Consider the following 141,556-nt stretch of genomic DNA (forward strand, 5'->3'; position numbering starts at 1 on the left):
TTCCACATTTCTGTCCAATTGGTTTCTCGCCATACCTTGAGTCAAACAATATGGTAGAATATTTTCAGATATATTTCATTCTCCGAAAGGAGGTATTTATAATACAAGATTACAAACCCTAGTAGGGTTTAATTAGGAAATAAGTGGAATCCTAATTACATAATATCTATACAAAAGGAAAAATAAATAAAACCCAAATAGAATAGGATATACTCGCCAACACTCCCCCTCAAGTTGGAGCAAAGACGTCACGCATGTCCAATTTGTCAAGCGAGTTGCGAAAGATACTTGTAGAAACAGCTTTCGTAAGAACATCGGCTAACTGATACTCTGAGCGGATGAACGGAAATGAAACAATCTCCGCATCCAACTTTTCTTTAATGAAAATTCGATCAACCTCCACATGCTTTGTACGATCATGTTGTACCGGGTTATGAGCAATTGCAATCGCAGCCGTATTGTTACAATATAAATCCATGGGTTTCTTAGGCCTAAAACCAAGGTCTCTCAATAATCTCCTCAACCATAGTAACTCAGATACACCATGAGCCATTCCCCGATACTCGGCCTCAGCACTAGATCGAGACACCACCTTTTGTTTCTTGCTCCTCCACGTAACAAGATTGCCACCAACAAACATAAAATACCCAGATGTTGAGCGCCTATCTGTAGCTGAACCTGCCCAATCAGCATATGTGTACCCTTCCACATCTGTATGACCGTACTTGGAAAACATTAACCCCTTGCCAGGAGCCCCTTTGAGGTATCTCAAAATACGTGTCACGGCACCCATATGATCTTCACTAGGTGAGTGCATAAACTGACTCATTACACTTACTGCATACGCAATATCAGGACGTGTATGAGCCAAATAAATTAATTTTCCCACAAGCCTTTGATAGCGCTTCTTATTAGTAGGAGCTTGATCAGGATACAACCCCAACTTGTGATTCTGTTCACTTGGAGTATCAATGGGTTTACAATCCAACATTCCAGTTTCTGCAAGCAAGTCCAAAACATACTTTCTTTGGGACAAAAAAATACCATGCTTAGATCTGGCAACTTCAATCCCAAGAAAGTATTTCAAGTCACCTAATGATTTCATCTCAAATTCAGACGCAAGATATTTCTGAAGACTCTGTATTTCTACCTGATCATCTCCAGTTACAATCATATCATCAACATAAATTATTAAAGCTGTCAATTTACCTCTGCGACGTTTCAAAAACAAAGTATGATCCGAGTTACTTTATACATACCCAGATTTCCTCATAGCTGCAGCAAACCTCCCGAACCAAGCTCTTTGAGACTGCTTTAATCCATACAATGATTTCCGTAGCTTGCACACCATACCCTCCTTAGAGGTCACAAGGATACCTGGCGAAGGATCCATGTATATTTCTTCTTTGAGGTCACCATGGAGAAATGCATTCTTGACATCAAATTGTAACATCGGCCAATCATGATTAGCAGCTAAGGACAAGAGTATGCGTACAGTGTTGAGCTTGGCTACTGGAGCGAAAGTCTCCGTGTAATCCACTCCATAGGTCTGAGTATACCATTTTGCTACCAATCTTGCCTTGTAACGGTCAATAGAATCATCAACCTTATGCTTCAAAGTAAACACCCATCTGCACCCAACTGCCTTTTTTCCTTTTGGTAAAGGAATTAACTCCCAAGTAGCATTCTTGTTCAAGGCTTCCATCTCAATATGCATTGCATCTACCCAGTTTTGATCAGATAGAGCATCTTGCAACTTAGTTGGCACACATACACTAGATAATTGACACAAATATGATGCATATGACTTAGATAAACGATGAGTTGACATATAATGGTTAATGGGATATTTGGACTTGGCATGTATATCAGGAGAATATTGTACTTTAGGTTCCCCATGGGTAGTGCGTGGGGGTAATGAATAAGTAGGCACATCACTAGAAAGTACCTCATTATCATGAGTTGATTGGGGCAGTGGCAGGGCAGAGGGGGGTCCTATATCAATTTCATCTGTACGAGAGTCGCTAGTATCACTGTTATGTCCTTCTGAGAGAGGCTCAAAAAATTTCAAAATATCACCGGGCGACCGGTCGTGACATTCCTGGCGACCGGTCGCGTCACTCGTATCGTCATTGTCGTCGCTCATCGAGGTAGGCGACCGGTCGTTTCCTATGTGCGACCGGTCGCTTTCAGGCAGATTCGTTAGCGACCGGTCGCTCACTTCTATGCTACCGGTCGTATCTAGGCAGATTCGTTCGCGACCGGTCGTTTCCTCCATGCGACCGGTCGCTTCCTGTTCGCCAGAAATTCCTTCTTCAGGTCCAATATCTTCCCCATTTTCTACTCCGAAACTCTTCAATTCACTCCGCCTCTCCCCCTGAATTGAAGAGGATGGGGAAACATAATAGGGTACTTCTTCATGAAAGGTGACATCCAAAGTAACATGTACCTTCTGAGTAGGCGGGTGATAACACTTATAACCCTTATCAGTAGTAGAATAGCCAATGAAGACGCAACGGAGAGCACAATGATCAAATTTACTCCGTTGATGGGAGTAGACATGAACATAAGCAACACACCCAAACACCTTCGGAGGTAACTTAGAGACCGAAATCGGAGGAGTATGGGCACACAACACATCAAGCGGAGTCTTGAAATCAAGAACCCGACTAGGAGTACGGTTAATCAAGTAGGCCGCGGCCAAGACACCATGTCCCCAAAGATGATGGGGAACAGACATATCCAACATAAGAGAGCGGGCAACTTCAAGTAACTGACGATTCTTCCTTTCAGACACGCCATTTTGTTGAGGAGTGAATGGAGTGGTAGTTTGGTGAATGATACCGTGATCACGAAAGAACTGGTTCAAGGTATGATTCACATATTCACCACCATTATCGGTCCGAAATACTTTAACATGAGCATGAAACTGAGTAGACACCATGGCACAAAAATCAGGGAGAATAGAGGCAACATCATGTTTATTCTTCATCAAATACACCCATGTTAAGCGAGTGCAGTCATCAATAAACGTAACAAACCAACGGAAACCATGAGAAGTCACACGAGCAGGACCCCATACATCAGAATGGACTAACTCAAAAGGCAAAGCAGCTTTATTATTACTTAAGGGAAAAATAGTGCGGTGACTCTTGGCCATTACACAAGTCTCACATTTGAAGCTAGACTCATCACAGGAGCGGAATAAAGATGGAAACAGACGCTTAAGGTAGCCAAATGACGGGTGTCCCAAGCGACGATGCCATAACCAAATTTGCTGTTTGTCTTTGACACTGCAACGTTGAACATTATTAACGACACGATCACGAACTGGTGCAGAAGGTAATGTGAAATAATACAACCCCCCCTATCCGTTTACCATGCCCAATCACCTCGTGAGTCTTGAGATCCTGAAAAGAGTAATGGGTAGGATAGAAAGTAGCAGAAGCATTAAGTGTATCAAGTAAGCGACCAACAGATAACAAGTTACAATGGATATTGGGAACTAATAACGCACGAGACAAGGACAGAGTTGGGGTGAGAGAAATGGTGCCCTCGCCAGTAATTGGAGAGGGTAAACCATTAGCACTAGTTATGTATGGGTCACGGGTGTTACTAGACAACTCATCAAAAAATTTAGCATCATAAATCATATGATCAGAAGCACCAGTGTCAATTATCCAAGTATTGGAGCCAGTACCTGGAATAGAGTCAGAAACACGCAAATTTGCAGAAGCAGCAGCAGCACCAACAATGGAATTATCACCCATGATTGTAGCAGAAACTCAACAAATCACACAGAGTATACAACAGAACACAGCACAGACACAAATATGGCAGATGCACGAAGACAACAGAGGCACAAACACAGTAGAAAGCAGATGCACGAACACAGTAGAGGCACACAGTAAAGGCACGAACACGACAGAGCACACAACGGAACACGGCAAAGGCACAGACACAAGAACCCTAAAAGAATTAGGGCACACAGTAGAACACGGGTGGGCACAACACACACAGGTCACCAGAAAGTCGGCTCTGATACCAAGTCAAACAATGTGGTAGAATATTTTCAGATATATTTCATTCTCCGAAATGAGGTATTTATAATATAAGGTTATAAACCCTAGTAGGGTTTAATTAGGAAATAAGTGGAATCCTAATTACATAATATCTATATAAAAGGAAAAATAAATAAAATCCAAATAGAATAGGATATACTCGCCAACACCTTGATCCAACTATATCCAGTATTTTTTGGCACCCCTCCTTCTATCATTTCCCTCCTTATCTTTGTAGCATCTTTCCAACTACCTCCTTCAGAGTAAACCATTGACAATAGTACATAAGGTACATCATTTTCTGGAACTAACTTCTTTAAAGTCCATTCTCCGAACTCTATGTTCCCACGTATCCGACAACCACTAAGCAAGGACCTTAGTATAGCAGGCCAAGGAGTATAAGGCATTCCTTCAAGGCTTCAAGGCCTCAAGGCTCCAAGGCCATAGCCGCGTCTCTGCCATGTGAATCATAATTTGACACATATGCAAAAATAATTAATCAAAAACACAAAAAGAAAAACCTATGCACACATGTCACGCGGCTATTGGCATGAATGTAAGAGCTCCTACTTACCTAGTAAGAAGCAGAAGTATTTTTCATGTCAAATTGTTTCTTGAAGTTTTAATGTTTAAGTCTTTACTTCTCCACTAATTTTTCCTAGAGGAAAACACTTTGGCTGGGCGAGTCCCTTTTGCTAATGTGGACAGAACCAAGGTAGTAGCGGGACCGGTTGTGTAAACTGTGCAACAATTTGGTGTCTTGAGCATCCACAATGGGCTCCCTAAACCGCCTCCTTAGACAAAGTTTAGGGAGGAATTGGAAAAATGCAACTCCAATCATGCTCCCTATCCACCTCCTAAAATAGGTAGACTTCTAGGAACTCCTAAATCTGAGGAGAGAAAAAGGACTCCTAGTGGCTACCTATAATTTAAGGGTCATACTAGGGAGACCAACTTGGGATACCAACTTGTGTACCAACTCTCTAATAGAGGTGGAGCCCACCAATACAATGGGTCCCACGCTCTATTAGAGAGTTGGTACACAAGTTGGTATCCCAAGTTGGTCTCCCTAGCATTTTCCATAATTTAATGATGCTATTTTATGAGTATCTTAAACCTTTAATTAATGCTAATTATTTTTTTTTATATTTTTTTTTATAGAGATGGACTAATTAAAAAAAAAGTTATAACATTTATGACTCCCTAAACTAGAGAGTATGATTGGAGTTAAGATTTTATAGAGAGCTCTTTAAAAAAAAAATTATATGTTTTTAGCTAAATTTTAACTAAAAAATAGAGATCATGATTGTAGATGCTCTATTTGGACAAAGAGTCTTGGGTGAGGCAATTGAACCACGTCACCCATCTCACTCAAGACTTTCCGCTAGACTTCACTATTTAGCTAGAAGAAAAGAGTAGAAGCTAGTGTAGTAGTAATTGTGTCATATAGAATAGGGTTATTCGCAGCAATGGTCCCTCAACTATACCCCAAGTTACACTTTGGCCACTCAACTCAAATATTAGTTGCAGAGGTCACTCAATTAGGTGTTTTGTTGCACCGTTAGTCCTACCGTCAAGTCTGTTACTTTTTCTGTTTAAAATGATGACGTGGCAAGCATCTCTTAGATTATTGATGGGCAAATATGACTTTTCAGTTAAGATTATTTGTAGCAATGATCCCTCAACTATACTCAGAGTTACATTTTGGTCACTCAATTAGGTGTTGTATTGCACCATTAGTCCCTACCGTTAGAGAGACTTGACGGTAGGACTAACGGTGCAACAAAACACCTAATTGAGTGACCTTTGCAACTAATATTTGAGTTGAGTGACCAAAGTATAACTTGGGGTATAGTTGAGGGACCATTGCTGCGAATAATCCTATAGAATAATACATGAGATGAAAGGGTTGTTTACAAAGAACCCTAATTGCAAGCTACAAAATACAAGATAAGTCTAGCACATGAGAGACTGATCAACATGATCAGCTTACACATACAAGATAAACCAAGAGTAGGTAGAGGAACTATCGTTTATAATTTTCAATGGAAAGTTTGAATCTCACCAATGTCAAATAATTGTTTGACCCAAAAAAAAAAAAACAAAAAAGGAAAAGGAGAAACGAAAAGGACTAAAGTAGCTTCAACCTTTGTGACTCTGCATGTACTATGTTCCTTCCTTAATAGCAAAGAACTCTTCAGTCGTTGGTTCGTCAACAACACTCACTCATAGAGGCAGTGACTCTGGTGAGTGCTTTGTTTTTATTCTTTTTCTTTTTGTGTGTTTCCTTTTTCATGTTGGCTTTTCATTTCTTCAGCTTCTGCTTCCTCCTTTCAATTCATTTGTATGTAACATTGTAACTCAGATGATCTTTGTCTTTGGTATCTCAACTGGTTGCTTGACTTGTGTGTTTTGATCACAGAAAGAGGGACACCATGTCAATTTTTCTTGAAGTTTTGAAACGCCTGTTTGGAATTGAAGATGAGCATGAGAATCAAATTCCCAGACAAACTTATGATTATAAAATTTCCAATAGAAAGTGCTCGCCACCCTTGACTTCTACAAATCAATCTCCAGCCTGCTATAACTATAAACCCCCATCACCTCCATCTCAACCAGTCAAATCTCCCTTTAGTTCATCTTCATCAGCCCCTAAGCCTCGGACATCATCATCGAAACCGCTGCAATCTTCTTATATCAGTACATCTTCTCCATCTCCTAAATTCCCAACATCTTCTTCTTTTGATCCATTTTCAACATTCTCTAAGCCCCCAACATCTTCATCTAAGCTGCCTCAATCAAATTTTGTTAATCCATCTTCTTCCAATGCATCTCCATTTATTCTTGAATTCCCAACATCTGTATCTAAATTACAACAGTCTGCTTCTGTTGATCAGCGTTCAGCATTGCCTAAACCCCCAACATCTTCATCAAAGCTGTCCCAATCCACTCTTGTTAGTCCATCTTCACCATCCCTTCGACTCCAAACACCTTCATCTAGACCATCTCCTCCTAAACTCTCTACATCCTCCTCTAAACCACCTCAGGCTTCATCAAAATCACATTCATCATCACCAAATCCTCCAACATCTTCAAAACCATCTCCATCCTCGGGACCGCCTGTGTCTTCCACTACGCTCCCTCCAATCTTTAAGCAAGTTCTATCCCCAGCCTCCTCAGATGTAATAAATGAAAAGGGGAAGAAAAGTTATGTATCGGTTGAAAAGGGTTCATTACCTATATTCGCGATTCCTGAGGATTTCAAAGATTTGATCAAGAATGAGATTGTGCCTAAAGTTCTTAAACAGCCTCTGTCTCCCACGACATATAAGGAATACTTTGCTGCTCTGTTATACTCTGAAGAGTTCTACCATGAGGTATGCAAGAATCTTGCCCATTTGTAATGCCCTTTCTTCTTAACAAGATAGTGAAGAAAATTATGACAGATATCATACCATTTATATAAATATGTGCGTAAAGCACTTCTCTAAGTTTCAATTTTCAGAAGATTTGACGATATTATGTGATTTCAATGTTGATTATATAGCACAGTTTTGAATGACTAGAAAAACATAGCTTATTTCATATTAGTAATCATTTTTCTCTGTACAAAGATTTGAATGGTTAATTATACTTGATGCTTCTTTGTTTGCATTGGTGACTGGCTATTGTTTTTAAATTATTTGAGTTTCATGTACATGCCTCTGCAACTAAATATTGATGCCAAAAGACAAATCTAAATACTGATCCAAAAAGACAAAAAGAATATCTTAAGAGCTGTGGTATGAATGATGGAATGTAGAATGCTGTGGTACAACATTCTTCTTTTCTAAATTTTGTATGATTTTTCATGCTTACTTTGAAAGAAATAAAAAAACCTTTGCTGTTATTTGAAACAGAAATGGGCTCATTTCAATATGAAGAATGTGACACTGAAGTTGCAAAAAGCAGCAGTTTACAAAAATCTAGACAAGGAAGAGAAAACCTTCGTAGAATTTGAGATTGATTCTGTTCCTGAAAATCGGCCATTCCTTTTGTCGAGGGACTTAGTCTATGTACGGCCATCAGGTACAAATGCTGAGCAGTTTCAGGTAAACTCTGAACATTCATTAACATTTGCTGAGCAATTTCTTAAAACTATCCGCATTATAATTATCTTATTACATGTTATGCAGGGCATTATACATCGCATTATTAGGAGCAATCTTGTATTAGTGGAATTTGAAGATGAATTTTATGATTATCATTATTCGACCCAAAAATATGATGTCAGCTTCTCATTCAATAGAGTATGTTTGAAAAGAGCTCACCAAGCAGTTCAAACAGCATCGGATACTTTGTTTAAAAACTTCCTCTTTCCCGATTGTGTTTCCCGTACGAGCATTCCCACTGCACCAGCGCTGCCGTCTGGCAGTCACAAACTTGACCCCAAACAATTATCTGCTGTTTGTCATATTTTAAGCATTCAGGGCTCACCACCTTACTTGGTGACTGGCCAGCTTTGTTTTGAAAGGAACGTTTTTAGGCCGTCGAGAACTGGAGCGGTTGTTTGTGCAGCAGTGCACCAGTTATGTCAAACCTCACTCAAAAATAGGATTCTGATATGTGCTCCTAGTAACCGCTGTTGTGATGGGATTATGAGAAGCTTGTTGAAAGTGATTCCAGAGTCAGATATGTTTCGAGCCAACGCTGCATTCCGTGAGAAAGATGAGGTGCCTGATGACATCCTCCAATCATGCCTTTACGAAGACCCTTATTTCTCTTGTCCTCCAACTGAGAAGCTTAAAAAATTCAGGGTGATTTTCTCGACTCTCATGAGTAGCTTTCGGCTACATGATAAAGGCCTAACTTCTGGACATTTTAGTCATATTTTTCTGGTGGATGCGTCCTCTGCCATTGAGCCGGAAACAGCAGTGGCCTTAACTAATTTTGCAGAAAAAAGTACTACTGTTATAGTCACTGGTCAACCAGGAGATCGTTCTCGTTGGGTTCGTGCAGACATGGCAAGGGAAAAGGGACTGAAGATTTCGTACTTTGAGAGACTCTTTAAGTCAAGGCCATATAGAAGCCTCAATGCAATGCTTATCACACAATTGGACGAGTAGCAAGAGCCACACTCAGCAACACCTACAGGCTTTTGCATTAAGCTTATAACGCTTTGCATAATTGCACGAAACATTTGACTGTTTGCTGTTTAAATTTCCTGGTTCTTGAGCCAAACCTAAAGATATTAGGGTGACTGTTTTGTTGTAAGTAGCCTTCTGCAATGTGTGGTGATTGTTTTTATTTGTGACTGTTTTCTTGTCAAATAATTATTAATCACCCTCCTAGGCTACTTTACCTCATCCTCCTGCATGTTCAGATCCTCTTCTATCTGAATCAATTTTGTTTCTTAACACATTAGAACCATGACCAGATTGATTGCATCAGTAACATTTGGCTGATAGCAGAGGAGCATAAAGATTTTCAGGTGCAAACTTTGCGTTGTTGGTTCCTCCTGTTAACTTAGTTCGACCAGTCCCCGACTCCTTTCAGGTGCAAACTTTGCGTTGTTGGTTGGTCGTTTGCTTTTGCTACTGCTCTTTTAGTGCTCACACCTGAAGTGGGATGAGGACCATCAAGTTCTGCTTCATCACTCGTTGCCAAGAACTGCAATATTAAGGACAAAAAGAGGTTGCAAAACAACTAATGATGTATATCCTTACTCCTTCCTACAGACCATGCTAATTGTTCTGTGCCATTTACATTTTGCTACATTAGTCGACTAAAATCTTCAAAATGTGAACAAACTTACCATTTTTCATGGCCCGGTTCCACATTTCTGTCCAATTGGTTTCTGGCTATACCTCGATCCAACTATATCCAGTATTTTTTGGCAGACCTCTTTCCATCATTTCCCTCCTTATCTTTGTAGCATCTTCCCAACTACCTCCTTCAGAGTAAACCTTTGACAATAGTACAAAAGGTACATCATTTTCTGGAACTAACTTCTTTGCAGTCCATTCTCCGAACTCTATGTTCCCATGTATCCGACAACCACTAAGCAAGGACCTCAATATAGCGGGCCAAGGAGTATAAGGCATTCCTTCAAGGCTTCAAGGCTTCAAGGCCATAGCCGCTTGAGCATACCCTCCAATCATAGTATTCCAACCAGCAGTATCAAGATTGGTCATAGATTCAAACACCCCTTTAGCCGATTCAATATCATCCAGTTACATGTTCAAAATAGAACCACCCACATAGCAATTATGTTCAATCCCAACTTTCAAAGCAAAACAATGAACACTCATGCCAAATTCATATGCTTTGGTATGGTACTAGCACACTCTGCATACCCCTTGAGAACACTGACAATAGTGAATTCATTCGGCCTCAACCCACTTCTTATTAATCCCAAATAAATTTCCAATCCCCATTCAAATTGACCATCTTGGACAGCAGCCGAGATCATCAAAGTCCAAGTGACGAGGTTTCTGTCAGGCATTTCATCAAACACTCTAAACCCATCACCCACAAGCCCACATTTTGAGAACATGCTGATCAAATTATTCAATAAAAAAAATGTAATAAAATCCGTCATAAAATGTAAAACCCACTACCAGGGTGATGATTTTGGCGTGTCATCCACAAAGTCAAAGAGAAAGTGTCATTATCTCTCTGGGACTCTTTTTATTTTGCTGTATTGTTTCTTCAATATTTAACTACTTGGTTTAAGTCCTTACTTGCTCCACTGATGGGGTAAAACACTTTAGCTGATGTGGTGAGACCTGAGGTAGGGGTGGGACTGGTGGTGTACTCTGTGCCGCTATATGGTGTTTGATTTCGAGAAGATCTTATAACTGAGTAGATGTAGAATCGGATGCGACCATAATGTAGGAGATCTCGCTTACTTGTAAGAGGTGTTAGACGGGTGATTACCGTATCATCCAAGACTTTCTCGTTTTAACTTCAGGGAGAAAATTAATAAGGGCTCTAATAATATTGTATACAGTTCGTTAAAACGACACGAATTCGCACAAAAAATTCAATGTTCGGGTCTGAGTTATCGTGTCGTGTTGATATCGTGTTGACCCATTAGCTATAGTGTCGTGTCGTGTCTTGTCGTGTCAATTCGCGAATACTTATTAGCTATCGTGTTGTGTCGTGTCAACCCGTTAAGTTCAAGGTCATTTGTGTAAATTTATCTCTTTCTTTTTTTTTATTCTCTTTCTTCTCTTTCTTCTCTTTATTCTCTTTCGTCTTTTCCTCCTCCATTCCCCTGATTTTTTAGCTTCTCTCTTTCTGCTTCACTTTCTTCTTCTCTCTCGTCTTTTCCTCCACCATAATTATGAAGCAGCAAATCGTTATCAATCAAGAGCATCAATTTATGAGGAATAAGAGGAACATACTCGGGAGGTTTCAAACCCAAGCTCCCAAAGAAAGGTTCAAACTTATTAATAGGGTGGTAGTGCAGATATCCCTTTTCCATCTCTCTCTAGCTCACTCTCATCCTCTTACAGATCCAAACACTATGATTGTTTGAATTTTTTTTTTTTTTTAACTGGTTGATTTTTTAATTGTTTAAAATTTCTGTTTTTATTTTTTTATTTTTTTTATTTTTTTTTAATTGTTATAACAAGTCGTGGTTTGACATTTCCAACCTATTTTCTTATAGTGTCGTATTAACCCTTTAAGAAAAGCGAGTTGACATGAACACGACACGAACACTGCAAACACGACACTAATGACACGTCTAGTAGTAATGGTTGGGCTTGATATATTGGGATGGGAAGTTCAAATCTCACCAACATCCCACAATTCTTTTTTGAAAAAACAAATACCAAAAGTAAAAACGAGAAGGAGTATAAAGCGGCTTCAACCTTTGTGACTTTGTGTGACTGTGCATGTACTATGTTGGCAATATGATAATCTTGCTGTTGACTTACTTCCTTAGTAGCTAAGCGCTCTTCAGTCGTTGGCTCGTTAAAACTCAACAAGGCAGGTGATTCTGGTGAGTGCTTTTTTCTTCTTTTTTTGCTTTTTCTGTGTTTCTTTTTCCTTGTTGGTTTCTCAGTTCTTCAGTTCTTCTGTTCTTGGATGGATCATATCCATCTTTGTATGTAACATTTTGGTAAACTTCCTCTCTTCGATTCATTTGCTTGTAACATTGCAACTCAACTGTATATTTTGCATCTTCGAATTATTATTTGTTTATGTCTAAATTAAAATCATCTGCTTCAATCTGCATATTTTTCACCATAAATCTTAACTAAGCTTACGTTTTTGGTAGATTTGAATGATATTTTAGACCTTAGAATAGGTCTAATAACTCTCAAATGGTTGTATTGACTTGTGTGTTTTGATCACAGACTGGAGGGCCAGCATGTCAATTTTTCTTGAAGTCTTGAAATGCCTTCTTTGTTGTGAAGATGAGCATGAGAATTATCATGGTTCTTACAATCAAATTCCCAGACAAACCAGTTTCCATAATAATGATTATGAATATCAAACTCCCCATAGAAATTACTCGCCACCCCCGACTTCTACTAATCAATCTCCAGCCTTCTATAACTATAAACCCCCATCACCTCCATCTCAAGCACCTAAATCTCCTTTTAGTTCTTCTTCATCATCCCCTAAGCCTCCAACATCGTCATCAAAACCGCGGCAATCATCTTCTCCATCTCCTAATTTCCCAACATCTTTATCTAAAACACAACCATCTTCTTCTTTCAATACATATTCAACATTCCCTGAGCCCCCATCATCTTCATCTAAGCTGCCTCAATCAACTTTTGTTAATGCATCTTCATCTAAACCACTACAATCCTCTGTCAATGCATCTTCATTTACTCTTGAATTCCTAGCATTTGCATCTAAATTACAAGTATCTTCTTCTGTTGATCAGCCTTCAGCATTACTTAAACCCCCAACATCTTCATCTAAGCTGCCCCAATCCACTCTTATTAGTCCATCTTCACCATCCCTTCAACTCCAAATACCTTCATCTAGATCATCTCCTCCTAAACTCTCTACATCCTCCTCTAAACCACCTCAGGCTTCATCAAAATCACATTCCTCATCACCAAAACCTCCAACATCTTCAAAACCATCTCCATCCTCAGGACCGCCCGTGTCTTCCTCTAAGCTCCCTCCAATCTTCAAGCAAGTTCTATCCCCCGCCTGCCCGAGTGTAATAAATCAAAAGGTGAAGACAAATTATGTGTGGGTCGAAAAGGATCCATTACCTATATTTGCGATTCCAGAGGAGATAAAAGATTTGATCAAGAATGACATTGTGCCTAATGTTCTAAACCAGCCCCTGTCTCCCACAACATATAAGGATTACTTTGCCGCTCTGTTATATGCTGAAGAGTTCTATCATGAGGTATGCAAGAATCTTGCCCATTTGTAATGCATTTTCTTCAGTAGTTAGTTAAGAAAATTATGACAGATATCAAACCATTTATATAAATATGTTTGTAAAGCACTTCTCCAAGTTTCAGTTTTTGGAAGATATGACGATAATATCTGAATTTGATTGGTTTAAACATTGATTATACAGCACAGTTTTGAATGGTTAGCCAAACATAGCTTATTTCATATTAGTAATCACTTTTCTTTACACAAAGATTCTGTTAATTATACTTGATACTTCTTTGTATGCATTGAAACCAATGCACACTAAAACTGGCTATTGTTTTGAAATCATGGAGTTTCATGTACATGCCTTTGCAACTAAATATTGTGGTATGAATGATGGAATGTAGAATGTTGTGGTAGAACATTCTTCTTTTCTCAATTTTGTATGATTTTTCTTGCTGACTTTGAAAGAAATATAATTAAAATAAACTGTGGTTGTTATTTGAAACCAGAAATGGGCAGATTTCAATATGAAGAATGTGACACTGAAGTTGCATGAAGCAGCAGTTTATAAAAATCTGGAGAAGGAAGAGAAAACCTTCATAGAATTTGAGATTGATTCTGTTCCTGAAAATAGGCCATTCCTTTTGTCAAGGGACTTAGTCTATGTACGACCATTGGGTACGAATGTTGACCAGTTTCAGGTAAACTCTGAACATCCATTGACATATGCTGAGCAATTTCTTAAAACTATCTGCATTATAATTATCTTATTGCATGTTATGCAGGGCATTATATACCGCATTATTAGGAGCCATCTTGTATTAGTGGAATTTGAAGATGAATTTTATGCTCATCATGATTCAGCCCAAAAATATGATGTGAGCTTCTCATTCAATAGAGTCTGTTTGAAAAGAGCTCACCAAGCAGTTCAAACTGCATCAGATGCTTTATTTAAGAACTTCCTCTTTCCCGATTGTGTTTCTCGTAGGAGCATCCCCACTGCACCAGCGCTGCTTTCTACCCATCCGGATAAGTTATCTGCAGTTCATCGTATTTTAAGCATTCGGGGCTCACCACCTTACCTAGTAGCTGGTTCGACAACTCGAGAGGTTGTTAGTGAAGCAGTACGCCAGTTATGTCAAACATCACCAGAAAATAAGGTTCTTATATGTGCTCCTAGTAACCGCTGTTGTGATGGGATTATGAGAAGCTTGTTGAAAGTGATTCCAGAGTCAGATATGTTTCGAGCCAATGCTGCATTTCGCGAGAAAGATGAGGTGCCTGATGACATCCTCCCATCATGCCTTTACAAAGAGACTTATTTCTCTTGTCCTCCAACAGAGGAACTCCAAGAATTCAGGGTGATTTTCTCGACTTACATGAGTAGCTTTCGGCTGCATGATAAAGGCCTAACTGCTGGACATTTTAGTCATATTTTTCTGGTGGATGCTTCATCTGCCATTGAGCCGGAAACAGCAGTGGCCTTAACTAATTTTGCAGAAAAAAGTACTACTGTTATAGTCACTGGTCAACCAGGAGATCGTTCACGTTGGGTTCGCGCAGACATGGCAAGGGAAAGGGGGCTGAAGATTTCATACTTCGAGAGACTTTTCAAGTCAAGGCCATATAGAAGCCTCAATCCAATGCTTATCACACATTTGGACCAGTAGCACGAGCCAGAATCAGCAACACCTACAGGCTTTTGCATTAAGCTTAAAACCCTTTGCATAATTGCACGAAACATTTGACTGTTTGCTGTTTAAATTTCTTGGTTCATAAGCCACAACCTAAGATATTAGGGTGACTGTTTTGTTGTAAGTAGCATTCTGCAGAGTGTGGTGATTGCTTTTAATTGTGACTGTTTTCTTGTCAAATTATTAATCACCCTCCTCGGTTCCCTTACCTCATCATCCTGCATTTTCAGATCCTCTATCTATCTCAATCAATTTTGTTTCTTAACTTGCTGATGGAAAAATCACTGTAAGTGAATTATAAGCCAAAGTTTTTTCTCAAACCAAAAACAAAAAACAAATCCTTCAGCGTGATATTTTTCCATGCCATCCACAGTTTTTTCTGAAGTCTTCTTCCTGTTAAACTTCGCTAAACAAAAAGGACTAAAGAAGATTCAACCTTTGTGACTCTGTGACTCTGTCTGACTGTGCATGTACTATGTTGGTAGACAACCCATCACCTGTTCACGCTTGAAAACCAGTACTTCAAAAAAAAACCATCTACTCCCATGGTGTAGGAGACAACTGCCTCGACGTTGCTGGCAAGATTCTCCCAGCTTCATCTGATATGCTTTTCTTTCCACAGGCAACCTGCATGCATGTTAAATTCACAATTTCCTTATTCAAACACTTAACTAACTGAAGAATCACAAAAGTGATAATAATCCCAAAGATTGAATCCGTGTAGCCCATCCATCAGCTAAGCCGTTTGGCCTTAGAAGTAGGTGGTTACCTAAGTCCCCGTTTGATAACCATTTCAATTTTAGTTTTTAGTTTTCATGTTTTGTGCTAGAGTATAGAGGGAAAAGAGGGAGAACGGAAGTGAGAATGAAAGTGAAGAAGGGATTGAGAGGAAATATGAGGGGGAGAGTTGTTACCACACATATGGGAGAATATAAACTAGAGGCATGTCATCAATTGAGGTCAATTTATTGCTGAGTAGATGTAGAATCGGATGAGACCAAAATGTAGGAGATCTCGCTTACTTCAGGGAGAAACTTAATAAGGGCTTATAATGCGACTCCTCTCATTGTCAATTAGTTTTTGAGTGAAACCTCAACTTTATTCATAGTAGAAATGGTTGGGCTTGCTAATTGAGATGGGAAGTTCAAATCTCACCAACATCCCACAATTCTTTTTTGAAAAAACAAATACCAAAAGGAAAAACGAGAAGGAGTATAAAGCAGCTTCAACCTTTGTGACTTTGTGTGACTGTGCATGTACTATGTTGGCAATATAGTAATCTTGCTGTTGACTTACTTCCTTAGTAGCTAAGCGCTCTTCAGTCGTTGGCTCGTTAAAACTCAACAAGGCAGGTGATTCTGGTGAGTGCTTTTTTCTTCTTTTTTTGCTTTTTCTGTGTTTCTTTTTCCTTGTTGGTTTCAATTTTAGTTTTTAGTTTTCATGTTTTGTGCTAGAGTATAGAGGGAAAAGAGGGAGAACGGAAGTGAGAATGAAAGTGAAGATGGGATTGAGAGGAAATATGAGAGGGGAGAGTTGTTACCACACATATGGGAGAATATAAACTAGAGGCATGTCATCAATTGAGGTCAATTTATTGCAAGGCTTTAGAAAACATTCTTATTTGATTATGATAAGAATTCCTCTTTGGGTTAAATTATGATAAATAAAAAATCAAAAATAGTTTGCAATCCTCATAATTTGTTAAACATGTTATTAACAGGTAATTTGTTTAATAATATGTTTCACACGACCTGGAACCGGCACGTTACATTTATTAAATGGGTTAGGTTTGGATTGAGCATCTTTGACACGTTTATTATTCCGATATAATACGAACCCAACATAACACGACCCATTGCCAAAGTGAAAACAAAAACTTAAAAACAGCGGGGTTTTCAATTGTAAACAACAAAGTCTGAGAATGTGGCTAATATGTCTGTCCTTGACTTGTTTTAAAATGTTAAATAGTTTGTTTAATTTTTAATTACTTAGTTTAACGCCCTTCTTTATCGGTTGATCCTTATCTAGGTGGGCCCTTTTTGCTGATTTGGCAAGGCCTGGTTTGTGGTGGGACCGGATGAATGGAATGACTTCAACTGGAGAGCCGCGTTCTGATTACGGTAGAATCTTCAAATTTGGAGTCTTTTTAACAAGCTCAGGTCCAAAACCAACAAGACACTCTTTCTCAGGTGCTGAGTGCGGTGCATTCGGTAAACTTGCTCTTTCTCAATCCATTTTGCATATGACATTATCCCATTACATCACAACTATTTATTTTCAATCTTTGAATTCATATTTTCATTTATGTCTAATTATTCCTCTGCTCGGTTTGAACTTGTTGCTCTGCATGTTTGGTAGATTTGAATGAGTCTCATACTTCAGACCCTGCAATGGGAGTAGTCATAGTTCTCAATGGTCGTTTGGTTTCTTTGTTTTGTTCACAGAAAGAGGAAAATCATGTCATTTTTTCACGAACTCTTGAAATGGCTTCCCTTCCAACCCGAATTACAAGATCGTGATACTTGCCACAGAAACAGCTTGCCACATTCATCTGAACCCCCATCAACTCCATCTAAACCAGTCCTGTCTCCCTCTAATCCACCTTCATCTTCCCCTACACCTCCTACATTGGGTAGACAACCGCAATCTTCTTCACTCCATACATCTTCGTCATCTCCTAAATTCGCAACATCTTCATCTAAGCTAACCCCATCACTTTTGTTAGTCCATCTTCATCAACCCTTCAACCCCCATCACCTTCATCGACATCATCTCCGTTTTTCCCTCAACTATCTACTTGCTCGTCTAAGCCACTTCAGGCCTCATTGTCTCCGGCTTCATCTAAGCCACATTCATTATCCACAAACCCCCCAACATTTTCTTCAAAACCATCTCCATCTTCTTCAAATCAGCAATCTTCTTCTATCAATACATCTTCTCCATCTCCTAAATTCCCAACATCTTTATCTAAAACTCAACCATCTTCTTCATCTAAGCTGCCTCAATCAACATTCCCTGAGCCCCCATCATCTTCATCTAAGCTGCCTCAATCAACTTTTGTTAATCCATCTTCATCTAAACTGTCTACATCCTCCTCTAAACCACCTCAGGCTTCATCAAAATCACATTCATCATCACCAAATCCTCCACTATCTCCAAAACCATCTCCATCCTCGGGACTGCCTGCGACTTCCACTGAGTTCCCTCCAATCTTTAAGCAAGTTCTATCCCCAGCCTCCTCAAATGTAATAAATGAAAAGGGGGAGAAAAATTATGTATGTGTTGATATTGTGCCTATATTCACGATTCCTGACGATATCAAAGATTTGATCAAGAATGAGATTGTGCCTAAAGTTCTTAAACAGCCTCTGTCTCCCACGACATATAAGGATTACTTTGCTGCTCTGTTATATGCTGAAGAGTTCTACCATGAGGTATGCAAGAATCTTGCCCATTTGTAATGCCTTTTCTTCTTAAGTAGTTAAGAAAATATGACATAGATCAAACCAGTTATATGAATATGTGTGTAAAACATAGCTGATTTCAATATTGATTATATAGCACAGTTTTTAATGGTTTGCAAAACATAGCTTATTTCGTATTAGTAATCACTTTTCTATACACAAAGATTCTGTTTATATATTTGATACTTCTTTGTTTGCATCAGTGACTGGCTATTGTTTTGAAATGATTGAGTTTCATGTACATGCCTTTGCATTGTGCATTGTGCATTTCAGTATCTTAAGAGCTGTCGTATGATGAATGATGGAATGTTGAATGCTGTGGTACAACAACATTCTTTTCTAAATTTTGTATGATTTTTCATGCCGACTTTGGAAGAAATTAAAAAAAAACCTTTGCTGTTATTTATATAAGAGCTTATTGACTGCGAAGGAGATGTCAGGGCGTGTAAGGCTTAGGTATTGAAGACCACCAACAAGACGACGGTAGGGAGTTGCATCCGTTGGGGGGGAGCCATCATGGAGCATAAGTGAGTCAGTTGTGGAGAGGGGCGTACTGACAGCCTTTGCACCATCCATCTTGGCATTGACAAGAAGATCATGAATGTACTTTTGCTGAGAGAGGAATAAACCAGTGGCTGTGGGAAGAACCTCAACACCAAGAAAGTAATGTAATGAGCCCAAGTCCTTGACAGAGAACCGAGTGGCTAAGAGTTGAATGAACTTCGCCACAAGTGAGGAATTATTACCTGTAATAAGAAGATCATCAACATAAACCAAAAAATAAATTACAGTAGTCCCATTTTTGAAGAGAAAGAGCGAGGCATCAGAGATGGCATTGACAAAGCCATGGGAGAGCAAAAATGAGTGTAATTCCTTGTACCACGCCCGTGGAGCCTGTTTGAGGCCATAGAGGGCTTTCCTCAATTTACACACATGAGATGGATTATTAGCGTCAACAAAACCAGGCGGTTGGACCATATAGACATTTTCAAGGATTGTGCCATGAAGAAAAGCATTGTTAACGTCCAACTGACGTATTGGCCAACCATGAGTCACGGCAAGATGCAAAACAATTCGTATGGTAGTAGGTTTGACCACCGGACTGAAAGTGTCTGAAAAATCAACACCAGGACGTTGGTGAAAACCCTTGGCAACTAAGCGTGCCTTGTACCTGTCAATAGTGCCATCAGGATGCCGTTTGATACGAAACACCCACTTACAACCAATAAGATTTTGAGAGGGGAGTGAAGGAATGAGCTCCCATGTACCATTGCGAATTAACGCATTAAACTCATTGGACATTGCTTGTCGCCAAAGGGGATCCTTAACGGCCTGGGAAACACATGTCGGTTCAATGGAGGAGAGAATGGGGTGTTTAGTAGCAGTCATAGCATATCGGGGATTAGGTTTGTGGATACCTGCTTTGGCACGGGTGACCATGGAATGATCGGGGAGCACAGGGGGTACGGGGGGGTTGGAAGGGTGCGGGTCAGAGGATGGAAAGGTGACAACAGTCCTATGAGGGTTTCTAGTGTATGTACGAATTGGGCTGAGGTGGGGAGGTGGCTGGGCTGGGTCAATTTGGGCTGGAGAATGTGAGGTAGGGGCTGAGGCTTGGGGGTTGGGGGATGGTAAGAGAGGAGCAGCAGCAGCAGCAATGGGGGCCAGGGATACTGATGGTGACGGCTCCGAGACGGGGGCAGATGCTGATGATGAGGCTGATGTGACATGTGGTGGCATCGAAGAAGAAACAACCGGTGCAACAGGCATGGTGGGTGAGTGTATAGGAACATAAGTAACTGGAGGAAGAGAGGAGACCCAAGTGTGAGAGTTATCAACAGTGACATGGGGAATGGAGGAAGGGAGGTTGGCAAGAGGAAAAGTGGACTCATCAAATTGAACATGCCGAGAGATAAAAATTTTGTTGGAGGAAAGATCAAGACACTGAAAGGCACTTTGATTAGGTGAGTAACCAAGGAAGAGACATGGGCGGGAACGAGGAAGTAATTTATTTGAATTGTAAGGACGTAACCAAGGAAAACACAAGCACCCAAAGGTACGAAGACGGGAGTAATTGGGCTGTTCATCAAATAGTTGAGTGAATGGGGAGAGATTGTGGAGAAGCGGAGTGGGCATGCGGTTGATAAGATAGGCAGCTGTTTTAAAGGCATAAGACCAATAGGTGAGAGGTAAAGAAGCTTGATGAAGAAGGGTGAGACCGGTTTCAACAATATGACGGTGTCGCCGTTCGGCGACCCCATTGTGTTGCGGAGTGTGAGGTGGTGTAAGAAGATGGGTGATGCCATTGGATGAGAGAAAATGTTGGAGTTTGATGAATTCTCCCCCACCATCAGTGTATAATCTAGTGATTTTTCTTTTGAAGTAATTTTCGACAAGTGCTTTGAAGGTGACAAAAGTGGAAAACACATCAGATTTCTTTTTGAGAGGGTAGAGCCATATGTATTTTGTGAAATGGTCAACAAATATAACATAGTAGGAAAAACCATCAATAGAAGAGTATGGAGCAGGGCCCCAAACATCACTGTAAAGGAGGTCTAATGGACCATGACTAGTGAGAGACGAAGTACCAAACGGGAGCCGATGGCTTTTATTACATAGACACGAATGACAAACAGACTCGGACAATTTGGAAGACACATTAATGGAAGATAAACGAAGGACTTGTTGGAGAGTTTTGTGACTGGGGTGACCAAGACGACGATGCCAGAGGTTGGGAGAGACCACCACACCCACTAGAGCTTGCGGTTGACAAAAGGATTTGGGAGACCACTCGTACACATCACCCTTATTCGGGCCTCGAAGAAGAACCGCCCCCGTGCTCAGATCCTTGACATGAAAGAAATCAGGAAAAAGTTCAATAGATGTATTATTTTGTTTATTAAATTTAGAAATAGAAATAATGTCTTTTTGCATAGAAGGAACACAGAGAACATTGGATAAGGTGAAAGATTGAGAGGATGAGGAGGGTAAAGTGGTTGAACCGACATGAGTGATACCCAAACCTGAACCATTACCAATAATTATTTCATCAGGACCATCATATGTAGAGGCACCAGAGAGAGTGTTGACGTTGGAGGTAACATGGTGAGAGGCACCAGAATCAAGCAACCATGTTGGAGAAGAGGTGGGCCTACCATGGGTGGTAGGATTGGCCACTGGCTGACTGTGAGGGCCAGATTGGAGTTGGGGGCAGCGTTTGGCACTATGACCTTGAGTGCCACACCATTGACAGAAACCACGATAACCTGTGCTGTTCATGTGGGTAGGGCGACGACTATTGTCAGTGAAAGCTGGTTGGGTGGGCCCATAGGAACCACGAGAAGGATTGCGAGAGGCAAAGGACCCACGGTTGGAGTTGGAGTTGTTAGAGCGATAGCCACGGTTTGAGGTGTGGGAGCGAGATGTCTGAGTGACATTGGCAGTGATCACTGGGGCAGCAACAGCGGTATCATCACGCTTGAGAGCGGCTTCATGTTCAACCAGCTTGTCATGGAGGTTTTCAAAAGAAATTGAGGTGTCGCGGGAACGAACCACCGCAGCAATTTCCTTGAAGTCAGATCCAACACCATTAAGAATGTAGAGGAGGAGATCGTCATCGGAGAGGGGAACATCAATGATGGCGAGCTCATCTGCAATAACACGGACTTCTTGCAGATACTCAGAGACAGGCTTGTTCTCACGGCGCAGGAGAGTGAGGCGTTCTTTGAGACCAAGAACGCGGGCACGAGCTTTGCTAGCAAAGAGATGGAGAAGCTTGTCCCAAGCCTCCTTGGATGTCTTGGCAGAGGCGATAAGGGAGATGACCTGTGGTGAGACGGAAGCAAGAATCGCATGGAGGAGGAGTTGATCTTGCCGAATCCAAAAGGTGCGAAGCACGGTTTGAGTGGTTGATGGGCAGAGACTAGAACCGTCCACATAACCCATGAGGTCGTAGCCGTAAAGGAGGGCGTTGAATTGAGCACGCCATGATGGATAATTGGTGGGTGTGAGTTTTACGGGTAGTTGGGCTGTAGCGTTGATTGTGATCAAGGTGGGAGTGGAGGAGTTGATCTCTGGTACAGGGATGGTTGCAGAGGCGTCAGTGGCCATGGATGAAGACAGAGAAGAGAGGAATCAGGAAAAAAAAAAAAATTTGCTCGTTGGAGTTTTTGGGCTGTGATACCATATAAGAGCTGAGATCAATTGGTATATTTCAATAATAATGTTTACAGGTACAGGTCTATGATTATATACAGTTTGAATACAATCCTAATAAGGTAAATACAATCAGACTTGAGTGACTGAATCAATCCTAATCAAATAGAATAGGAAAGACAGCTTAGCATATATATCACATTTGACTTTCATACGGAGGAGCCGATTGTGTTGTTGATGGAGCAGATTGAGTTGTTGATGAACTGATCTCCTTTGATATAGGAGATTCCCTAATAATTTTGAAGAAGAATGGAGATGAAAACTTTAATGATGTTGTATTCACAATAACCAATATTTATACAAAAGTGTTGTGCACATAAGTCAAGTCAAGCACGTGAGTGATGGCTCACATATTCCTAACATATCCCCTAAATCTATGCATTAAAATATGGGATGTCCCACAATATGGAATGTTCCCCAATATGGGATGTTCCCCCTGGAATAAAGGGATGTGTATTGCTTTGTCTCTAATATGCCCCCTCAAGCTGATGGGGATGAAGTCCACATGAGCTTGGTCCGAAAGGATGAGAAAAGAGGAGTGGAGAGCCCTTTGGTAAAGATATCTGCAAGCTGATTGGAGGAACGGACAAAACGGATTGTCAAGAAACCTTTGAAAACTAAATCGCGAATGAAGTGATAAGAGACCTCAATATGTTTTGTTCTTGCATGAAAAACAGGATTGGCAGCAAGTTGAGTGGCACCCATATTATCTGAATATAACTGAATGAAAGACAAGGGCAATCCAATGTTGCGGAATAAATAAGAAAGCCAAACCAGTTCTGAGGTAGCTGTAGATAAAGCCTTATATTCGGCCTCAGTACTTGACTGTGAGACACTAGCTTGCTTCTTAGCAGACCAAGAAATGAGATTGTTGCCTAAAAATACACAATAACCCATAGTGGAGCGTCGTGTATCAGGACAACCAGCCCAATCAGCATCAACAAATCCAGTGAGAGATAAAGAAGGTGTAACAGAAAATTGTAAACCAAACCCGAGAGTGCCTTTCAAGTAACGAAGTATGCGTTTAGCTGCCTGTAGATGAAGATCGCGAGGACAATGCATAAACTGGCATACTTGTTGGACAGCATATGTAATATCGGGACGAGTGAAAGTGAGATATTGTAATGCTCCAACAAGTTGACGATATTGAGCAGGATCCTCCAAAAGAGTACCATCATGAATGGACAACTTTCGACCACTGGGGACAGGAGTGGAACATGGTTTACAATCAAGCATCTTCATTTTTGATAGGAGAGAGAGAGCGTATTTGGTTTGAGTAAGCTGAAGCGAAGAGAAAGTTCTTTTTGCTTCTATGCCAAGAAAATAATGTAAGGGCCCCAAATCCTTCATAGCAAAGCGAGAGGACAAATAGCGAATCACAGATCTCAACAAAGAATCGGATGAGCCAGTGAGAATAATATCATCAACATAGACGAGAAGAAGCACGGTGCCATGGGAGCATTTAAGGACAAACATAGAAGGATCTGCTTTGCTACAAATGAAACCAGCGTCCATAATTGTAGAGCTAAAGCGATGAAACCATGCTCTTGGAGCTTGTCGAAGCCCATAAATGGCCTTGTGTAATTTACACACATGATGCGGATAAGTAGGATGAACAAATCCAGGAGGCTGTGCCATATAGACTTCCTTAGAAAGAACACCATGAAGGAAAGCATTTTTAACATCAAGTTGGCGAATACTCCATTTCATAGAAACCGCAATAGAGATAATAGTGCGAAACGTAGTAGCTTTAACGACGGGGCTAAATGTTTCATCAAAATCAATACCTTCTTGTTGAGTATACCCCTGAGCGACAAGGCGAGCTTTAAAACGCTCAACAGAACCATCTGATTTTTCCTTGATTTTGTAAACCCATCGACTGCCAACAATATTCATTGAAGGATGTTGAGGAACTAAAGTCCAAGTATTATTTTGACGGAGGGCATCATATTCTTCCTGCATTGCATGAACCCATTTGGAATCCGAGGATGCTTGTCGATAGGTTGTGGGCTCACGTAAGGAGGATTGGAGGTGAGCTGTAAGTGCATAGTCAAGAGAATATTTACTAGAAGGGCGTCGTGTACCAACCTGTGAACGAGTGACCATAGAATGATGAGGTACTGGTGGTGGAGGAGGATGAGAGACAGTAGTATTAGAAGAAGGGGGAGCAGACGGAACAATTGGAGAATTTGGAGCAACAAACTCTTGCCCTATAAGGGTAGTCGAGGCGGAGACATCTTGGGTATCAGTACCATCAAGACTAGAAGTGGCTGAAACTGGATCAGTTCCTGAGGTAATGTGAGGCAACTCTGAATTAGAAGATGAATGAAGGATTGGTTGTAATAAAGGAAATGTCAGAACCGAAGAAGGCTCCTTAAGAGTTGTTGAGCTGCTGTCATTGGCAATTTTTTTGAAAAGGAAAAGTAGTCTCATCAAATACAACATGGCGGGAGACAAACATACGATTTGTATGAGGATCAAGGCACTTATAGCCTTTATGAACGCTGCTGTAACCAAGAAAAACACATTTCCTGGACTTAGGATCAAGTTTGTCCTTTCGATATGGTCCAAGAAATGGATAACAGCTGCAACCAAGAGTCTTGAGATGTGAATAATCAGGAGCATGACCAAATAAAATCTCATAAGGAGAACAATGGTTAAGCACTGGAGTAGATAAACGGTTGATAAGGTAGACAGCCGTGGAAAATGCCTCCAACCAGAAACGACGAGGTAAATGAGCCTGATACATTAAAGTGAGTCCCATTTCTTGAATGTGCCTGTGTTTCCGTTCAGCCACTCCATTTTGTTGAGGTGTATGAGGACATGAAATTCGTTGAGAAATTCCACAATCATCCAAATAATTCTTAAAAACCCCTTGAACAAGTTCCTTAGCCCCATCACATTGGAAAAAGCGAATTTTAGCGTTGAACAAATTCTGACTCATTAACTTAAAATGTTGGAAGCAACTGAAACTGTCTGACTTAGCTTTCATAGGATATAACCATGTGTAACGACTGAAATCATCAATAAAAATTATATAATAACGAAAGCCGGAAACACTAGATTGGGGTGAAGGTCCCCAAATGTCACAGTGAATGAGATCAAAAATAACAGAGCTTGTTCTAGTAGATAAAGCAAATGGTAATCGTCGGCTTTTGCCAATCTGACAGGCTTCACAAACTGAGGGCCAAGCAGACTTTGAAAAATCCTTATCTATTGGAAGTTTAGACATGACAGGAGATGAAGGATGCCCCAAGCGTCTGTGCCACAGAGTTCTGGAATCTGTATTAGAGCAAACCGCAGCTACCTCTTTATTTCTGGAAACTTGATTGGGAAAACCAGATTGCTCACCATGACCTATAGGAATGGGATACAGATTTCCTTTAACTGGACCTTCCATGAGTGTCTTCCGAGTACGCAGGTCCTTGATCACATAACCCCATGGGAATAACAAGAAAACACAATTATTATCACGAGTAAATTTTGCAACAGACAATAGATTCTCTTTGATGCCAGGAACATGCAAAATATTTTTCAATAATAATGAATGAGATGGAGTTGGAAGAATACCATCACCCGTATGTTTAATAGGAAGAGAATTTCCGTTACCCACATAAACTTGATTGTTGCCTGCATGAGCCATTGGGTTTTGAATCACCCCTGGAATATGTGTCATATGACTAGTTGCTCCTGAATCTGCCAGCCAATGAGGAGATACATTCTCAGTGAATGAGTCATTAGAGGTGTATGGACCTAAGTGCATACCAGCAAAGTTTGAAGAAAGAGATGCTTGGTGGCCATAATTATTTTGATTTTCACGGCGAGAATAAGAACTGCAAGTATCAGCAGCATGTCCCTCATTGTGACAAAGTTGACAAATCAGGCGACGATTGCGAAAACCACGATCAAATGCTCGATCAAAGCCACGACTATAATTACGTCCATTGCCACGACCAGTGCTATATCCGCCATTATGATTGCCACGTCCACCGCGATAACCATTTCCACGATTTCCAAAACCACCACGACGGTATTGACTACCGCTGCCGTTGTCAAACCTCTGTGCAGAGTTGTTGTTAGAGTTGTTGTTGCGAGTAGAAAGAGCAACTTCATTTGTTTGAGAACCAGCAGAAGCAATTGTAGAGGATTGATGTGAAAGTAGTGCATTAACTCTCTGCTCGTGCACAAGCAGGCGTGCCCGCAAATCATCAAAAGATGGTGGTTTCTCCCGGTTTTCAATTGCATAAACAAACGGTAAATAATTTGGTTCATGTTGCAGCCCATTAAGAGTGCGGGTTACAAGCTCAGAATCAGAGACAGAATGATTAATAGCAGCAAGTTTATCAGCAATCCCCTTAATTTCAGCAATGTATTCTTCTGCAGAATATGTACCTTTCTTAATACTTTGAAGACGGTCACGAAGATAATCAATACGGGCTTGAGATTGTTGTTGGAAAAGAGTTTGAAGAGAATCCCAGACTAGCTTCGAAGTGTGTAAACCAAGAACATGAGCACTAGTTCCAGGGGAAAGAGTTGCCTTTATACAACTTAAGAGAAACTGATCGGTTTTCATCCAAATCTTGTAGTCCGGATTGATTTCTTCCTTTTGTGTAGTTTTGTCTGTCACTGATTGTGGTGGTGCAAGTGTGGAGCCATCTACATAGCCAAGTAGATCATTGCAAAGGAGCAGAGGCATAAACTGGTCACGCCACAGGAGATAATTCTCTGAATCTAGTTTTACAGAAATATGATTTGATATGTTTGTGATGGGAAAAGAAAGAGTAGAAGAAGTGGACGCCATATGAAAAGAGGATTAATAGATTGAATATTGGAGAAGAAGAAGAGGAAGGTATTGGAAGATGAAGAAAAGAAATATTATTGCTCCAGGTGAAGCTCTGATACCATGAAGAAGAATGGAGATGAAAACTTTAATGATGTTGTATTCACAATAACCAATATTTATACAAAAGTGTTGTGCACATAAGTCAAGTCAAGCACGTGAGTGATGGCTCACATATTCCTAACATATCCCCTAAATCTATGCATTAAAATATGGGATGTCCCACAATATGGAATGTTCCCCAATATGGGATGTTCCCCCTGGAATAAAGGGATGTGTATTGCTTTGTCTCTAATAAATTTAAACCAGAAATGGGCTTGTTTCAATACGAAGAATGTGACACTGAAGTTGCATGAAGCAGCAGTTCATAAACATAAAGACAAGGAAGAGAAAACCTTCGTAGAATTTGAGATTGATTCTGTTCCTGAAAATCGGCCATTCCTTTTGTCGAGGGACTTAGTCTATGTACGGCCATCAGGTACAAATGCTGAGCAGTTTCAGGTAAACTCTGAACATTCATTAACATTTGCTGAGCAATTTGTTAAAACTATCTGCATTATAATTATCTTATTGCATGTTATGCAGGGCATTATAAATCGCATTATTAGGAGCAATCTTGTATTAGTGGAATTTGAAGATGAATTTTATGATTATCATTATTCGACCCAAAAATATGATGTCAGCTTCTCATTCAATAGAGTACGTTTGAAAAGAGCTCACCAAGCAGTTCAAACAGCATCGGATACTTTGTTTAAGAACTTCCTCTTTCCCGATTGTGTTTCCCGTACGAGCATTCCCACTGCACCAGCACCGCTGTCTGGCAGTCACAAACTTGACGCCAAACAATTATCTGCTGTTCGTCATATTTTAAGCATTCAGGGCTCACCACCTTACTTGGTGGCTGGCCAGCTTTGTGTTGAAAGGAACGTTTTTAGGCCGTCGAGAACTGGAGCGGTTGTTTGTGAAGCAGTGCACCAGTTATGTCAAACCTCACTCAAAAATAGGATTCTGATATGTGCTCCTAGTAACTGCTGTTGTGATGGGATTATGGGAAGCTTGTTGAAAGTGATTCCAGAGTCCGATATGTTTCGAGCCAACGCTGCATTCCGTGGGAAAAATGAGGTGCCTGATGACATCCTCCCATCATGCCTTTACGAAGACCCTTATTTCTCTTGTCCTCCAACTGAGAAGCTCAAAAAATTCAGGGTGATTTTCTCGACTCTCGTGAGTAGCTTTCGGCTACATGATAAAGGCCTAACTTCTGGACATTTTAGTCATATTTTTCTGGTGGATGCTTCATCTGCCATTGAGCCAGAAACAGCAGTGGCCTTAACTAATTTTGCAGAAAAAAGTACTACTGTTATAGTCACTGGTCAACCAGGAGATAATTCACGTTGGGTTCGTGTTGAAATTGGCTCAAATTTGGCATGTGGGTCAATATTGGTTTACCATTGGAGTTGCCCATGTGAGTAAATGTTGGCTTGCTATGAGGTCAAAATGTGTGGCTAGTTTGGTAGCCATCCATTGTTGAGTTTGGTAGCCAACATATGAATAGTTGAAGCTTGCATTCACACTCTTGCATCTTTGGCTATAAATTGGAAGCAAATGTTTTCATTTGTAGCAATCACAACCAAGTGTGAGAAGAAGAGAAAAATTGTTCTTTCTTTTCAATTGTTGTGAGAGTGTGACTTGGGTGTATTTGGGATTTGGGTTGTGAGAGTTAAACTCTATAATTCCTAGGATAGGTGAGAGTGTTTAATCTCATTTGTTTGTAATCTCTTTTGGGATACTAGTGGAAGTTCTTGCCATCTTCGAACTGGACGTAGGCTACACACGGGCCGAACCAGTATAAATCCTTGTGTCTCTTGGATTTTGCTATTTTCATATTTGTCTTGTTTGTTTCAACGGTTCCGTATTGTCCACCCAGTGCAATCCGCTTCCGCTGCGCACAACAAGTGGTATCAGAGCTCCAAGTTTCGACTTGGGAGTTTTGTGTTCGTGATGATGAAACCTGGAAACATATCGACAAAGTATGAGATAGCTGTGTTCGATGGGAGGAACGACTTCAGTATTTGGCGCGTGAAGATGAGAGCCTTGTTAGTGCAACAGGGGCTGTTCAAAGCGCTAAAGGGTAAGGAAGTCTTGCCAAAAACATGGTCTGACGAGGAGAAGGATGATGCCTTGGATCGGGCACTCTCTGCAATTCAGTTGCAGCTAGCGGATGTTGTTCTCCGTGAGGTGGCTGATGAGACTACTCCTGCGAAGTTATGGCTGAAATTGGAGACTTTGTACATGACCAAATCGCTTGCAAATCGGTTGTATACGAAACAACGATTGTATACCCTTCGTATGGCAGAAGGTACACTTATTCAAAACCATCTTGATGAGCTTAACAAGATTATCATGGATTTGAAGGCCATGGATGTGAAAATTGATGATGAGGATCAAGCCTTGATTTTGTTGTGTTCTTTACCTAATTCTTATGGCAATTTTGTGGAGACCATGTTGTATGGTAGAGATACTGTGACTATGGAGGATGTTAAGGCATCGCTTAATTCTCGCGAGTTGAAGAACAAGATGTCGGAGAACTCGACTGAGAGTCGAACAGAGGCTTTGATGGTTCAAGGCAAGGGTAAAGAAACAGAATCAAGCAGTGGTGGAGGGAATTCGCGTTCCAGAGGGAAGGCTCGGAAGGGCAAATGCAACTATTGTCACAAAGAAGGGCATTGGAAAGTCGATTGCCCATTAAACAAAGAAAATGAGGGATCTAATAATGCAGGTGCTTCCGCGAATATCGCCGGGGAGGACGAATTTGAGTTCGCCCTATGATTGATGTTTTCAGTGTGCCATTGTTTGGGGTGTGATCTTTTATTTGTCTTTGGTTGTTTTTTTTTGGAAATTTCCCCTCACGGTGGAGTTCCAAGAATTCGTGTTTTTTTTGTGAGTTTTGGGTTGTTTGCTATTTTTCCTCTGTGTAACATTGTTGGTTACTTTTTGGGTTGTTTTTTCCTTTCTTCACCATATTTTCAATTGGGTTTTTTTTAAGGGGTTATCTTTGGGAGGGTAATTCCCTCTTTTGGGCAGCTGAAATTGTTCGTTCCTGCTACTTGGTTGTCTAGACTTTGCGTGTACTGTAGCGGAAGAAGCTTGAGGTTCAAGCGTTTAAGGTTTTGTGCGGTTTATGCACGTACATTCAGCTGGTGTGGCTTGGTTATGTGGGTGACATTGAAGAGGTTCTTCTGTTGGGGTCATCTGGTTCGATCGAAGCACACATTTTTGGGTTACAAGTTCAAGGAATGTTGAGCTTGATTTGGTAAGAGGAAGATGGGCGACAGAAAGTTCTACTGTGGCTTGGTAAATTTGTGCCAAGGTGGAGATTGTTGAAATTGGCTCAAATTTGGCATGTGGGTCAATATTGGTTTACCATTGGAGTTGCCCATGTGAGTAAATGTTGGCTTGCTATGAGGTCAAAATGTGTGGCTAGTTTGGTAGCCATCCATTGTTGAGTTTGGTAGCCAACATATGAATAGTTGAAGCTTGCATTCACACTCTTGCATCTTTGGCTATAAATTGGAAGCAAATGTTTTCATTTGTAGCAATCACAACCAAGTGTGAGAAGAAGAGAAAAATTGTTCTTTCTTTTCAATTGTTGTGAGAGTGTGACTTGGGTGTATTTGGGATTTGGGTTGTGAGAGTTAAACTCTATAATTCCTAGGATAGGTGAGAGTGTTTAATCTCATTTGTTTGTAATCTCTTTTGGGATACTAGTGGAAGTTCTTGCCATCTTCGAACTGGACGTAGGCTACACACGGGCCGAACCAGTATAAATCCTTGTGTCTCTTGGATTTTGCTATTTTCATATTTGTCTTGTTTGTTTCAACGGTTCCGTATTGTCCACCCAGTGCAATCCGCTTCCGCTGCGCACAACAGTTCGCGCAGACATGGCAAGGCAAAAGGGACTGAAGATTTCATACTTCGAGAGACTTTTCAAGTCAAGGCCATATAGAAGCCTCAATCCAGTGCTTATCACACAATTGGACCAGTAGCAAGAGGAGCCACACTCAGCAACACCTACAGGTGCTTTGGAATGTATACATTATGTCATACTTGTGTGCGTCTTGATGTTCTGCAGATGATTTCCCATGCATTAACCTTACAACCATATATATTCTAAGATGTCATGGTTTTTTATTGCAAAAACACTGTAAATAATGCAAAGCAATTCTCAGTAACCGGATTGTTACCCAAAGTTCCTTCTTTCTCTTTTCTTAAAGTCAATATCTGGATTGACAGCAATTCTCCAGCCTCAGTTATTTTGGGGAAGAAAGTTTTCAAGCTGAAGGGCCATAAATAAACATTTCTGCAGATCAAGATTATGTTTCAAATATATATACAGAAAACATAAAAACAATTCACATAAATAAACATTTCTGCAAATTAAGGTCATTTTCCACTTAGCTGGACCAGTTGACAACTAGGTCCATATAGAAGCCTGAATCCAATGCTTATCACACAATTGGACTTGTAGCAAGAGCCACACTCAGCAACACCTACAGGGTTTCGGATTAAGTTTAAAACTCTTTGCATAATTGCATGAACCATTTGACTGTTTGCTTTTTAAATTTCTAAAAGTCACTATCTGGGTTGATATCTTTAGCAGCAACTCTCCAGCCTCCAGTTTGATCTTTCCAAAGTGCAGAATTTTATGCTAGGGATCCATTTGGAACTTTTTCTTATAAGTAGCCTCTGAAGGAAGTGATGTGTTGGCCCTTTAAGAACTCTCAAAAGTTTGCTTCTTCCCTTTTGTGGCCAGCACTATGAACTATGCTTGAACCATATATAATATATTTAAATAGTATAGCCGAACGGCTATACTACGGTATTTCTTTTTTTACACGTGGGTGCCTTTTTACTAAATAGTCTAGCCGCGCGGCTATACACGGGTTTTTTTTTTTTAAAAAAAAATTGTATAGCCGCGCGGCTTTACTACCGTAATTGTTTTTTTAATGTAGTATAGTCGAGCGGCTATACTTGTTTTGACACGTGGGCACCTAAGCGCTAGGCAAGTCTTTTTTTAGACTATACATAGTATAGCCGAGCGGCTATACTCTCGCTCCCGTCCGGCTAGGCTGATTATTTTTTAAAAACCGTATAGCCGCACGGCTATACCTGTTTTCACACGTGCCAACCTAATCGCTAGGCGGGTTTTTTTTATTATTTATAAATAGTATGGCCGCGTGGCTATACGCGAGTATTTGTTTTTTTCAAAACAGTATAGCCGATCGGCTTTACCCGGGTTTTTTTAATTATAATTTTTTAAATAAATGGTGTATATATATGGGGATCCTCTTTAAAAATGGTATAGCCGCGCGGCCATACACGGGTATTTTTTAGTTTAAACATAGTAAAGCCACGCGGCTGTACCCGTTTTGACACGTGGTTACCTGAGCGCTAGGGGGGCCCTATTTTAACCGAATAGTATAGCCGAGCGGCCATACTGGAGTATTTTTTTAAAAACTTATAGCCGCGCGGCTATACGTGTTACACACGGGATCAAATTTTATCCTCGAGAGAACAGAGTACTCATGACTCATTCTTCCATTTCTTCTGACCAACTTATTATCGTCCCCTCTAAATAGAACAGAGTACACATGGGATCAAATTTGCATGAGAGAAATGAAATGGCCTGCAATCAAGAAACAAAACCGGAGTTCTTGGAACACCGTGTGAAGTTAGTCAAATAAGTTAGACTTGGAAGATTTCACAAGTACGAGTGCTTGGAGTGCAGTTGAAGAACTAAACACATCCTTGTAGTTGCTTCATCTCAGACTTTCAGACAAGCTCATTATAATTTCATCTCAGTTTGCAGGTTGAATCCAACTAAAAGTTAGCTGAAGAATGATGACTGCAGCTACCCAGAATAAAAACCCATAAGGGCAATCATGTAAATCAACTAAAGGGAAAGTCAAAACCCACTAATTAATTCTGAGTTTGACTACGGATGAAACTAAACAAGTACCTCATCGAAGATACCATATCATGGGCATGGACATTTAGTGGCAGCTCATGTTTTTCGTAGTGGTGGTAGGCTTAGCTGCGATATTGTTTGTCCTGAATGGCTATTTAATTGCCTAGCCCAAGATGTAAACTGTTCTATTCGTATTTAATCTATCTTCCTATTTTCGGTATTTTTAAAAAAAAAAATACCATTTCATGGGTATGGACATGAATAAGGTTCTATTTTTTAGAGTAGACGCGATTGGGGGAGGAGGGCGGGGTGTACACACAAACATTCCTAGATGTCTAGGGTTTTTGAACATCTGCCCACAAGATTTGAGGTCAAATAGCTCAATCAACTGAGCTATACTCTACTAGCATGAATAAGGTTCTTTTAGGAATGCTAGAGAGATCACATTATTGTACAACACTATATACCTTTTTTTTTAAAATACAAGCGATCGCCTAAACTACAAGGGGGAGGGGGGTTTCTCACATACATACAATATCAATGTGTCATAAGGGTTCGAACCTGAGACTCTTTTTCACTGGGCTATATCTCATTGGATGTACCATCTTTTTAATAGAGACAAGATCCGCGAATACAACTAGCTCCCATCTTATGACAACAACAACAAATTAAGTCTCATTGCAGGTGTTTTTTCATATTTTTTCTATCTAAAATAACAACGTATCTTTTTTAATACAAGCGATAATCTAAATTATAAATAAAGGAGATTTCTCACACACACAATACCAAGATATCATGAAAATTCGAACATGAGACCATTAGACTAGACCCATTGAGTCAGGTTAAGTACTTGTAAACAAAAAAGTCGGTGCATGTGCTATTTCTGTCTCTCTGGCACTACTTTTAAAATGTCAAATTGTTTGTTTAAATTTTTTTAATTGCTTGGTTTAATACCCTCCTTGATCCTTATCTAGGTGGGTCCCTTTTGCTGATTTGGCAAGACCCGGGTAGGGGTGGGACTGGTGAGCGTGTACATTATTATGGAAGAATCTTCAGTCTTCGGACTTCTTAACTTTCCAAAACGAAAAGGAAAGCGACGTTCAGTCGTCGGCTGGTCAACACTCAGCAACAAGCTCAGCTGCTGCTGCGTTGCATTCGGTAAACTTTCTTCCTCTTCTCGATTCATTTGCATGTAACATTGCAACTCATAGAACAGATGATCTTTGTCTCCGGTCCCAACTTTTTATTTTGCATTTTTGAATTAATATTTTTATTTATGTCTAATTAATCCTCTGCCTCGGTTTGCTCATTTCAAATATTAATCTCTGTTATAGAAATTGTTGAATGAGTCTCATACTTTAGACCCTGCAATGGGGTCTTCTCGTTCTCAAATGGTCGTTGGGTTTCTGTGTTTTGTTCACAGAAAGAAGAAAAGCATGTCGTTTTTTCGTAAACTCTTGAAATGGCTTCTTGGTGGTGAAGATGAGCATGAATGTTATTATGGTGAATATGTGCCTGAATTTTGTTATGATTGTTACAATCAGCTTCCCGAATTACACGATCGTGATTATCGTTACGATACTTCCCACAGATACCTCTTGCCACCCCCTAAACCCCCATCAATTCCATCTAAACCAGTCCTGTCTCCCTTTAATCCACCATCATCTTCCCCTAAACCTCCTACATTGTGTAGAAAACCGCAATCTTCTTCACTCAGATACATCTTCGTTGTCTCCTAAATTCGTAAAAGTACAACAATGGTCATGTGGTTATGCATTTTCAACATTCCTTAAGCCTCCAACATCTTCATCTAAGCTGCCCCCATCGCCTTTTGTTACTCCATCTTCATCATCCCTTCAACCCCCAACACCTTCATCCACATCATCTCCGTTTTCTCCTCAACTATCTACTCACTCCTCTAAACCACTTCAGGCTTCATTATTTAGGCCACGTCCTTCTTTATCTAAGCCACATCCATTATCCCCAAAACCTCCAACATCTTCTTCAAGACCATCTCCATCTTCCCCTAATAGAACTCCATTTTCCTCTGGACCACCCTTATCTTCAGCGAAGCTCCCTCCAGTCTTTAAGACATTTCTATCCCCCGCCTCCTCAAATGAAATAAATGAAAAGGGGAAGAAAAATTATGTATGGGTTGAAAAGGGTTCATTACCTATATTCACGATTCCTGGCGATATCAAAGATTTGATCAAGAATGACTTTGTGCCTAAAGTTCTTAACCAGCCTGTGTCTCCCACGACATATAAGGATTACTTTGCTGTTCTGTTATATGCTGAAGAGTTCTACTTTGAGGTATGCAAGAATATTTCTCTTTTGTAATGCCTTCTTGATGCAAGACGCGTAGGACCTAAATTTATTAGTTTCCTAATGTATTTGTTAATTTCCTAGATACTATAGTTTTCCAAATTCTAGTAGGATTTCTACTTTTCCAGATTTCCAGATTTCTAGTTTTAAGTTTCCTATTTTATTTGGGTCATGATTTCTGTTTAAGCAAGGGATTTTTATCCTATTATGTCTAGGTTTTAGTTTGCTATAAATACCCCCACGCAGTTCTTTAAAATGCAGATTTGGATATTGAGTAAACCTTCTCTTAAAACTATGTAATTTCTGTCCCTTCGATCTATATTTTCGTCTCCTCAACCTCCGATATTCTTCTTGTTCTACTGTTCTGCCATTTCTTTCGTCTTTTCGATTTATATTTTCGTCTCCTCAATCTCTTATATTCTTCAATGTTCTATTGTTTGAGTGCTTAATCTAATACCTACAGGCTGTTCTACATCAATTGGTAATCAGAGCCTGCCCTCACTTTTGCTTGCGTCTGCTCTCTGCCATGGCATCTCAAACCGTGGCCAGCCTTGCGGAACAATGTCATGCGTTCCAAGACAAAGTTTCTGCCGATATCGCCGGCATTGAAACTCAACTCTCCAAGCTCAGCGCTGAACACAAAGAAGAGTTGGTACAGGCTCACAAACATCGTGTGCCGACGGACCTTGCCATCAACAAACTCCAAGACTCCGTTCAGATGCTTATCAATCACCTCCGACTTGGAATGACTAAGCCTTTTTCTACCTCAGCAGTGCTCTTGAGTTCGTCTACGCCGCCGCCAAAAGGTGGCCTTCTTCCCAATCCACCGATGTATCAAAAACTCACGCCTTGCCACAATGTATTCCGAATCAGTCAACGGGACTATCGATTGGCATCCCCAAGGCTCAACTGGAGCCCATCTTTTCTTTTGGTTCTATGATGCAGCCCAACCATACCCAACATACGATGGGATCTGCTCTGGTTGACGACAACATTCCTGTCCCTACCCCGCCACCCCGACCACACGACAATAACTTCATGCACCTACACTTGGATTTTGAGATAGCTCTACATGCCAAGCCAGGTGTTTTCAAGGCACTCTGGCAATGACTTACGAACACAAAGAATTGAGGGTCTATCACACCCACGCACGCGCTTGCATTCGTTGGCTCATCATGTACATCATGGGTCTAGGCCGAGCTCTCTATTTGCCATTCTTACAAGGACTAATGTTCCGTGCTTGTGAAACAGCTGGTTTCAAGGTGGTAAATATGATACTGGTCTTGAAGAACTACAAAACGCCACATGCCTCTACACACTTCCTTGTGATTTTGATTTTGTTGTTGTTTACTCGTCATAGTCGAGTTCTTTTCGACAGAGGAGAATGATGCAGGACGCGAAGGACCTAAATTTATTAGTTTCCTAATGTATTTGTTAGTTTCCTACTAGAATTTAGAAAACTAGAGTATCTAGGAAACTAATAAATTTAGGTCCTACACATCCTGCATCATTCTCCTCCGCCGAAAAGAACTCAACTCCGACGAGTAAACAGCGACAAAATCAAAATCCCAAGGAAGTGTGAAGAGCCATGTGGCGATTTGTAACTCTTCAAGATCAGCATCATATTTGCCACCTCGAAACCAGCCGTTCCGCAAGCACGGAACATTAGTCCTTATAAGAATGGCAAATAGAGAGCTCTACCTAGACCCATGATCGGCCAACAAATGCAAGCACGTGTGTGGGTGTGATAGACCCTCAATCCTTTGTGTTCGTAAGTCGTCGCCAGAGTGCCTTGGTTCAGGAAAAACACCTGGCTTGGCATGTCGGGCTATCTCAAAATCCAAGTGTCGGTGCATGAAGTTCTTGTCGTGTGGTGGGGTAGTGACGGGAATGTTGTCGTCAACCAAAGGAGAACCCATCGTATGTTGGGTATGGTTGGGCTGCGGCATAGAACCAAAAGAAAAGATGGGCTCCAGTTGAGCCTTGGGCATGCCAATTGATAGTCCTGTTGACTGATTCGGAATACCTTGTGGCATGGCCTTGAGTTTTTGATCCATCGGTGGATTGGGAAGAAGGCCACCTTTTGGCGGCGGCATAGACGAACTCGAGAGCACCACTGAGGTAGAAGAAGGATCAGTCGTTCCAAGCCGAAAGTGATTGATAAGCATCTGAACAGAGCCTTGGAGTTTGTTGATGGCAAGGTCTGTCCTCGCACGATGTTTGTGAGCCTGTACCAACTCTTCTTTGTGTTCCGGCTTGGAGAGTTGGGTTTCAATGCCGGCAATATCAGCAGAAACTATCTTGGAACGCATGACATTGTTCCGCGAGGCTGGCCACGGTTTGGGATGCCATGCCAGAGAGCAGACGCAAGCAAAAGTAAGGGCAGGCTCTGACTACCAATTGATGTAGAACAGCCCGTACGTATTAGATTAAGCACTTGAAGAATATAAGAGATCGAGGAGATGAAAATTTAGATCGAAAAGAAAGGGTAGAACAAGAAGAATATCGGAGGTCGAGGAGACGAAGGACAAAAGAAAGGGTAGAATATCGAAGGTCGAGGAGATGAAAATATAGAACGAAGGGACGAAAGAAAGGATCGAAATCAGAGAACCGAGGAAGGAAGGACAGAAATCACATAGTTTTAAGAGAAGGTTTACTCAATATCCAAATCTGCATTTTAAAGAACTACATGGGGGTATTTATAATAGGATAAAATCCCTTGCTTAAATAGAAATCATAACCCAAGTAAAATAGGAAACTTAAAACTAGAAATCTGGAGAAGTAGAAATCCTACTAGAATTTGGAAAACTACTAAATTACGCGTCCTGCATCACTTCTCCTGTTAAGTAGTTAGTTGACCGATATCGAACTATTTACATAAATAAGTTTGTAACGCACTTCTCTAAGTTTCAATTTTTGAAAGATACGAGGATATTATCTGCTAATGAAATCTTGCTTGTATGGTCTGTACTCTGGATTAGCTTAGCTCTGATGGTTCATCAACATTTAAACTACGTATCTCCAACCTTTACGCAAATTTACTGGAAGAAAAAGTGAAAAAGCAAAGTGATAACTATTAGCTTGAGATACACTGCTGCCCCTTTCTTAACAGCTTAAACTTTTAAGGTCTCGTGGTTGTCTAACATGGTATCCGAGCTCTGATTGCAGGTGGTCGTGAATCCGAAACACTCCATTCCCCCTCATTTCTACTTCTTTAATAGTTTGCAGGGTGGGGCAGCACTTTTTTGTTTTTCTCTGGCTGCACGAGAGGGAGGAGGGTGTTAGCTCGATATGCATTGTTAGCTAATTTCCTAATAGCTTTAGCTTTATATTCTGTTTAATCAGAATAGAAGTAGAGGTGTCCGAAAGATTCTTGCAAACGTCTCTTTTCCACATGGAGACAAGGACCCAAGCAACTTGGAAACTATTGCAACTGAATATTGATGACACAATATCAAAACAATTATCCAAAAAGACAAAATATTATTTGGAAATTTTGCACATATTAAATGTGGTAGATTTGGAGTTTAGATAACTTGCACCTGTTGGATATCCAATTGTTGCAAATCAAAATTGAAGACAGAATATTTTAGAATCTGTTTAAACAAAATACAGGCATAGTTTTAGTTGCAATCAGCTTTGTGCTTAAGAGCTTTTTCCCCTATGAGGGGTGGTCTGAATGATGGATTATAGAATGTTGTGATAGATGGAACAATTTTATCTCCTCAATCCTGCATGCTGGCTTTGAAGAAAAACTCATGTTGTTATTTTGAATCAGAAATGGCCTCATTTCGATTTGGAGACTGTGACATTGGCGTTGCATGAAGCAGCAATTCACAAAAACCCAGATAAGGAAGAGAAAACCTTTGTAGCTTTTGAGATGGATTCTTTTCCTGAGAATCGCCCATTCCTTTATCGAGGGACTTAGTCTATGGATGACCATCGGGTAAAAATGTTGTGCAGTTTCAGGTAAACTCTCAACATCCATCAACATATGCTTACATGTTAAAAGTATCAACATTATTATAATGATCTTACATGTTGTACAGTGCTTTATATATTGCGTTGTCAGGAGCAGTCTTGTACTAGTTGAATTTGAAGATGAATTTTATGTTCATCATGATTCGACTCGAAAATACGATGTCAGCTTCTCGTTCAATAGAGTCTGTTTGAAACGAGCTCACCAAGCGGTTCAATATGCATCAGATGCTTTGTTTCAGAACTTCCTCTTTCCCGATTGTGTTTCCCATACAAGCATTCCAACTGCACATGCACTGCTCTCTGCCTGTCATAAACTTGGTGCTGATCAATTATCTGCAGTTTGCCATATTTTTAAGCATTCAGGGCTCTCCACCTTACTTGGTGGCTGGCCAGCTATGTGTTGAAATAAACGCTTTTAGGCCATCCAAAACTGGAGTGGTTGTTTGTGAAGCAGTGCACCAGTTATGTCAAATGTCAACAGAAAATAGGATTCTTCTATTTGCTCATAATAATCACTGTTGTGATGTGCTCATGAGGAGCTTGTTGAAAGTGATTCCAGAGTCAGGTATGTTTCGAGCCAATGCTGCATTCCGTGAGATAGATGAGGTACCTGACGACATCCTCCCATAATGCCTTTACAAAGAGCCTTATTTCTCGTCCTCCAACTGAGGAGCTTAAAAAATTCAGGGTGATTTTCTCGACTTTCATGAGTAGCTTTTGGCTACATGACACAGGCCTAAATGCAGGACATTCCAGTCATATTTTTCTGGTGGATGCTTCGTCTGCTATCAAGCCAGAAACAGTGGTGGCCCTGACTAATTTTTCCGACAAGAATACTACTGTTATAATTACCGGTGAACAAGGAAACCATTCACATTGGGTTCGAGCTGACATTGCAAGGGAAAAGGGGCTGAAGATTTCATACTTTGAAAGACTTTTCAAGTCAATGCCATATAGAAGTCTCAGTCCAATGTTCATCACACAATTGGATCTGCATAGCAAGAGTCAGACAACTCCTAAAGGCTAAGTTAGTTTGCCATTTGCCATCAAATGTATAAATTTACATACTCTTGATGTTCTGCAGATGATTTCTCGTTTGGTAAAGCGTAAAACCATTTTATTAAATGCCATGGTTTTTGAACTATGCCATTGCTGTGGCTTCGTCCTTTTCAATACTATAATTGCAAGACCCATTAGACTGTTTGCTTTTAAAATTTCTTGGTTCTCTACAGATTGTTGTTACTTCCGACTGTTCTTCAACTTGGATAAATTTTGATTCCAGAGAATTCTTTCCAGAATATGGGGAGTGCAGTTGAAGAACCTGTTGCAACTTAGCAGACCCAACTTTAAGGAAAATCCTTGTCTCAACTAAACGTTTCTCTGCAGATCGAAGTTATGTTTCGATTCGAAACCACAAGCCTTGCTCCCCCAGCAAAGATAAGTAATAGTATTTTCTATTATTCAGTTAAACTCAAAAGCTGAAATCTGGTGAAATTTGAAACAAGCAAATTGCAAGTATCAAGCACTTCTGCCTTGCTACATCACACAGCATTAGGGTTTCAATATGATGGATCACTTTGATTTTATTGTCAGATGGAAGCATCGGTTCCGAAAATCTAATTGAACAGCACACCATGAAAACCAGTACTTCAACATGAACTTTGACTTCAATATATATTAACAAACATTAACAAAAACCATCTAACCCCATGTTGTAGGAGATAACTGCTTCAATTTTGCTAGCATAATTGCCCCGGCTTCATCCAACATGCTTTTTTCTTTTTACAGGCAACAAACCTGCATGTTAAAATCAAGAATTTTGTTATCAGAAGAGTATAGCAAAACAATAAAAAGAACAATCTTAAGTGTCACGAAAATTATTCAGCTCCGACGCTGAATGAACTACAGTTGCCACACACACCAAGCATCAGAAAACTGATTCAGTTTCCAGTTTAGTGTAGTGTGTGCTGCTCCCCAGATGGGAGTGGTATTGGTCATCCAACAGTTGGAAAGTGCAGCAAAAATGGAAAGTTGCTGCGAAGGGGGAGAAGTCGAACCCCTGTTCAAGTCCAGGAGAATACCATAGCCAAGAAAAATGTTATGCATAAGTCGAGAGAATTTGTAAAATGACCCATCACCAACCCCAGCAGGAATAGAATGCAAACTCAGCTCAACCCAATTCTAAGCCTTAAAATGTCATAATGGGATATGAAACGCAAATTAAGATCAATTGGGATTATTGACAAATAGAACGAGAATTGGAATAAATATTTTCTTAGAATTAAACTTCTGGGAAAGCCATTCCAATTACAACAGCAAAACCTCCAACTAAAACCCTAATTCTTCTTCTTCTTCTTCTTCTTCTTCTTCTTCATTCTCTCTCCTCCTCCTCCAACAAAACCCCCCAAATCCTAAAACAATTTGAACCCTAAAAAACCCTAATTTGAATACATTGCTTCAAATTCACAAATTTGCACAAACTCCTTATTCTGCTTCTTCCAGCCAGCCAAAGCTAGTTAAATTCTAACCTTAAAAATCAACTACAAGAAATTTAATCAAAATCAAAAGAACTTCAACTCCCTCACCTCTCCCCTAAAACACACAACAAAAAAAGCAAAACAGAGACATACACATATTTATATATACCAACAAAGCACACCACCACCAGCACGACCCAACCACCAGAAACCGACGGTCTATAATCCGAGTCTTCAACGCGGGTCGTCTTCTCTCCGACCCGAATTTCCGTGCCCGCCCGACAAAGAAGCCAACAAATTGAGATGTCCTGGAAGGTAATTTCCCACTCTGGCCGCTGAGGCCTCGCCCATCGGCTGTTGCTGTAAGAACAACGAATGCTGCTGCTGCTGATGCTGCTGGTGTTGCTGGTGGGAAACCGCCGACTGGGCCATCATCTCCGGCGGAGGTGTGGCGGCGAAGCTCCAAACCTGCCCGAAGTGCGGGGCCCAGAAGCCGCCAGGACCCCCCGCGGTGGGGCCAAGCATGGAGGCCATGGAGTGGCCGACGACGGAGACGGCTCCGTCGTTGGCGTGGTCGGAGGGGTCCTTGGCGTCGTGGCTGTGGTTGTGGTTGCCGTTGTCGTCGTCGTGGGCCCCGCGGACGCGCTTGCCGAGTATGAAGGGGGTGGGGCCGCCGAGGAGGTGAGGCTTGTGGTCGGATGAGGTGGTGGAAGAGGGGGCGGAGGAGGAGGGGGCACCGCCGCGGAGGGAGACGGAGACGGTGGAAAAGGAGGCGGGGGTGGTGCCGGTTCCGGTGGCGGCGATGATGGAGGGCTCGGCCTGGCGGAGGAGCCACTCGATGGTCTGGCCGTCTGACTTGTGGCCGAGCTCACGTGTGAGCTGGAACACACGTGCGGCACATATGATGGGCATGCGGATGCGGCGGCCTCGACCGTCGACCTTGCTGTGGCGGTCCTTCGAAGGCGGCTTCTTCACGGCCAAGACGCCGTTACTAGACGGCCTCTGCGACGCCTGCTGCTCCACCATCCCTCCTCCTCCGCCGCCGTTAGTGAGCTCGTTATTGGGCGCTTCGGAATTAGACATGGAAGAAATTGACGGTGTTTAGCTGGGTTTAGGGTACACACAGAGTGTGTACGTTTTGTTTGCCTTGGTGTGGAAATTGTAGAGAGAGAGAAGGAGAGAGAAGGGGCCTGTTTGGGTTATGGAGGTTTTTGGGGGGAGAGAGAGAGAGAGGGAGAGAGGTGAGGGGGCTGGGCTGAGGGAAACAGAGCTCTCTCTAATGATTGAGCTTCCAGACAGGAGCTGGTGGAGACAGAGGAGGGCACATGGGGTGGTGGCCCCCACTCCATACAAGCATTCTTCACCTTCACACTTCTTCCTCACTGTGTGAAACACGCGCAACCCCAAAACAAAACAAAACAATTTAAATATTGTTATTTAAACATATAATTTTGCCTTGTCAGTCAACAATTAGTCAAAATTGGATTTTTCAGCTGGTTAGTAAAATCATGAACCTTAAGCCTTGATATTCAAGCGAGGGTGTTGAACGGCGTCGTGTCTTGGTGGCGGGGGTTTATGAAACGGCGACGTGGAGGTTCTTCTCCTCGGCTTGGCTTGAGGACGGTGGGTGACTGGCTGTGGGGATGATGTTGTTTTTGTGTTCAAAGTCTCTGCTGCTGCTCTGATTTGCTGAGTACTTGCTACTTTAATTTTCCTGAGTTCATTTCAAATTTGCAAGTAATAAGGAAGACCATAGTATTAGTAGTAACAGTCATAAATCCCCTACAGCTAGCTCCATTTAATACTACCATATCCATATATTACTCATACTTACAACGTGGGCCCATAAAAATGAATGCACACAGAATTAATGCAAGAGGATTGTTTCCATCAAAATCTTTGTTCATTCCGTAAACGTGAGTTAGGCTAATTACTCAAAGGTAATGCATTCACTCTATTGTACTAAAGTTCGGACTCATCGTTGTCAAAAAATAAAATTAAAAAATAAAATTTTGAGAAGGAGAATTCATTCATAAAACCACGAATGTACAGAGAGTACCATGGTATAGTGGCTTCGTTAAAACCTTCATAGGACAAACTTCATAGGAGAAAAGAGTACCACACATGTCATGGACTAACAAAAGAGTCCAATTCAGGTCATTATGGATCATTACAATAAAAGAACAAGTCAAAAACGAAAACTAACACAAAGACCTCCGACGAGAACCGCAACTAGAGACCAACACAGTGGACCCACATGAGAGGACCGCAGAAACCCCAAATAGTAAACCCACATGAGAGGACTGCAGAACATCCCAACTGTCAAAAGAAGCCTTTTATGAGCAAAATCATAGTCCTTTGACACTCACCTAAACTGTAAGGCATACCATAGCAGAAACCAGGAGATAACACAGAGGAGGAATATAGAAACAACAGTAAAAAGACTTCTGAGAAGCACTCCACTTCAACTCAGAACTTGACAAAGAAAACCTCATATGACCAAGCATAGTTCTTCGGTCGGTGCAGAGTAGAGAAGAGCACCACATCCCAACAAATACCACCAGTGTCGCTGCTACCGCCGTCGTTTAAACAGAGACAAAACGTCAACTACTAGGTATCACAACTCTCCCAAGGACAAACACAATCTAGCGTCACTACTGTTGCCGCCACCAAGACAAAGACAACACCAATCACCTAGAACACTGCAAAAACAACCAAACAAAACAAAAAGAGAAACACACCTAGATCTAAATAGATCTAAACTATCTGGGGATGGGAATGAGAGGAGAAGAGGGGATAAGAGGAAGGGAAAAAATGGGAGAAAAAGAAGGGGAGATGAGGAAAGGAAGGGGAAGATGAGCGGAGGGGCGGAGGGGCAATGGCCACCTCCCCTCCTTAGCTTCCTTGCGGTTGGTTGTCAACAAGAAGAAAGGGCTCATAAAATAATAATTTATTTATTGATTCCATCAATTCTCATACGACCAAATACGTTACAAGTAAAAATACAACCAAACAAAAGTGTTATTGCAAAAACAAAAACAAAAAAACAAAAAAAAAAACCAATGAAATTGTCAGATTACATATGGTATGCTTGAAAAACTTTGAGTATATTTCTTTGAAAAATAAAAATAAATAAAATATATTGTGGATGCTATGGAAACTCAAGTCACAAATCGTCCTACATGTAGCTTAATATCACTTTAGGGAGAATGTGACATATATGCTGGCTGATGAGATACAAGCATACCATAGCCTTGCAATAAATCAAAGGAAAATGAGCCCCACCGCACATACTTTCTACTTCCTATTTCTAGTCCATTTTCTAACTAACCCCACCTACAAATCAATATATAATCAACCCTCCTCTTTTTCTTTTTCTTTTTTTCTTTAAAAAAAAAAAAAATTCTATTGAGAAGTGCGATAACATATTAAACTGACACACATTATACGAATGCAAGGACTCAAACTCAAGACCTTTCAATTTCTTCTTTTTTTCTTTTCCCCTTGACCTTTGAATTTTGTAGGAAAACTCTACGCCTTCTTTAAAAATGGCCCACCTTCTACACAATAGCAAATGCTTAATTAGTGCTCACCCTATTTTATTATATTCAAACTCTAAGAAATTCCAAGAATTTGGTTCCTAGATAGATTGACCAGTTTCCTTGATGAAAAGCCTGAATTTCATGGCATACTCTTTATTTTTATTTTTTTAAAATAAATTTAGAAGTAGGGATACATTGCATTGTGGAGGGGGCACTTTTCCTGGGATTCGAACGATTAACCAGGGAAAAGGGGGAGGGACCTCACCACTAAGATAAACCCCTCGATCATGGCACACTCACTTAGTTCCATTAGTCAGCCGACATTTTTAATGATTGGTTCAAATCTAAAAGCCTCAGGTGGATTTAGCTTGTAAACAATCATTAATCAAGCTTCCTACCCTACTAACCCACATATATCAATAACAACCAACAAGTATATATGCTCTAAGCCAGTAACCCATCTATTATTAGACCATAAGTTGCCAAGGCCAACGCCTTTGAGGATGCTCCTATCTGTCTAATCATTCTCAAGCCTAATGTCTCCTTCAAGAGGCAAACTTCCTTCAAGGGCACACTTTAAAATTTTTCATAATGCGAATTAATTGAAACACGTTTGGAGCTGTTATATCGACGAATTCACGTCACTCTAATATGGGGTACAGATTAATTTATAATTTTATTGGATTCCAAAAATGTATACACTTCACTTGAAGTCATCAAAACTTCTTCAAATGTTGGCAATTTCCTTGTCATTTAAGCTGTCGTCATTGAAAATAATAAAAATTAAAAAAAACATTTTTGTTTTCTCTTTGCCTTAAATTTTTTTTAAAAAATATAATCAGCGTGGAAAACGTGTTACGCGGGAAGACGTGATGTGCACTGTCTGAACAGGGGCGCGTGGAGGAGAGAGCTGTCGTGGCTTTAATGAGGTCAGGAGAGAGAGAGAGTGAGTAAGTCGAGTGGTACAAAATTGACACATAGACTGACATAAGGCAGTGTTTTTATTTACGTAATTTGCCACTTTTGTAATTCTGAAATTCAACTTCAAATTTTATAAAATTTTATAAAATTTAAACCCCTTCTCTTCTATTCTATTGCGACAATGATGAGGCAGACGAATGTTTGGGAATATGATATACACAATAATTCACGCCCTTGGTCCTTGGATTCTAAACCCTAGGGATCCAACGGTGGAAAGTTGTTGTACCTTTTGAATTCTTGTACACCATCACTTAAGCTCATATACTCCGGATTCAAACCCTTACCCTTGTGTGAAGAAAGTCAAGGTCATACATTATGAATTAGAAAAATGTTTCATGTTTGCATTATGGAGATTAATTAAGAGGATAATGTCGTTTGCTGCTGATTGTGTTTGCCTTAATTATTTGGAGAACTGGGTTTGGGTTGGATGTCTCTTCTTCTTACTTTAGAACATGCTCTTTCATGGGACATGCTGTGATCATTTTCAATTTGAACAAGAGGTATGTACATAAACCAATTAAACAGTCCAAATTTAATTGGTTTAGATCTCGAGCTAAGAGTAGATTAGCCGAAACCAAATCGATTCATTTAGCAATTCACTCCATAACTGATTGAGTGAATATTGTATGTACTGTAAATTGAAACACACTTGTCATGGGAATTGATCACCCGCGCGCGATTAACTCTAGCATAACTCAACTAGATTGGTATGTAATATATGATATGAAATCAAAGAGAAAGTTCGGTAACCAACTAACTATTGATCAAGTGGTATTTCTCCCTTTGTTAAAAGAGGTCTCATTACATTTACACAAGCTAGAAAACATTACAGAACCCAAATCTACAAATTGAAGTAAGCCCTTTATGGATGGACCAGAAGAAAAGAAGTAAACCATAGGCTATATGATTTCACCAAAGAAAGAAAAAACAAAGTAACCCTATATGAGGACAAAAATGATGACTAGTTACTGCCTCTGCTGCCACTGCAGAGACTGGAGTACGTGCAGCCCAAATCAACAAAAACCCTAGTAAAGGTGAAAACCCTAAACCCTAAAAACACTCACACTCACAGATTTCTTAAACCCTAGATCTAATCTCAAATCGCAAGAAAAAGTAAAAAGCTCCAAAGTCCAAAATCTGCAGCAAACCAAAATGATCAGGAGTCTCTTTGATGAAACATTAAAAAGGAAAATAAAATAAATGAGCAATTTTAAGAAAACCTCCCAGAATTCTGTGGTGTTATGATTCTGCCAGATTTCAACACCCCTAAAGAAAACCAACTCAGTTGTACGTTGTATGGCAGCTGGCTTGGCAGCAGAACCCCAGTTGGCACTATCTACCCAGATTTAATATTTACATGGGCCCATGTGGGCCTCAAACTTAAATAATTTAAAATTTATGACTTTTTTTTTTTAGTACAAACCATAGAACAAAAAAACTTACTTATTAACAGGAATAGCATTGTTTTGTTATCCCCGATTAATAACACAATAACACGTGAAAAAGTTATCCTATGTGTCATTGCGTTATTGGTCAAATATAACAAAAAGTGATATACCTATTGTACGAGAGTTTCTCTCCTAAACTACAAGAGAGGATTTCTAACACACACACACAACTATGATGTTGTGAGGATTGAAACTTGAGACCTTCGGTCCGTAAGTCAATACCTTTTTCAACTGGGCTAGCCTTTGTTTGCAAAATTGTGACTAATTTATTAATTAACTCTATATATGTAAATGTAGATAAGATCAATTGACCAAAACTATCTGCTCATTTTTTTCACTCGAGTTCGATCTCCTTCCCTGCAAATTAATTAACTAATCCAAATTATGCTTACATCCTCACTCACATAGCCGCACTTAGCTGTGTAAATGATTTGGATTTTCATAGATTAATAGCACTAGTACTATTTTCTTCCTCGTAAGTGGTAGTATATTTTTTTATTAATATTTTTTGACTAATCCGAAGGTCTTGGATTATTTTGCCCCACACAAAGAGGACCATGACACGGTTTCTAACTTTCTACAACGTAAAAGTACAGAGCAAAAGATTTTTTTTTTTTTTTTAAATTTATAAAAGAAAACCACTACTTCACACACGGGGGCATATATTCCGTATCCTAATAACGCGTTCATGTGCTGCTTTTGATTAATTAATCCTCAATTATTATGATTAATTATGCCCTAATTATATCTTTTTTGTCTAACCACTACATTATAATATTATTATATTGGTCATTATTATATAATCCCCAATTGGGGTTTTGGTAATTTTAATCAAATCGAATTTTGACGTATGAATGATGGAACATTCCTCTGTAAGCCCATGATAGTAGTAGTTGTGGTTGATCAGATCATGATCTTATTAGTTTATTATTTATGCAAGAATTAATGATTATAAAAATAAAATAAAAAATTAAAGATTTCAAAAACACATGTTGCTGGAATTTGGGGTTTTGTGTTTGTTTATATTTGGTATGGGTGGCCCTCCCCAATGGGCAATAACCTAATTTCAACGATATCTTTCTTGCACTTGCTTTAGTTGAATTTTATTTACTTTTTCTTTGCTGGTTGGCTGTTGCCCAAGAGTACAAATGAAAATGTAAACAAAACAACATAAAATAAATAAATAAAAAAAACATAAAAACAAAGGCGGACTTTGAGCAACCGACTAGCATTTGATTTAGTGATATTTGTTTCCAGTTGGTTGAAGGAAGTCTCATATTCGACTCATTAATTGTGAATTTTATTCCGGTACAACAAAGAAAACGAAAGTCAACAGATAGTTACATATCAACAAGAACTTGTTTTAATTGTAGATCATATTCGAACGAATGGTTCAAATACAATACACCTTAGCATAAGTGTACGATACACCTTAGCATAAAGTCATAGCTACATATATACTAAGCCAGACAATAGAAAAGGCAAGCCTCCCAAAATAGAACTTTGAGAGAAGTAAATTCACTTGTGCACCTGCACACGTGAGTGTGTTTAGTTTTCATAATTAAGTAACTAATCAAGTGCATAAATGTAGTTAATTTGATTGACGATGGAAGATGATGAACCATTAATTATATGGGCCCAAACCAAATGATCCAAGCACAACAAACTCATAATGCATGTGAAATTCCCTGATGGGTCTGCATCTACTGATCAGAATTTTGTATCTTATTTTGTGGAGAAATTTCAAAATAACCCCCAACCAAACTATTGCATAGATGTACACGGATAGGGAACATCCAAATAGGATATTTTGGGTTATATATGGACCATATGGTTTGACTCTTAAGTTAATTTTGGGTCCTCTATTTGACTCATCTCCCTTGGGGCAAAATTTGTTAGATTATGCCATTCATGCACTCTAGAGTCAAAATCCAAATTAAGTTTATGTTTGACTCTTTTCCGTCGGTTATACACTCTTATTCAGAGTAGTTATTTCTACAACCGAAGTCAATTATTTAGGAAAATTATGGACAATCGGCCAAGAAAATATTTCTAACATATAAAATAAAATACGTATCTTTACCCCTTTTCTGATTTGATTTGATGATTAATCTGGTTGACTCTTAAGTTAATTTTGGGTCCTCTATTTGACTCATCTCCCTTGGGGTAAATTTTTTTAGACTATGCCATTCGTGCACTCTAGAGTCAAAATCCAAATTAAGTTCATGTTTGACTCTTTTTCGTCGGTTATACACTCTTATTCGGAGTAGTTATTTCTACAACTGAGGTCAATTGTTTAGAAAAATTATGGACAATCGGCCAAGAAAATATTTCTAACATATAAAATAAAATGCGTATCTTTACCCCTTTTCTGATTTGATTTGATGATTAATCTGGTTGACTCTTAAGTTAATTTTGGGTCCTCTATTTGACTCATCTCCCTTGGGGTAAATTTTTTTAGACTATGTCATTCATGCACTCTAAAGTCAAAATTCAAATTAAGTTCATGTTTGACTCTTTTTCGTCGGTTATACACTCTTATTCGAAGTAGTTATTTCTGCAACCGAGGTCAATTGTTTAGAAAAATTATGGACAATAGGCCAAGAAAATATTTCTAACATATAAAATAAAATGCGTATCTTTACCCTTTTTCTGATTTGATTTGATGATTAATCTGGTTTCGTAACATTGAAGTGAAGTTATTCATTTGAAAAAGGAATAAAACGAGTTTTTATCCCCACAAAAGTGGAAGCAAAAGCAGTAAAAGGCATCTCAAAATAGGTCATGCATATGAGCAGACTCTAGTTGACCTTATCTGGATTCACCAGTCAGGAGACTGATGACAGGACCTGAAAAAACAAAAATTATAATAATAAATTTAAATATATTTTTAGCTGTTTTAAAAAGAAACGAGGGGCCACAAATGACATGAGGCTCCAAATTGTCCAACAAATCAAACAGCTGGAGCCCATCTCAACCATTTTTGGAATTATTTATTTCATGGAAAACGACTTCTGAAAGAGCTTAAACAAATTTTTATTTTATTTATTTTATTTTATTATTATGCAGTCTTTAATTTCGAACAGGAAGATTCAAAAGGTCGCCGGCACGAAGAAAATTTTCTAGAGAGGAGCCAACCATAATGTGCCACATTTCTAGACTCTTCGTTAAATTATTGGTTCAACTTTTTTCTTTTTCAGAAAATAAAAAAAACTTTTCAAAAGCATGATGGTTGTGAATTCAATCATGCCAATTGCGGAAAGGTTTATGCACTAATCAACGCCTCTCCATGTCAAGTTACAATCTATTAGCTTTGATGAAACTTGTCTTGGATTCTTTCTAGTTGCACAAAATATGTAAAGATTTCGTAAGTGTTGCCGTATTAATTTGTTCGGTCAATTGAGTAGATTATTGTTAAAACGTGATTTATAATTGACGGTCAGATAACATAGCATGTCGCATGTCTGATGAGATGAGAGCACATTGCCCAATTTTCCTACATTTTATTTCGTTTCATGATTCTCATTTCTTATTTTGTTGAAAGAATAATGCTTACGGGCCCATTTGCACTGTACTTGGGCCCAAAATATTATACGCAAAAATAATTTCGAAACAAGAGATTTGATTGTCGGAACGGGCAAAATAGAAAGTGGAACACATCAACAGTACCACCCCTTGCAAATAAGCAGAAGCACAATTCGTTTAATTAAAACCTACACTGCATAAGCTTTCGCGGTTAGCTCAAGTGGCGAGGGAGGGTAGAGAGATGTTAAAACTAGGATTGGTTAAGTGTTCGATCCATTCTAATGTAACGAGAAGAGAAAACATACAATGCATTGATTAAGGAAACTTAGCAGGTCAAGACTCGCTGGGAAGAACATTGAAGAAATGATAGACTTCTTCTTCATCAATTACACCTACCTCTGTTGAGCAAAGTAAGCAGCAGACTTGCTTGAAGGTTTGGTTACCTGCAGGAACTGCTTCAGTCTCAGAAGATTCTCTCCCACTTTTGCCCTTTCTAGGTCTTCCTTCTTTTTGATGGAACACTTGATCACTTCCAGTCGTGCAGTTAACAACAAACACTGCTCTGTACTGGGCTACATACTTTTCATGCCTGCAAGAAATCAAGCTCAGATGTAACCCAAAAATAAAAAATCAAGCTCAGATGCCATTTAAATATATAAATGAGTACATCTCACCAATAACAAAAAATTTTACTCACCATTGAAAACAAAACATTCTGCAGCTACTAGAGATATAAGGTTAGTATGACCTTTGCGGGAATCGGGTCGATGATTTCACACGCCCCTCTGCTAGTTGTACAAATACTTAATTTTTACTTTTTGTACACATAAAAATGCTTGTATGTATACATATATTTACTTTTTCATCCCTAATTTTACTATAACTACATGCTAACTTTATCAATACCACACCATAATTGCAACTTTTGGTAGCATAATTAACTATCACCTCATAGTACTTCAAAACCACTCAACTAATCTGATTGTTGCCTGCCTTCATCAGCTTTACATAGCCACCTCAATACGTATAGGGTAATTAATAACAGCCTAGATACTATATTCTACTACAACTAGAAACTTGATAACACCAGATATGTTAACCGTTCTTGAAAAAAGGCTAGTTAAGTCTAGTTTGCAGAAACAAGTCAATGGGACACTATATTTAATCAAAATATCAATCTTCTCTATAGAAACGATACCACAAACTCCATTAATCCATAACATGTTAGTCTATACACATCATCACTACGGCATAACAGTTGGAACTTTCCTCATCCCTTGACAGGCAGGAAACTAATTATAATGCAATCAATGTCAGTCTATAGTTCACAATGTAAAAGGCACCAAGATCAGTTTATGGTTCACAATGTAAGAGGCACCAAATGTTCTAAAGGAGATTAGAGGAACTTAGCTTCTGTAGAAACTTCATTTTTAAAATGTAAGACTACAACAGTTTATCTAAACTTTCATAAGTAGTTCAGAGCAGACTAACAAAACCATAACGAGACAGGAGAGATTACAAAACCTTGACTAGACTGGATAGAATGCTGCCAATTAAACTGTGGCATCTATCCAAAAGCTCATTTGCTGATCTGGCTTTCATTCTAAGTGTCTTTTTTTTTTTTAATAAAGAAAGAAAACACAAATCACCAAAAGAAAGTTTAATTATGTAGGGGAATTTTCAGCAATATAACAGTTATAAAAAGGATTAAGTAGTCATTCACATGTTTCCCCTCCAAATTGTTAAACTTGTTTTCTTAGCTATTCCCCCGTGTTTGGTTTGCTTTCAACTAGAGAGAATAAAGAAAAGGAGAAACGGTTGAAATATTTTCTTCTGAATAATGCAAAAGGAGAACAAAGAGAAGAAATGTGTTTTGGTAACAAATACCTATGAGCCCACTTTCCCTTCAAATCTTACCTATCTTGCAGAGAAAGTTTGAGAGGAAAACCTAGCATATTTTCTGCACTTAAGAAAAATAAAATTCATTCTCATTGATAGCCAGCCAACGGTAAGTCAGATAAATTAATTTAATTTAATTTTTCCTGATACCTAATACCTTTTCTACTCTTATTGCCCACTTTGTTAATTATCGAACTAAATAATAACTTACCTACGATCCTACAAACACAAATGACAAGTGCTTTTTAAAGCCTAAAATCCAGTACTAGATTGAGAAACATTATTATCCCAGCAAGGACCCATTCCAACCAATGCTAAATTCAGGAATCAGACCTATGCAAAGAGATATGAAAAATAAAATGGGATAGAGCATTCGAGTCTTCCTAACTACAGCAGCAAGAAAGGAATAGGCATGCCATAAAGATGCTTTCAGGATGGGAAAGGATGCTACCACTAACCACGCTGACATTCTTATTATAAAAAAAGTACTGACATTCATATCCAATGCATATACGGTATACCTTTGACACTCCAGGCATAGTGTGGTGAAACAAGATGGACAACTAAGCACAGCATCAGAAGTACGACCTTTCCTTTTCTTTTGAACCCACAACTCATCTTTGTCATCAATATCTGAATCATAGAACTCGGGTTTGACGGAGTAGTCTATTTCATCGTCATCAGAAACTGAAATACACAACATATCAACATGGGTTACATTCAAAACTTCAAAGAATTACTCCAGTCCATTGCTATATAACAGTACTTGGCTGGAGCTTCAAATATCTAAAAGCAATGCCAGACAAAAGATATGATTTTCAATTGCAACTTATCACAAGACATCCTTTCTCATTTGATCGTACAATATACCAAGTAAAATGGATACCATTCATTGCCAATATGAAATTCATTCCAATAAATTGAATACAAGGAGAATACAACCTATTAAACAGTCCCAAGACTCTGATAATTATGACGTTTAGAAAAATACTTTACTTTTGCTCTGAGTACAATTAATATAAGGGTTTTAATACAATAATATACCTTCGCATTCAAAAAGCTTACAAAATTTGAACAACAAACAATCACACTGACAGTATTCTAAGTTATTTAATCGAATTTAGAAATCACAACATATTAGCCCCAAACAAAATAATATGAAAACAAAGAAATCAAGAAATCCCTGTCTGGGTTCTGTTTGGTTGGTGAGAAAACATGGATAGGGAAAGGAAAGCGCGATTAGAATGGAGGGAAAATAAGACGAGAAGAAAGGAGGTGAAGAGAATTACCAGTTTTCTGAGAATTGGTTGGAGAGCCCACGGGGGGTTCTCTCTTGTCATCTCCATCTACTTCCATCTTCGTCTCTGCTCTGTTCTCACTTTCTTTCTTTGTATCTGCTGGGTTTAAGTCGGACTTCATTCGTATGGGCGTCTTCTCAAGTCTGTTCGGTGCTTCTTTATTTATTTATTTATATTTAATTGATGACGGTTTGGGTTGCGTCGTGAATAAAGGTGTCACGGTCTGAATTTAAAAAAAAAGGGTTAATGGCCTAAATGGTCCTCAAACTATTGCCCCATTATCATTTTGGTCCACCAACTAAAATTTTCAATTCAAATGTCCTTAAACTTTTTATTTTGTACTAAGATGGTCCATCCGTTACAGATTCTGTTACTTCTGATCACGCGATGGCTACGTAACTGAGTTTTGAAGGGTATATGCGACTTTTTGAGAAGCTCTATCGTTCAAAACCAAAATACCTCCACTTTGCTATGTGTTTCTCTCATTGCCCGTGATTACCATCGACTGAAGGGGATTCTAATGCGAGTTCCAAAATTGGTGGATGCTGTAGTAGTGTGCGAGTCGTTGAATTGGTGAAGTTAGTGTGCAATTTCAGTGTTAGTTTTGGAGTTCGAATTTGGGAGTTTGGGTTAGGGTTTGATTTTGGGGATTTTGGAGATTTTGGGAAATTCACTAGTTGCTGATAATGGAGTTCGATTTCCGTTCGGGTGGAAAGACTCCTAAATACGGTAAGGGCTTCTATAATGCATTTTATGTTGTTTTTGTTTGGAAATGGATGAAATGGATGAGTTGTCCTTGTCTGGAACTATGGTTTCTTTATGCGTAAAAGATTCCTTTTTCTGTGTTTGTGTTCGGCTTTTTGGTTGTTTTATGTTTAAAGTAAGGGTAACGGAATCGTTTTCTTGTATGTGGATTTGGCTTTTGCTACATTGACTGCAAAGTGTAAGCTTTATGTATGTGGTTCCTTGGTTGTGGTTGCTGTATGTTGAATATGAGGTTTTTTTAAACGTCTGTGGTCCCTTGGTTGTCTGCTTCACACTCAACTCAGTAATTGTTGTCGTTAGCATTAACAACAAAACTATGACTTTAGAATAACATACTGTTGTTTCAATTTTGCAGCTACCAATAGAATGTGCACTCTAGAATTACATCATGGGGGCTGGTTTGAAAATAGGGTTTATAAAAAGGGTAAGGTCTGTTATTTGGACAATATTATAGAGGATTTTCTGTCCTTGTTAGATTTACTGAAAATTGGGAGAGGTCTTAGGTATGATGTTGACATTTCTCAAGTTGAGCAACGTTTGGAAATTAGGTGTAAAAATGCTAAGGGTGGACTGGAGCTTGTTACATCAGATGCTACAGTGGTTGAAATGGTTGGTCACATACCATCCAATAAGGTTATTGTGTTATACTATAGTGAGATTCAAGAGTATGAGTATGATGCAGATGCAAAGAATTGTGATGGGGATGTGACTCAGAATTACCAAGTGAAGGAGGTGGCTTATATTGAAGTTGGAGATGAGGAGACTTTTGAGAATGTTATGACAAAAGTGGCAAATGAAGATGCGGTCAAAGAGGTACCAAATGAAGATGCATGGGTAGAATTACCAAATGAAGATGTAGGGGCACATGTGACAATTGATAATGAAGGGGCAGAGGTGCCAAATGAAGATGAAGAAGCAGATTTAGAAAGTAAAGACAGTGATTATGAGTTCAGTGAAAATGAGGGAGAGGCCAGGCCAACTGTTGGAGAGAATATAGCAGATGATGGGACTACTCATGGGGCTCCAGGAAAGGTGTCATCAGATGGTGCTAACACATCAGAATTTGACATTGGAAGTGAGACTGAAGATGAGGGTAACGGTAGAAAAAAGAAAAAACTGCCAAAGTTTAAGCAGTATAGAAGAGATGTGGATTTGAAAAATCCTAAGTTTAGATTGGGAATGAAGTTTGCAAACAAAAAACTACTGATAGAGGCTATCAAGGAGCATGCAATTAGACATGGTAGGGAAGTGAAATTGATAAAAAAAAACGACAACAGACGAGTTCAGGCTAAATGTGTGAAATGGTGTTCTTTCCAGGTATATGGATCAAATATTAATACAGAGGAAGGGACATTTGCAATAAAAACTTTGAGCCTAGAACATCAGTGTGGAAGAGTGGACAAGCTTAGGCATACCACATCAAAATGGCTTTGTGACAGATATGCAAACAAGCTGAAGTGGAACTCAGAGTTTGATATGAAATCATTTCAAGAAGATGTGTTGGAAGATTACAAAATAAATATCACAAAACTTCAAGTTTATAGGGCAAATAGGCTAGCTAGATATTTAAATGAAGGTACTTTCAAAGAACAATATGCTAGGTTGTGGGATTATGCAGAACAATTGAAATCAGCAAATAGGGGTAGTACAGTGAAGATTAAAACTTAGATTGTGAAGGGTGAGACAGTGTTTCAAAGGATATATGTGTGCTTGGCTGGCTGTAAGAAGGGATTTTTAGAAAGTTGCAGACCTGTTATTGGTATTGATGGCTGCTATTTGAAAGGGCCTTATCCTAGACAGATCTTGACGGCTGTTGGGGTGGATGGGAACAATGGTTATTTTCCAATAGCTTATGCAGTGGTTGATATTGAGAGTAAAGACTCTTGGATTTGTTTTTCAATCTTCTTATTGAAGATTTAGGGATTACAAATAGAAAAGCTTGGGTAGTGATTAGTGACAAACAAAAGGGACTTGTACCTGCCATTGAGACAGTACTTCCAACTGCAGAGCACAGGATGTGTGTGAGACACCTGTACAGTAACTTTAGGGCATCCTATATTGGTCTTGCTTTGAAACATATATTATGGGCTGTAGCAAGAGCTACAACTGTACCTTGGTGGGAGGCAGAAATGGAGAAGATGAAAAATGAGGATGAGGAAGCTTGGAAGTGGTTGAAGAAGAGACCTGCAAAAAATTGGAGCAGATCTCACTTCGAGTCACATTTTAAATGTGATATTTTATTGAATAATCTATGTGAAAGTTTCAATGCAACCATGCTAGATGCAAGGGATAAGACAATTTTGAGTTGCTTGGAGAGGATAAGGGTGTATGTGATGCTTAGGATGACTAGTAGGAGGTTTGCATGTAAGAATTGGAGATACTCTGTGGGGCCTAGGATCTTCAAGATAATTGAGAAGAATAAGCTAGGTTCATCACAATGCATTCCTAGATTGGCTGGTGAGAAATTGTATCAAGTGAGCCACATTTATGGTGGAGAATTTGTTGTAGACCTTAGAGCAAAGACATGCTCTTGTAGGAGGTGGAATTTATGTGGAATACCATGTCCCCATGCAATCTCAGTAATATTTCAAAGATGTGAAAACCCAATTGCTTATATGGATGATTGTTATAAACTCGAGACTTATATGAAGGCTTATGAACCAGTGATTCACCCCATCCCATCAATGGACCAATGGAGTAAATTTGGCCTTCCTCCAAGTAAACCTCCACTTTATAAGCAACAACCGGGTATGCCTAAAAGAGTTAGGATGAAGGAGCCTGGTGAGGTTGAAATACCAGCCCCCATCCCACCAAACCCTAGGCCTCCAAATTATATTGCTCCACCAACCAAGCTTAGAAGGGTTTTCATTGAAATAAGATGTCGTGGATGCGGTCAAAAAGGCCATAATAGAGCAACATGTGACATACAAAACAATGAAACCCAACAAGTATAACTGTTAGAGGGATTTTGTTTAGTTCTATGTTTAGTTCTATGTTATTTCATTCAAATAATGTTGTTATACATTTGCAGGTTAATGCATCTAGCACAGTAAGAGGGAGAGGCATAAGTAGAGGGAGAGGCGTAAGTGAAGGAATAGGAAATGTTGCTCAAGCGACTGCTTACCCAAATTCACAACAAAGTGTAAGCTTTGGTTGCTCTTGTGGTTTTAAATTGCAAAAGTCATTAGGGAACTGAAATGATTTATTTATTTTAGATGGCAAGAGGTAATGGAGAAGGAGGCAGAGGCATAAGTAGAGGAAGAGGCAATGTTGCTCAAGCCCCTATTTACCCAAATTCACAAGAAAGTGTAAGCTTTATTTTCTCAAAAATTCAATTTTTTATTGCTTATGTCATTGGAAAACAATGAAGACCAGTAACTTTTTCAGGTGACAAGAGGTAATGGATAAGGAGTCTTACCATCTTCACATATTGGCTTAGGAAGAGGTTTACCATCTTCAAAGCTAAATGTAATTAGAGGAAGAGGCTTAGGAAGAGGCATAAGTGGAGGAAGAGGCTTACCATCTTCATGGCCAACTGTAGGTTTTTGTCATTTGGTTCAATTCTTACTCATTTCACTAAATGCCAATTTTTCAACTATTATACACCTGACATTACTACATTGTTTACGTGGCAAGAGGAAGGGGACAAGGAGGACCGGATTTGGACAACATTTCCCATGATAATAACATGGCCTCCAAATAAGGGAAATTATTGCCAAGGCTGTCATATGTTGTGTATTTTGGGATATGTAATTGTCTGGCCAGAGGGATTTTGTGACAAAAGGGACTGATTCTGACTTTAGATTGTGTAATTGGTTTTGCTTTTGAAAGGCTAGAACTCTGTAATTGCTTGCCTATTTTGGTTTAGGCACTTTTTTGGGCAGGATAATTTTGTGTACTTTGTCTAATTAGTTTTGAGCTAGAACAGCTCAAACTGTGTAATTAGTTGTCTATTTTGGGTTATGTACTTTTCTAGGCAGGTGCATTTTGTGTCCTTGGTTTAACTGGTCTTGACGTTGAAGGGCTTAAACTCTGTAATTGGAATTGGAATGTTTATATGGATGTTCATTTTGTAAATTGCTTGTGTGGTCAACAATGGAATGGCTTTTAATTTGTTCTACTTAGTGGAATATTAAGTTATGTGCATCTCCCAGATATTCAAATAACCCCAATTTAAGAAAATTTAAAAACACTAATGCACACTCATCACAACTGTTATATACAAACCCCAAGACAAAATCAAGGAAACCCACATTATCCCAGATATTCAAATAACCCCAATTCCAGAAAATTTGAGAACACTAATGCACATTCATTCTACACTTGAAACAGAAGTCTTCACCATTACATTCAAAGGAACAAACCCCATAACAATTAAAACTTCCCACTCATCACAAATGTTATAAACAAACCCCAAGACAAAATCAAGGAAACCCACATTATCAATTGTCTTTGCTCATGACCCCATTCCAAAACCTTCTTTTCCTGAACCATTTCTTTCAATTTCTGTTGCAATTCTTTCTTTTTTGCTTCCACAGATCTCAATTGTTCTTCCTTTGCTCTACCTTCCTCCTCCATTGCTCTAAGTCTTCTAAGCAAACCAGGGACCACTTGTTTTCCTCTAGGACAAGTTTCATTATCCACCCACTCGAAAAAATGCTTACTTCTTCTAATATTCTGGAAAATCAAACCAGGGACCAATTTTATACCTCATCAAGCAATTACAAATGGAAAAGAACAACTTTTGCAACCCAAATAATAACTTACCCAATTTTTATCACAAGCATCGAACCTTCTTCCTAGGTTCAAATCTGTCCACGAATTCTGACGAATTATCTTCGTCCCACAGGCACAATACCGACTTATCCCACTTGAGTTCGTTGAAATCTCTGACATTGAATTCTCCGACATTGCAAACCTAGGGTTCTAGTTTGGGGGTTTTGGTGGAGCTTGTAATAGAAATGGGAGGGAATGCATTCCTACGGATGTTGGGTCATTTTATAGGAGGATACTCACCTAAAAAGATGGTTTTGTCCCTCAATTTCACGGAATAATAAACAGACTTTGACGGATGGACCATCTTGGTACAAAATAAAAAGTTTATGGACGTTTGAATTGAAAATTTTAGTTGGTGGACCAAAATGATACTGGGGCAATAGTTGGGGGACCATTTAGGTCATTAACCCTAAACAAAAATCACTTTGTTTAGAATGAATGGTTTGTTTTGGTTCATTTTCAACAAAAATCACTTTAAACACAAAAAACTTCAGGGGTGTTAGTGTAAAAAACTTTTAAATAAAAAGATCAATAGATTCAAAATTTCACCAAACTTCAAATTTAGCATCTTGTTTAGACTACTCCTATGGGCCTTTAAAGATGGTGGAAACTGGAGAAAGAAGAATGCTTTGGGCCTGAAAAGACTCTCAAACCCATACGAGTGGTTTGAATGACTGAAGAAGCCGAACCTTTCAAAGGGAAAGTTTGCCTCACCAAGAAAGCAAACAAAAGAAAGCTCACTTACTAAGTGGTTACATTTTGAAAGAGACAAGCTCAACCACATAAATAGACCAAGGAAGTGTTTACCTCATCGAGGGAGCAAATAGTAAGAGTCAGAATCTTACTTCCTCACCGAGAGAGCAAGGTCCAGAGACCAAGCTCATGTTAGAGTTCCACCACTCAAGCTATTAGAAAGCATCCGAAGGTCACCTTTTACAGTGTTCTGATTGATCAATCGCGAGTGAAAGCGTAAGATGAAAGTTATGAGGATTAATTAGACGTTTGTGAGAGCACGAGCATAATTATTGTCTTGGCTAGAGTAATAAAAAGTCTATAAATTGCAGAAAGATTGATGAAACGAGGGTCTAACACCAATCAAACAAATCAAGCTCAATGACTGCTCAAATGCACCTTTTATCATGTAGTTCATAGTTTTTAATCTTTGATCATTCATTGAATATATCAACAAGAAGTTCTTAAGATACCCACATTTCTTAAATTATTTCTTGAGCACCACCCTATCCGTCCATATTTCTTGGGATGCTTGCATTTTTAAGCTATCTGAAATCACTAAGCTACTGAGCCTAGTGCCACCACCGAGCTACCAAGCTCAGTGATACTATCCAATCATATCCTCTAAAGGCCTTGTGATTGAGGCCTAGAAACTTACTGTCAATAATTTATTCCTATCTTGGCCAGAATCGTTCGTGAAGAAGTCACATCCACATCGCCAAACATCACTCACTTGTACCCACGACCATTTTTGACTGTGGTACTGGCATGCCACACACATTCACACTAAGAAGGATGTCTTTGATACTAAGTCCGCTCGGCTTGCTCAATTATTTTATTTTAAAATACGAATTCGTTTTTCACTGTAATTTCTGTCATTTAAAAAATTCGACTTACAAATTGGTATGAACTTAAAAATGACCCTATAATTTGGGGGTTTTATGTAGTTAACCCTATTAATTATAAAAGAGGACAGATGATAAAATTGAGCACAACTTTATGATATACAATAGATTTGGTATTTCGTGGCCAATAGGCTTCCACGCCAAGTGAGCATTGCATTTTCGTTCACTCAAAAGCTCAAAAGACTCATCAAAACGCTGCTTTTCCTCTCTCCCTCTATCCCATTACGAAACATGGACACCATCGTCTCCAATTCCGCATTACTATCCATACCACCACTCCCTCCAGTCCGTACAGTTACTTCAAACTCTTACTCGCCAACAACCTCTGCTCTCGCGCTCTCGTCGAAGAAGCTCTTCTCCGGCTTCTTCTACAGCTCTGGAAGCCAGATAAGGCAACTGGGTCTTCGTAATTCTTCTTCTTCTGCTCGTACGGTTCCTAAGTTTACAGTTGCTTCCGGTGGTGGTATTCAGCAAATTAACGAAACCCAGTTCCAGGATACGGTTCTGAACTCGGACCGTCCGGTTCTCGTCGAGTTCGTCGCCAATTGGTGTGGTCCTTGCCGCTTAATCTCACCTGCTATGGAATGGGTCGCTCAGGTTCGTATCTTTCTCTTTCTCTCTGTCTATTCTATCTATCTATACATTACATGGGATTTTATTTATTTATTTATTTGATAACCTGAACCTATACATAGATGTGTTTCTATTTACTATTGTTGCCTTTTTGGAGCATGTTCAATTTTTTTTTTTGGAGAGATTTTTGGAGCATGTTCATTGTTTCTAAGCAGTGGCCTTTGAAGGGAAATTATGAAATGGGGAAAAGTTTGAGTATTTGAGAAATTGAGAATATAGAAAAAAAGTAATTACATTTATTTTGAGTTTCAAGAGAAAGAATACAAGAAAGGAAGGGAATTTTGCTTAAAAAATGTAATGGGTATGATCAAAATCTGTTGAACTCTGGAAATGGGTAATGACATATGGCATCGACACAAGTTAACATAACATAGTGTGGTTGGTTGGAGTTGGGTAGACTTTTATTGATATGGGAAATGAGAGCTGTTGTTGTTTTTGTAGGAATTAGAGTTGAAGTTAAACCATCTTACCAAAAGAAAAAAAAAACGTGTAAACTATAGAAGGTCCCCTGCTTTGTTTAAGAGTCCAGAAACCCAATTTTTGTTTAATAGTTTTGGATAGTACTTCATCTCTCTCTGTCTCTCTCCCAGATATGCTTGTTTTTACTTCTTGTTATGAACAAAAAAACACACACACACACACACACACACACACACACACACACCCAATGTTTGTCTAAAAAATCTTTCCGGCATCACCCCATTTCGAGGACTCACAGAAATGCCTCGGATGGTGCCACAATCGAAGAAATGCATGATCATTTTGAAACAAGGTTTGGAAAAATGTCTTGAAGAAATGGGAGGACAAGTTGCATCTTTCAAATTATTTATGCTGTCAATTTGCCTTGGATTGTTATCCAATCTATACAAATGATCTGATATATGAGTTTATTTGTTGTACTCAGGAATACAGAGACAGGTTAACAGTTGTTAAGATTGATCATGATGCAAACCCAAAACTGATTGAAGAGTACAAAGTTTATGGGTTGCCAGCTTTGATTCTCTTTACGAATGGACAGGAAGTTCCAGAAAGTAGGAGAGAAGGAGCAATTACAAAAGTGAAGCTGAAAGAGTATGTGGATGCTTTATTGGAGTCAGTATCAGTTGCATAGTTGCACTTCCATTTGGATAAGCAGAGGTGCCAATTCCATCAGCTTCAACTTGTGTGTAATATCAATACTCCCTTCCCTTTTGTTTTTATTTTTTCTTTTTAGTGTATTATACTTGGCATTCAATTGTATAATTCGAGCTGTAAATTTCCGAAAATTATCATTAGACTAGCTCTGTTGATCTACTCCTCATCTGGATTGGAGTATGCTTCCTGGAGCACATAAATGTAAAAGATAGTATTTTGGTTGTCAAAATGAACACTAGAATGTAATTAAGAAATGAAACCAAATGTGGTGTAGAGAAAATTATAGACTAAATAGAAATAATTTATAAATGCCAGATAATGTCATAGGTATTGTTCATCACTATGGAAACAGAGTAACAGACATTATGCATGAATATACCCATTTCTTTATTTTATTTGGTTCTCTTCAAATATCGTTTAGTAAATAAGGTTTTTTTTTAATTACTTTTGGGAGCTGTTATTGGCACTCTCTATGAGTCATTATGCACTCGCACTTATGTTTTTATAAAGAAGGAAGAGCAGGGCAAGATGATTTTTTTGGAGTGTCAATATTATATATATATATTAAAAGTAATTTTTCATAAATAAAACCTAACAAGTTATCTTTCGATTTTGATAAATGGGGAGGGGAGATTCGAACTTGGGACGTAACATTGGGAAGAAAAAAAAAAAACTAGACTAATAGTTAGTTGGTAACCAAAGAGGTAATTGAAGATATATCTTTGTTGTCGTGCATTATTACAATCGTTGATGATAATGAAAATGATCAAGGTACAAGGATAATTTATGTTTGAATATAGGAAGAGGCAAATAAATAGTATAATTTTATTGGTTTTACAAGTAAGAAAATGAGTAGGACATCAAACTACACAGCCCTGTCTTGCCTGCCATGAGTCACAGCCTCATCAGGGATGTACTTGCCCCAAAACCAGTGTGCCTTCCAAACTCTGTTCATCTCTTCAATGGGCACGTTCTTTGTCTCAGGCAGGAAGAATGTGATGAAGATGGTCATAATGATCACAAAGCCAGCAAAGAAGAAGAAGAGACCAAACTTCAAGTGGCAAAGCATGGTGAGAAACACTTGGCCGATGAGAAAAGTGAACAACATGTTCACTGAGACGTTGATGGCTTGTCCGGCGGATCGGATCTCTAGAGGACAGATCTCACTGGGTACCAGCCATCCCAATGGCCCCCAAGACCATGCAAAGGCTGCTACATATGCACATACAAAGAACAAGATCCAGTTGGCTTCACCTTTTGAAAATGATCCTTCTCCACTCACACCAAACTCCTTGCCTATCATCACTCCGACAGCAATCTACAATGTATGTGGTGCAAGTTTAGTTAGAAAAATGCCCTTTAGAAATCAAGGTTTAATTAAAAGAAATTAGTTTCATTCAATTGACCATGCAATTAAGTACCTGACAGATGATCATTTGCACACCACCTTGAAGGAATAAGACTCTTCTTCCAAACTTATCAACTGTTAAAATGGACACTAAGGTAGCAACCACGTTAACACCGCCAGTGATGACAGAGGACATGAGGGAAGCTTCATTTCCAAAACCCAACGTCATGAAAAGAACAGGTGCGTAAAACATGATCACATTGATGCCGGTGAGCTGCTGAAAGAATGGAACAAGAAAGCAAATGATAAGTTGAGGCCTATATCTTGGTTGTGTGATGTTGATCCATTGGTTCTCCACTCTGTTTGCAACCTCAGTAGCATTAAGAAGGTCTTGGAATTCCTCATCGATGTTGTCAGTGCCACGAATCTTTTGTAACATTTTCTTGGCCTTCTCAGGGTGACCTCTTTCTAGGATGGAATTTGGAGTGTCAGGCAGTAACACTGCGGCAAGGGTCATCATCAAAGAAGGGACGGCTGCAAGAGCCAAAGAGATTCTCCAGCCATATCCACCCTCGATCTTGGCAGTTCCGAAGTTAACAAGACCTGCCACTAGAATGCCAATGGTGATTGCCATTTGGAACCCCATGTTGAGCGCTCCTCTAATCTTTGTTGGAGCCATTTCCGCTAGATAAACAGGAACAGACTGCAAATGACATGGTGATTACAAATTAATTAGCCAGCTAGCTCTCTAAATCGAGTAATGCTAGAGAGATCACATTAGTGAACCACATTATACGGTAGATGAAGAAATGTATACCTGATTAGCAAATCCAACACCAATACCAAGCAGCAGGCGACCAATAATTAAGAGTACAATGTTATTGGCAACACCATTTAGGACAGAGCCCATAAGAAAAACAAGGCCAGCCACAAACATGGAGATTTTTCGGCCAAATTTCCTAGTTACTGATGAAGCAAAGAAGGAAGCCACCAATGCTGCAATGTAGAGGCAAGACGTGAACAACGTGAGGAGTTGGCTATCAAATTTGCAGTACTGGTTTTGACCACCAGACTCATTCTTCATTTTATGGTACACAGATGGGAAGAACTTGCTCAAGAACGAGTCCATTGAGGTCACTCCTCCTGCATATGGAGAAAAGTTGTTTAGTACTTGTTTTAATGTAATCTCAATTCTTTTAAACATAGTGAAAAAAACACAATTAATTGTTGTGTGTATGAAATGGTGTTCCAAATTACCCGAGATTCCAAGATCGTATCCGAAGAGGAGACCTCCCATGGCGGCTGCGAGACAGGTGAATACCACAAAGACAGTGACACCGCCTTCATAGTTCCTCCCTCCGCCTCCGCCAACAATTCCTCCTCCAGCCATTGCTCTACAAAGTCTTGCAGTCTGAAAGTTCTTTGAAGTTTAAATATACTTAGCCAAATGATTTTGTCAAGAATCTTTGATAACCACTATCAATAAGAAGAAACAAAGGTATAAATCTTTTTATCCTATCTTTGTTCCTTAATTTCATTTCAAATCCCAGAATGTTCAAGCATATAAAGGCCCCAAAATGCAACAAGCTGCCCGGTTGTTTCAACAACTTAGGACTAAATTCTTGTGAAGCTGCCATATTTAGGTATGAATGGTTGGATATGTTAGGATATAACTGTAGATAAAATTCTTGTTTCAAATAGATTGAGATTAGTAGTTGCTGATATCAAACCAGTCGTGCTGGTTGGAGCTCTAAATTTGGCAATGTGTGAATATTGTTAGTCAAACTCCGTCAGGTATTACCATGAAAAACCATATTGTAAATTTGGATATTATATGAACATATCTTTAACCATATAATTAACCAGAATTCTGATATAGAAAGCTGAGTCAAGCTAACACCCCTTGTCAAAACCTCACCCTTGTTTACAATGACAATCAAATAGTTGGATGTTAAATCGAATAATTAACGGTCAAGATTTCACCATTCAAAATTCTATCCATACGAAATAATTTGTAATATCCATAAATTTACCACTGTGTGTGCCTATTCATCAGATTGCCAAATTTAGAGTACCAAAACATTAAAATGGTTTTAAATAAAAATCAAGTACTTAATTTTGTTCTAATCCAAAAACAAGAATTTGCTGTGATCCTTATCCTCATAAGTTCAACCATTCGGACATAAATATGGCATGTATAACAAGGAAGGAAAGAATTTCACAATCTAGAAAATAATTGTAGGATTATTAGGTAAGTTTGTTTAGGCAGGCAAGCTTGCTACCCTTTGGCGCCTTTATAAACTTTACATTATCTTTCTCTTCTTCTTGAGAGTGGGTTTGTTTAAACTTCAAAGAGGTTATAGACTTGAAAACTTTGTAGAGTGATGGCAGTGATGGCAGGAGGAGGTGGTTTCGTCGGGGAGGGCGGAGGAAGGAGCTATGAAGGACGTGTCACCATCTTTGTGCTCTTAGCTGCCATGGGAGGTCTCCTCTTTGGATATGATCTTGGAATCTCAGGTAATTGGAACACCATTTCAGAAACACACAAACACATCAATTAATTGTGTTTTTTTCTCTATGTTTAAGTGAATTGAGATTACATTACAAGGGGGTTGTACGTATCTCAAGAGATTAAGAGCAGTTACCCCTACACCTGAAGTTCTGTGTTCGAATCCCCTCTCCCCTAATATCGCTTGTATGAAAAGAAAAAAAAAATGAAAAAGAGAATTGAGATTACATTAAAACAAGTTTTCTCTATGCAGCAGGAGTGACTTCAATGGAGTCGTTCTTGAGCAAGTTCTCCCCTCTGTGTTCCACAAAATGAAGAATGAGTCTGCTGATCAAAACCAGTACTGCAAATTCGATAGCAAACTCCTCACGTTGTTCACCTCTTGCCTCTACATTGCATCATTGGTGGCTTCCTTCTTTGCGTCATCAGTAACTAGGAAATTTGGCCGAAAGATCGCCATGTTTGTGGCTGGCCTTGTTTTTCTTATTGGCTCTGTCCTGAATGGTGTTGCCAATAACATTGTGCTCTTAATTATTGGTCGCCTGCTGCTTGGTATTGGTGTTGGATTTGCTAATCAGGTATACAACAAATCTTCTGTCTTTAATTAATTTTCTCTATAGCTCGCTATATATCTCGCTTACACATTTGATTAAAGAATTAAACGTACAGGTCTTAAGAGATATCACATTTTTAGACCATATTCGTTTACAGCATTATGTGGCAGGTGATGTGTTGATTACCAACGCGTCATAAAAATTTATGTGATAATAATAGGACCCCATTTACCATATACTGTAGTTATCCAATGTGAAGTGAAAATATGATCTCTCTACACTAGTTGAAGTTTAGAGGTAGCTTGCTAGATAAATAATTTGTAATCTCCATCTGGTTTGTAGTCTGTTACTGTTTATCTAGCGGAAATGGCTCCAACAAAGATTAGAGGAGCACAGAACATGGGGTTCCAAATGGCCATCACCATTGGCATTCTAGTGGCAGGTCTTGTTAACTTCGGCACTGCCAAGATCAAGGGTGGATATGGCTGGAGAGTCTCTTTGGCTCTTGCAGCCGTCCCTTCCTTGATCTTGACTGTTGCTGCAATCTTTCTTCCCGATACTCCAAATTCCATCCTAGAAAGAGGTCACCCTGACAAGGCCAAGAAAATGTTGAAAAAGATTCGTGGCACCGATAAAGTCGATGAGGAATTCCAAGACCTTCTTGATGCTACTGAGGTTGCAAAAAGAGTGGAGACCAATGGAGCAACATCACACAACCAAGATATAGGCCTCAACTTGTTATTTGTCTTCTTGTTCCATTCTTCCAGCAGCTCACCGGCATCAATGTGATTATGTTTTATGCACCTGTTCTTTTCATGACGTTGGGTTTTGGAAATGAAGCTTCCCTCATGTCCACCGTCATCACCGGCAGCGTTAACGTGGTTGCTACCTTAGTGTCCATTTTCACAGTCGACAAGTTTGGAAGAAGAGCCTTATTCCTTCAAGGTGGTGTGCAAATGTTCATCTGCCAGGTACTTAATTCCATATGCTCAATTCAATGAAATTAATATAAAAAATTTCACATCAAGAGGCTTGTAGCTTAAGTGGTTAAGAGCAGTTATCCCTGCACATGAAGTCCTATGTTCGAATCCCTCCTCCCCCAATATCACTGGTTTAAAAGTAAAAAGAAAAGAACTTGCACTAACATTTACACATACATTGCAGATTGCTGTTGGAGTTATGATAGGCATGAAGTTTGGTGTGAGTGGAGAAGGAGCATTTTCAAAAGGTGAAGCCAATTGGATCTTTTTCTTGATATGTGCATATGTAAAAGCCTTTTGCATGGTCTTGGGGGCCATTGGGGTGGCTGGTGCCCAGTGAGATGTCCTCTGGAGGTCCGATCCGCCGGACAAGCCATCAACGTCTCGGTCAACATGCTGTTCACTTTCATCATTGCCCAAGTTTTCCTCAACATGCTTTGCCTCTTCTTCTTCTTTGCTGGCTTTGTGGTCATTATGACCATTTTCATCACATTCTGCCTGCCTGAGACAAAGAATGAACAGAGTTTGGAAGGCACACTGGTTTTGGGGCAAGTACATTCCTGATGAGGCTGTGACTCATGGCAGGCAAGACAGGGCCGTGTAGTTTGTTTGATGAGAGCAAATTAATTAAAGATTGCAGGATCAGTTTAATGGACTAAAGAATATTGGAATATGAACAAATTCTCGTCAAATCTAATTCAATCACACATTTGGGTAGATGCAAATGTAAAATAGATGTTAAATTAGATTTGATGCAATTTAACTTCTATTTTAGGAAATAGATCAAAACACATTTTGGTAAAATAGATCAAAACACATTTTGGTAATACACTTTGGTGTATTAGACATTGTTGCATCAAATGACTTAAATTGTTCATAATATATTCAACTCCAAATGCATATAAGAAGAGGAAAAAAAAAACATTAAACCAATTTGACACAAGCAAATCCGTCAACTAATCCAGTCATGTTGATTGTTTGATTTAGGAATTCGATCATATTCACCAAATTATCTAAACTGATTAAAATTAGATAAAAATTGGATTAGATCGGTCAATTTAAGCGGATTAAATTGGATCGGTCTATTTTGGCAGAGTTGATATGTATTGAGTAATATTGAAGAAAATATTCCTTATATTTTAGAATCAGCCGTTGGATTTGATTTTTAGCCCTTGATATTGAATACAATTAATATAGGCCGTTGGATTTGAAAACTCTATATTTGGTTTGGGCTTGGGCGGCACTTGAGCCCAATGAGCCGTAAACCGTTCGAAACATACAGTACGGTCGTATAGGGGATCAAACAGTGGTATACTACGAGAAGAAAACGACGACGTTGCCATTATGTCGGATGCAATTCGTATAGTTTCAGGACAGATCGAGCTCTGCTAATAGGAAGAAGAAGAACCCTCTAGGGTTTATCAGATACAGCTCTACCAGGTTCTCGCTCTCTCTCTCTCTCTCTCTCTCTCTCTCTCTCTCTCTCTCTTTCTGTGTCTCCCTCTCATTCTGTGGGGTGCTTTGTGCAAAACCCTGTGCCCTAAGTTCCTAACTGAGCTCTGTAAAGGCTTCCCTCATAAACTATAATAAGAAACTAGGGAGAATTGAGGGAAACTCTGTTATGCTTTCACACAACTGTTGCAAAGAGGAATTAACAAGAAACTAGGGTTTGTTATGTTGTTCGTATAGCTCTAATCTAATGGGCTTGTGCTAACTTTAATACTCCACATTATGAGCTTACATGGATTTTGGTTTCTGTATTGTGCCTTGAATTATGTGAAATGGCCATATATTGACATAAATATCTATTAGTTTGTTAATTGGGTTTGAATTTTTAAATGAGGAAGGTTGGATAGACTTGTAGGCTTCTTCTATTGAATTGATGGTACATTTTGTTTATGAGATAGTTCGTAGAAAAGAAAAAAAGAGTATTGGGATAGAAAATGGGACTGTCCGGGATAACTTCTCCGGATTTGCGTGAACTAACAGAGTGGTTACTAAGTGGGGATGCTATAACTTAGTGTTTGTACTGACATTTGAGAATCCCTCTGTCTCAGTGAGCTCAGGGGAAAAAGTTGAGTACATTGTAAGATTCTTTACCTGGTTTTTTACCTAGGATTGTAACATTGATACACATACAGAGACACACAGAGACATAAATATGTGTATATTTTGCCATTTTCTGTCAATGGGTTGATGGTTTTAGATTGTAGAAACCGTTTAGTGCTTAGGTTTAAACTCTTAGATTTGGGGATAGCTCAAAGTCCTAGTGGTAGAACCTATACCCTATACCCTAAGCACTAAACTTCTGTTTCTTGGTCAATTTTAAAACCCTTTAGAAGAGCTAGAGGCACAGTTCGAATGTCCTCGGTCCTGCTAAAGGGGTTCTCATTAGAAGAAGCCATCTCTGTGTATATATCCATATGATGCATATATGTATCTTGTGTTGTCAATGTAACTACCAATCCTTCGGTGTTGCTCTTTGTATTATTTTCTTTTAGCACCTTTATTTTCTTAAGGCTTCTTTTGTTTTGTTTTGTTTTTTTCCAAGTTTCAAAAGGTTTCTATTTGTATTTTGTATTTTTGGTTGAATCCGTTTTGAGTTTTCAATGTGTAAACTTGGGATGGTTTCCAAAAAAAAAAAAAAAAAGAAAAAAAAAAGGGGAAACCCAGTAGTTTCAATTTGGTTTGGTACCAACTTATAAATCCAGTTTTGTTAAAGGGGCACTTGTTCCAAATTGTAGAGTGATATTTAAAAGTCAGATGTAGCCACTTTCGCAATCTAGATTAAGCTTTAGCTCATGGCATCCAGTAATTTAGTGTGTGTTGTGCTGCCCTGCCTTTTATTTACTGCGTTCACCCAGTCTTTGTTTTAACTAATTTGGTTTATTTATGGCTATGTTTGAGCTCCTGTGAATTTTATGACCAAATGGATTGATGCATTTTTCCTATATCTTGGCCATAATGAAATTAGTGACGGTTGAGTAGTTGCTTCAATCTGGTAGACGATTATCCTTTTCCCCTGGCTTATGGAATGGGGTTGTGTAGGAAAAAGAGGGGCAATATTTTCTCTCTTTCTATTGTGCTTTTCTTGACTGATTGGGTCTTTCTCTTTCTTTTTTGGACTGAAAGGTTCTCTCTTTCTATTGTGATTTTCTTGTGGAGGAAGTTTTTGCCCTGAATTGGAGGCAAATAGTTGATTCTTCTAAAAGTCCCACCAACACCTATTTCTCCATTGCAAATATCACTTCTTTGCAACAACAAATTCTTCAGATATATACTTTCACTGATACCTAGACCAGTAATGCAACCCAAGCGTAAAAGTTTATACCTATAACCAGAAGTTGGAATACAACAGAAGCAATTCCTTTTTTTGTTTTTTTTTCCATTGATAAATAAGATCTTCAAAACTCAGTTTACAATTTCTATAACCCGTCATTGTAGTTGAATCATGGAAATGAAAGAAGAAAGCTTCAGTTTTCTGAAAAGAATATCAGATTTTTTAGGCTTCATTTGGCTTTTTCACTTTCCTCATAAACCTGGTTCACAATAGGTCATTTGCCTTTTCTCTTTTCAAAAGTTAATCCTAGTTTTTCTTTGAAAACACATGGTTTGGATTATAAGAAAACGAGCTATACGCTCCATATGTGCATAACCTGTATGCTTTGGAGAGGAAAACTGCATATGACCTCTTCATCAATGAAAGACAGGAAAAGTAAAAGAAGTGAGTAGACGAGGGTAGTTTCTGTCTTTACTCGTGTCTATCAGTACATGCAGTGGTTTAGATTGTTATGTGACTTGGGTTTTATAATGTTGTCAGGTATTAGTCTATCAGTACCTGCCGTCATTTCTGTTGTCTTAATATCTTGTTAGCTAGTTCTGGTTTTTCTCACTGTGTTATAAGCTTATATCATATGACAGATGTAGGTTGTGATAAGTCATTTATGCTATGACAAATTTGCTTATTCATTTCATTTGGATTGCAGGATTTGAACTCATAGAAAATAAATCGTTTGCTATTGAAATACCAAACAGAGGCAATGATGCAATTTGCTCCAAGTGAGGGTGAAACTGCTTTGTCCATAGTTGGTCCAAGGCCAATGGAATTGTCTACGCATAGTGCTCGCCCAGCACCCGGGCCAAATGGAAAACAAAGGACTTCCAGTTTGGAATCGCCAATCATGTTGTTGACAGGTCATCAGAGTGCTATATACACAATGAAATTTAATCCTGCTGGAACAGTTGTTGCATCTGGGTCTCATGACAAAGAAATTTTCTTATGGAATGTTCTTGGGGAATGCAAGAACTTTATGGTTCTGAAGGGGCACAAGAATGCTGTATTGGATCTTCACTGGACAACTGATGGGTCTCAGATAATATCAGCGAGTCCAGACAAGACTGTGGGGGCATGGGATGTTGAAACAGGAAAAAGAATAAAAAAGATGGCAGAACACTCATCATTTGTGAATTCTTGCCATCCTGCTCGAAGGGGACCGCCTCTTATTGTCAGTGGATCTGATGATGGAACTGCCAAACTATGGGATATGCGTCTGAGGGGTGCCATCCAAACATTTCCTGATAAATATCAAATTACAGCTGTCAGCTTCTCTGATGCATCAGATAAAATCTTTACCGGAGGCATTGACAATGATATTAAAGTTTGGGATTTGCGCAAGGCTGAAGTAATGATGACACTTCAAGGCCATCAAGATATGATAACAGGTATGTCATTGAGTCCCGATGGCTCTTATCTTCTGACTAATGGAATGGACTGCAAGCTCTGCATTTGGGATATGCGCCCATATGCACCACAGAATCGTTGCGTGAAGATAATGGAAGGCCACCAGCACAATTTTGAAAAGAACTTGTTGAAATGTAGCTGGTCCCCTGATGGAAGCAAGGTCACGGCCGGAAGTTCTGATCGGATGGTTTATGTTTGGGATACTACTTCTCGACGCATCTTGTATATGCTTCCTGGCCACACTGGATCTGTCAATGAGTCTGTATTCCATCCCACTGAACCCATTATTGGATCTTGCGGTAGTGATAAGCAGATCTATCTGGGGGAAATCTGAGTTGTACTGATATAATGCAGCATCTTCGTATTTGTTGTGGTAGTGACTTTTGACAATAGTTTAATTTCGGAAGGGTTGTATCTTGCTGTAGTTTCCATATTGGATTTTGACGGATTTAAGTGTATAAGCATTTTGATTAGATTTGCCATTTGTAGATGCTATGCTTGCCTTCCCAATTTCATGGTTCCCCCAGTTGGCGTTGATGAGATTAAATTCATTAAAGGGGAAGATGAATGTTTTGGAGTATTAACAGAAATTAAACTCAAAGACATTTAGGATAAGTGATAATTTCTGTTAATCCTTTTTTTTGCTTGCCTAGCATCTCCAAAGGATTATGCAAATGAAATAGGCAAAATTGTGCTATAACAATTTAGGTGACATGTTGCTTGCCCATTTGCCTCATGAAAAAAGTTGGTCACTCCAAAGGGACTAGGCAATGCAAGTGTTCAAATCATTATTATATTTTTTACATTTACATTTATAATTTATAGAAAGTAGGTGAGAGAGTGGAGATGATATTTCTTTATAAAAAGCAAGTGGGATCTAATATACCTCTTCATTTTGAAGTAGGCAATATTGCCTTGTTGGAGAGAGTAGGTACATTTTGCCTACCCATTTGCATGTTCCCTTGGAGCATGAAAATGCTGATGTGGCAAGGCAAATGAGGTTTGCCTACTCCTTCACCTCTTCCCTTGGAGATGCTCACGTAAAAGCAATTTTGTTTTAAAAAAAAAAAAAAAAACCTATGCACAACATGAGGAAAACAAGCACTAGTGACTACGGCTGGGCATTTAAACTGAAAAAATCAAAAGACGGGCTAATTAGATTGATTAGTTTGGTTTTGTGTGATTTATTATACATTTTTTATTGATATAAAATTGGCAAAAAATTGAACCGAACTAGAAATAGATCGGTTTGAATTTGGTTGTAAAAGCCTTGAACATGCAGTCACTGAACCGAACACCTTTTGAATTTGTGTTTATAATTTTCGGAGTGACATTTACCAACCCAATGAGGTTTACTCCAATGAAAAAGGGTCACGACTTGCAGACCAGTGGTCTTAGGTTCTTAAATGTTGACATGTGCCACCTTCAACAACTTGCATTGCATTGATGAGTGAGTCAACTTTGACTAGTCAAGTGGTCAAATTTTGAATAATTGAGCACCAAAATTTTAGGGCTAATGACAAAAGACCCTCTGAAAATTTGGGGTCATTCTCAATATGGGCCCCGAGATTTCAATTTTATCAATTTACACCCCAATATTTTCAAACCTGTCCAATTTAATCATTTCGTAAGTTGATTGTGAGGTCAATCGTTAACTACTAACGTGACCCCTGTGGGATCCACCCCTCAACTAATTGACTAGTCCCCTTACAACATCTAAAGGGTTTTTTTTGGGTTGAAAATAGGAAAAAAAAATTCCTTTATAAACCTACACCAACAAACCCTTAAATACTTTAAAAAATTAGAAATCAATTAAACAACATGATAAAAAAAAACATAAAATAGAAAGAAAAAAGAAAAGAAAAAGAAAACCCAAAACCTAGCCCCCACTCTCCACAACCGCCGCACCAACACTTACCTGCCTCCATACCCACCTACCTTTGCCCCAAGCCACCACCCATCCTTACCCACAACCCACAACTGTACCAGCAACCTACACATGTGCCTACAACCCAACCTAGATTTAGTGACTACAACTGGGAATTTAGACTAAAAGACAGGCTAATTAGACTGATTAGTCTGGTTTTGTGTAGTTTTATTATACATTTTTTTATTTATATAAAATTGGCAAAAAATTGGACTGGACTAGAAATAGATCGGTTTGAATTTGGTTGTAAAAGCCTTGAACATGCAGTCACTGAACCGAACACCTTTTGAATTTGTGTTTATAATTTTCGGAGTGAAATTTACCAATCCAACGAGGTTTACCCCAATAGGAAAGAGCCATGACTTGCAAACCAGCGGTCTCAAGTTCTTAAATGTTGACATGTGCCATCTTCAACAACTTGCATTGCATTAATGAGTGAATCAATTTTGACTAGTCAAGTGGTCAAACTTTGAATAATTAACCACCAAAATTTTAGCACTAATGACAAAAGGCACCCTGAAGGTTTAGGATCATTCTCAATATGGGCCCCGAGATTTCAATTTTATCAATTTACATCCCAATATTTTCAAACCTGTCCAATTTAATCATTATGTTAAGCTGACTGTGAAGTCAACCGTTAACTGCTAACGTGACCACTGTGGGATCCACCCCTCAACTAACTGACTAGTCCCCTTACAACGACTCAAGGGTATTTTCGGGTGGAAAATAGGAAAAAAAAATCCTTTATAAACCTACACCAACACATCCTTAGATACTTAAAAAAAAAATTAGAAATCAATTAAACAACATGATAAAAAAAAACATAAAATAGAAAGAAAAAAGAAAAGAAAAAGAAAACCCTAAACCTAGCCCCCACTCTCCTCAACCACTGCACCAATACCTATCTGCCTCCATACCCACCTACCCCAACCCCAAGCCACCACCCATCCTTACCCACAACCTACACTTGTACAAGCAACCCACACATGTACCCGCAACCTAACCTAGATCTTCTCCACGGCACCACCACCACTACTTCGAGCCTAGCCTAGCTCACTATATCTATGTAGAAAACTCGCCCAGACCTTTCCCGTGCCACCACGACCAGATCCGAAGCCCTATTACTACTACTACTACTACTACTACTACTACTACTACGAGAGAGAGAGAGAGAGAGAGAGAGAGAGAGAGAGAGAGAGAGAGAGAGAGAGAGAGCTGTTCAGTTCATTTTTATACATGATTTATCATGTTATTGACCCATTATTTTGAGTTAGTTCTTGACATTTTATAGCTTTTTACTTCCTTTTTGTGTTTTCATAGGTTTTACCTTGGTTAGAATGAAAATGAGCTAAAAGTGCATTATTGGTTATAAATTCTGATTTTGTTCATTTTCGTAGGTCAACTTCTTGGCCTTGGATCAGCATGCTCCAGTACTCGGATGAGGTGAAGATCTTCATAAAACTTGTTCCAATGGATGTTAACTACAACATATCCAAATTTTAGCTCAATTGGACAAGTATAGCCCATCCAACCGATCTTACATGTTACAACAGCTCTGGAAATTTGTCTTGGGCCAGTTTTACCTCCATAATGTTATGTTGATTCTTCTTGTTGCCAAGAGTCTAGACCTTCCCCGCGCCACCACGACCAGATCCGAAGTCCTACTATGTGAGCCACTACGCGCGCGTGAGAGAGAGAGAGAGAGAGAGAGAGTGTGTGTGTGTGTGTGTGTGTGTGTGTGCGGGGGGGGGGGGGGGGGGGGGGGGGGGAGAGGGGTATGGGATCTTCGGGGTTGGGTAGCAGGTACAGGTGTGTGTTATGGCTAGGGATGGGTGGCTTGCGAGGTTGGTGGGGTGGGGCTGGGTCGAAGATGGTTTGTTGGGGTTGGGTCAGCGACAAAAGGTAGTTCGGGAAGAGAGAGAATGATTGTGGGGTTAAAGGAAAATTGATAAAGGATTTTTTTTTTCCCTGTTTCCAACCCGAAAATACCCTTGAGATGTTCTATGTTCTGAAGGGATTGGTCAGTTAGTTGATGGGTGGGTCCCACAGTGGTCACGTCAGTAGTTAACGGTTGACCTCACAGTCAACTTAATGGAATGATTAAATTGGACAGGTTTGAAAATATTGGGGGTGTAAATTGAAACCCCGGGGCTCATATTGAGAATGACCATAAACCTTCAGTGAGTCTTTTGTCGTTAGCCCAAAATTTTAATATCTACAAACTCATTATCAACAAGCAAAATCATAATATCTATACAAATTATCATTAAACAATAAGTAAATGGAGCTACAAAGTATCAAACAATTCCAAAACTTTATTCAATCTTAAGCAACCAAATCAACGAAAAACTTCACAAAAGGGGGTACCTGTTAAGTTAGGTTCATGTTTCCATTGCCCACTTTGTTGTACTTTGTCACAAGTGACATTGTGCAACCTGTCTAGATAGGGAAGGGAAAGTTTGTTGAAGAAAGTGAGTGAACTCACCACATTAAGAGATGCGAGTGCTTTGATCATTTGCACCACAATTACAGGGGAAGACCAGACATGTGGGGCAAAAGCACTCGCACCACATAAGATGTGAGCTCACTCACTTCCTTCAAAAAACCTCCTGTCCTTGTTTTGAAGTTGGCTTCTTTGCATTATCATTCAATATCTATACAAGGTTCACCTTCTCCAAGTTATGGCTAACTACACCCACAACATGGATTTATATAAAAAGGGAGAAGTACCATTTTGATTAACAAAATTGGTAAAAAATCTAGAGTTGAATATTTGGGGATTACGGCACCTATTATTTAGTAAGACAATTAATTTTGTTCCTCGCTAAGGCGCACAGTCCATTATTATTAAATGCTAGGTGTTGAATAATATATGTATTATTTGGAAATTAGTTGTATTTTAAAGATTTAACTATAGATATTTTAACCGCAATGATTCCTGAATTCATATTGAAGTTTCATTTTGGCCCTCCAACTCTCGCATGTGTTCCAATTCAGTAATTTTGTAACTTTTCCATTGGTTTTGAGTAAGGACTAAAATATCGATAATATCGATGAAATATCGAGGATATTATCGTTTTTAGGATATTTTGGAACATATCCATACACATATCGTATAAGTATCGATAATATCGGAAAATATCGACGTCGATAATTTCTCTCACACTTCAACAACATTTGGCCAAAATATCGCTATAATATCGATGGTATCGATGGTATCAATGGTATCGGAAATATCGATAATATCGATAATATCAACAACATTTGGCCAAAATATCGCTATAATATCGATGATATCGATATCGATAATATTGATAATATCGATAATATCGAGATGATGAAGACAATGAAAAATTTGAAGAGTTATTTACACAAACATCCCCTGAGGTTTCTTGTGTTTTACAAAACCCCCTAAAGTCTCAAAAATTATACAAACACCCCAGAGGTTTCAGTTTGTTTTCACAAAACCCCTTTTCGTTGATTGTTTATCCAAAGATTGATGATTTCATTGAAAAAAAACTTATGCAAATGACAAAATTAACCTCAATGAAGTATATGCAATCTAATCTCAAAGGCCAACTTTGTCATTTGGAGAATGTTTTTGTATAAAATCATCAATCTTTGGATGAAAAATCAATAAAAAAGAGTTTTGTGAAAACAATTTTAAACCTCAGGAGTGTTCTTGTTATTTCTAAAACCTCAAGGAGTTTTGTGAAAAAGTCGAAAACCTCAGGGGGTGTTAGTGTAAATAACTCAATTTTGAACCTTATAAGAACTCTATGTGGTACTAAGGGCCAGTTTGGCATTGCTGTGCTGTGAAAATAATCACTGTCAGATTTGCTGTGAGAGAAATCAGCTGTGAGAGAAAGGAGTTTAGCGTTTGGTAAACTTTTTGTTAAAAGTGCTGTTAGTACAATAATCAGTTTATGAGTGTTTGGTAAATTTTGTGTAGAAGTGCTGTGAGCTACGTCTAATGACTAAAAAGGGCATACGTTGAAATTTCTTTTCTATTCAAGTGTTTGGTAAAAAGAAAAACATTTTCACTTTCACTTATATAATTCTTGTGTTTAATATGTTTTCTAACCTTCACACCTAAAAAATATTTTAATCATAAAATAAATAAAGTATTATGTTAAAATTGTTAAATCATTGCAATATTTAGGTGCTTTCAATAACAAATAGTACATAAAATATAACCATGAACGAAAGGGGATTTCGAGCTAAAAGAGAAGACAATGAAATGCTCAACTTCCTTCCAATAGTAAAGTCACATTCTCTATTGCCTTCAATACATTTTTTTCTATTTGCTAATGAGTCATGAATTGTTTACCACCACTGCTTTCTCATTCAAAATAAAATAGTACAACAATCATAAACTATCAAACATATAAGACATCGTCTCCCTTCTCTGCTCATTAAAATGTGATCTGGAGGCACAAGCTTCCCCTTCATAACAATGTGAAAGTCCCAATGCATTAAAAGATTGAACTCCTTGTCGTCGGCCACCACCACTACATAGTCATATCCAAGAGAATTCGCACGAGCTTGAAACTCATCAATCTTGTCCCAGGCAACTTGGATTCCAACCAACACATTTGCCCCAGTTTCACCCTACTGCATAGGAAAACCAAGTATACCATCAAATTTTGTTAATTAAAATTCAACCAAACAAAAAGATGCTGAATTACTACCTATCCACGGTTGTAAGTAGCAGAATTACCAAGTAGCGCAAGTGATCTTTAACCAAGTCACTTTTTGTGAGATTGAAAGTCTTGAGTCGAGAAGACTCCAGGCGCTCTTGCATTTCTTCAAGTTCAGAAGCTGTGTGCACACCAACACTGCACATTATATAAAAGGATAAAGAAATATCTAAAGAAAGTTCTATGTGTTACTAATCCCAAGTAAAAAGCTTTTGTTTATGGGAAACAAAACAGCCATAAAGTAAACCCATCTTAACCACACAAAAGAAATTGGTAGCAAATTTGGGAAAAATAAGTCAAATAATATGGGTAGAATATTTTCAGATGTATTTCATTCTCCGAAAGGAGGTATTTATAATACAGGTTACAAACCCTAGTAGGGTTTAATTAGGAAATAAGTGGAATCCTAATTACGTAATATCTACACAAAAGGAAAAATAAATAAAACCCAAATAGAATAGGATATGCTCTACTCGCCAACACTCCCCCTCAAGTTGGAGCAAAGACGTCACGCATGCCCAACTTGTCAAGCGAGTTGAGAAAGATACTCGTAGAAACAGCTTTCGTAAGAACATCAGCTAACTGATACTCTGAACGGATGAAGGGGAAGGACACAATCTCCGCATCCAACTTTTCCTTAATGAAATTTCGATCAACCTCCACATGCTTTGTACGGTCATGTTGTACAGGATTATGAGCAATTGCAATCGCAGCCGTATTGTCACAATATAACTCCATGGGTTTATTAGGCCCAAAACCAAGGTCTTTCAACAATCTTCTCAACCATAGTAACTCAGATACACCATGGGTCATTCCCCGATACTCGGCCTCAGCACTAGATCTAGACACCACCTTTTGTTTCTTGCTCCTCCACGTAACAAGATTGCCACCCACAAACATAAAATACCCAGATGTCGAACGCCTATCTGTGGCTGAACCTGCCCAATCAGCATCTGTATACCCTTCTACATTTGTATGGCCATACTTGGAGAAAATTAACCCCTTGCCAGGAGTTACTTTCAGATACCTTAAAATACGAGTCACAGCCCCCATATGATCTACACTAGGAGAGTGCATAAACTGACTCACTATATTTACAGCATACGCAATATCTGGACGAGTATGAGCCAAATAAATCAACTTCCCCACAAGTTGTTGATAACGTTCTTTATCAGTTGGAACTTGATCAGGATACAACCCCAACTTGTGATTCTGTTCACTAGGAGTATCAATGGGTTTACAATCCAACATTCCAGTTTCTGCAAGCAAATCCAAAACATACTTTCTTTGGGACAAAAAAATGCCATGCTTAGATCTGGCAACTTCAATCCCAAGAAAGTATTTCAAGTCACCTAATGATTTCATCTCAAATTCAGACGCAAGATATTTATGAAGACTCTGTATTTCCACCTGATCATCTCCAGTTACAAGCATATCATCAACATAAATTATTAAAGCTGTCAATTTACCTCTGCGACGTTTCAGAAACAAAGTATGATCCGAGTTACTTTGTACATACCCAGACTTCCTCATAGCTGCAGCAAACCTCCCGAACCAAGCTCTTGGAGACTGCTTTAGTCCATATAATGATTTCCGTAACTTACACACCATACCCTCCTTAGAGGTTACAAGGATACCCGGTGGAGGATCCATGTATATTTCTTCTTTGAGGTCACCATGGAGGAATGCATTCTTGACATCAAATTGTAATAGCGGCCAATCATGATTAGCAGCTAAGGACAAGAGTACGCGTACAGTGTTGAGCTTGGCTACTGGAGCGAAAGTCTCCGTGTAATCCACTCCATAAGTCTGAGTATACCCTTTTGCTACCAATCTTGCCTTGTAACGGTCAATAGAACCATCAGCCTTATGCTTCAAAGTAAACACCCATCTGCACCCAACTGCCTTTTTCCCTTTTGGCAAAGGAACTAACTCCCAAGTGGCATTCTTGTTCAAGGCTTCCATCTCAATATGCATTGCATCTACCCAGTTTTGATCAGATAGAGCATCCTGCAACTTAGTTGGCACACATACACTAGATAATTGACACAAATATGATGCATATGACTTAGATAAACGATGAGTTGACATATAATGGTTAATGGGATATTTGGACTTGGCATGTATATCAGGAGAATATTGTATTTTAGATTTCCCACGGGTAGTGCGTGGGGGCAATGAATAAGTAGGCACATCACTAGAAAGTACCTCATTATCATGAGTTGATTGGGGCAGTGGCAGGGCAGAGGGGGGTCTTATATCAATTTCATCTGTACAAGAGTCGCTAGTATCACTGTTATGTCCTTCTGAGAGAGGCTCGAAAAATTCCAAAATATCACCTAGCGACCGGTCGTGACATTCCTGGCGACCGGTCGCTTCACTCGTATCGTTATTGTCGTCGCTCGTCGAGGCAGGCGACCGGTCGTTTCCTATGTGCGACCGGTCGTTTTCAGGCAGATTCGTTAGCGACCGGTCGTTCACTTCTATGCGACCGGTTGTATCTAGGCAGATTCGTTCACGACCGGTCGCTTCCTCCATGCGACCGGTCGCTTCCTGTTCTTCAAAAAATCCTTCTTCATGTTCTTCAGAAATTCCTTCTTCAGGTCCAACATCTTCCATATTTTTCACTTCGAAACTCTTCAATTCACTCCCCCTCTCCCCCTGAATTGGAGAGGAGGGAGATACATAATAAGGCACTTCTTCATGGAAAGTCACATCCAAAGTAACATGCACCTTCTGGGTAGGTGGATGATAACACTTATAACCCTTCTGAGTAGAAGAATAACCAATAAAGACACATCGCAGAGCACAAGGATCAAGTTTACTCCGTTGATGAGAGTAGACATGAACATAAGCAACACACCCAAAAACTTTAGGGGGCAACTTGGAAATGGAGACAGGGGAAACATGGTCACCAAACACATCATGCGGAGTCTTGAAATCAAGAACCCGGCTAGGAGTACGATTAATCAAATAGGCAGCAGACAGAACAGCATGCCCCCAAAGGTGATGGGGAACAGACATATCCAACATGAGTGAGCGGGCAACTTCAAGCAAGTGTCGGTTCTTTCTTTCAGACACACCATTTTGTTGAGGAGTAAAAGGGGTTGTCGTTTGGTGAATAATCCCTTGAGTACGGAAGAAAGATGCTAAAGTATTATTCACATATTCACCTTCGTTGTCTGTCCGAAATACTTTGACCCGAGCATGAAACTGAGTAGACACCATAGTACAAAACTCTGGAAGGATGGAAACAACATCATGTTTATTTTTCAGCAAGAAAACCCAAGTAAGTCGGGTACAATCATCAATAAATGTGACGAACCAACGAAATCCGTTCGAAGTAACGCGAGCCGGACCCCACACATCAGAATGCACTAAATCAAAAGGCTTTACAGCTTTACTGTCACTTAAAGGAAATACAGTGCGATGGCTCTTGGCCAAAATATATGTCTCACACTTAAAACTGGACTCATCACAGGAGCGGAATAAAGATGGAAACAGACGCTTAAGGTAGCCAAATGACGGGTGTCCCAAGCGACGATGCCATAACCAAATTTGTTGTTTGTCTTTGACACTGCAACTTTGAACAGTATTAACGACACGATCACGAACTGGTGCAGAAGGCAACGTCAAATAATATAACCCCCCCTATCCGTTTACCATGCCCAATCATCTCGTGAGTTTTAAGATCCTGAAAAGAGCAATGGGTAGGATAGAAAGTAGCAGAAGCATTAAGTGTATCAAGTAAGCGACCAACAGATAACAAGTTACAATGGATATTGGGAGCTAATAACGCATGAGACAAGGACAGAGTTGGGGTGAGAGAAATGGTGCCCTCGCCAATAATTGGAGAGGGCAAGCCATTAGCACTAGTTATGTATGGGTTACGGGTGTTACTAGACAACTCATCAAAAAATTTAGCATCATAAGTCATATGATCAGAAGCACCAGTGTCAATTATCCAAGTATTAGAGCCAGTACCTGGAATAGAGTCAGAAACACGCAAATTCGCAGAAGCAGCAGCAACACTAACAATGGAATTATCACCCATGATTGTAGCAGAAACCCAACAAATCACGCAGAGTATACAACAGAACACAGCACAGAGGCGCAGGCACAAGAACCCTAAAGAAATTAGGGCACACAGTAGAACACGGGTGGGCACAACACACACAGGTCACCAGAAAGTCGGCTCTGATACCAAGTCAAATAATATGGGTAGAATATTTTCATATGTTTTTCATTCTCCGAAAGGAGGTATTTATAATACAGGTTACAAACCCTAGTAGGGTTTAATTAGGAAATAAGTGGAATCCTAATTACGTAATATCTACACAAAAGGAAAAATAAATAAAACCCAAATAGAATAGGATATGATCTACTCGCCAACAAAATAATGTTAGTAAAACCTAAAAGATGACTAGTGCTTATCTGTACAATACTACAGCCGGTTTATCATAATTATATCTGTATTTAAATTCATTGATATTCAACCAAAGTGATTCAGTACACACCATGAAGAACACTATAGTTGGAAAGGAAAAAAGAAAAAAACAGTTGACCAAGGCACCATTAGCATACCTCCCAGGCTCCTCTGGCAAAATAGTTGCAAGTATAGCCTCTTGTTGCAGACCAACATTAGCAAGTTCAGTCACCACTCTCAGTTTATCAAGTCCATATTTGCCCCACTGTTTATTGCAACAAACAGAATCAGGTTCCCATAAACTGTCTTCTAATTCTATCACCTTCATATTTCCAGAACTTCGGACATATTACTTCTTTTAGATCTTATATTTCTGGAAGAATATCGTCCAATTTGCATATATAAAGAACCATGGCACATCCCAAAACTTAAAAAATATCAAATCCCCTGGCCCCAAATCGAGCTTTATCTCACCATATTCCTAACCTCACCCACATACTTTTCGAATATGCTTGTATTTCTTTTTTCGTACACATCACTAAGAACACAACCATCATACTGTCGAAAACCAACAACAACAAAAATTGATAGAACCCTAAAAATTAAAGAGAAAGAGGGAAGAATGAAATTGAAGAGAAATAAACACAATATGCCTCTTACTTGAGTCTTATGGCTTCTTAGGAGTGCACTTCAATTGATCCAACAAGAAAAAAAATGGAGGAAGAATGGAAGAGAAGGAGAAGAGTGCTCTGTGGCGTGGGAAGGAGAAGATGCACAAAGAGGAGAGCGTGAAATCATATTGGGGTATTTTCGGGATTTTGTAATTTTCATTAAAACCAGCGCCTCCTCAAATATGATTACCACATAATTAGAAATTGAATTAGCTGCTTTCCTTTATTGCTTTCTCTCACAGCAATTTTTAATAATAAGTTATTTTCTTATAGTTTACCAAACGGGTTGGGTTTCCCAAAATTTTTTAAAAATCACTTATCACCCCAAATAAGCAATGCCAAACGGACACTAAGTCATTTATATATGTTACCATGCAATGTATAAAGTGTAAAATATTGTAGTAAATCATTATAAATAAATGATTATGGTGTGTTTAATCTTCTTTCATTAATTACTACATATTTTCTACACTCACAGTGTTTGTCAACTCCCTATATAATCAACTTAAATCAGTGAAACCCATTATGCAATGCATTTACTTCCAATTTTTTGTGATAAAGTAATAAATAATTGACTAAATAAACATCCTCCAAAGTTTCAAGAAATTTTTTCAAGTTTTTTTTAACAATTTCCGTATTTTTTATTCAATTTCTATCAATATCAATAATATCCGGATATTTTCATCGAAATTTCCATATTTGTAGACTATCAATATTTTAGACGTATGCACTCCACGAGTTTTTCTTCTCTACTATATTTCTTTCAAATATATTGTACATTCTGACAAAAAAAAGAAAAAAAAAAGAAAAGAAAATGATTGGAGATGGGCTGACTAACATTTGTTTTGGGCGCCTTTATTCGGATGGCTTCTCGTAAGGGAGCGTCTGATCTGAATGTAGAATTCGATCAAAATGAAAACAGAAAAGACACAATTTGCCTCTCTAACGGCCCAAGACTATAAAGATTAGAAACGCTCTCTTCTCATCTCTCTCTCTCTCTCTCTCTGTGTTTGAGTTTTGATAGTGAGCAAAACTGGAGCTTTGGAGGTTGTGGGTTGCTTCTGGCGGGGAAGTTAAGGTTCAAGTCAACAACTCTTGTTGAAGGTACGGCTCATTTGGACTAGTGGGCTTCCACTGTTTTGATCAGAAACTAATCAACTGGGTATATGAATTTCAATAGTTTATGCTAATTGAGCTCTTGTTCATGGAGGTTTCTGGTTCAATATGTTCATGATTGTATGCTTGTAACCTAATTTTCTATTTGAATGGCACCCCAACGACAGGGGAGTAATGCTAAATATGGCCAAAATTGATTCTTGAACTGACAAAAACATGTTGGCAAATTAGTGTTACAATTAGAAGTTGGTAAAATGGCAAAAGCAGCTCCTACCCTTTTTCTTGAAGATTGGCTGAGGAGTGTCAGTGGCTTGAGCAATAGCTTCAGCTCCAGAAACTATTCAGCTTCATCTGCAAGAGCCATAATTCAAGCGTGGGCTGAGCTTAGAGACTGCCTCCAACACAAATCATTCCAATCCCATCATCTTCAATCTCTAAAGACCCTTGTCAACTCTCAGACTTCTCTTCATGTTGCTGAGCCTCAAGCAAAGCTTCTACTTTCCATTCTGTCCTCTCCAGACCTTTCTCTTCCTCATGAATCCTATACTCTCTTTCTCAGGCTTCTCTATATATGGGTCAGGAAATCAGCCAGACCTTCTTCGGTTCTCATTGATTCAGCTGTAAAGGCTCTCTCTAATGTATTCTCTACAACCCAATATAACCCACGGAAGAGTCCTCACCTCTTTTCTGAAGGTGTTCTCCTATTGGGTTCTTTATCTTTTGCGCCTTCCGCGTCTGAAAGCTCGAAAACAGTCTTCTTAGGGTTGCTCTGTTGGCTGTTGGCAGAGGAGTACCAAGTACTTGGGTCATTTAGTGAACTAATTCCTGATGTGCTTGCTGGAATTGGGTATGCTCTGTGTTCTTCAGTGAATGTTCATTTTGTTACAATTTTGGATTTCATGTTGAGTATTTGGGGTAAGGAAAGTGGGCCACAGGGTAGTGTTTCTCACGGGCTCATGATTCTGCATTTGATGGAGTGGGTAATGTCTGGTTTGAGCAGTTTTCGTTCTTTAGAGAAAATTATTACTTTTTGCCAGGATGTTTTAGAGACCACAAAAGCAAATTATGTTCCATTTGCGGTTGTCATGGCTGCAGCTGGAGTACTGAGGGCCTTAAATAGATCTATAGTGAGTGGTCTTGGTCTGGACACTATTTCTAGACTGAGAAGATCTGCAGAAGACCGGATAGAATCTGTAGCAAGAGATTTAATTTCAAGAACAAGAGGATTTACCAGTTCAGATAATGATCACACAGATAGTCTTTTGCTACAGTGTATTTCAGTAGCATTGGCTCGAAGTGGTGTGGTCTCTGCTCGTTCCCCTTTGTTTATATGCCTTGCTTCTGCATTGTTGACCGAAATATTTCCTTTGAGACGTTTGTACATGAAGGTACTGAAATCAATGCATGGCAGTTCAGCTGTACTGAGGATTAATGAGGTCAAAGAACACCTGGAAAGTCTTACTTTTAAGGAAGCAGGGGCCATAACTGGTGTTTTCTGCAATCTGTATGTTTCAGTAGATGAACAGAGCAAACATATGATGGAGAATCTTGTGTGGGATCACTGTCAACATATATACATGGAGCACCGACAGGTTGCTTTGGTTCTTCGTGGTAAAGAGGATGAAGTACTTGGGGATCTGGAGAAAATTGCTGAGTCTGCTTTTCTTATGGTTGTTCTTTTTGCACTGGCAGTCACAAAGCACAAGTTGAATTCAAAATTTAACCAGGAAACTCAAATGGATACATCAGTACGAATACTTATTTCATTTTCTTGTCTTGAGTATTTCCGGCGCATTCGATTGCCAGAATACATGGATACGATTCGAGGTATTGTTGTAAGTGTTCAGGAAAGTGATTCTGCTTGTGTGTCTTTAGTAAGATCCATGCCCACTTATGTTGACTTGACGAATGGCCCAGGTATGGTTTAGTTTCTAGTTTAGCTCTAAAGTTCATGTTAACATTTGACTTTTCAGCAGTGAGGTCCTTAAATTTAGTTTTGTCTTCCTCTCATTTTTTTAATGATATTTTCATTTGATGAGTTGTAATGTGGTCTACCAGACTTTTCTTTCCTGCGGAAAATGGAATATTTATGGTCCAAGGATGAGGTTCAAACTGCTCGCATTTTGTTTTACCTACGAGTCATTCCAACTTGCATTGCACGCTTGCCTAGCCCTGTATTTGGGAAGGTTGTTGCTCCAACTATGTTCTTGTATCCTATACTGAACAACTTGATCTTTTGGGAACTTTTTTTTTTTTTTTTTTTTTTTTCATATAGAACATGGTGAGCAATTTGATTCCTTATTACAAATTTAATCAGATATATGGGACATCCTAACAGAAAAGTAGCTCGAGCCTCACATTCTATGTTTTCCGCATTCATATCTTCCGGGAAGGATTCTGATCAGGATGAAAGAGAGTCATTAAAGGAGCAGCTTGTTTTCTACTACATACAGAGATCACTAGTGGTATCTAAAGCAGATGATGACTATAATGGTTCTTGAGGTTCATCAATTAAAGGTACCAAATGCTAAATCTTTTCCTTGACATGACTGCAGGAATATCCTGAGATTACTCCGTTTGAGGGACTGGCTTCTGGAGTTGCAGCCTTGGTTCGACATCTTCCTGCTGGAAGCCCAGCCATATTTTATTGTGTCCATTGTCTTGTGGAGAAAGCTAATAGGCTCTGCATTGAATACTTAGCTCACCAGGATGATATGTGGAAGAACTGGCAAGGAGAGTCGGAGCCTGGCAAGAAAATCCTAGACTTACTTTTACGGCTGATTTCCCTGGTTGATATACAGGTGAACTCATATTTTGTCTCTTTTACTTACATAAGTTTGGTTTCCCTCTGAAAAGTTTACTGCTGTTTTCCTCTTCATTTTTGTTCTGCATCTGAATATCTGGCTTCAATACCCTAGTTTGTTTGCATAACACTTGGTATAGAAGTAATGACTTTGCAATTTACCATGAGCGTTGCATATATTGGCAGTGTTGATGGAATAAAGTTGTCTCAAAAGGTGTTATGAGTCTCTCTCAACTTTGATTTTTAAACTTTACTGAACATTAGCATTTACGTGTTCAGGTACTGCCAGACTTGATGAAGTTGTTGGCACAGCTAATCGCCCAACTACCAAAAGATGGCCAGAATATGATTCTAAATGAGTTATATTCACAGGTTGCAGAATCTGATGATGTTACGCGCAAACCCACTTTAGTTTCTTGGCTGCAATCATTGTCTTACCTTTGTTTTCAAGAAACAAGTGGGAGTGCAGCCTCCAGAAAAGTGGGAAGTGAAGCAAACAGCACTTCTGTGAGGACTCCAGACCCATTAAAGGATACTAGCCTAAATGCTCGACTATGAGATCGAGGTGCAGTAATCAAGATTACTCACTGTCCTTTTGAATGTTTCTTTGATTGTTCTCAATATTGCAATAATTGAGAGAGTACCACTTAGTAGTGTTATATTTCTATACTTCCTGTTCAACTCAAAGATTCGGTTGTGAAACACATACAACTTTCAATTATAGTTCTTTAATTCTCTCATAATGTTGGAATTTGTGGGATGTTTCATGAAAAGAGAAGGTCTCACTTTTTATATAAGAGACATTTCAGTCTTAGTTTTAAATCACAGCAGCTTGATCTCTCTTGCATTTAATTTTGGATCCTTCTACTGGAACTTCAGTTTGGTCTTGTAAGATTAGGCATCCATCATGAATTTCGTTCTTTCAATGAGTGCTGCTAACATATACTTGGTTGACTGTTTTAGAAGTTTTGGCTCGTGCAGTTGCTACTTTGGTACCTTCAAGAGCTCAAATTATCATCTGGCTTTCTTCACACTATTCATTCTTGTACAAGGACTGAATGGCCAATTGATTTCATACAAGGAGTTAGATGGCAAAGAGTCAATTGTTGAATTATGTTGGGTGGTATAATGGCATTGGAGATCATTTGAAAACTGGTTGTAGGATATTTGATTCAGGACACTTGGGGTCCAGACTATCATGACAACCTCTAATGTCAGAATTGATGTCCACATATGGGAGGTGAACTGTAAGATATTTTCTAAACAAGATTTGTGTTCCTTTTTTTTTTTTTTTCTTTTTTCAAATTTCATGGCAAAAGTTGGTAAAATGGAGAAATTATGGAAGAGTGGCATCCAAAGATCGGAGGTAGGGTAACCTAAACCTTCTCACTGTCTCATGATTGATTAGACTACTACTCAAGGTAAGAGCTATCGTGGTAATTTACCATGACAAAATGGCGACTTGCATTAATGCTAACCTTATTTCCTTAGAGCTAACCACATGCCCCTTTTTATGGACTGTGACTCTGAGTGACTGGAAAACTATAGATGTTTTCTTCGACATGCCTTTGAACCTGTTACTTGAGCAATAGAGTTTCCAGATTGGATATGATTGCAAACCTTCCATTTTGGATAAGACTCAATTCCAGTGACTTGCAAAAGTTTGGAACTTAGAGAAGGCCATTCAGAAGGTTTATATTTGGTTACCTCTAAGCTCTGCTATTGATGCCCTTCTCCTTCCTTGCTATCCGAATTCCTCATATAATTTGCTGCTTGTTCACTGTTTGTTATCTCCAATCCTGCTATACTTGCTTGCATCCATCTGCAGAGTGGGGCAAATACTTATTGGTTTGAAGAACAGCCATATCTAAACAAGTGAAATCAGCTTTCAGCCTGACAACACAGCCTGCTTCTCTTGAAGAAGCAGAATTTTCTTGGCAGGATCATCTAAATTCACTTTCCTTCATACTGCCTCCAATTATGTTTAAGTTCCTACTTTACATCAGTAACTAACAATACTCATGAGATAGACCTATAAAGAGAAGCAAGAATGTTGGAAATTCAAGCGATCGGATCAATCTGGAACTGGTTGTACTAGAAATTAAACAACCTATGCTGGTGACTCAAAATTTGCACATCAGACTCAAAATTTTGCACAAATTGCTCAGAAATTCACAGAGCCAGCTCCGGTATGCAGCTGCTATTAGTACTGAGAAACTGGCGAAAGAACATAAGAACATTCACCAAACCTCATTAAAATTACACATATCATGAGGGACAATGAGATCACATGAACCAATATTCTTCAACCTAAAACAACTCCAACACAAGAACTACCTCTGAACCTTCACCTGCTAAGAAACGGAAGCAAACAACAATGACAAAGGTTATAGAGTCATCATGCATGTCTTTTTGATGTCTTATGACTAAAACAAATGAATATAAACATTTCAAACATCATATCTTCAAATAGTCACTTTTGACATCATATCTTCAAATAGTCACCTTTGACCTTTGATTTCTCTCACTATAGTTCATCATTCCTCAAATTTTTTATATGATTTGAAGGCTATTTACACACTTTAAAACTCCTGTAATCTTCGTTCCTGTAATTTCAATTTTGCCAATTTTCTTAGTGTAGTATCATAATTATAGTAATTCAAGGACAAATCACATTTTCTTTCAATTTTTTTCACAGCCTAACTATGTGCCCCTCACGGGAGGGGTATTTTTGTCCTTTCATGCCCTTTAACCTCAAAGGCCAAAAGTAACTTTTGATCCTTGTAATTTATAAATTTTTTCACTTTTGTCTATGTGGTTTTTAATTTTGTCATTGTAGTTTTATAATTCTAGTAATTCAAGGACATGTCACAATTTTCGTCAATTTCTTTCACGATGTGTCTGTGAAATGCTACAATTATGAAACTAAAATGGCAAAATTGACAAAATTAAAATTACACGGAGAAAAGTAAGAAAACAAACTGCCTCCTCCTTCGTTTTCGAACACTATCAAAAGCTTTCATGATCAATTATGTTCTGCTTTTTTTCCGGAGGCTACGTTTGAGATATATAGCTCCTGCGAGTGTCGCTCGATTTTTGTTGCGCTGTAAGTTGAAAGCCTGTTTCTATACTTGATGGACAGGTATTAGAATTTTCTTTTGAATAGGTTTTTTCTTTCCAAATCACTTCATTATTTTCCCAATTTGTAGAATTTAGAAAAAGAGTGAAACAGAAGAGCTGGTAACCCAATATTGCTTGCATTGAACTGGTACCCAGTTGGACGCCTTTCGATCTAATTCTGTTTTACTTTAGAGTTTTCATCGAATTTCCATCTTTGATTTCCAAATATCTTGGGGTTAATTCCCCACAAAAATGTATGATTTACATATTTGGTCGGCCTTGTAAGAGTTAGATCAGCAGTTTGATGGTTTAAACTTGAATTGAATTTGGGTTTCTGCAAGGTAATTGAATTTGGGTCTCATTCGGTTTGTGGGGTTAGCTTGAATGCAAAGGAAGCAATTGGTTTTTTTTGTTTTTTTTCCTTAGAATCTTTACTTGGTGCACATTTTGCTTGGTGAGAAGTACCTGGGAAATGTGTGTTCACGTTTTGGTTATGAGGGTGCTCAAGTTGAGAGGCTTAAAGAAATTCTCAAATTCTGTTCTATATGTGTTCCCAGTATGATAATGAAAACAACTATTTTTTTTTGGGTTGTATTTTCCCTTACAAAATTAATGAGTTCTAATATTTTGCCACTTTCATGGGGCTTCTTATATACTTCTTGGTCATCAAAAGAACATGATATTTAAAAAGATTTTTGTTTTTTCTATTGGAAACAAAAGCTTAAGAGTTTTGGGTATTGGTTGATTATTGAACCTTAAGTTGTTTTATGTTTGTTCGGTGGTGTAGGATTTTGGGATGATAATCAGTAAAACAGAGGTGAACTTGAGGAGGCTGCTTGCAGCTGCTCCTCAGCAACAAAACCAGGCAAAACTTGTGCATGTATGATCCTTGTCCTCTCACCTCTGATATGGATGTTGTTAATAAAATTACAGGTCACATGCTTTTATTCATTTTCAGACAATTGATTTGTCCCAAAAAATTTCTGGTTTTTCGTCTCTATACAAAGTCTAGTTTTTGTTGTTGTTGTGTTTCTGGGATGTATACCCGTTATGGATGACATAAGTGCTGCAACTTTGCAGTATATTGCTACTTTACGAGAACAGGTAGAACAACTAGCTGAAGAGAGAACTCCAGAAGGCTTACCAAGGTTGGTATGTGTTCTATTTTTCCCCCCTGGTTTACTTTAACTTTTATTTATTCAACACGTACCAATATGCTTCCTTTGTTCTACTTTACAAATCAATCCAATGGTTTTGGTAGGCATGATGGAAATATATAACATTCCAAACACTTTTTAGAGTGAATATTCTTTTATACTCATATTAAGTTTTAGAGACATTTTCTCATATCATTTGTGTATTTTCATTGTTTTAGGGATTTTGGGTGGAAAGAGTTTGTACAAATGAATGTTGTATTGTCATAAGTTATTCTCTCTCTTTAGCCATGTGTGATGTTTTGAGTTATGAACTGTATGTTCTTTTATTTGTAATGCAGAACAAACAATTTCCTGCCTTTTATTTTTTATTTTGAAACAATTTAAAATCTATAAGATGAATTTTGCTTATCAACTCATACATTGGATGTATGATTTTTCATTGGGAAGTGGCAGATGTATATGGATTATTGCTGCCTCTGGTTTTGTCTTTCATTTTTTCTAATTCTTTCTAGAAGTCTCAATGCTCCATGCTTATTCTATTTAATGAAAAGCTCGTGTACCATTTTTTCTATTGAAACACAACTTCAAAGTCGGCAAAAACAACCTGCTAGGAGCAACTACAAACATAAGTCTTTGGGGCTGCATAAGTGTATCTGTGAGAGTGAATAACCAGTGTGTTTTGTGGTGTACTCATGTAGTACGTGATCTCAAGGAGCAAGTGACACTGGGCACAGTTTTTTGGGATGAGGTGTTATTGTCATAGGTGTGAACAGTTTTTCTTTGTGCGGGCATTACCACAATAAATTCTGAAGTATCTGTATCACTAATGTTTTGCTAAATGTAGAGCGTGATTTTTTATACTTTATATTTTTAAAGGTGGGCCCTAATGGTGGCTATGTCTTAATATATTCATCTTTTCTATTTGTATGTATTTTCTGATACTCTGCCCTTAGAGCTTGTAAGTTTCTTAATTTACTAATTGAAATTGTTATTTATGCTTCTATATACAGAGTTTCAAAGGCTGTCTTGAGTGATTATTCAGAGAAGATTGAAGCCATTGCTTCCAAATTAGGTGCTCCACCGGTGAGTACATATGATCTAGAAATCATATTGTCGCTTTTTGATGAATTGCTGATTTTTTGTACTTTAAACCAGTTAAATCGGAAAATGTTCTTTAGATTGAGGGCTTTCTGAGTAACTTTAGTGTTATGTACAATTTAAAATCGATTTACTAATAATGGGTTTAGTATGAAGATCTGGAAATTATATATATGACAAGGTATGAGCAAGAAAAATATTGTTAGGCTGATACAAATTGGGGAGGAGACTGTTGGCACAACACCTAAAATATTACAGTAATTTTTTTTTTCTGTGATGGATGGTTGGACATTTTTAGTTTTTATGCAGGGAACAATTTCTATAAATTGTTTTAAGTTTTAGGGCCCAACCTATTTCATGCTCAATAAAATACTGAAAATTTCTCCTCTAGTGCATCAGTACATGTAATTTGTTGTGTCAGTTTATGTCATCATCTCGAGAGAAAACCTTTAATATATGGATAATGTCTCTTGCTAGATTTCTAACATGTTATATGGCAGATTTTGAATCTGGCTCTGGCACCATATACGAAAGCAGGAATCCACCTGATCAAGGGTCCAGATTAACAGTCTGGCAAAAGAATATTTCCGTATAACATATGTATATGTTTGCAATATATGGAGTTCATTGTTCCTAACTGTGTTTCTTTTTTTTTTTTTTTTTTTTTTTGGCAAACTCCCAGCCTGATATTCAAGCACCCCAGGAGTCTCTTGCAAGAATTTCTGTCAAAGCAAACTCTTCTGATACAGCAGACAATCAGTTTCCCCTTTCTCCAGGCCTGAGAAGGAGATTCGTGTAAGTGAACAATAGTTAGGATCATTATGATTTTGTTTAGCTGCTTGATAGTGTTCTTTCGTATGATCACATGTTTTATTTTAACTGGTGTTGTTTGTTAAATAGGCCTACCTCAAACGAAGATGGAACTCGTGAGACTCTTAATGTTGATTCTTCAGCGCCTGTCAAACTGGATGCTGCAGCCCAAGCACACATTGAAAAGCATAGGTATTTTTTTTCTACTTATTTTTGTATTTTCATACTTCTCGATTTCTCCTATTAAACTGGAGTAACTAGACTGTGGATGAAATTGAAAACAGGAGTGCTAGAATGTTGGTCCATAAACTGACACAGTGATGTAATTACATATGAAGCTACTTTTTCCTTATAAACCGAAAAAAGAAGTTTGTTCTTGTTTAAGAATAAATCAAACGTGATTCTTGTACAAATGGAGATGACACTGATACCCCATTGGGAACATCTGATAAAACTGGAACAACAGAGTCAGGTGAATACTTTGGGATTAGTTACTTCTATTTTTATAATTTCTTTCTTTACATTTGTATACCTTGGCCTACAAACCCCAGCTTGGCCATTATTAAGAGTGCTTATTAAGGAACTAGGTCCATGTCCAATGCATGTTTTTCAAGTCCATCCGCATCGGAGTTGATCTCTATGTATGTCTAATACAACACTGCCAACAGAGGGTGGCTTGAATCAACATGACCTTGAACCAGATAACTCACCAGAGCAGAGTCTATCTTTTCTGTTAAAATTTCAGATGTTAATTTTATATGCTTTCCACATTCTGTTTAGGATTCTTATAAATTTTCTTCTCTTGTGACAGAAAGCTTCAAGAGGATTTGACTGACGAAATGGTGGGATTGGCAAGGCAACTTAAAGAAAGTAGTCTCATGATGAGTCACTCCCTGAAAGACACTGAAAAGGTAAGATACTGTAGTTTATCTAATGCAAGATCTTGTAACCTCGGCACTATTTGTATTTAGGCTGTGGTTTGATTTGTGTTTAGGGGTGACATTGACCAGGGTGAAGTCTTTATGAAGGGAAGCTAAGGTGAAAAAATATTTTGATTTTAGGTGCGAAAATCAGGAGAAATGCTTGAAAAGAGAAATGTTAAACAAAGAAACCAAGGTTGGGACTGCAAAGAGTACTGTAGTTTATCTAATGCAAGATCTTGTAACCTCGGCACTATTTGTATTTAGGCTGTGGTTTGATTTGTGTTTAGGGGTGACATTGACCAGGGTGAAGTCTTTATGAAGGGAAGCTAAGGTGAAAAAATATTTTGATTTTAGGTGCGAAAATCAGGAGAAATGCTTGAAAAGAGAAATGTTAAACAAAGAAACCAAGGTTGGGACTGCAAAGAGTCCTAGGCTAAAACCAATAGATTTGAAGAGTTGTTTAGGTGGTAATAGGAGAGTTGATTTAACTTTTTGTTTAGAAAGAGTTTAAAGTAAAGGGGTTTGGGGAGGTCTGCAAGATGGTATCTGGTCTGGTTTCCATGTTCAGAGAATTAATAGAAAGGAAGAAGTCAGAAGAATAAGATGATTGGCTTAGCAATCAGACCTAGGAAAAGAAGGATATGCTACAGAGTATCTTTCATACAATCTCTGAAAAAGTTAGAACACATTACGTTTTCTTATATAAGATATTGATCTATGCTATTCATGATGGTAATAAAACATAAGATATCTTACATGAAGCATAAAAAATTGAAGCTACATAAAACATACGCTAGGACTCAAATCAACCTAGATTGACTGTGCAGTGCCCCAAGAGAAAACCTTTATCGTCAGACGTATCACAATTAAGGAAAAGGGTTCCAAGCAATAATGCAACATCTTGTGTTACTTCAAAAATTGATTGTCGTGATAAATGCCTATTCTCGGGTGTGTCTTAGATGTCAATTCATAGCTGATGGAATAACATATCTTTTGATCTCATAACTTAGTTATGGCTTGTGTGCAGATACTTGATTCTACAGAGAAGGCTGTTGAAAGTAGCTTGGCAAGCACTGGCCATGCCACTAAACGGGCGACGGATGTATACTCAAAGACATCCAAAACTACGTGTTTCACATGGCTTGTAATGTTTGTAATGACATGTGTATTCGTCATGGTTGTACTTTTAATTCGTGTCACTTGAGTGTATGTTGAGTTAGGAAAGTTCATCTTTCCTCCCGTAATTGCTATGTATAATTTGCAATGCCGAACAGTTACATAGTTTACAACTTATCATGGGCATATTTTCACAGAACTGGTTAAGAAAACATTCCCTTTCCTCATTCCCGTGATGTAGAAGAAATCCATGGATCCATTCATGAAGTTCGTGACCACAAAGACAAAGGTTCCCAACTCAGACGGACCACAAATTTCTTGGGAAGTTGGTGGCAGTGACGCCGGCTTGAGTGGATCCTAAGCCCCATTCGATTGGTTTAGCTTTTACCAAACAAATTGTCAGTCCCCGGTGCCAACATCTGGTTATGCATAAGACTAGAAGGCCATTCTAACCAGTGCAGTTTAGCTTTAGATTAGGACAACAATGCAACGGATAAGGAAGAAAATTATTACTAGCACGCTTAAGTCTCTTATCTTAACAGAGTCCAACTACAAAGCCCTCTTTGTGATGAAAGGTTTTGGCTTTGTTAATCTCAACTATATGTTTACAACCTTTTCGTCCAAAATATATATAGAGGTACTACCTTTCAATAACGTAAGATGTTAGTCTACATTATTTCACCAGTGATTTCATGCCAGTTATTGGGGATAAGTCACTTTAAAAAAGTTATAAAAAAAAAAAAACTTTATATATATGTTTACAACCTTTTTTTTTTTTTTTTTTGTTTGAATCACGAGGTGGTCCTGAATGGGCCCCAACTATGGGTGACACCTTTAAGTCTTAACCACAACCCAGACTAATCCCCACTCACATCGGGTCGGCCCGTAAGGGGTAAAGTGCTGGCTAAAGTGGTGACTCCATACGAGAGTAGGGATCGAACCTCTGACCTCTCTTAAGGAATGAGAGTGCCGAACCACTCACAACAACCACCTTGGTTATGTTTACAACCTTTCAATAATGTAAAATGTGAGTCAAGCTACGTATTTGAGCTTTTTTTAATATTAAATATGTTGTATTTAACCATTATATCTAACTACAACCTTTTTGATAATGTGAGACGTCGTTGAAAAAGAATTTTTCGCTTCATTACGTGCAATCCAGTTCTTTATTGATTGTATTAATGGTAGAAAAATATAACTTCCGATATATTTACTAATTATTTTGTTATATAGCTTTTTTGTATACATTTGTATTATAATTATGAGAGAGAGAGAGAGAGAGAGAGAGAGAGAGAGAGAGAGAGAGAGAGAGAGAGAGAGAGAGAGAGAGAGAGAGAGAGAGAGAGAGAGAGAGAGAGAGAGAGAGAGAGAGAGAGAGAGAGAGAGAGAGAGGAATAATTATTAGTTTAGAAAAAAATATATATGCTAGTTGATGTGTGTCACTCTTAAATCAAAGCTTAACCCATATTTAGTGAAATGTGAATAAATGCGCCGTCCTTGAATGTATAGTTTAGTTTTGGGAGGAGTTTCGGATAGGTTTGCCTAATATAGGTTTTTTTATTTTTTTTTATTTTTGAGAAATGGATTTAATTCATAGAACTGAAATAGCGTACATCGAATGACACGATACAGTGACCTCGTTAAAACCTTCATAGGGAACAAACCACAGGATAGGAAAGAGTACTACACTGTCATGGACTAACAAGAGAGTTCGATACAGTCACGTTAGACCAGTACAAAAGCAAAGCAAAACAACACTGACACAAAGACCTCCAACGAACACACTTCAACACAACCCAACTGTGAAAAGAGTCCTGCTATGAAATCATAGTCCTTTACACAATCACAAGATAGTGAGAGCATTGGACAAAGAACACACCAAAGCTCCAGAAAGAAAGAGAGAACCCATAAAGCACACCAACTCTATCCACCTCCAATAATGAATGGCGCTGGAAATAGAGAAGTTTGTAGAGAGCAACACAAGAGAAGAGACAAAGAACAATGAACAGGCCAGGAAAAAAAGAAACAAAAAAGTCCTCAAAGACACACTGTATCATCCCAACACTGATAAGGAAACCTCATATGAATCCATAGTCCTTAAGACAAGCGAAGAGTCAAAGATGTGCTAAGAGGATAACTGAGAAAACACCATGCAACAATAAAAAAACTAGCCTCAACCACTTAACCTGAAACCGAGTATCAGGCACAAAAGCATTCACCGATGCCAAGGCCACAAATGCTCCAATTACACATTAAGGAAGGCTCCGAGGAGACCCCACAATCTCCATAGGCTTGTCAGAATAGGCATTAGTGCACAAGCGGTTAGGAACCATGAAGTCTACCCTAGAAACCAAGGTATCATCATCATCAAAAACGGGCGCAGACATGGTAGGGACGAGAGGAGATGAGGCCCAAAGACAAGGAGACAAACCACCAAACAGCAAGGGAGGAAATTTCGAAAGCGATCGAATCAGACCTCAAAGAGTGGGAAGAGTCACATCGACGATGGATTGGAGATAGGTTGAAGTTGTACCAAAGACGAGGACGTAGACAAGGGCGAACTAAGAAGAGGAGGGCGATAAGACGCTCACGACAAGAGTGGGAAAAGGTATTGAATACAACGACAACGATTGAGCATGAGAAGAAAACTGAGAGTGACTGGTCGGGAGAGAGAGGGCGATGACGACTGAGCGCGAGAAGGAGACTGAGCGGGAGAGAGAGAGAGAGAGAGAGAGAGAGTGACGAAGACTGAGCGCGAGAAGAAACCTAGATGTGACGCACGACTCTCCTCGCGTAGCGAGAGAGGGACCCATTTGTTTCCTAAACCCTCCAGGTTTGCCTACTGTAGTTATTTGTTTATCATTTCCTCTCTTGCTTTTAAGGAGTCGTCGATTCCATAGTTTTGGGATGGTCAAAACAAAGGAATCATCGATTCCAAGACAGAAAAAGAGGGGCCACACTTCCATACAGGGGTTGAGAAACGTCTAGTTCTCTAAGAACCGTCATTGTCCCCTTCAAGTCTGCAAGATTCGCACGTTCTCTGCTCATTCTTTTCTTTTCAGAGTCGAATGAAGAACTCTAGATCCCAAATTTTTTTCTCGTGACGAATTATCAGATATCTCGGCTTTCTCGGATATTTGGGTTTTCTCGTCTTTTTTAATTAAACAACCGTGGGAAAATGCGCGGGCAAAAGTGGGAGAGAAAGGATTAGGACTTGGGTGGGGACCACTTTGCCACATCAGTAAGCCGTTTGTTGAGAAACAGGGGCACGTGGATGAAATTCCCATTATGCCCATGCCACGTCATAAAAATAACGAAACTTGGGACAAAGTTGATGTTGGGGGGGGGCAAAGTGGGTCATTAAAACACAGTCAGGAGGGATAAGTAGGCCACTTTGATTTTGGGGGGCAATGTAAAATTTAATTGTAGTTTCAAGGGACATTGGTGTAAATAAGCCTATATTTTATATTGTGCTGGCCTCGATATGTAGTGTTAGGCCTCCCTTTCTTTTTTCTGTTTTTCGACTTCTTGTACTGTTGGACTTTTTTGTCGGGCCTCCCTTCATATCTACTTTGTATTTCCAAATTTTTATATAATTTGTAAGTGCACCAATTTTTTGTAATGTAAATTTTATTTAGGCGCAATTGTCTTTTTCAGTGAACTAGATCTTTATTTTTTTGAAGGAGACAGTCCGGCCTTTAAATGGTTAAATGGTTTCCGAAGTGGATTGTTGAAAAAAAACCCAATTTGAGGAAATACTTCACAATTCTGTTTTACACAGTCACAGATGCATAGCAGGCCACAAATTTGTGTACGTGCACTACCGAAAAAAAAGGCAAACATCACAGTTTGCCCAGCCACTCGATCCTTGCCGCTGCGAGAGGGAGAGGAGAGAGATAGTCGGGGAGAGAGAAAGGCCACTTTGAGGTTTTCTTTTGAATTTCCAAAGTAAAGTCAGTCTTTAGTAATAGCCAAGACTTAAAAACAAGCCTTGATATTGTCTCGCAACAAGTCATCAAGTGTCTCTTGAGGGAGAGAGAGTGACGCATAGTGTACAATATTGGTGTAATGGCCACGATTACTGTGCATTCGTGACTTATAAGATTTAGCCACGGCCATTCTGTGCCTTGTTGGAATGGATCCAAGAGGAATGTCAAGTTAAAAGAAATAATAATGGATCTCGGGCTTAAATGGTTAACTGAAAACAAATGCATCATTAAAAACATTTGCCATTTACAGCGGTTATACTAATCGTTATTGCTAATAACAATTGGGTTGAAAATTAACAAAAGGGATGAAGAAGAGGTGTAAAATGTTAATCTCAATATATAACTACAAGCATATATATATCATGAATGATTGATTGATTGATTGATCTTAACTGGCTCTCATCTTCTTCTTGGCAGGATTAGAAGAGCTAGAGATTGCCATAAACACCGAAGTAAGATCGTCTGGAACCTTAAAAAACCCTTGGGAAGGCCGTGGCCTCAGTTTTCTTCTAGCTTGGGTTGGTTTCTTCGGTGCTGGTGGACACACCGGCGGTTGCTTCAAGGTCACGTGAGCTGCAGGTGACTTGGGTGTGTGGCACTCTTCATGTTCATGGACGTCACCTTCCAAAAGCAAAAGCTCCTCGTCCTCGTCCTCATCCTCCTTTGCGTTGTTTAAAGGTCGTAGTTTTGGAACCACAACTCTTATTGGCGTGATTGGCCTGAACTGATCTTCTTCTTCTGGTGATGTTGCAAAACCCATTTTGGGTTGGGAAAGAAATCTCATCTTCTTGGCTGTGTAGTGAGGGAAGAGCTAGGTTATTTTGATTAATAAATTGTGGGTTAGTTGTTGCTTTGGACAAAAAGGTAAAAGAAGGCGTGCTGAGGAAATCGAGAGGGTGATATGATGAAGGGTGCTGAAGGAGAGGCAGATACATATGACCATCAAAGCATCAAAGTGAGAGAGAGAGAGAGAGAGAGATGTGATGGGAAGGCAGCCAGACTTACACTAACATGTAAACAACACTGCAGATGGGAATGATGAAGAGATAGGGCAGGAACCGAAAGGTGTTGGAAGGGTGCGAAACAAGACAAACAAATATTAATTAATTAAGCAATGGGCAGTGAGTGATGGAAAGCAGCAAGTAGTTAAAGCATAGACATCCGAGGTTCTGTGTTCGAATTTTCTCTTCGCCAATATCGCTCGTATAACAAAAACATAACCAAAAGAGAGAAGGAAAAAAGTGAGGAAATTAAGAGAGACCAATAATAATCTTGGGTGTGTGTGTGCCTCCCTTTTTCCACTCATCACTCATGCCTATTCTGCCATGTTACTTTTGCCTTTTTTTTTTGTTCTTCTTCTGCCTAAACCATGTTGGCCATGTTTTCTTTTTCACCCTTTCATGTTGTTTGTTGTCCCTGCTATACGTCATAAGTGGCTCTTCTTGTTTTACACTTTTTTTCCGTGTAAATTATTACATTTTATACGAATTATGCCTTTTCTTTTATAGAAGCTGCCTGCCTGCCACACCCAGTTTTGTATTGTTTGATATATAATGTAGAAAAAGCGTATTAGTAAGCCATTAACGTGATACGCTTCTGTGATTTAATATTCTACATAATTAATTATGCACATTAGGTTTTGAGAAAAAATTAGTATGTACTTTACCCCCGAAAAAAAAATTAATTAAAAGAAATGGGTCCTCACATAAGCTTGAATTGAATTAAAAAAACAGCCACGGTAGTAATTCATAATTGGTTTTTTTTATAAATAAATAAATTTAAAAAACTGGGCAGATTTGAATGAAGAATTTAGCAGCTGGCTAGATTGATTATCTTGAGTCATGATCATGAAGTACAGTTTGGTTGCTTAAGATCCAAAACAAATAATATAGATAGGTGCAGTGCAGAGAGAAACTGCAGTAGTGACAGGGCAAAAGCTGGTGAAATCACATGATCCATCTCATTAAAGCTACTATTTATTGGATTTTATATAGGGCAAAGCCAAACCCAGCATCACATGTGTATGCTGCTTTCTGTTTGCTTGCTGTAGATCAACTGTATATTTCATACCAACAGCAACGTTGCTTCAACGAATTGAAGGAGAATTAAAATGGAATCTTGAAGTGACTGGCCAACAAATTTGAAGAAATTGAACCAGAGTACTGGGCCTTTGTGTTGGATTTATATTTTCGAGGTACCACTGCACTGCTTTTAGCCCTTCCAAAGTGTGGCATTCGACCAGAAACATGACCCATCTAAAACCCTACCTCATTGAGGTTTGCCAAGAAAATTAGTCTCAACAAGGCTTGCCTCTTGTGATTACAAATCAAAATTCAGAACAAAGTACAAATATAATATATTTCTTTAAAGTTGTAAAATCAAACGGGTACATGGGGCAAAGGAAGTAAACTGACTAATAGAGGCTTGCAAATGCAATGTCCAAAAACAGATAGAGGCTTGCAAATGCAATGTCCACAGACAATTTCGGCCCTACACTCATGCCTTGTAGTTCTGTAGGCGTCTGTCTCCATGATACAACTTTCAATACTTTGAAATTCGGGCTCTTGAATTTTGAACTATGGCGAACTGTATATTTGTTCTTTCTCCCTCAATTAGTGAGTGATTTCGTGTGTCATGATTCAGTCCTACTTCTGTAATAGGGTTGGCTATTTAATGACCTCTAGATAACCTTTCATGAGCAGTTGCAACGGATGTAAAAGGACAGGGATAGGTTTAATCTGATTTTCGAATGTAATCATCAAAGCCCAAAAGCTCATGTTGATTCAAATTTTTGCCGATTTTGTCATGTGACCAAATCTGCAGAAATTTAAGGGCTCAAATATCTGCCAATTTTGTCATGAGACAAAATTTGCATAAATGTACCCATTTTGTCTTGAGACCAAAACTACAGACAAAATGCTCTTATTCAATTTGGGCCAAAAGTCAATGCCCAAGGCCCAAGCTATGAGCCTAATTGCAGCCAACCCAAGTCCAATCCATTTTATTAATAGAAAGGAACTAAAGCTTATAAAGTGTGTTAAGTTCTTGTGCTCAATCAATGTGGGACTAAGACAAGCATTAGTTTTCTATTCAAACTCCAACAATACCCCACATTTGAATAGAAAATAAGTGTAAAGACCTGAGAGAGAAAATCATATGAGAATTGCATCGCGAGAGGTGTCTTTTGGACTTGAACCTACCCTAGTGAAGACTTATCAGGTTTACAAGATGACGTAGTGAATATGTAGAGGCATGGAATGGACTAGATCTGGCCAGATCTAGCCATGCAGCAACGGCAACGACGGAGGGAGGAGGATAGAGGAGAAGAAGAGAGGAGACAGAGAGAGAGAGAGAGAGAGAGAGAACATATAGAGTCACAGAGGGAATGCCTCTACTATTTTGAAGAAGTTTTCAATATTTATATGGGAGATTCACTATTATACCCAATATAGGAGCTCAAATTATAAAAATACCCTATATGAAATGGACTTTATAAACACACCCAAAGCTCATTTACAACATAACAAAAAGGCTTTTAACTCCTTTTAAATTACAAAATTGCCATTGATTTCTTAAACAAACCCAACCCCAAAACATATAAAAAAGCCCAAAACACTCAATAGGGCATCAAAGTAATTTAATAATCAAAATTAAATTCAATAGGGCCAATTGTCATTTTTTGGGTGTTTTTTGGGTTTGTTTATAGAAATTAAATGGTGTAGGGTTTATTTATAGTTTTAGTGCTAAAAATGGGTATTTGACTAAATATCTCTATTTATATCTGCTCATAAGGACATAACTACTTTAACGCTTGATAACATATACCCCTGAATTCCTTTCTTTCAGTCTCAGTCCATCGACTGGCCTATGGTCGGTCTCAAATCGCGGTCAAAATATTATCATTGGTATCATAGATAGTGGTAGTTGGCCAGAAAGTGAAAGCTTTAAAGATCATGGTATTAACCAAACAAATCCAGCAAAATGGAATGGCACATTGATGTATGACGAAATATGGGTCAATTATGGTATGAAAAATTAATTAAAATAAAGTGACTCAAAATTGGAAGGAAATCGTGCAAGAGAGGAAAATTCCAATTAAATGTTAATAATGGCGCTAGGAAAATAAGGGAGGCATGTCGTTGGGATTTTCTAATTGATTGAGGAAGTTTGAAGCAATTATGATTTTGTCAAGATTTGTATTTAATTTAATGTTTTATTTTATATTTTGAAGGATAAGTTATCTATTAGGATATTATTTTCCTAATATGATCTTTATTATTTGTTTGTTAGCTAAGTTTAGGAATATTCTATAACCAAGGGTTTCCTACGGTTTTAGGGTTTCTTTGTTTTCTATTTAATAAGCCAACTCATGGCATTGTATTTGTAAGTATATTCATTTTATTTTTAATCAATATATTTGAGGTTTACTCAATTTCTCTGGTGATTTCAATTTGTTGGTGGATTCCAATATTGTTACTTGTAGGGTTATCGTTCAATCTCTCTATCCCTTATATCTCGTTGCGTCACACATGTTATGGAAGCGATAACTTTAATTCCTCAATGTGTAACTTTAAACTCATAGGAGTCAGGTATTTTAATAAAGCTTTGAAACAAGAACGTTTAGGTCTAAAGATTGTGGACTCAGCAAGGACCACTAAAGGGCATGGGACTGAAATCACCTCCATTGCTGCTGGGAACTACGTTAAGGAAGTTTCTTTTTCGGGTTATGCAAAAGGAACGGTCAAAGGTGTTGCAACACTTGCCGAATTGGCTATCTATAAGGTTAGTTGGGCTGAGGGACTATCGTTTTCTGATGTTCTTTTTGCCATGATCATCAAGCTATTAGTGATGGTGTTATGTACTTTCCATCTCTTCAAGTGATGGTTACATGGACCTACATATTTCAATAGCTTCATGAAATGCAATAAAAAAAATGGTATATTTGTTGCAACTTCAGCAGGAAATATTGGCCCAAGTCCTGGAACAGTTTTGAATGGGTTCCCATGGGTTGCAACTGTTGGATCATGTCTGATCGATGGTTTGCTGGAATTATATATTTAGAAACTGGAAAGACTATAACTGGATGGTCTATGTTTCGAGGTGATTCATCGTCACTAAAACAGCCATTAGTGTACAATAAAACCCAAGCAGACTGCAATGATGTGACGATGCTAGTACTATACGTGGTGCTCCTGAGGACATCATCACTACAAAAAAAAAGTGGCAACAATTACCGTTATTTGGTGACATTTGGTGACTGTTGTGGGGGTTACTAAAGGCTTTAGTCACTAAAAAAAAAAGCAAAAAAGGTGACTAAAAGCCTTTTTAGTCACCAAAAAAGTCAAAAAAGGTGACTAATGCCTTTTGTCACGGCCACAAATGTCACTAAATAATGTTGACTGTTACCACATTATTAAGCAAATGCTAAATATCTTATTGTCACAAAAATTGGGAGCTATACTTGTTGATAATAATCCCGAGGGTTTAGGTTTAGTAGACATGCCATGCCCTTGTGTTGTGATTAGAGAGTCTGATGCACAACTGGTCATCGAATATACTAAGAAAAATAGTAAACCCAATGCCACCATAAAATTCCAACAGACTATAATGGGGGTGAAACATACACCTGCTGTTCCTTCTTACTCTTGAAGAGGTCCATCACGACAGTTTCCAACTATTTTAAAGCCAGATGTGATTGTGCCAGGATCACTAGTTCTAGCAGCTTCAAATCCAGAAATTAAAGATCCATACCTACGCTTGAAGAGTGATTATACAATTGTTTCTGGCACATCATTTGCGTGCCCCCGTGTTGCTGGAGTAGCAGCGCTTTTAAAAAACGCACATCCATGTTGGAGCGTTACTGGTATTAAATCGGCTCTGCAGACACATTGGATAACACTTGTAATCCAATCCGAGCGTATAGGCATGGGGATGATCATGTAAATGCGTCACCTTTTGACATGGGAGTGGGTCACATCAATCCAAATAAAGCATTGGATCCTGGTTTGATTTATGATGCAGCAATACAAGATTATGTTAATTTGTTATGTTCTTTGAGCTATAACCAAGATGAACTCCGGAAAATAACTTCATCAAAAGTCAATAGTAGTTGCTCCAGTCCATCTTCAGATACTAATTATCCATCAATTATATCCCAATATAATGACACACTAACATTTTTCATGTACTAGCGGCCCCTTTTTGAGAATATACAGTCCCCTCTGGATCCCCTCCTCGTTGAGATCTTTCTTTTTCATGTACTACCGGCCTCATCTTCCAAAATGATGTTTGTCTCTTTTACTTTTACTACTTGTTATGGTTCTGCATTTTCAATGTAAGTTTTGGTTTAGAGGGTTTTTGTAGTTCTATGGATTTCTAAATGTGAAGTTTGTAATTACGTACGTTACCTGCTTGACTTATATGCTTCCTACTCTTTCATCTTTTCCTCAGTGAATTCAAGTATCTTTGATCCAGCAAAAAGATATATTCTAAAGTATCTATTTTTCTTGTACTCCTAAAAAATAGATGTTATCCAACTAAAGGACATGCTAGTTGTTTGTTCTACCCCGGAAAATTCATCTGCGGAGACCCGGGGTTGGCTGCGGGATTGTTTTCGTGTTTGTTTGCGTAGGCGTGCCACTGTTGGTAACTAAAGCTCCAACATAAAGTGATTGAAAAATGTAAAATGCACTCCAATATAGACTCTAATCAATCGATTGTGAATTGGGTGGAGAACTGACCCAGTATAGGTTCTTTTCTATGCCTCAATGAAGAGGACTTCAATATTTTTCTAGTGCAAAAGATAAGAACAAGCAGAAAATAAAAATAACATAAATGAAAATGAGAGACATGATGGAACTGAAGATTTCTCGATTCTGTTCATTGCCAATGCAAACTCAAAGTAAATGACAGATAATTGCCCTAAACTAAAGATTTCTCTATTCGGTTTATTGCAATTATAAACTTGAAAAGTAAATGACAAAAATGAAAATGAAAAAATGTTTATATGAAGATTTCTCTATTCATATAACATTAAATAGAAACATTAAATAAAGTCTGAAGATTTCTCTATTCATACTTGGTACATAAAATGTAAAGGATTTGGCCTAGTAACCGGGTATCAATATCAAGTGTTGGCAGAGCATAAAAATAAAAAGAAAACAATCATGAGTTGTCAACTGGTTATCTTAAAGGGAATGCAAGGTGTTTGTTTTCAAGTTTTTTTTTAATGCGAAAAAGGAAATTACAGCCCAAACCTTCTACGACACGCAGGCCCAAAGAGATCAAAAAAGAAAGCAGGTGCAACAGACAAAGGGAGACCAACCTCCCAAAGAAAGGACGGGTCTAACCCATGACCTAAGCTAGCTAAAGCATCAGCCAAGAAGTTGGCTTCTCTAAACACATGAGAAATCTTGAAGGAATCACATAATAAGGAGGTCAGGTGCCACACGTCTTGGATTAGCATCTTCACAGTCCACGTTATACTAACCAGACTCCTCACACAATCAACAATGAGCTTAGAGTCCCCTTCAAAATCAAAATCTTTTTTCCAACCCCGGTGAATTGCATGGGCCTAGCCATCTCAGAGGGCCATCGCTTCCGCAACAGTAACTGATTGGTCCCCCAAACACTTAGCACCAACAAGCACCACGTGATCATCACTATCTCTTAGGACAAAGCCAGTAGAAGCATTTCCATTTTGAATAGAGCCATCAAAGTTCAATTTGATCCAACCAATGGGAGGAGGCTTCCATTTTATATCAAGGACTGGATTCTTAGGCTTAGGACTAGGGTGATTAAGCTTCGAGTAATCCAATCCCACTTGAGCAGCAATGTGAAGACATCGAGCTGGATGGGGGGAATATCGTTGAATAAAAGATTGGTCCGAGCTTCCCAAATTTGCTAGCAAATCATAATAGCTTTAGATAGGATAGATGATTAGGGCCTTGAGGATTATTGTCCCAAGATAACATATTGAGCCAAGACAGAAGGTTAGACTCAGGGTGGAGGCTTCAAAAGGGCATCAAGCACACAACTCCAAATATTTCTCGCAAAGGAACAAAAGATGAAAAGATGATCAATGGTCTCATGAATAGAAATACAAACATGACAATCTGGTGGAATAAGAGGCATAAATGTGTGCATACGACTTCTAATTTGGAGTCTTTTCCTCATTAAGAGCCATGCAAATAATTTGACTTTAGGTGGAATAAGTAATTTCCACATTTTCGCGTGCATATGAGGATTAGATAGAAAATGTGAAAATTTCGAACTTAGCTCTCTCAGCGCAATAGAGACCCACAAACCAATGTCATTTAATCCACTCAAGAATTTAGTTGTTCATATAGTTTGGTTATTTTTGCATTGTTCAGATCTGCTAAGGGGGTCGTGGGGTGTGGTTCGGAGATAATGGAAGATGATGAGGGCAAGTGGGTGATGAGGGAGGAGAGGATGGGGTGGGGTGGGGCGACGGAAGCAAAGGCAGCGGAAATGAGAGTTTTCCAGGTGATGAAGACAATGGGAAGATACATATGCGGGCAATTGATCCAATGCATAAGGTTTTAATATAATTATGCTGGTAGAATTTTAGTCATAAAATTAATTAAATGGTTAAGATTGGAGGCTCGGAATCCCTACTTTAATTTCATCTAAACTACGGAGAGGGGAATTCAAACTCGGGTGCAGAATAGGGAGCATATCTATTTTAGCCAACTTGACTAAGCCCATGTCTTCTTAATCAACTTCTTTTATAATTTAAACAACAGACCGTATCGACCTGCCACGCATTCGCAAACATCACATTACCTACCTTAACGTTGGTCCCAAGTCATAAGTCATAAACCAAAATTTGCTCGCTGCTCAAAACCCCATCATTTCATAATATCATTCAACCCATTGACTTTTTGCACACCACAAAACACAAACAGCAATACCCACATCTCACAGTCAACGAACACAACCAAACTTGCGTTAGCTGGCATGGGCCCACCCACGAATAACTCCATTGACTTTCTCATATAAAACGACATCGAAATTAAACAACAGAAGATTATTATTCTAATGCGCACCCACCCCACCCCCCACTCCTTTTGACTTTTTGCGCGTGCAACCAGGATTTGAACCAAAAGAATCTAATTCTCCATCCACCAACAATAAATTTCGAATCAAAAGATTTGATTAAATTGAATAAATAAATTCAATATATCTAATATTCAAAAGTACCAACAAAATTATATTCCATTTCCTTCTTTCACTTTCACTTTCACCCTTCTTTTCTTTCATAATTTACATCGAACCCCTCCCATTCCCATTACACCGTATATTTGATTTTGACATTGGATATTTTTTCCCTTTGACTTTCTGCTCGGGCATACTAACGTCCCTTGCAGTGCCACGGCGCGCTTTCAACGGTCATGATGGACGCAACATGTGGACCGGATTTCAGGTTGACTGGAAAACAAGGCCCACAGAGCCTGCTGTGATGGAAGGGTGCGGGTGACGGTGCTCGCCTTCGTAAGTAACGACGAGCATAGTGGGGTCGTCTTGTGCTCTCTCCACGTGTTTCCTCGCTGGACACCCTCTCACGCTACTACACTTGTAATACCCTCTGCAAACCAAAAAGCAAATAAAATATCATTAATAAAAGGGACCAAAAAAAACATTGAGATCTGTGTTTGACTTTGAAACCTTCAACCCGATGTGCGGCTGAGATTAAAAGAGTAGAATAATACCTCGGGTAAGGCGAGCCCTTGATTGGCTTTTGACCGTACTTTCTCCAGGAGAATTCATCCGAAGGTATATCGGCGATTTTTGAACTAATCGCCGGCACTCTAATCGTCCTCTTAACCTTAGACTTCCTGCAAATAATTGAAATAAATTTAATTTAATATAAAAAAATTCAAAGATGAAGAAAAATCTTGAGCTAAAAATGCACAAAATCAGTACCTTCTTTTAGAGCAATGGCAGCGGCCGGACGACGACGTTTTAGCTGCGACGTCGTTATCGTGGCACCGTTTCCGGTGAGATTGGGAGAGAGGAGGTTTCCCGGCTGAGAAAGCCGGCGCCGGTGGCGCGAGAATTGACGAGATGGCTTTACCGTTCGAAACGCTTCCGTCTCCGATTGTGATGGAGGACAAAAACGACGACGTCGTGGAGATTGGCGGGGAGAGAGTGAGAGAGTCGTCGTTGTTGGACTTAGGGACAGAAAAAGCACTCGAAATCGTCTGAGGCTTGGGTTGGACCGGTTGGACCGGGGTGGAGGATTGATTGGCCGGTCCGCGGCGGAACCGAGCGTGACCGGTCCGGTTCAAGACGGAGATGAGCTGCTTGAACTTGGAGACTGTGAAGTCGGTGATTTCTCGGCAGTCGAGGGGGGTTTGGGTTTGGGTTTGGGAAGGGGTTTGATTCGATAGGACGCGGATCAGGTGATCCATGCTCTGCAAGCCGGCGGAGGCTGCTTCTTCCATGGCCGTCCGATCGTCTATCCTTGAGAACCCGACGAGATCAATAGCCATTGACGCTGGCTAGGCTTTGAAAAGAGAGAGAGACTCAAGGGAGACTTAAAGAGAGGAGGATGGGTTTGGAATTGGGGGAGATTGAGAGAGGGGAGTGGGGGGTTATAAAAGAAATGGAAAGTAGGTACAAAAGTCAAAGGTTTGATCCAACGGTGGAGATTGGTTTGGATTTTTTTCTTCTAAATTTAATTTTGCATGGCACATGATGACATGAAGATAAAATAGGAGCTATTCAGGTCTAAAGGAGCTGGTGATGGACCCCACAGTTGGGCAAAGAGGGTTCTGCGTGTAAACGCACTGACTGCCTTTTTCAATTTTTGGGATTATCAAATTATCAAATCCTCAATTTCTTGAAGATTACCGTATCTTTTATTTTAATTGCAGTTTTTGTCAGAATCATTTAGAGTCAAATATGTGATTTATTATTTGCTTATGTCAAGTTGGTTAGAGCAGATGTGTTCCGAATTCGAATCCTTCTTTTTCGTAATTTAGATTAAATTAAGGTAGAATATCGCTTGTATAAAAAATAAATGTGATTTATTATGGGGTTAAGGGATTTATTCATAATGTCAAATGGGTGGTTTTGTTAGGGTTGAAAAAGTCTAAGCCAAATTGGGTTTTGTGCAAAAGTAATCAGTAAAGATTCTTGCTCACAGTGAATAAAAGATTATTCTGGCAGTATATTTTTTTAGGTGGGCAAGGGCCAAAGGCGCTCTCACACAGTGGCTTATGTTGACTTGTTCATGTACTCAAATCAAGTAGATGTTTAAATAATCAACCAAAGCACATTTGAATCCAGCAGTCTTCAACCCAATAAACAATAATCATTAAGAACAAAACAATAACCATCATGCTTATGTTTGCAAGTTGCAAATAAACAAACCAAAGAAAAGTAACTCCACCATCCTATGTGTTTAGCCTTTACCTTTCTTTCTACTTGTACATTTTTATATTTGGCTATAAAATGTTCATGTGTGTAGGATCTATCATAGAACCTCTAGATTAATGATTGAAAATCGTCTATGCAACGTTAGGCGATTATGCGTACAATTTGCGTCCTTCTCACATATACACTGTATCATCCTATCAAAGTGTTATGGGAGTTCGAACATGAAATCACTGATCTGCGAATAAAGGGCATTTTACATTGGACTAGACTCCGGTGGCTATTTTAAACTTGTCAATGAAGAAACTAGTTACTTTCTTGGTTTGGTGTTGATAATTGAAGAGACTATAATGTGAATTGACTTTTTTTTCTGTTGCAAAACTTAGAGTCAAAGGCTAGTTGGTCTACTCTCTACAATTTAAACAGCAAATGCAAACATGGAAAACGCTTATTGTTTTTCTTTTTCCTCATCACGAGTATTTGACCAATTTCAGAACTTTCCTCATCGTTCCACGCAATATATAAACCCAAATTCCAAACTAAACGCTACGTTTCATGAATGAAAGAAATGTGCTGGTGGTGGCTGGTGGTGGGGGTCCCACGAATTTGAAAAATTTTGACAACCACGACGAAGTAAACGTGATAGAGCAGGAACCTAGGTGGCGGGTGGGCCCCGCTACGTGACTAACGTTTCGTCTCCGATTCGTTTTTCGTTTGCCGGGTTTGACTTTTTTTTTTAGTGAGTGAAATTGTTGACCCGATTTCCATTTTCTGCGTGCTGCTTTGCTTTATTTTGGGTTGGGACTTGGGACTTTTGTTGCACCGTCCGATGAGTCTTCGCTCATCCAACGGCTGCGTAGCACTGTTAGTGGTTGACCAAAGAATTAATTAATTATTCTAATGAATGCGCATATGAAGTGGAGATTTCCTTTACGGACGCGTGCTTTAGAATTTCAACCATTTGAGAGACAGGTAGAAATTTTGCGTCAAAAGAATATTATGCATGGTCGAGTAAGAAGGGGGCCGTGGGTTTCTTAATCAAATCTTAATTATTAAATAATCACAATGGTCATTGACCAAAAAAAATTAATAATCACAATGGTCGAGGCTTTCTCTTGTTCTAATCTAATCCATCATTTGTGAAATATATGATGAAGAAAAATTATTATACCTAGTGACTGCCAAAAGAAATTATTATTCCTAAAAGAGTTATTTACACTAACTCCCCTTTAAGGTTTTCGGCTTTTTCATTAAATCCCTTAAGATTTTTGAAATTACACGAACATCCTCTTAGGTTTCAGTTTGATTTCACAAAACTCATTTTCATTGATTTTTCATTAAAAGATTTATGATTTTATAAATAAATAAAATTCTTCAAAAGACAGAGTTGGTCTTTGAGATTAGATTGCATATATATTAATTGAGGTTAATTTTTTATTTGCATAAGTTTTTTTCAATGAAATTATCAATTTTTGGACGAACAATCAACAAAAAGACGTTTTGTGAAAACAAACTGAAACCTTATAGGGTGTTCGTGGGGTTTTGTGAAAACACCAAAACCCTGAAGGAGTGTTAGTGTAAATAACTCTTCTTAAAATCAAGTTTTTTAAATTAATTTTTTCTTCTCCAAAGAGAGAGAAAAAAAAAACCTCTTTTTGTTAATGAAAATATAATGTATAATCTTGCGCGTCTTAGCTCTTCCTCTTTAGATTTTATTCCATAGTTGTAATGTGAACATTTTCCCTCATAGTCTAAATCACAACTAAGGAAATTGAGCAATACTGGACTTGGCTGCTCACCCGTTGCGTTCGGCTGTTGACCCAGTTTGAACATCCTCCAGACCCAAAATTTACGAAAAATCATTCTATTTTGAAAAATTCACCAAAAAATGATACACTCTTTTTAACGTGCATTTCATACTACGACTTTAAATTCACAATTTGACCTCAAGAAAAATAAAATCATTTCTAAGTTCCACAATTAATGCTACTACATAATTTCATTTTAACTAAAGTAAGTCAAAATTGAAATTATGATATGGGACTCACCACCTTTAACAATGAAAATTGGAAATTGAGAACTGAAAAATGGAATGGTTATGAAATTGTGAAAACCCGTATTTTAAAATTCTATGTTTGGGAAATTAAATGTTTTGCTATCTATTTAGTTTATAATTTATATATATTTAATTAATTATATATAGTTGTCTTGGTACATGTTATACTTTCTTAAAAATTATCAATAATAAGTTTATGCTTTAAATAAATATCCGAATATGTTTTGTTAGCCTTACCTCGTTGCACCTCCTGCATGTTAATACTTGGTGGCTAAGTTTAAAGAATTGTAGTGATCAACTTTGATCATATTAATGATAGACACGTCCACTTTATTATAGTCAACTTAGAAGCACTATCACCTTGTGAGTTGTCATCTTTATATCTTGAATTTGCTGAGCTTGAAACATCTCCTGCTATAATTTCTTATAGCTGGCAGCATTACATTCATATTCACATGAAAATTGACACCACCTACTTGATATGCCGACATTCCCCTTATCTCATCTTTAGTGAACTCTTATTTGTACTATAAATAGGAGCCTATTTCACTACTAATTCAATACAACAACTTAGAGACATTGCATGCAAATGCAAGGTAATAGAGAGATGCAAGGAAAGATGATATTGGAGGAGATTGAGAGCTTGCTTGTGTTTTAGGAGCTATACTTTGGAATCGAGGTAGGAGATTTCTTGGGGGCCTTTATGGATATTAATTTAATTAAAGTTCACCAGCATTATATTATGCGTGGTATTACAATTTGGTTGGTATTCTTTGTTATTGGGTGTTTACGTGTTGTTAATCATCATTATATTATTTTATTAATATTGACATGTTCATATGTTATCGGAGATGGCTGGAATTCTTGGGTTTATAAAGAAAGTATGGAAAAAAGGGTAATGAGAAGGATCTTTTGTGTAGTTGAGTTGACCATTATAGGGACTAAGTTCAGGTGAGCTCGTGTGCACAGTAGAATAGGATATCGACAGTATAATTGTCGATTGGGTGATTTGGGCTTGGAGATCAATGGCTTAGGCAAGACGACTAGCAAAAGGGAAATTATGGGATGATTGAGATGGGTGTTAGTTTATATACTAGGGCATTCGGAATCACAGTGGTAAAATGCATGGTATGAGACATGCAGATTTGCTTGCCCTATTATATAGATTAACGGGTTGGGTAAAATTGAAGCTCATTCATGCATTATTATTTTTATATGTTATGTGATTGCATGTCACTCAGTAATCTACTATGGTAAGATCTCATATCCCTATTGAGCAATGGTTGCTCATCCCTCACCATGTTTTATTTTTCAGATGAATTAGTGGGTAAAACAAAGACTAAACTAGTTGAGGCTGAATTAGATGTGAGTGATAGAGCATTTTTATAACAAAAGTTAATTTTTTTTTTAGGTGAGACCCAAGGGTATTCACCGCCGACAGCAATGACTAATCCCTTTCGCCGCGGGAGCTTTCCCAACAAAAGTTAATTTTTAAACCCTATTTCGACTTCTTTTTATTTTATTTTCTCATGCATCAGGCGCAGGGTTTCCACCGACCCCCGGGTGGTGACAGAAATGGTCACTAAGAGTTTCTTGTTGCTATCCCTTTATGAACTATTACTCTTCTTTATTATACAATATGAATTTGCCAATACATTCTATATCAAAACTGTTTTCCTTGTATAATACATCTTTTGCTTTTATTATTGTTAAAAAAATTCAGTTTGCATATAGAGAGCTTCAGTTGAGGGATCTCTCATATAAGCTTATTTGAGGGACACCATTATAGGGCCGACTCATATTATATTTTAATGACATGAACCGTCTATTTTCAAGTATATTCATTTAAAGATTATCTTTGCATACTTTACTTGAATCTGAATCCATTTGACAACTTAATCAAATGTGTTTTATTTTAATATTTTCTTGATGCACCGTGTTCATTGATTTTGTTGGCCACAACTAGACGTTTTAGTGGTGCCTAATTTGTCTAATTTCTTGTAAGGATGATCTATAAATGAAGACTTGGAAAATAGACGATTTAGATTGTTATAAAAGAAAATTTAGTGGGCCCCAGCATATATATTGATTTCTTATAAGAATGATCTATAAATGAAGACTTAAAAAATAGACCAATGTCCTCTTTCCTGTTATCTGCCAACTCTCTCTTTCATCAGACCCAAAAACCTTCTTGCTCCTCTGTTTCTTTCCCTCTATCTCTCAATTTTTTTTTGCTTTAACCGCTCGAAGTCTTATCTCTTGATCTTCTAATGAGACTCGAAGAATTGTACAATAATTATGAAGATTTTTGTTTGCTGTAGTACTATTTTCTTTTTTGTCGAAGACAATTCCATTCCAAACGCTAGAGAGCAAAAGGGAAACACAGCCAGACTGAAAACAAAGAAAGCTCTAGGCAAAACACGCCCAGCAAGCAAGAAACATACAAACTAAGAAAATCCTACATATTAGGTGAAAAGTCCCAATTTTTCATTGGTTTTTCATCTTTTTTTTTTTTTTTAAATGCTAAGTTGGGTTACCTTTTAACAAGCTTGGATATCATGGTGAAGAAGAATGATACCCAAAAAAAATTTTGAATTCGCACAAACTTCCTTACCGCTACTATTTGTAAGACTTAAGAAATGGTGGTAAAATTGATTCGCATAACTCCAATTTAGAAGTTTTTCTTTTTACATTCTTATGTGTTAAGGCTTTTAATGGCTTGGTTCAAAGTTTGGAGTTTCATAAATGAAGCTACACAAAGCAAATAGAGAGGAGAAAATTTCAACTTTCCGAGAGGTATCGTTCAATAATTTTATTTGAAGAACACTTTTTGGTGTCTATATTATTTTAACGATCCAAACCATCTATTTTTCAAGTCTTTATTTACATATCATTCATGCAACAAGTTATACAAATTGGAAGAATTATAGTTGTGACGAACAAAATTGACGAGCACTTTGTTTCACAAAAATAGTAAAATAACAACCATTAATTTGTGGTTGAATGGATTAATATTCAAGTGTTTGCAAAGATGATCTTTGAAGAAATACATCAAAATAGACAGTTTGAAATCGCTAAAATACAATATGAAATGGCCCTACAAGAATGTATCTCAAATAATTATTTGAGAGATCTCTATAAATTTCAAATTTGTGTTATGAGTATAACTTGAGGCTGCGTCCTATGAACTATAAATTATTTGAGGAATTCCTTAAAAAAAATATATAAAAAAAAGGGAAAATAAGTAAACTTTTCTTATTGCATGCATGTTGACAGAACACGAGGAAAAGACATATTCAATAACTTAAAAGAAAAGACAAATTTGTAAATCTTGACAAGTTTAAAAAGACAACAAAACAACCTTTGCATTCTTCCACGTGCTCTCTAGTCTCTGCCGTGAGCTGACTTATTACAAAGATGATTTGCTTGCTTAGTATGGAAGAAAATACAAAATACTCATGCTCTTGCCACGTGGCCTGCTTCATGCTTTGCACTTGTGCTGTAACGTGAACCGACCTACCTACCAACCACGTACTCATTCACTTTGCCAATCGGGTCAGGTGGGGCTGAATTCGGCCAACCCGACCCATTGTACAACTTACCAACTCAACCGACTTCCTAAAATGTTATTAGGGTAAATTACTCAAATGGTTCCCAAATTTATACGTGATTTACATTTTGAGGCATCAATTAAATTATTCGTTCAAATTGTCCATCAACTCTATATTAATTGCTCCATTGGTCCTACCGTCTAATTTTCTGTTAAATTTAACCAAATTTTAGGGTAAATAATGACCAATTTGCTCTCATATTTAACGGAAATATTGACAGAATGTAACGGTAGGACCATTGGAGCAAATAATATAGAGTTGATGGACCATTTAAACGAATAATTTAATTGAGACCCCAAAATGTAAATCGCGTATAAATTTGGAGACCATTTGAGTAATTTATCAAACCTCCTTTCTTTTCTTTGCACAATCTAGACACTTGTGCATTTTAGACAAACAACAGAACTTTTGGTTTTTGAAAAACCCTACCAATACCGAAAACCAAACTGATCGATAATTTAATTGTCAATTAATTTGAGTTGAATGCTCACATTTTAACCAATGAATTCCTTTTAATTTCCTTTGTTGTGTTACTGCATGTTTTGCCGAAATGAGGAAGTTGGGGCTGAAACTCTGAAAGTAACGGACGTATTTGGTCAAAGAAGTAGAAAGCAGAGCAATAAGCACACGCACATTCCCATAATATATTTGTATTGAAGTCGGCTGCTGGCATGGCATGGCCCAACTGATCTATCCTATGTAGAGACACTTGGATTTTGCTCCTCTGGATTGACAACACGTGCAGCTTTCCATATTTAAAGCTACCTTGACCAACTACCAAATTAATCCAACCATCTTGAACGAACGAAACTGCTATGAAAGAATGATGCTAATGGGGAAACCTACTTTGACTATATTAATTCCACCATTAAGCAAAAACCAAAATCAATGAACCTCTAAAACTAATTACAAAACCTAAAATGCGATGAGAGAAAATAATCCCACCATTACAGAAGGGTTGGGTTCATAGGATGGCATCAATTTTAATCAGTAGGAGTTCTTAGGTATTTAACTCGTCATCGCATCCAAACCTGAAATTTACTTCAACAAAATGGAGATAAATATCACTAAATCAAAAGTTAGTTGGTAAGTTAGATTTAGAAACGCACATAAAGTTACAATTCAAAAACCAATCCAATTTAGGACCTGAACTCTAATTGCCTTTAAACAGGAGTGAGATTATGATCAGTAATCAACTTGAGTCAAATATATGCAAAGACACTCAGGAACTTGATACAAATTAAGAAACTCAGATTCTCCCTGTGATTTTCTCTTCCATTTTGATGGGAAATCCTTCTTCTTCTTCTTCCTTTTCTTGCTCTATTCTTTACCTATTAGTTTCATTTTCTTTAATTTAAGCTGATACGGAGCATCTAAGGCTATGTACAGAAAACTTCTGCAACACTCAACAGGCACACAATGCCTCTATAATCCAACCCATCCACTCATATTTAGCATAAAATCTCTCACTCGTAATTATAGACAATGTTACCAATTTGCAATATTACTTTATTTTCCACAAGTTATAGATGTCTTTTATGTATTAAACCAAAAGATAAAGGAAAAAGAAAGATATATAGCAGCTAGCTAGCCAGCCTTCTCCAAAATCTTATGCACAGATATGTACACAAATTTGCATGTAAAAACTATTCCGTTGTTATTTTGTGGTCAGAATAATCTGCCACAGCCACCGTTGTTTCTGCATTTCACATGAAGAAGATACTCTCTCTCTCTCTCTCTCTCTCTCTCTCTCTCTCTCTCTCTCTCATAAACGCTTGATAGTCTCAAAACAATTTTGCTCTAGGTCTCGTGACGACATTGTGATAACAGAAGAGGTATTTGGAAAACAAAGGAAGAAGAAGACTGAAAAATAGAGAGAATACATTGAGATTTTCTGTATCTTTTTCACTGAATGAATATTACAATGCAAAGTTTACCTGATATACAATTGTAAGGACTGAAGGCTTAATTAACAGCCATGCTTAACAGATGCCAACACTAACACGTGAATAGCACGTGGGTATTCTAACAATACTAAACTAACTTGAGCTGAGGTGTTCATCTATCATTCCCCCTCAAATCCAGCTGGGTTCCCAAGCCGCAAATTACCACAATGCTTTGTGAAGATTGGACTATGTAACCCTTTTGTAAATATGTCTGCAACCTGTTCATCTGTTGGAATATACTACATGGAGAGATCTCTTCTTTGTACTCTTTCTCTAACAAAGTGAAAGTCTATATCAAGATGTTTGATCCGTGAGTGAAACACAGGATTAGAACTCAATGCTAGAGCAGAAAGGTTGTCACAATGTATAGTAGGAGGCTAAGGTAGAAAACACTTTCAAATCAAGCAAAACTTGTCGAATCCAGGCCAAATCTACTGCTGTATGAGCCAATGCTCTGTATTCTGCTTCGGTTGAACTCCGTGAGACTGAGTTCTGTTTCTTAGATTGCCAAGATATAGGATTATGAGCTAAGAAAACCACAAAACCAGTGATAGATCGTCTAGTACTTATATATGCTGCCCAATCCGCATCACTGTAAGCATTAAGTTCCCAAGCACCACTAGTAATGGTAAGTCCATGATCCAAGGTACCTTGAAGATAGCGCAAAATCCTCTTAACTAACTGAAAATGTAACTCTGAAGGAGTTGTCATGAACTGACATACTGTGTTAACAGCATAAGAGATTTCAGGTCTGGTAAATGTTAAATATTGTAATGCACCAACAATGCTTCTGTAGATTGTAGGATCAGTCAAAGCATCACGTTTAGTCTATAACAGTTGACCATGTGGTTTACAAGGGGTAGTACAAGGTCGGCATGAACTCAGACCAGCCTTAGCAAGCAAATCTTTGGCATATTTAGCCTGGTTAACAAAGATATCTCCAGCTGTATTATAAGAAATCTGTAATCCAAAGAAATATTTCAACTTCCCCATATCTTTCATATCAAAAGCTAAGCTTAATTCATCAACAACTTTTTGCACCAAAGCTACCTTTGAACCAGTCAATATTATATCATCCACGTATAAGAGAAGGATCACAATATCTGAACCTAGATGCGTCACAAATAAGCTAGGGTCAAAGTGAGATGATTCAAAACCAATGGCTGGAAGATAACCTGTGAATTTGGCATTCCAAGCCCTTGGAGCTTGCTTAAGACCATAAAGAGATTTTCGTAACTTGCAAACATAATTGAGATGTTTTGGATCCTCAAAACCTTGTGGCTGACACATATAGACTTCTTCCTCAAGATCACCATGTAAAAATGCGTTCTTAACATCAAGTTGACGGAGTGACCATCGATTCATTGCTGCAATATTTAATATCAACCTTACTGTGGTGTGTCTGACCACAGGCTAAAAGTTTCACTGAAATCCAGTCTAGGAGCTTGGCTGAAGCCTTGGGCAACTAATCTTGCCTTATATCTAGCCAAAGTACCATCTGAGTTTTTCTTAATTTGATATACCCATCGACCTTCATAGCTTGAATCCAATGAACAGATTGAGAAGCAACCTTATAAGTGGCTGGTTCAGCAGCATCATGTAGAACAGTAAGAGTGGTATGATAGCACTGATAATCTTCAAACTATTTAGACTTAACGATACTTGCCTTTGATCTAGTCTGCATAGCATGAGTGTTAAAAGAAGGAGACACAGAACTAGAGATAGAAGGGGAGGCAGGCAAGAGAGCTTGGAGTTGCTGATCATTAATCACAGATAAGACTGAATCACTGGAAGACAAGGCAGGATTCTCAGTAGATTCTAAAGATGAAATAGAAACACTCTGTGAACTATGATTTTGTGAAGAAACATGTTGAGGAGATATAGAACCAGATATATCACTAGGATTTAAGACTTGTATACATGGAGGAAGTGAAACACAAATTGGTAAAGGCTGAGTCTTGGAAGAGCATGAAACTGGAATTGAATCTACTGAGATGGAATGAGACTTAAAAGGAAAAACAGTTTCATCATGAATGACATGTCTAGAAACAATAAACCTTACGGTGGATCTATTGAACAAATGACCCCTTTATAACCTTGAGAATATCCCATAAAAACACATTGAGCTGTTCTTGGCTGAAGCTTATGTTCATTATAAGGTCTGAGATATGGGTAAACTGCAGTACCAAAAATCCTAAAAGATTTAATATCAGGAGCCTTGCCATACAAGCTTTGAAAAGGAGACTGATATCTTAAAACTGAACTAGGCATAAGATTGATGAGATAAGCAGCATGAGCAACTAAATGAAACCAGAACTTATCAGGAAGAGCAGCAGCAACTAGTAAAGTAAGAGCAATTTCGATAATATGGTGATTCTTCCTCTCTGCCAAACCATTTTGCTGAGGGGTGTATGGACAAGAGAACTGATGAATTATCCCTTTTGAATCCAAAAAAGAAGAAAATTGCCTATAGTCTAATGAACTCACCGCCCCCATCACTTTGAAAATACTGAATAGGAGCCTTAAACTGATTAGTGACTAGAGCATAGAACTTGAGAAATTCGTCAAACACTCCAGATTTATTAAACAGTGGATAAAGCCACAAGTAACCAGTACACTCATCAATGAAACTGACATAGTATCTAAAACCATCTATAGATTTATGTCGGGAAGGACCCCATACATCACTGTGTATCCGCTGAAAAGGAACACTAGACTTAACATGATCCTTAGGAAAAGAAAGCTTGTGAATTTTATGTAAACAAGCAGTACATAGTGCTTGAGAAGTATCAGCAGAAATAGATAAAGCAGAATCTTGAAGCATTCTTTGCACAACGGTATTTGTTGGATGCCCTAACCTTTGATGCCAGATAGAGACGTTGACATGTTGTCCAAGATATGCAACTGGAGCTGAAGAAATAGAAGAAACACCTCGAGATCTTTGAGAAGCAGCAAGAGGAATAGGATATAAACTGTGATTACTCCTGCCTTGAAGAAGAATTGCCTTGGTTATCTTGTCTTGTATATAAAAACCAGAGACGTCAAATGTTATAAAACAATTATTGTCTTTACACAGTTGATGGACGGATAATAGATTTGCTTTGAGCTTAAGAACATGCAAAACATACGGAAATGAGTTTTATGCCCAAAGTGGATATATCATTCAAAGTATTTGATTGAGGGTTGCACACCCATGATGGATTTTATATCCAAGATTTTTTGGGGTGTAAAAAACCCAAAGCCTTGATTGAGGGCGAAACACCCTGGCTTTATTTCTAGGGAGCAAAACCCAAATTTGTTTTCAGGGTGAAATACCCAAACTTTTTTTTCCGTGGTGTACAAACCCAATGCTTTGATTTCAGGGTTTAAACCCAATGATGGATTGAACATCCGAGAAATTTTGATTCAAGGGTTGCCACGCCACATGGATTGCCATCCATTTGATTGATTAAAGGGTTGTCACCCAACATGGAGGACCTCAAGAGAGAAGCTTTGTTGCAGATGCATCTTGGATTGCTTCTGTCTTTTTTCCTCCAGCCTTTCGGCCGTTCTTTTCTGCCTTCATGGCCTTGCAAACATGTTTTTCTTGAAGCCTCCCTCTCTCTATAGCCTGTCGGCTGCCCCCTTTGTATTCTTTTCATTGCCTTTTATAGGCTTAGTTTGGATTAGAACCAATTAGAGGACTTTCAATTTTTTTCCCTTGAAGATCAATTGAGCCCCACAAATATCGAAACCGCCAACCTCTCTTGAGATTGGCTGGTCAAACTCCCATTTGTTCTGAACTCCTTTCTTTCAGCTAGATTACCAAGCTACAAAGGAAATGAGGGCACTTGCACGTGGGATCAACCCCACTAATCTTTGGCTTTGAAATTTGAAAAGCACATGGGATAATTGGATTTAATTGCCTTTTTTTTTTTTTTTTTTTTTTTCTTTCAAACACTTATCATCTATATTAGATAAGGGTTGCTGGACATGGGCTTAGACAAACACAACCCATGTGATTTTTTTTTGTTCAACACTCATGCCTTTTTTTTTGCTTAAATAGAATAACTTCGTGGAAAATGCTAACAACCTTTAATTATGAAAAAAAACATTATATATTTCCAAATTTACCCTTGGCAGAAACTAAAGAGTCAAAAATCCTTAGTTTTCCACTTTTTTGTTACTGCACCTGCCCTTTTTTGTTCATTTAATTTTTGCACCAGTTACTTGTGGCAGCAAACACGCTGCCAAATCTCTATCTCTCTCTTTCTCTCTACCACTATCTCTCGCATATTGGGGTGGTGAGAAATTTTTTTCTTGTCTGTCGCATATTTGTGTCTTTCGCTACCTCTATAGACCTTGTTTTTGGGGTCAAAACCTCTACAGACCCTTTGGTTTCCAAATCATGAAGAGTTGAACACTTTTTAGATTTGAGAAATTAAAAAAGAATTGTTCAATTTCATCAACGGGTAAAGAGAAGGAAGTGGGAAGGTAGGGTGAATATGTGGAGTGGATGAGGGAGATGTGGTTTTGGGGTAACGAGGGGGAGAGGAAGTGGGTCTCTTGTATATGCTTATTTGAAAGTGAAACAGACAACCAATAAACAAAATAAACACACCAAACATAACCAATAAAGAAACAAATACAACCAATGAACCAAAGTAACCGATAAAAAATTAAATTTAAAAACAGGTAGCTTAGGAAGCGTGCAAATTTTTTTTTTATGGGAAGAGAGGAACCGTGAAATTTGTTTATTGGAAGAAGAGCCTGCAATTTTTTTTATGGGAAGAAGAGTTCTTCTGGCTGAAAATAGAAACGGTTTTTTATTTTTGTTTTTGTTTTTTATATAAAGTTTGTTACACCAATGTCAATGTCTTTGCTTAATCTCGACGCAAAATCCATGCAATATATAGTTCGATATAACTTCATCTGGTTTAAATGGGATTCGGATTGGATTAGCAAATAGACGAGACACCGTTTGAAGTTTATAAGAAATACTGTTGGCTTTTTAAAAAAAAAAAATTACGGAAAATCATTACATCTAAGATCCTTAGGGATCTTAGTTCTATACATATTGTGAGAGTGATTTTCCTCCCTAGAGAATATTCGTCTTGTGATCCCTTCTTCCTCTTCGTTCCTCTTTTTCCTTGCAAAATAACATGGAGTGAAAAGACGAAAAGACCACACCCGTGGAGTGTTGGCCAAAGGCCGAAGCCTTGTGAGAGAGAGGGAGAGAGTGGCGGCAGCAAGGAGGGTGAGAGAGAATTTTCGCAGGATTTTTAGACGTACCTCATGCCTTGTGCGTGACCACATATTTATAAGGACCTTGGTGACTAGGGTTTCGGAAGAATGATCCCTCACATGGAAAGAAATTATTTTTCCCTAATTTGGAGAGATTGAATCAATTAGGGATTTGATTCTAATCAAATCCCCAATCATGGCATGAATCCCCAATTTAATCAAATAATCCCTAAATTGATGGGATTAATTATTTGACATGGGATCTTCAAATATTTGCTTTCACAAATGCCCCTATCTTTTGCATGGTGCATGGTGGCATGGAGGAGGTGCGAATTAATTGTTGGGTTGTCCCATTGCATCTGGGCTTTCCTTCTGTGACTTGGGTTGCTGATTGGAGGAGGCTTTTGACTTACTAATTTTTCTGAAATTGGGTTCCCAATTGAAATGGGCTTGGGACTCCTTGTTGGTCAGGAACCTTAATTGCTATAAATACATGACTCCTCTTCACTTCTTTTCAAATTCCAAACTCGCTTCCTCTATTTTTTGTCAGTGAGAGAGATCTTGGAGGATTGTACTGCTTGTCAAGGAGAAGAGTTGTTATGTACCCCATGGTCATTTGAGTTTTATTTTTTCCCTTCATTTCTGATTTTTGGCTGCATGGTGAGGAGGGCCAGATAGAGGACTGGTTGGTTGCCGTAATTTGGTGGTCACGTGGTGCCGACGGTTGGCAATGGGTGGCGGCAATAGTGGAGCTTGGCTGTGCGCGATGGCTCCCACTGAAGTGGGAGCACAGGGGTGGACCAGAGCTACATGGGCTGCACCTTTGCGGTTTGGGCCGCGCCTTGTTTGGTCCTTTGGGCTTGGAGGCGAGCAGGGTTAGAGGAGCAGGTGGAGTGGGCCTTGTGCACTGCGGGAGCGTGACATGGGCCGCAAGGCTAGAACAAGCAAGGCACGGGCTTGGGTTGGAATGCAGCACTGCAGGGGCTTGGCGTGCATGGGCTAAAGGCGCATTAGGCCTTTCCTACTTTAGGCTGTGCACTAGGGCTGTGTGGGCCGGGCTGGTCCAGTCCAAACAACTTTAATTTCCCTTTTTTTTTTTGCTGTTGTTTTGTTTTTGGCGTGCATGGGCTAGAGGCGCACTAGGCCTTTCCTACTTTGAGCCGTGAGCTAGGGCTGTGTGGGCTAGGCTGGGCTGGTTCGGTCCAAACAACTTTAATTTCCCTTTTTTTTATTTTATTTTAATGCTGTTGTTGTTTTGTTTTTTTTATGAACTAGGGTTTTGACTTGCACTTTTCTCCTTGGTTTTGTAACTGTTCAACGACCATGTCTTTCAATAAGAGAACCCAATCACCGAGCTCACAAGGGCCCTTGTATCTGTGGGGTGGCTCGAAAGTGTACACAGAGAGATTTGTGGCATATATGCACCATGTCACCACCGAGGCCCAATTTCAAACATGGCGTGCCACTTTCGACTTTGTCATTCCGAAGGACGTGCATGTCAAGTTGGTGGACCTCCTGACTGACGATGTGCATCGCGTGGATCCTATCCGGGCCTTAGAAGTATCTCGTTCTGTCCCTTCTATTTCTCATTAGGTTTCATGTTTCCGTTGTTGAAGTTCTTCAAGGTGGTGTTCTTTGCCATGGAGTGTGCTCCAAGCCAATGTACTTCGAATGTTTATCGGGCAATCATCTGCTTCGAAAATCTGAGCTGCTTTTTCAAGCTAGATTTGGCAGTGAGGGAATTCCTATACTTCTTCGAAGTGAGACGCTACGAGAAATATTCTCAAGTTCGCGTGTGCAACGCCAAGTTGTTAGACAGTCTAAGTTAAAAGGATCACGTGCGGCATGCTAACGTGTTGGAGGTGAGCGGCAGGTGGGAAGGTGAGGTCAACGATGGTTTGCTATTTTCTCTCACCTATTGCGATGGTATGTTGTACTTCATTGATCTGCTTCAGCTTTGTTTGAATTTTTCAGAACGTGACTAACCGACTTCTGTCTTTCATTTGCAGAAAATGACATCAACAAGAAGCTCAATCTTGATCCGAACATGCCTAAGTTTTATCAGGCCATGAACATTCCTGCCAAGTTTCGTAAGTGGCGCTGGTTGCTGTGTGAGCATCGGAAGGAGGCCGGTGATCTGCCCCTTACCGAAGATGGTTAAAGATGGAAACTATATGGCCTGGACCCAGATGATCTGCCTGTTGTTTGCTTTTCTTTAGCCCTTGGGCTGAGCATTTCCTTGCCATTTCCTGATCACTGTTAATTTGCCTGATTCCGCCCTAAGGGATGAGGTAGCGAATCTTCTGGTGCGTAGCGAACGTGACGAGATCAATCTTGCTGATCCATGGTCAGCATAGGATTTCTTTGTGGGTCTGGGAGTAGACCACCAGTGGTGAGTATATGTCAAAGTCTATTGTACCCATAATGATCGATGTTGCCTCGTTGAAGCCGGTGAACGATTTGGCAAGCTTGTAGATCTTGGGCTCTAGTCCCATATGCTGGACAACTGACAGTTGTAGGATGTTGGCCGTGCTGCCCTCGTCCATGTGAACTCGCTAAACCACAACTTGTTTAATCTAGGTGCAGATGACGAGGGCTTCATTATGTGGCAGATCCAGCCCGATCAAATCCTTCTTCTGGAAGCCGATGATAGGATCGTCCTCAATGGCTGGGTCTTTGGTTGTGACTTGAGAGACAAAAGTCGCCTACTTGATCTTTCTCTTTCTCTCCCTGGTGGTTAGCTCAAACTCCTGCGACTAGGCTAGGATCGTATTTATCCATATGACTTTTTGTAGAGGTTCCTTGGCAGTTGCGTCACAATCCTCGATTTGATGGATAGCTTTTTTTGCAATGAATTTCGTGCAATAACCATATCTTACCAGCTCTTCGAGGTGCATTTTTCAGGCAAAGCAGTCATTCGTGTAATGACTGTGCCTTCCGTGGAATGTGCAGTATTTACTAGTATCCCTCTTAGCAGGGTCCCCTCTTTGAGGCGGGGGTCTCTTTACCCAAGGCTTGTCCTTCAGTTGGGCTAGAATATGGTGAATCGAGATAGTGAACTTAGTGAAGCCCTCAGTTGCCAGGGCTCTTCATTGGGGCTGCGATCTGCGATTGGCCTCGTTCTTGTTGTTGAACTTGTTGTTCTTTTGGCTTGCTTGCCTAGCTGGTTGATCGGCTTGCTTACTTGCTTTCTTCGCGACGATACGGTCGTCATCCCAAAGTGCGTAGCACTCTGCTGTCACGAAGACTTCTGTTAGGGTTTGGCTCACAGCGATAGTCAGCTCACGGTATAGTTCGTGCTCGGCCGGCAAGCCATTCTTTAAAGCCGAGGATGCGATTCGATCATCGCATCCTATGATGTTCCCTTTTCCAGCCTTGAATCTCTTGATATACTCTCAAAGAAACTCGTTAGGCTTCTTGTGCAGATTAAATCGGTGGTCAGGTTGTTTTTTGACCAATCGATAGGAGGTGTACTCCTGTGTGAAAATGAGGGCAAACTCCTTGAAATTGTCGATTGATGTGGATGGTAGAGTGTGGAACCAATCCTGGGCTGCTCCTCGCAAGGTCATCGGAAATACCTTGCACATCTGGGTGTCGTCAACCTTGTACAGGATCATAGCAGTCTTGAAGTGCTTCAAATGGCTCTCAAGGTCAGAGTCCCCCTTGAATAGTGTGATGGACGGTGTTGTGAACCATTTCGAAGGAGTGGCCTGCTCCATTTCTTCGGTGAAGGGCGAGGAGTTCACTTGATCAACTTCCATGCTCAGGGCCTCGTCCACATTTCCCTTAAGTTGGAGACTCTGAAATCGGTCATTCACAAGCCTCTTGACATCTTCTGCCCACAGAGCTTGTGGCTCGCATCGGCGTACGGGTTAAATAAAAAAACCGTTTAAAGCTTCTGAGAAATACTATTGACTTTTTTTTTAACTACGGAAAAACATCACTTCTGAGATCCCTAGTGATCTTAGTTCTATACATATTGTGGGAGTGATTTTCCTCCCTAGAGAATATTCGTCTCATGATCCCTTCTTCCTCTTTGTTCCTCTTTCTCCCTGCAAAATAACACGGATTGAAAAGATCACACCCAGTGGGTGTTGGCCAAAGACCTTCCTCCAATGCGTAAGTCAATTAAATGATTCTAACAAGAATCACTAATTATTTAATCAAATAATTCACAAATTAATGAGATTAATTATTTAACATAGAATCGTCAAATATTTGCTTCCACACATATCCGTACAAACTTTATAATTAACATCCAACGGGAAATTGTACCATTGACTTACTGCTGGGGTTCTAAAATATTTAATTCCAATTGCCAATTGATGACTCTACATAAGAAAAGTCTTACAAGACTAAATAAATTGTAAGACTCATGAGTCATACCTAAAAGGTACGAGTGGTGCTTTTTTTTTTCCCCCCTCATTTTCAATAATTAATTAAGGGGGCTCATAGAAAAATAATTAATTAAGTGGGGCCGGTAATTGGAGATTACTTTATTTTCCACAAGTTATATATTAAACAAAAAAAAAATAAAAAAAAAAATAAAATATTAGCAGCTAGCTAGTAGCACATATGCGTACACAAACTTGCATGTAAAAAACTAAACCATTCCGTTTTTATTTTATGGTCGGAATAATCTGCCACAGCCACCGTTTTCATTTCACAACAAGAAGATACAAACAAAACCTCTCTCTCACACACACGCACAAACGCTCGACAGTCTCTGATTAAAAATCCACAAATTAAGCCTTCCTCCACCCAATTCTCACTCTAAACAACAAAACCCATCTCCTCATTTTTGAGAAAACCAAGCCACAAAACCAGTAACCATGATCACTGGCAAGGACATATACGATGTTTTTGCGGCCATAGTCCCTCTATACGTGGCTATGATCTTAGCCTACGGTTCCGTCCGATGGTGGAAAATCTTCACCCCGGACCAATGCTCCGGCATAAACCGCTTCGTGGCAGTTTTCGCCGTCCCATTGCTCTCCTTCCACTTCATCTCCTCCAACGACCCTTACGCCATGAACTACAAGTTTATCCTCGCCGACTCCCTCCAAAAAGTTGTCATCCTGGTCGCCCTGTTTCTCTGGCGAGCCTTCTCCAAACGTGGCAACCTCGAGTGGATGATCACGCTCTTCTCCCTCTCCACCCTCCCCAACACCCTCGTCATGGGCATCCCGCTGCTCAAAGCCATGTACGGCGACTTCTCCGGAACCTTGATGGTTCAGATTGTTGTTTTGCAGAGCGTGATCTGGTACACTCTCATGCTCTTCATGTTCGAGTACCGCGACGCCAAGCTCTTGATCTCCGAGCAGTTCCCAGAGACTGCAGCTTCGATTACGTCGTTCAGAGTTGACTCTGATGTCGTTTCGCTCAGCGGTCGAGAGCCTCTGCATACAGACGCGGAGATCGGCGACGACGGGAAGCTTCACGTCATGGTGAAACGATCCAATGCGTCGTCTTTCAACAGGTCACACAGGTTAAACTCGTTGAATTCGATGACCTCGCGGGCTTCCAATCTGACTGGAGTCGAGTTTTACTCCGTGCAGTCTTCCCTTGAGACCTCACGGGCATCCAGCTTCAACCAGACGGATTTTTACGCCATGTTTAGTGCCAGCAAGGCGCCAAGCCGCAAACACGGCTATACAAACAGTTTCCAAGGTGGATTTGGGGATGATGAGGAGGCGTTGAAGATGAGCACTACTAATAAGAAGAGGAGGGAGAGGAGTATGAGTTGTGAGGTCTTATATGGTGGTATGGTCTCTTCGTATCCGCCTCCTAAACCAATGTTCTCGAGGTCTACCAGTGGCATGCCGAAGAAGAAAGATGGTGGTGGTGAGGCAGTGCATAATAAGGACCTCCATATGTTTGTTTGGAATTCCAGTGCATCGCTCGATTCCGAAGGGAATCTTAGACATGCAGTAAATCGAGCTGCTTCCACTGACTTTGGGGTAATTGATCCTTCAAAGGCTGCTGCTCTTCAACAACATGAAACTGCTGCTTCAAAAGGTGAGTAGAAAATAATTTTTAGTTTAATTGCTTTGTTATCCCTTTAATTATGGTCAAATCTGACTTTCCCTGAAAGTTTAGTTTGACATTGCTATGCTTTTAAAAAAGAAAACTACTTATGCTGTTCTGCAAGAATAATCAGCTGTGTAAAAAATCAGTTAGGCGTTTGGTAAACTATATTTGAAAAAGTTTTGTGAGTAATCAAAGTGTTTGGTAAACTTTTATACAGAAGCACTTTGAGTATGTATAATGACCAAAAAAACCACGAGATATAAAAAATTAGTTGAAAATGAGCCATTATATGTTAATAATTTTTTTTTAATGATAAATTGAAAATGAGGGAAATAATATTAAAAAATTTAAAATAGTCTAAAAACAAATAAAAGTCTCTACCAAAAAAAAAAAAAAAACCTCTCAGCTCCCATCTTCTTCTCTTCGCAGCCCTTTCCCCATCACCACCACAAACTCTCACTCCCTCCCTCCTTTCCTTCCCTGTTAGGAACCAATCCCCCCGCCGCAAACAATCGCCAGACCCCTCCAACAACCCCACCCGACCTGACCCCAATCCCATATCACCACACCCAACCCCTTCCCCCACGCCAGCCCCACATAACAAACCTCACCCAACCACCACCCCTCTCTCTCTCTCTCTCTCTCTCTCTCTCTCTCTCCACCCAAGTGTCCATCGTCTCTCTACTTGATCCCCCACGCCGCCCAAATACTCCAAGACTTACCCACTGCTCAGATCCACCAAGCCATACCCCCTGCCCAAATAGAAATCTTAGGGTTTTTTACTCTATTTTTTTATTCAATTTAATGAAATTTACAAATCAACAAATGAAAGTCAATTTAATTCAGATTGATTGCTGGTGAAATTGCAGTGGCTATTATGGCTCGCAATAACTGGCCCAACTTGCAGTGAGAAGAAGAGTGTGCTGTGTGCAGAGAGGAGATGAAACCCATTTTGGAATGGGAAGGATATGGGCTGTTATTTTGGAAAAGTAGTAAGGGCGTTATGGGAAAAATGAAAAAAATCATTAAAAGGAACCGACTGTTTTTTTTCAAAGCATCTTTGAGAAGCTGGGTCCAACCTACTTTGAAAAACTGCTTTGGATGACCTGAGATTTTAAAATAAGCTGACCTGATTTCTTTCACCAAACACTTTCAATTGCAAAAATTATTTTTAAAGCCGCTTATTTTATAAGCACCGCACTCCCAAACGCTACCTTAGGCCCCGTTTGGGATTGCTTTTTTTTTTTTTGCCAAAAACTTGTTTCACTTTAAAGTTAAGCAGTTTAAGGTATTTGGTAAAAATAAAATATCCCGATTATTTTAAAAGCAGTGGTCTTTTGACAGCAGCTTATAAAAGCAGGCTCTGGGTTACTTTTCAAAGCTGATTTCAAAAGAAGCTGAGATGAACCTTTAATGAATTTTTTTAATTCTCAAAATACCATCATTCATTTTAAAAAATGACACCACCTTCACTTCCACATCCAACTCCACCACTTGCACCACCACATTTATTACCTCCACAACCACCACCACTGCCACCACCACCGCCACCACCACCACATCCTTCTCCTCCTCATCCTCTGCCGCCACCTCCACCACCACCACCACCTCCTCCAAAACCTCCACATCCACCACCACCTCCACAACCAACACCACCTCCACAACCGCCATCCCCACCACCACCACTACTACAACCACCGACTCCACCTTCATCACCACCATCACCTCCACTCCACCACCACTACCACCACATGATTAGTACATAACACTTTCAACATCATGTCTATTTTAGTCATTATTCACGATTACAATAATTTTGTATTAAAATTTACCAAACGGTTTTGACACTGCTTTTTATACTAACAGCACTTTAGAAATATTGTTTACCAAACATAGAGCTGCTTTACTTTACAGCTAATATTTTCAAAGCACAGCAGAAATAACTTTTTTAAAAAGTGACAACAATCCCAAACTGGGCCTTAGTCCATTGATCAAGGCTTGGAGTTCCACGTTGCCCCTACCGGCAACTTCATCCAACAATATGTTATTTTTTATGACGTGACAAGAGTATTTTATTAATTTCATACATGTTGGTCATTTACTTGCTATTATGAATATGTGATGTAACAAAGTAGATTAAAATGTTAAAAAATGTTTTTGAATAACAAAATTATAACAAAATTTTTAAAGTTTTTAATAGTAAAAAATATATCCATTAAAAATAATAATAAAATAACTTTTCTTTTAAAGGCAAACAAATCTCTCTCCACTCTCTCTGTTCCTTCCTAACTAGAAATTATAAAATGGTATCGGAATATGACATCATGCTATAGCTTGGGTTGGTGTGGGTGGGTTCGACTGGTGAGAGTGGGGTCTAGGTAGAGTTTGTTTTTATTTTAATTTTATGTTATTTTATATCACATACTCATAATAGTAGGTAAATGACCAACGTGTATGAAATTACTAAAACACCTCTACTACATCATAAAAATTAACAAGCTTTTGGATGTAGTTTTTTTTTAGATAGAGAATTCATTCGTAGAACCAAAGACGTACAAAGAGCAACATGATACAGTGGCCTCGTAAAAACCTTTCTAGGACAACCTCATGGGACAAATCCCCGGGGAGGAAAGAGTACCACACATGTCATGGACTAACAAGACAGTCCAATTCAGGTCACTTTGGACCATTACAATAAAAGAACAAATCAAAAATGAAAACTAACACAAAGACCTTCGACGAGAACCGCAACTACAGACCAACATAGTAGTGTTGGCTGCGCAAATCTCACGGCCTGGAGCTCCGGGCCGAGGAGATATGCGTTAACACGTGGCTTCCTTCTTTTGGGTGCGGTGCGGTTGTGCGTAGGCGTGCCAGCACGGTCTACCGTGCGTCGAGATGGTGATGTAGATGAAATGGTTAAGTGGTGCGCCTGTTTGGGTTCGATTTCTAATCAAACGACTGTGGCCGAGAGAGGAACTGATCTCGGCTGTCAGGTTCACGGCCTGAGCTACAAGGCCGTTTAGTGGTGGTGTTGATGGTGGATTTTGGGCGTTGCTCCGGCGCGTTGCTCAGGGAGCGACGGTCGTATGATATATGGGATGAATGAAAGAGTAACAGAGATGGTGCTCCGGCGCCTTGAAAATCAAGGGTCGTATGATATATTGATGAACGGATTCTCCTTACAATCTAACACTACTCCTAGGAAAGCAAGTAAAGATAATGAAAGTGCATTACAGGAAAATATAATTTGCTCCGTGGGAGGCTTTTGGTTTTGGTGTTTGAATCATTTGAATGTAGTTTGAACTTGGTATTTATAGGAGGAGCTCTTGGAGGAGTAATCGAGGCTGAAAATCTGCATGGTGGAGCCTGATAAGAGCAAGTGGGTAGTCCAATCGACATTTGGGATTGTGAAGCATGGTGGTGTGACCCCAGGAATCCTGGTAAATCTCGGCTGCCGCCCTGATCGTGGGTTCTGCGCTTCTGGCCGTGGGGACGCATTTAATGCCCCTGTTTGGTGGTTGGTGATCTGACCTCAATTTGTAAGAATATTGGTAAGTATGTTTGCGCCTAACCACTCGGATTTCTATCACCAAATCCTAACTTCAGTCACTTCCCTTCTTCCCTCGTGCATTAAATGCCATTTTGCAGCTAGTGGGTTTGCTAGTCAGAGGCGTTACTTCATTAAATGAAGTGTGGGACCCTGCTGCCATATGATGATTTGACTCTTAATATCTTCGGCCGTGTCCCCTTCGTTCTTCGGCCTCGGCCTGACGATACCGTGGTTGTAAGGCCGAGATGACTATGCCTTTGCAACTTTTCCTTTGTTTTGAGGAAGGCAAAAGCGCCGCGTTTTGGATCGCGAATAGGTGCTGAGGCCGAGGGGAAAAACCCCTTCGGTTAGTGTACGACCGTGATTTATCAGGCACAAACAAGTAGACCCACATGGGAGAGGACAGTAGAAACCCCATAGTAAACCCACAAGAGAGGACCGCAGAACATCCCAACTGTCAAAAGAAGCCTTCTATAAGCAAATTCATAGTTCTTTGACACCCACACAAACTGCAAGACATACCATAGAAGAAACTAAAAGAGAACACAGAGGAGGAACACAGAAATAACAGTTAAAGAACCCTTGAGAAGCACTCCACTTCAACTCAAAACTTGACAAAGAAAACCTACTATAACCAAGTATAGTTCTTCGGTCGGCACAGAGTAGAGAAGAGCACCACATCCCAACAACTATCACTAGTGTCGCCGCCGCTGCCGCCGTTGAAACAGAGACAAAACATCAATCACCAGGTATCACAAATCTCCCGAGGGGAGACACAATCCAATGTCACTACTATCATCGCAGTCGAGACAAAGACAACACTACTAGTCACCTTGAACACTGCAAAAACAACCAAACAAAACAAACAGACAAATAGACCTAGATTCAAACAGATTTAGACTATCTGTGGATGGGAAGGGGAGGAGAAGAAGGGATAAGAAGAAGGGAAAAGATGGGAGAAAAAGAAGGGGAGATGAGGAGAGGAAAGGGAAGATAGGCGGTGGGGAGGAGGGGTAGTGGCTACCTCCCCCCCTTAGCTTCCTTGCGGTTGGTTGCCAACAAAGAGAAAGGGGACTAGAGTGCGGCTAGACTTTTTGATGTAGTTGATAATAAGGAGCAACGTGGAACATCAAAAACCTTAATCAAAAGGGCAACATAAAGCAGTTAAGCCACAATTTTATGATCCTATCCCCAACCATATTTGTCATTTGTGTAAATTGCTAGGCAAGTACTTACGTGAGCCGTTCAGTCAATTGACACCTTATCAGTTGGACAAAAATTTCATTTTTCTATAACAAAAACAACAGGGAAATCCTTTCACATAGATTTGATTTTTTCTTTTCTTCTGTATTCTCATTTAATTTGTTCATAAAATAATGTCACTATTTTACTTGTTAGAAATAAATGAGATGCATAAAATTCATATTTGAGTTTAGTAAATAAATTTGGTGATCCCATTTCAAAAATCGTGATATTTTTTTTGTTCTAAATGAAGGGCTCAATCTTGATTGGTATTTGGTTTATACCTAATTCCTTAAATTAAATGTGCAGGTATGCATGATTTAATTTTAAATATGAGTCCTGGGAGGAAAATGAGTGAAGACAGGGTGCTTGAGATAGAAGAAGGATCCAAGTTTCCGGCAAGTGCGTCTCCGTACAGTAGTTTCCGGAAGAAGGTGGACATGGAAGACGGTGGTGTAGCCAAGAAGCACCAAATGCTTCCTGCCAGTGTCATGATTAGACTTATACTTATCATGATATGGAGGAAGCTTATTAGAAACCCCAATACCTACGCCAGCCTTCTTGGCTTGGCCTGGTCTCTCATATCATACAAGTAAATCTCTCCCTCTCCCTCTCTCTCTCTCTCTCTAAAGTGCACCCATCATGCATTGTGTAGAAACTACTGAAAATATTACCAATAATACTAAGCGTATCGCTCACAAAAATATTTTGTGAGCAGTCCAATTTCATTTTTTACGAGAAACGTGATCAACAATGTTACCTATATCCCCTCTCTTTCGTAGCAGAAGAGACTAAGAAATTCCTGAAACTGATCCACCCAAATTAATATTTCAATCATTCGCAGGTGGCACATCAAAATGCCAACAATTGTAAGTGGATCCGTATCGATATTATCTGATGCTGGCTTGGGAATGGCTATGTTCAGTCTCGGTATTTATCTTCAATTGACTCCAGTCTATATTGACCTAAATGAACCATATAAAAGTATACTTTTTTAACCACTTTTTTTTTTTTCTTTCCAGGATTATTCATGGCTTTACAACCAAAGATCATAGCTTGTGGAAAATCTGTTGCAACATTTGCAATGGCTGTCAGGTTTTTAGCAGGCCCAGCAGTGATTGCTGGAACCTCTATTGCTGTTGGTCTTCGGGGAGTTCTTTTACATGTTGCAATAGTTCAGGTTCACAATCTCAATCTCCCAGCAATACCCACTTTTCTTAAAACTTAAGTTAAGAATTTAAAACTGCATATTTAATTAAATGCTTAAATACTTTTGTTTTCAGGCTGCTCTTCCTCAAGGCATTGTTCCTTTTGTATTTGCCAAGGAATACAATGTCCACGCAGACATACTTAGCACTGCGTAAGTTTATTTACTTGTTTAAGGAGCTCTTCCTGAGTTTTAAGGTGCCATGCTTTCATCCGAACAAAATTGATGATGAAAAAAAGGACTCTGACTTGAATATATTATGGCGATGGAATTATTGCAGGGTCATTTTTGGAATGCTGTTAGCCGTGGGCGTAACAATTATTTACTATATTCTTCTTGGGCTCTAGTTTCTGAAAAACTAAATGCAGAAGAAAAATATATACTACTGTATATCCTAGAAGTCAGTAAGATGTCACTTAAGCCTGACTTCTAGGGCTTAGAAATCTTGTTATATATCTTACTGACAAGGGTTAAATTTTTTTTTTTTCTTCGGGTGCAAATTTTTCTTTTTTAATATTGGTTACACAAAATCCATGCAATATATACTTCATATGGTTTAAATATTTGTTGGGGTTTGGATTGGATGAGCAAATAGACGAGACATCGTTTGAAGTTTCTGAGAAATACTGTTGATTTTTTTTTTGAAATACGGAAACTTTTTGTTATGAATTTTATAGACATCTGAAGATGCACGTGTTAGATGTTTTGTTTTGTTTGATTCAACATATGTGAGTCGAATTTGATCAGAAGAGTAGTAGCAAACACTAATTCTATTTTCATATATTTGAAGATAGAATTACAGTTGAATAAATCAAGACAGAAGAAAGAACTCCATAACATATACATCAATTAAACTGAAATTATAAACTAAAATAGCATACCTCAATTCAAACAGAGTTCAGAGCGAGGTTCAACTTTTATAGCCAATAAAAATTACAAATCTATGCAGTGCAAAAACAGAGAAACACGAACCCAAAACAAGAATAAAAAATAAGATCAGAAAACCAAAAGTCAAAGGAATCCAAAAAAACTCACTTACTTGATAATAAACAATTTCATAGCACAACATATATATCATCACAATCAACGATTGAAGCTCTCAAAAGAAGCACAATCTCCATTTTAGCGGAAGAATTTCCAAATAAATGGAAGCAGAGCTTTGAAGCCCGATCCAAAACCAATACGAAGCCAATCAAATACTCAAAGCTTGTGCAAAATAAAAAACAAGCACATATTCAGAACATGATTTCAATCTCAAATCAAGCTTCAAAACCAAAATCGCAATCCAAATTCGAAGAAATCAACTTATCCAATTACTTGATCCGCACTGTACATAGAGCACAATGAATTTAAGCAAATAATCAAACGAGAAAATAGAAGTAGTTATCTATAAATTGGAGACTCAAACAATAATTCACGAAGAGAAAAAGAGTAGTTCATGTTGGCGTGACTTGTGGACTATTGACTTTCTTTCCTTGCACACCAAAGATTCCCATTATAATTATAATTGATTTACTTTAATTCATGATTTTCTACTGTAAATAGAAATATGAATTTATTATTTTACATAGCCACTAAGGCTCCGTTGTATTATAAATATGATCTCCTACAAGGAGAGGAATACACAGAAAATTCCCACAAACAAATATTCTTTCATAGTTATTATATTTTAGCATGGTATCAGAGGAGCGATCTTGGGATTGCTGACTCTAATTTCAAACCCTCGTCGCCGCCACGAGGGAGGATGATTTTTTCATTCCTAATGGAGGTAGCAATATCGTCCTCGCCTATCCTTATCACCCAACCTTAGCCAAATTGAGTGCTCATATGGCTTAGTTCCTAAAGATCTAGAACTAGACCCTAAACCCAATCCTGACTCAGAATTTGATCCCGACTCAAACCTGATCTTGACTCAGGATCCGACCAAGACCCCAATTCCGACCCCGATCTCCAAAGAAATGATTTCGAAAAAGACTCAGACCTTGACTTCGGCTTAGATTCCGATCCAGATTCCTACTTGATCTATATCATATGCATCTTCCGCTGCACAAATTACGACTTCCTGAACAACGACTCTGACACATGGACAAGATTGCACATCATGTAGTGATTCGAGACACACCTGCGAGACTTGTTTCAAATTGCATGCCTACCCCGAATGGTGGGCTACTCTCAACTATTGAACACGACTTGATACTACCAATAATAGTACTAGTTATGGATTCCATACTTCAAATAAGAGTGATTCCTGATCGGTTCATAATTGTATATCATTTTGTACCCTTCTAGCTTATGATTTGGTTATGTTTTTGAGTTAAACTTGTGCTTTTAATCCTTTTTGTGTTTATCTTTCAGTTCATTGAGCTTTAGGTAATAATGATGGCTTTAGAGAGCATAATTCATGCAATTCAAGCATGTTAAGGCCTAATTTGGATGAATGGATGAAGAGCTTAAAGACAAACTCATTTTGGCTACAGCCCCCTGCCAGTCCAATTCCGTAGGTCATGTTGCAAGCTTTGTTTCAACATCCTACATAGCTCGAATGAGGCCACATTCTTCATGAACGTTGTTCCAATTGGTGTTTACTATAACATATCCAAAATTCAGCCTCATTGGATAAATCTGGAGTCCGTTACCTAGCAAACACAGAACCATGCTCAGGATGGATCTTATCAGCGCGGAAAATGAGTTAGCAATTTGTTTCGGCCTTAACTTCTTCATCCGAGCTTGGATTGGGCCAATACTTGTGTGGCTGGAAAGAAGACATTCTGAACTTCAATTTCGAGTGTTTAAAGTCCTAATTTGATTAAGAGAAGCCCAAGTTATAAGCCCTTGAAGTTGCTGGTCATGCTGACCTCAGCATGTGCTGGTTGGATGCTTGGTCATGGTGAGCTAGGTATGAGCTTTCATTTCTGGTTGGAAGCTTGGTCATGGTGACATGAAGATGAGCTAGGGCTGCTGGTGGGATCTATTGGTGAAGTGCATCAACCAATTCAAGATTTTCTAATACAAGTGCATCACCCAATTTAGATTTTCTAATACAAGTGCATCAACCATTTCAGATTTTATAAAACAAGTGTTGTATGCATTAGCCATATTGAATTCAGATTTTCACTTCCCTTAGGCCTATAAATAGGGATGTTCTCTAAGCTTGTAAACACACCCCAAGGGGGGGGAGCTCTCAAACACTTCTCTAGAGCTCCCTTCCCTTCTCTCCCTCAAATTCTCTTAGTTTCCCTTTGTAGTTCTCAATTGTTGTAATAAGATCATTCTATTAAATTTTCTTTGTACT

The 141,556-nt window shown here is 38.9% G+C and overlaps 13 protein-coding genes and 2 pseudogenes across 21 annotated transcripts; 11 read left to right on the forward strand and 4 right to left on the reverse strand.

The window, feature by feature from the left end:
- Positions 1–6,389: 6,389 nt before the first annotated feature.
- Positions 6,390–9,355, forward strand: LOC110758470 (putative RNA helicase SDE3). The gene is made up of 4 exons (XM_088247223.1): positions 6,390–6,405; positions 6,484–7,438; positions 7,961–8,152; positions 8,237–9,355. The coding sequence occupies exons 2-4, from the start codon at positions 6,497–6,499 to the stop codon at positions 9,164–9,166; spliced, it is 2,064 nt and encodes a 687-aa protein (XP_088103349.1). The 5' UTR covers positions 6,390–6,405; positions 6,484–6,496; the 3' UTR covers positions 9,167–9,355.
- Positions 9,356–11,322: 1,967 nt separating this feature from the next.
- On the forward strand, positions 11,323–15,308 carry LOC110758379 (putative RNA helicase SDE3). The gene is made up of 4 exons (XM_021960235.2): positions 11,323–12,051; positions 12,410–13,428; positions 13,916–14,107; positions 14,192–15,308. Exons 2-4 carry the CDS (start codon positions 12,424–12,426, stop codon positions 15,074–15,076), a joined length of 2,082 nt encoding a protein of 693 aa, XP_021815927.2. The 5' UTR covers positions 11,323–12,051; positions 12,410–12,423; the 3' UTR covers positions 15,077–15,308.
- Positions 15,309–17,802: 2,494 nt separating this feature from the next.
- LOC110758396 (uncharacterized) lies at positions 17,803–30,448 on the forward strand (the record flags this gene model as incomplete). The annotated part of the gene is made up of 4 exons (XM_088247373.1): positions 17,803–18,534; positions 27,929–28,120; positions 28,205–29,084; positions 29,547–30,448. Coding segments are annotated over 4 exons (2,706 nt in total), but the record flags the coding sequence as incomplete, so codon positions are not given.
- Positions 30,449–34,661: 4,213 nt separating this feature from the next.
- LOC110758356 (putative RNA helicase SDE3) lies at positions 34,662–41,093 on the forward strand (annotated as a pseudogene). The gene is made up of 4 exons (XR_015837068.1): positions 34,662–34,745; positions 34,922–35,900; positions 39,691–39,881; positions 39,962–41,093. The product of XR_015837068.1 is annotated as a putative RNA helicase SDE3 (transcript).
- Positions 41,094–41,331: 238 nt separating this feature from the next.
- LOC110758357 (transcription factor TCP7) lies at positions 41,332–43,663 on the reverse strand. 2 transcript variants are annotated; one of them, XM_021960193.2, is made up of 2 exons: positions 42,540–43,663; positions 41,332–41,690 (listed from the first exon to the last, which is right to left on the reverse strand). In XM_021960193.2, exon 1 carries the CDS (start codon positions 43,451–43,453, stop codon positions 42,605–42,607), a length of 849 nt encoding a protein of 282 aa, XP_021815885.2. In that variant the 5' UTR covers positions 43,454–43,663; the 3' UTR covers positions 41,332–41,690; positions 42,540–42,604. The 2 variants fall into 2 exon arrangements, with proteins under 2 accessions (XP_021815885.2, XP_021815884.2); XM_021960192.2 differs by having other exon boundaries at positions 42,524–43,663.
- Positions 43,664–51,946: 8,283 nt separating this feature from the next.
- LOC110758341 (E2F-associated phosphoprotein) lies at positions 51,947–55,218 on the reverse strand. Its single transcript, XM_021960172.2, has 3 exons — positions 55,055–55,218; positions 54,287–54,452; positions 51,947–52,455 (listed from the first exon to the last, which is right to left on the reverse strand). The coding sequence occupies exons 1-3, from the start codon at positions 55,182–55,184 to the stop codon at positions 52,200–52,202; spliced, it is 552 nt and encodes a 183-aa protein (XP_021815864.1). The 5' UTR covers positions 55,185–55,218; the 3' UTR covers positions 51,947–52,199.
- Positions 55,219–58,158: 2,940 nt separating this feature from the next.
- On the forward strand, positions 58,159–59,939 carry LOC148297180 (uncharacterized). Its single transcript, XM_088247379.1, has 3 exons — positions 58,159–58,776; positions 58,860–58,970; positions 59,805–59,939. The coding sequence occupies exons 1-3, from the start codon at positions 58,162–58,164 to the stop codon at positions 59,937–59,939; spliced, it is 861 nt and encodes a 286-aa protein (XP_088103505.1). The 5' UTR covers positions 58,159–58,161.
- A 2,448-nt stretch (positions 59,940–62,387) lies between these two features.
- Positions 62,388–64,237, forward strand: THX (thioredoxin X). Its single transcript, XM_021960150.2, has 2 exons — positions 62,388–62,838; positions 63,779–64,237. The coding sequence occupies exons 1-2, from the start codon at positions 62,473–62,475 to the stop codon at positions 63,983–63,985; spliced, it is 573 nt and encodes a 190-aa protein (XP_021815842.1). The 5' UTR covers positions 62,388–62,472; the 3' UTR covers positions 63,986–64,237.
- Positions 64,238–64,873: 636 nt separating this feature from the next.
- Positions 64,874–66,827, reverse strand: LOC110758449 (sugar transport protein 10-like). The gene is made up of 4 exons (XM_088247385.1): positions 66,614–66,827; positions 66,174–66,499; positions 65,430–66,059; positions 64,874–65,326 (listed from the first exon to the last, which is right to left on the reverse strand). The coding sequence occupies exons 1-4, from the start codon at positions 66,744–66,746 to the stop codon at positions 64,874–64,876; spliced, it is 1,542 nt and encodes a 513-aa protein (XP_088103511.1). The 5' UTR covers positions 66,747–66,827.
- An 880-nt stretch (positions 66,828–67,707) lies between these two features.
- Positions 67,708–70,138, forward strand: LOC110758398 (sugar transport protein 10-like; annotated as a pseudogene). Its single transcript, XR_015832896.1, has 4 exons — positions 67,708–67,873; positions 68,119–68,443; positions 68,762–69,390; positions 69,584–70,138. The product of XR_015832896.1 is annotated as a sugar transport protein 10-like (transcript).
- Positions 70,139–70,716: 578 nt separating this feature from the next.
- LOC110758436 (Transducin/WD40 repeat-like superfamily protein) lies at positions 70,717–74,622 on the forward strand. The gene is made up of 2 exons (XM_021960300.2): positions 70,717–70,839; positions 73,386–74,622. Exon 2 carries the CDS (start codon positions 73,440–73,442, stop codon positions 74,472–74,474), a length of 1,035 nt encoding a protein of 344 aa, XP_021815992.1. The 5' UTR covers positions 70,717–70,839; positions 73,386–73,439; the 3' UTR covers positions 74,475–74,622.
- Positions 74,623–86,724: 12,102 nt separating this feature from the next.
- LOC110758420 (obscurin-like protein) lies at positions 86,725–91,111 on the forward strand. Of its 3 annotated transcripts, none has more exons than XM_021960281.2 (6): positions 86,725–88,897; positions 89,039–89,189; positions 89,298–89,445; positions 89,536–89,781; positions 90,063–90,348; positions 90,765–91,111. In XM_021960281.2, the coding sequence occupies exons 1-5, from the start codon at positions 87,235–87,237 to the stop codon at positions 90,339–90,341; spliced, it is 2,487 nt and encodes an 828-aa protein (XP_021815973.1). In that variant the 5' UTR covers positions 86,725–87,234; the 3' UTR covers positions 90,342–90,348; positions 90,765–91,111. The 3 variants fall into 3 exon arrangements, with proteins under 3 accessions (XP_021815973.1, XP_021815971.1, XP_088103370.1); XM_021960279.2 differs by having other exon boundaries at positions 86,726–88,897; positions 90,747–91,111; XM_088247244.1 differs by lacking the exon at positions 90,765–91,111 and having other exon boundaries at positions 86,726–88,897; positions 90,063–90,605.
- A 1,617-nt stretch (positions 91,112–92,728) lies between these two features.
- On the forward strand, positions 92,729–98,234 carry LOC110758465 (uncharacterized). 4 transcript variants are annotated; one of them, XR_015833058.1, is made up of 9 exons: positions 92,729–92,889; positions 93,691–93,783; positions 93,984–94,051; positions 95,071–95,143; positions 95,841–95,953; positions 96,059–96,160; positions 96,780–96,879; positions 97,030–97,300; positions 97,919–98,135. XR_015833058.1 is itself a non-coding variant. In XM_021960334.2 (8 exons), exons 2-8 carry the CDS (start codon positions 93,700–93,702, stop codon positions 98,093–98,095), a joined length of 717 nt encoding a protein of 238 aa, XP_021816026.1. In that variant the 5' UTR covers positions 92,730–92,925; positions 93,691–93,699; the 3' UTR covers positions 98,096–98,234. The 4 variants fall into 4 exon arrangements, 3 of the variants coding, with proteins under 3 accessions (XP_021816026.1, XP_021816028.1, XP_021816029.1); XM_021960334.2 differs by lacking the exon at positions 97,030–97,300 and having other exon boundaries at positions 92,730–92,925; positions 97,919–98,234; XM_021960336.2 differs by lacking the exon at positions 97,030–97,300 and having other exon boundaries at positions 92,731–92,889; positions 97,919–98,234.
- Positions 98,235–111,202: 12,968 nt separating this feature from the next.
- Positions 111,203–112,593, reverse strand: LOC110758321 (putative WRKY transcription factor 11). Its single transcript, XM_021960149.2, has 3 exons — positions 111,942–112,593; positions 111,728–111,853; positions 111,203–111,603 (listed from the first exon to the last, which is right to left on the reverse strand). The coding sequence occupies exons 1-3, from the start codon at positions 112,508–112,510 to the stop codon at positions 111,438–111,440; spliced, it is 861 nt and encodes a 286-aa protein (XP_021815841.1). The 5' UTR covers positions 112,511–112,593; the 3' UTR covers positions 111,203–111,437.
- An 18,471-nt stretch (positions 112,594–131,064) lies between these two features.
- Positions 131,065–138,611, forward strand: LOC110758450 (auxin efflux carrier component 2-like). The gene is made up of 6 exons (XM_021960319.1): positions 131,065–132,250; positions 137,367–137,649; positions 137,902–137,987; positions 138,080–138,237; positions 138,341–138,417; positions 138,545–138,611. The coding sequence occupies exons 1-6, from the start codon at positions 131,065–131,067 to the stop codon at positions 138,609–138,611; spliced, it is 1,857 nt and encodes a 618-aa protein (XP_021816011.1).
- The last annotated feature ends 2,945 nt before the right edge of the window (positions 138,612–141,556 follow it).

Source organism: Prunus avium, chromosome 1 (genome assembly GCF_965620075.1).
Source record: "Prunus avium chromosome 1, drPruAviu1.hap1.1, whole genome shotgun sequence".
Lineage (NCBI taxonomy): Eukaryota > Viridiplantae > Streptophyta > Magnoliopsida > Rosales > Rosaceae > Prunus > Prunus avium.

What these genes read in the sequence shown, in the direction of transcription:
- THX (XM_021960150.2), top strand. Translation starts at nt 62,473, where the DNA reads ATGGACACCATCGTCTCCAATTCCGCATTACTATCCATACCACCACTC. An exon ending in CTATGGAATGGGTCGCTCAG is followed by an intron (nt 62,839 to 63,778) that starts GTTCGTATCTTT and finishes TGTTGTACTCAG; the next exon opens with GAATACAGAGACAGGTTAAC.
- LOC148297180 (XM_088247379.1), top strand. Translation starts at nt 58,162, where the DNA reads ATGCTTAGGATGACTAGTAGGAGGTTTGCATGTAAGAATTGGAGATAC. An exon ending in AAAACAATGAAACCCAACAA is followed by an intron (nt 58,777 to 58,859) that starts GTATAACTGTTA and finishes ATACATTTGCAG; the next exon opens with GTTAATGCATCTAGCACAGT. An exon ending in ACCCAAATTCACAACAAAGT is followed by an intron (nt 58,971 to 59,804) that starts GTAAGCTTTGGT and finishes GTACTTTTCTAG; the next exon opens with GCAGGTGCATTTTGTGTCCT.
- LOC110758436 (XM_021960300.2), top strand. Translation starts at nt 73,440, where the DNA reads ATGATGCAATTTGCTCCAAGTGAGGGTGAAACTGCTTTGTCCATAGTT.
- LOC110758321 (XM_021960149.2), bottom strand. Translation starts at nt 112,510, where the DNA reads ATGGCTATTGATCTCGTCGGGTTCTCAAGGATAGACGATCGGACGGCC. An exon ending in TGCCATTGCTCTAAAAGAAG is followed by an intron (nt 111,854 to 111,941) that starts GTACTGATTTTG and finishes AATTATTTGCAG; the next exon opens with GAAGTCTAAGGTTAAGAGGA. An exon ending in AAGGGCTCGCCTTACCCGAG is followed by an intron (nt 111,604 to 111,727) that starts GTATTATTCTAC and finishes TTTGGTTTGCAG; the next exon opens with AGGGTATTACAAGTGTAGTA.
- LOC110758449 (XM_088247385.1), bottom strand. Translation starts at nt 66,746, where the DNA reads ATGGCTGGAGGAGGAATTGTTGGCGGAGGCGGAGGGAGGAACTATGAA. An exon ending in ATACGATCTTGGAATCTCGG is followed by an intron (nt 66,500 to 66,613) that starts GTAATTTGGAAC and finishes CTCCATATGCAG; the next exon opens with GAGGAGTGACCTCAATGGAC. An exon ending in TGCAAATGATCATCTGTCAG is followed by an intron (nt 65,327 to 65,429) that starts GTACTTAATTGC and finishes CATACATTGTAG; the next exon opens with ATTGCTGTCGGAGTGATGAT.
- LOC110758357 (XM_021960193.2), bottom strand. Translation starts at nt 43,453, where the DNA reads ATGTCTAATTCCGAAGCGCCCAATAACGAGCTCACTAACGGCGGCGGA.
- LOC110758420 (XM_021960281.2), top strand. Translation starts at nt 87,235, where the DNA reads ATGGCAAAAGCAGCTCCTACCCTTTTTCTTGAAGATTGGCTGAGGAGT. An exon ending in GTTGCTCCAACTATGTTCTT is followed by an intron (nt 89,190 to 89,297) that starts GTATCCTATACT and finishes AAATTTAATCAG; the next exon opens with ATATATGGGACATCCTAACA. An exon ending in ACATACAGAGATCACTAGTG is followed by an intron (nt 89,446 to 89,535) that starts GTATCTAAAGCA and finishes ACATGACTGCAG; the next exon opens with GAATATCCTGAGATTACTCC.
- LOC110758465 (XM_021960334.2), top strand. Translation starts at nt 93,700, where the DNA reads ATGATAATCAGTAAAACAGAGGTGAACTTGAGGAGGCTGCTTGCAGCT. An exon ending in CCAAATTAGGTGCTCCACCG is followed by an intron (nt 95,144 to 95,840) that starts GTGAGTACATAT and finishes GCAAACTCCCAG; the next exon opens with CCTGATATTCAAGCACCCCA. An exon ending in GCACACATTGAAAAGCATAG is followed by an intron (nt 96,161 to 96,779) that starts GTATTTTTTTTC and finishes CTCTTGTGACAG; the next exon opens with AAAGCTTCAAGAGGATTTGA.
- LOC110758341 (XM_021960172.2), bottom strand. Translation starts at nt 55,184, where the DNA reads ATGAAGTCCGACTTAAACCCAGCAGATACAAAGAAAGAAAGTGAGAAC. An exon ending in AACCAATTCTCAGAAAACTG is followed by an intron (nt 54,453 to 55,054) that starts GTAATTCTCTTC and finishes TGTGTATTTCAG; the next exon opens with TTTCTGATGACGATGAAATA. An exon ending in CTATGCCTGGAGTGTCAAAG is followed by an intron (nt 52,456 to 54,286) that starts GTATACCGTATA and finishes GATTTCTTGCAG; the next exon opens with GCATGAAAAGTATGTAGCCC.
- LOC110758450 (XM_021960319.1), top strand. Translation starts at nt 131,065, where the DNA reads ATGATCACTGGCAAGGACATATACGATGTTTTTGCGGCCATAGTCCCT. An exon ending in TGAAACTGCTGCTTCAAAAG is followed by an intron (nt 132,251 to 137,366) that starts GTGAGTAGAAAA and finishes TTAAATGTGCAG; the next exon opens with GTATGCATGATTTAATTTTA. An exon ending in TACATGTTGCAATAGTTCAG is followed by an intron (nt 138,238 to 138,340) that starts GTTCACAATCTC and finishes TTTTGTTTTCAG; the next exon opens with GCTGCTCTTCCTCAAGGCAT.
- LOC110758470 (XM_088247223.1), top strand. Translation starts at nt 6,497, where the DNA reads ATGTCAATTTTTCTTGAAGTTTTGAAACGCCTGTTTGGAATTGAAGAT. An exon ending in CTGAAGAGTTCTACCATGAG is followed by an intron (nt 7,439 to 7,960) that starts GTATGCAAGAAT and finishes TATTTGAAACAG; the next exon opens with AAATGGGCTCATTTCAATAT. An exon ending in CAAATGCTGAGCAGTTTCAG is followed by an intron (nt 8,153 to 8,236) that starts GTAAACTCTGAA and finishes CATGTTATGCAG; the next exon opens with GGCATTATACATCGCATTAT.
- LOC110758379 (XM_021960235.2), top strand. Translation starts at nt 12,424, where the DNA reads ATGTCAATTTTTCTTGAAGTCTTGAAATGCCTTCTTTGTTGTGAAGAT. An exon ending in CTGAAGAGTTCTATCATGAG is followed by an intron (nt 13,429 to 13,915) that starts GTATGCAAGAAT and finishes ATTTGAAACCAG; the next exon opens with AAATGGGCAGATTTCAATAT. An exon ending in CGAATGTTGACCAGTTTCAG is followed by an intron (nt 14,108 to 14,191) that starts GTAAACTCTGAA and finishes CATGTTATGCAG; the next exon opens with GGCATTATATACCGCATTAT.